This window comes from Patiria miniata, unplaced genomic scaffold, assembly GCF_015706575.1.
Source record: "Patiria miniata isolate m_02_andy unplaced genomic scaffold, ASM1570657v1 HiC_scaffold_4, whole genome shotgun sequence".
NCBI classification, from domain to species: Eukaryota; Metazoa; Echinodermata; class Asteroidea; order Valvatida; family Asterinidae; genus Patiria; species Patiria miniata.
In genome coordinates, this window is record NW_024037071.1 from 5,518,078 (window position 1) to 5,620,593 (window position 102,516).

A 102,516-nucleotide genomic window follows, 5' to 3' on the forward strand; every position below is an offset into this window, starting at 1 on the left:
CGTGTACAAGTCAATCCACTGATCTCAAGGTTGCTTGTAGAAGCAGGATGAAATAAGACAATTGGGGGGGGGGGACTGGCGGGCATAGTTAATTGTAGGAGTAGACAGAAATCTTGACCTTGGATGCTTTGCAATGCCAGTGATGGTGCCATATTTATTGTGATTTGCTTTTCACTGATATTTTTTTTTGTAACTACTCAAAATATGCTTGTGAAAAGAAATTGTCACCTTACTTGTGTGGGACTCGAACCCACGACCTCCTGGTTACTAGTGCAGACATCTCAACTACTGAACCATCCTGTAAGCAATTTATCTTGTTATTTTTGGTTCTCAAGCTTTCATCTTTTAAGGGCAAAACAATAGCGAAATGTACTTTTCCCTGATGCAAAATGTCATTAAAAGCCGAAAATAACAATGTAAGTTGTTGACCCCCCCCCCCCAAAAAAAGTTGCTCCGACCGCACCTGCAGCCTTTGAGTACATGGAGAGACATTGTAGCAATTTGTGATATGTTGTATTACAATAAATATTACCCTCAGTGTTGCATGTATGTGTTTATATTTAATATTGCTCTTTCAATATTTGTTGTGATTGTTATAGTGTGGCGTCGGTGATGGAATTGGTCGATTTGGTTTTCAAAATATCGTTTGATTAAATATGTGTTGTGAGTGAAAGTTAACCTTAGGAAATATTGAAATGTCATCATTCCCAGCATACCCTCACCTAGTCACCGTCATATAAAAAATAAAAAAGTGGCAAGTCACTGCTTAAAAAAACAGGTGGGCAGTAATATTCTTCCGGACGGTTTGTCTGAAATGACCTCAGTTGTTGGAGTACCCGGTTAATCCGGAGAATTTGCCCCGGTGTGTAAGCAATAATACTGCCCAATGCTTGGTGCATCAACAATGTTGTTAAATTAAGAAAAACAATGACACAGAGCCTGTAGTTTTTGTTGACCCTTTATTTTCTTTGTAGTGATTTTTTTTACAGAAAATGTGTTCAAATGATTCTAGAGTTTTTAATAATTTCAGTCGTCGTTTATAAATGTTTTATGTCATGTCGTTGATTTTCAGTGGTACACTGTGGTTTATGCAGTTATGTTACGTACGTAGGAAAGGTTTATTGAGTTGGTCAAGATTCAGGAAATACAAACAATTCACTTCACTGCACCACTTTATCGTACAATTAGACATTTATTTCGGCCAACAAAAAGATGGGGAAACTGCGCTCGCGCGCAGCATGCGCTCTTGAGATTGAGGCGGTGGCACAAATTGATGACCCTATTGGTCGGAAGAGCATCAAATGCGTGCATGCCACCTGCGCGCGAGCGTGTCCAACTCCTGTCCACTAAGCCCCGCCCAATGTTGTTTTGACCAATCATAGCCATGATTTATGTTCGATATGCTTAAACTCGCGTATCACGCGCGCGTCTTAAACGGCGGAGAGGCACGTGTTGTTGGCCACGTGCGCAGTGGGCGGGCTTGCTGGATTGGTCTCGAATTTTAACAGCTTTTTCATGCAAAAAATGGTGGTGTTAAAATTAACACCCAGCAGGTCAGATTTATACACTGGAGCGCTAGCACTATTAGGCCTATACCTAGCAAGTGGTAAGAATGAGAATGAAACTGACACCAAGGGTGTTATTTTCACACCTCATTTTTCGTAGTGATTTTTCTGACCAAAAAAAAAAAAAGATTAGAAGTTGTAGAATGAAGTATCTCTTCGGCTGACGCCGCCACGTTTTTTTCACGTCAACGTCAGTTGATTGCAAATGTGTAGGGGAATAACGAATATGCACAAACAAAACATGTTGGTATAGAATACTGAAATAATTTCACAACCATCCGTAGACTTTGTCAACAACCACCCGTATTGGCGTTAGGATACTACATTCTTTTTAAAAAAAATTCATTCTGTGGCAAGTATATAGGAGTTTAGAACTGAACCCAAGGTATGCGTATTTATACTAAAGTATACAGAAATTATTTCCAGTGTATTAAACATGAATTCGCCGGGTAGTAATAGTAAATGCGTGGTTAGCCATCTGTCGCTATCCGGCATATAAAATGAATATAAGGAATATTTTGTTCAGTATATACTATAGCAAATATTACCCTGATCTTTCCCCGTGACGCAAGACAACCACAGTCATAAACGTTTACGATGCTTGACATAAAATATTCGTATTGTTATGTAGTTTGTTCTAGACCATTACTTTAAGAAATATACAGGTAGGGTTTGGTTTTTACATACTGCTTATATCCACCCGAGTATTTGTTCAATTTTACAAAGTTGAAATCGAAATAAAACATTTGCCACAAAGTTTTCTGTTATATTTTCTTTGCGCACCGGTGTCACTTTGTTAATTAATTTTGTATATTTAATCAAATATTCATTTTCGTACTGCTTTTTTTTTTTTTTTTTAGATAAATGTGCACTTTTTATTATTTTTTCCCCACAAAGCATACCGATACGTATACATCTTTGATCAACTGACAGTAAAATAATATTCGGGATTTAATAAACTATTATAATACTAAGAATATATATATGTTAATAGTTTTCATCCAAACTTAACCAAATGAAGCACAAGTCGCAGTAATAGCGTTTTAAACAAATCTTGCAAAAGTGGGAATCAACATGACCTGTTATCATTTTCATCCACATATTTATGTAGCTCTTCAAACCTAATGAAAGTGAGTACGCGCATTCCCGGCCCCCTGCATTTTTAAATTTCAGACCACTTCGTTGGATCCGGTTACATTAATTTTTAAATGAAAACACCGACTTCATTTTCATCAAAGCTGTGAAGAGGATCAGGAAAGGGGCGGGATTGGGCCACCTTTCTCTCTGAAGATAATTATTTACTCTGCGTTAATGGCTCAATCATCATTGAAGTGGCAAATTTCCCGCGTGTAGACATGACGTGTATAATAATGACACGCCATTTCACCGCTTCGGCGCCGTTAATATGTTCAATTATTACTGGTGTTGTTTGCATAATAGAGAGATTAGATAGTGTAGTAATGTAATTTGGTGTTTAGAAAATTATAAAGGTGGGTCGGAGAACGCGCGCGTGTCAAGAGTGGTGAAACTAGCGGTATATTTTAATTGTCTACGAAAATTACCTCCACGATGTTCATCGTTATTATTTATTCGTTATCATTTTTTAATGTCCGATCGAAACACTGGCGTGGGTCAGTGTTCTCATTTGTTGGCATGGAAACCGATGTTACGTGGACAGTGTTAGGTGGTAACGGTCAAACCGCGAGCCCCAATGTCGTCATGGCAACAGCATTGTCGTGCTTTTGGTTTGACGTTTAATTTAGCTGCAACACGTTTTTGCGAATAATTTATGGAAGTTGGCCCAGCATTTTACGGCAAGAGAATCAACTTCCTTTATAGTGTTCTTGTAATGATAGAGATATACTTTTCAAACTGGTTACCGTTTCAAAACAGCTTTCGAATCGCATTTGATTTGGAAAATACAATATATAAACATACACACTTTTAATAATACAATTGCATATACTAGACTCAGAATACCGTAGCTTACATCCCAAAATGTATGAGATATATACAAGGTGCACTATAGCATGACAAGATAAATGTAAACAGGTGGATTTGAATGGGTGTGGCCCTCATGGACGGTGGCCTCTAACGGACGGCTTCCTAACTTTGAGTCTACTGTCCAGCGTTGAAGCCCTTGAAGCCAAATCATCTTGCCCTACGAACGGGTTGGGCCGCTTCCAAGAGAAATGTCCAAATCTCTTGATTCTCGAGCGCTTCTGACCGAACCCAAACACGATGAAAATGGTCACACAGTACGCGATAATCTCGACACCCACCATGACCAGAGGCATTTGCCAGCCCGTGAAAAGCAGCCAGTGGATTTGTCCGTATCGGTCCGGGGAAACCTCTGTTGGAGCCGCCGACGATGTACTGACGATAGTCGTATTCCCTGAAGTGGTTGAGGTTGCAGAATCTTTGAAGTTTGGTGTGGTGCCTCCGTCGCTTTGTGGCAAATCGTCCTGGACCATTGGAAGAAATAAACAACAAGTATTGCAAAACTCGCAACTGAAAAACAACCAAAATTATGATGATTTCAATGCAACATTTTAATATTGACTTTGCTAACAAATGGTTTGAATAAAGACAATTTGAGTTAAAAACATTCATCCATAATTTTCGTGAAAAGTAATATACTGATGTGGCTCGTCATTCCCATTCTAATTGTTTCTCGGTTTTACCAAAATATTCTTTCCATCTTTTTTTCCAGAATCTACCGTTACCTCATGTTTTCTATCCACATACCTTATCGTACACGTATTGGTAACCTATAGCAACGTTTGATTAGCCTCGATACAATCACCGCAGTGCTTTTGGTTTTGACCACAATTCTGGGATGATATATTTCCCCTCTCGAGTATAGCTTTTACGAGATCAGCAGCCATTTTAAGTACCCGCATGTTGACAGCTGTCGTCCACACTTAAAGGTAAAAGACACCATTTTGCAGACACTCAAAATGACACCGACTGCCAAACCACTATGGAATATCCTACTCGAAATTGCCATCATTTTCTTGCGATGTTAAGATCAAACCATCGCGAGAAAAAAACGGCTTCCTCCAAATACTGCCACAGATTGACCTAATTTGCAACTGCGGTTACATAATCCGTGAATGAGAATTGTTTTTTTTCCGAGAGACAAATCAGGGATCATACCACAACGGGATGAAAGTCAAACGTATTAATCAAATTTTTGGAAGGGAGGGCACTGAGTCCACGAAAACCTTGCTTTGCGTCCGGAGAAAAATGAAGATGCATTTTCACCGTTTTCTCAAAAAAAATAAACATTTACCGAACTGAAATGGTGCCCAATCAACATTTAGGTAAATGTATTTTCCCACGAGACTTACGGTTCGTGCATCGGCTTCAATGGTCGTATATAGACTGGGTGTGGTCCCGGCGTCTAAAAATAATGATAAACATACAAAAAAGCTGGAAAAGGGTATGATCATGAATATATCCTGTGCATTCCAATATTTTGCATTTCCTCTCATAGACTAATATTCAACAGCCTCCCTTGCTCTACAGTTGAGATGATCGCTCATTACATGTGACGGTTTAATGGTTTAGTGTTGATGGAGTGGTGCGTTTAGTGCTTGCTGTCAATCGTTTACTTGTGCTTTAGTTAGAGAAGGTCCTGCTTTTAAGATATGTCATGCTAGGATCCGAAACATTAGGCCCTCGTTGTGTTTTTGATCTGTATATTTCGGGTCAATTCCGTAAGTAAGTTTATTAATTTTCGTGATCTTTCTCTTTCGTAAATCTCAAGGGTGGGGGAAGGAAATGACCCCCTCCTCCCTCTTCAACAAGGGAGGAACCTCCCCATCACACAAAAAATTCATAATTGGAATAAAATGTGAACAAAGACAAGAGCAGCATCTAAACCACTTTTAAATCAAAATGTAATTCAAAGTTACAATGCAAACCGTCAGTATAACGGACAAGACGGCAATTGGCGTGTTTTATTTTTCAGCATCAGTCCCTCCGTTGTGGACTTTTATTTTGCCCCTGTTCACTGAACAGAATATTCCCGATAATAACGGCAATAATTCCCGGCATTTTTGCTTTAAAATCACTCTTGCTTGCCATTACGTTTGACATTTACGAAATGAAGACACGAATCTCCACGCGAGATATTGCCTTACATTGCTATTCTGATCGGTCAAGCAATTTTTCGATGGGGTTTATTCGAGATAATTAGGCGTGTATGAAACTGAGCGAGACAATCTCACAGAATGAGAAAATTAAGTGGAGCATGGCCATGCGTACGGCCTTGATATGGGGAGAACCGCAGGAAATTTGTCATTATATGACGGTGTGATTGCCTCGTTACTAGGTTCTAAAATAAAGAGTTATGGCTACCTTCGGTTACCATGGGAATATGTGATAAATAAGAATGTAGATTGTATACCTGAAATAAAATTGTTTTGCTTTTTTTTTGCATTTCTCTTAAATTACTTCAACAGCCACTGTTGAGCTCAAACGTTTTTATTTATTTTTTCGTCCAGCTGCGGTGGCTCGTTTTTTCATCAAGTATCCAAAATTAAATTCTATAATGGAATGATCCGTTTATGGTGGCTATAAAGGTTGAGCGCACGATCTACAGTCGACGATGCATGATGCTGACGGTGATTATGCGAAATGCATACTCGTTCACATTCCTGCATAACAAATGTTTAGCGGGTACAATATATAAGTTTGTTTATGATTTTATCCTTTTTCATTGAGTTGTATTATGTTATTCAATTGACGGTTTTTGTATGGTTTGTGTCTTGTCTTGTCTTCTCTTTTTATTTTGTACCTTAAAATTATTCCGTTTTTCAATTATTTTTGCTTAATCTGTGGTAAACATTTCCGAACAAGGCAGCATACTAAATGTTCTGCACATTTAAGTAGCGATGAAATATATTTTATTGAACTTAATAGAGCCAATGACGTGAAATAGGGTGATCAAGATTTTTAAAAAGAAATCAGAATAGAAAAAAAATCATTATTTTTTGATGGAAATGAAGATGTTGAAGAAACATGAGCAAAAACAGCAATACAGAGGACGTTGTTGTCGGCAGCGTACGATGACCGATGACAAATGTGTGAACTAAATTGAAATTTCATCAATCGACACAAATGAACTAAGAAAGCTTACCTGTAGTGGCTGCACCATCCACACACCAAACACAACCCAGAGATACTGCAATAAAGAGCAACACAATCCCCGACATCTCTCTGATGAAGTAAACCTGATGATGTGCCATCGTGTATACGCTCCGGTCCGGTCCCCAGCCCGCGTCTAGTCTGTGTGGGTCAGTTATGCCGTATCTCGCTTCTTTCCTCCGGGGCAGTTGCTCATGATCATCGTTGCCTAGTTGATGCAGATCTTTCACCTTATCGCTGCCAAAAAGTCTAGCTTATCTCATTTCCTGATCATCATCTCGGTTTTGCCTGAAGCCAGGTCCCACGACACGCACGCGAGCCTACCACCAGCTATACCCGGCCATCTGTCAGGCAATAAATGATTCCACTGTGATATTTTAGGTGCGATGTTATAAAACAGTATAATATTTCAATAGAGGTCGCGTTTCCGCCGCGGAGTGCCTGCTAAATGCATGTGTTCAGACTTCAGATACCAGACTCATAATCATGCTATTCATTCTGATTTGGCTGGTGTTATTTTCTTGGTACGCATTAAAGCGACTCTATGTTTTCTCAGTGCACATAATTATCAAATAGAATATAATATTCTGCTCATCCCTTCTCGGAAATAGCAAGTAATTTTGTTGTATCGTGTACTTTGGTGGTATTAATTTTGTGGATAGATATCAAGAACAATTGGCAATTTTGTGGGGATTGTGGGGAGTATTGTGATTCATTTGGTCAAATAAAGTTGACTCGGCTCGGTGGGTATGTCATAAGTTTGTTCTTCAAATTTCCACTGTTCTTGCTTTTTATATGGACACTCGACATTTGCATTCGAAATTTTGATAGGCATAACGATGACATCAGAATATTTGACGTTTTAGGTTTGATTTCAATTTCCAAAGTAAACACGCGGACACCATATCGGTTATCTTTGTTCAACTAAACAAAGCAGCATTAAGTCATTGCCATCCCAGTCTCATAAAAAAAGAATAATGCAGAACTAAACAAACCCTTTAATTATTAAGTGGAAAACGATTGACATTCGACATTTTCAACGCAGTCACACGTGCACGTCTTTCTGGATACGAATAAAACTGAGTGAACTTTCTACAATCCGGGAACCGCCTGAATAAACGTAATTCCTCACACGAGTATTGAATTTTTCTGTGAACACAGCGCAGAAATCAATCGACAGTGTCAATAAACAATGAGAATGTCAGCATAAGAGAAACACGAGCCGTGCCATGGATGAACGAACTCGTTGGATTTTTTTTATCAAATAAAAAATATTGCAAAGCGTCTGTAATTAACCCCTTCCATCTGACGTCACATGAAGGCGGGCCTTTGTTCCTCTATGATACGCATGGGTACACACATTCTACATTCATTAGCACCAAATGATGACAAAAATGCCTTCTGCGAGGGCGTACCGTGCAAGATGTCTATAATGGAACTTTGATTATATATCATGATTATATAGGATTGGCATAGACTGAGCTCGAGTCTAGTTTGTGGTCAGTATTCTCTGGACATGAATGTATGCCAAAGCATGGACCACCGTCGGATTATCAATCACGATGAGTGGATGCGAATATTTGAGAACATTGCTCAACGAAACACCTGTCCGGATGAGTATGCAATCAAGCGCAGAGCCTGAGGGATGATATGACTTCCTGTACCACACAAAAACCACCTGCATTTTGCGTGATTTGATATTGATTATACGCCAATAGAGGGCGTCTTTAAACAGAAAAATGAAAAAAGTTCATAAAAAAATCACAAAAAAGCCGAAGAGAAGATTACACGTTTGAAGGTAAGAACAAATGTACCTTTCTTCAATTTCATCCATGCTCTGAATTGTATTTCAAATATCTTGAAGAAGCGATCAAAGAACCGAATAACGAAAATCCTGGAGCCAAAAAGATCGTAGCAGACGACACAACGTTTGCAATAGCGCCCTCAATCGACTTCGACAATGTTGCTACGCAACTGAAAAGATGAAAAATATCCTTACGCATTCCAGATATAACCACAATTTGTTTCATTATTCTTTCTAGTCCTTTTAAAAACTGTAGTTTGGGTCAAAATCTGTAATTTTCTTAGCATATATGTAAGTATTTCTGGTTCTTTTAAGCAAAAATATTTGTATCTATATTTTGCTCGCGTATGATTATTATTTACGTTTGGCAGTTAATGGTCAAATTGACTTGTACAACCTACTGGCTTATACTGCACGAAATGTGTGAAATTTGTGGCTGACGATTTCTACTTATATTAAGTTTTCAAAGTCGTACCACCCCTTTAATGTCTTCTGAGGTACGTTTTTAAAAAAGGTGGGTTTGTAAAACAGGGTGCTGTTAAGTTCCTGAAATGTATTGGAATTGGTTATTTTGATGAATTTATTTTGGCATGTGTGGTAAATTTTGTAAGCAGGAGCTTTAGTTTGGCACGCGTAAACATTGAATGACTAGGCCTACATACACTGTATAAATTTTATAATGTGTATGTGATCTAAGGATGGTGGTGTATGCGTGTAGGTTTTTTTTGGGGGGGGGGGCGGGGGGATGACATTTTTGGAATGAACAATCTCAACTTGTTTGAATGGGATAATCATGGAAATTAGTAATTATAGGCCTACAACAATATTGAGTTTCGGTCACTCAGTCAGGGAGGGATTTTGGCACAAATTTGCTGGATGTAACATTTGCCATTTTCTTTGGCAAATGATGCCAAAGGCAAGGTCTTGCTCAAAACTTTTTAACATTCATCTGGATAGCATAGTAGGCCTTGAATTTGTATATACAGAAAAAAAAGTTGGAGTTCACTAGATGAACGTGTGCTTTTCAGTCATTTTCTGGGATGATAATTTGACCAAATTTTGTTTTGATGCAGGCTCCAGAGATATCCAACATAAATGGACAAGCGTCTCAAGGAACACAAGGCTCTATCGCCACGCTATGATGGCGTACCACTCCGATATGAAGACAGCAAACCCGTGCAGACACAGATGCACACACATCAAAATATCCTGGGTGAGTATTGGGGAGGCCTGGGGAGCTGTTAGAATTTTATTTCCAGATTTTAAATTTACAGAAGTTCAGTAACTGGTCGCTGCTCTTATCTTTGCTGTGATTAACCAGGCATGCAATTTTTGGTTAGATCAGTTACTTCACTTCTTATTTTTTCCATCATGCTATTTACGTATCGCCTATACAATGAATGCTGCCCTCTAGAGACGGATAATCTTACTCTTCCATCTTATGAACAGTTTGGTTGCAGTACCCGCTGCTATATCAGAGCCAGCCAGCCGGCCCCGGCAAGCTCGGTGGTCGAGTGGTAAGACGTCTGCATTAGTAAGCAGGTCATGGGTTCGAGTCCCACCCTAGTAGTTTGTGAATTGTTTTCACAAAATCACTCCAGACAACACTGTTCAGTTTTAATATATAATATTAAAAAAACATGTCGGTCAAGGGCAAAACCCACTATTCAACTTATTATATTGGCTCGACCTTTTGACCGTTTTTTTTTCAGACATTGGTCAGAACATTCACACCCAGTGGGAGGTACAAGCTGAGAATGAGAGAGATCAAGCTGTCAGTGCGGCCCAACACAAAGTATGGCAGGAAGCCGAACACATGAAGAATGTAGCATTGGAGAAATGCAGAGAACTAGCCAAAGAAGAGATGGAAAAAGCCATTGCCGATCTGAAACACAGACAGGAGAAGGCACTCAAGGTATGTAAGGCTGTGTCTGTATGACTTAGCTACGGCTTGTAATCACACATGTACCTATGGGAGTGACTGCTAGCCACAGCCAGGTTAGTCCAACATGCCCTCAGAACCCAATGGTAACCTTATTATGGTAGGGCCTGTGAGCTTTTCGAAACCTGGGTTTCAACACCAGCTTTGGCTCCTGGAGATTTTAGACCTGGGTGACACAGGCTCAATATCAGTCTATGTTCTGGTTCAGGAATATCAACATATGTGATGCCAAAGCTAGAGTAGTTCCATTAGAGTTTAACACCCCCCCCCCCCCCAAGTTTATGAATTATCAGAAAATTATCAGATTGGAGTGTCACTATATGTCCATGATCTAGTTTGGCATCCCGTCTCCCTTGTGTATTATATTTATCATCCTCTAGTGGATTTAGAGGATGCCATGCTGGCATTTAGTGAGTACAGTTGGTAATGATGAATTTTTCACAGTTGTAGTCTTTTCTTTCAAAGTTTGGCAGTTTAAGGTTTGGCAGTTTAAAATTTGCCCTGAAGCTTTCTTCCTTAAATTTTTTTATTGACTTTGCGTGTTTAATTCAGATTTTGGGCAGGAAATTAACTAAAATCAATGGTGTTCAGCTCATTTTCAAACAGCTTTGAATTATTAAAATAAGGAGCTATGTTATTATTGGTGTGATAATATTTTTCACATAATAGGAAGAGGCATTAAGAGTTGAAGGCATCATGACGCAGCAGGCCACAGAACAAGTGAAACAGGAGAAACAAGCAGGGCAGACGATCTTGAGAGAGACCGTGGAGAAGGTACAAGCACAAGGACTAAGAGAGAAAGATGAGGCGGTGTCACAAGCCAGGAAAGAGGAGGTGGAGATCGCGAGGGAAGAAGCGGAGAGAGTTGCAAGGTTGGTATCAGAGAGATGTCAGAGTGTCATCTCTCGGAAAAAGTAGTCTGCCGCTACCCAGTATGGCCCATTATGCTAGCATTTTTCTCCAGTTTCAGTGGCATGAACTGACTGAGAATATTTCTGTTCCCCCTGGATAGGATGCCTGTCCATAGCAGGTTACTCCCCAGCTAATGTCTGTGCTCATTTAGAGAGAGGCAAATGGGGGTGAAATGGCCAGCAGCTGGATTCGAACCCTTGACCCTCTGATCATGAGTCACAAACCCTAACCACTTGGCCACACTCCCAAAGACCATTACAAGTCGGTCTCAACTCAAATCACAACCAAATCACAAGTTTGGCCACAAGTAACTGGGGATAAAAAAATAACAAAGGATCGAAGGCTTTTATCAAAGTCACTTTTGACTTGATACTGACTCTTGATTGACTTGCGACAACTTGTGCTTGATCTGTGACAACTTTTGTTTGAATTTTGATTGATTTGTAATGATTAATTCTGAATTAATAAGAATTATGTTTTGTTTAAGGAACTAATAAATTCTTGAGATGGTGTGTAACTTTTTATACTATTCACCCATCCCAAAAATGTAAAAATGTTGAGCAAGTTTCCTATTCATGTTCTGTTTAAAAAAATTCAGAGTGACAGCTGACAGAGAAGCAGAAACAGCCAAATCGAGCGCGGAGGCGAAATCCAAAGCTCTAGCAGCCTTAGAAGAGCGGATGAAACGGGAACGCATCGACGCCGTCCACACCGCACAGATGGAGGAACGTCACGTTGCCGCCATTGAGCTAGGTCGAGTCAAATCAGCCCACCAATCAGAAATAGAGAAACTCCAAGAAACAATCCGGAATTTGGAATCGAGGAACGAAGAGACTTTGAAGGAAGTGGAGCGTGAATGTGAGCAGAAGAAACAGTGGGAAGCCAAGTTCCACAACATGAAGGATTCCTATCAGCTCTTCATTAACAAAACCAAAGGGTTCGATTCAGGACAGGCTGATTTCCTTCTGAAGTGAACTCGGAGTTTTCTGCTTGCCAGAGGGTCACACAAAGTGGGAGAGGTAGCGGTAGGACTGAGAAAATCGGAAGAGAAAGCTTGTGATAAAAGAATTCTGAAATTGTTTTTCTAGATTTCCCCTGCTGGATTTGTTGATAGTTGTAGATACTTGGTACGTGTATTGTGTGTGAGCTTTATTGCCATTTGATCCGTATTGGGAAAATGGCATGTATTGTGTTTGCTGTTTGCTAGCCGCTTCTTTCAACCGCAAGAAATGCTTGTTGTCACTCAGACATTAATTCGAGCTGCTTTTTGTGCCTGTTCCAGTTGTGCCTGTTCCTCCAGTTTTAATACTGCCAATTTTGAATCAGAAATTCAGATGCTAAAAATGAAAAGAAAATACCAGAATGTCAGCTTGGTTGCATTCCTGGAATCTTAGACAACCTCCAACCAATTATAGGCTGTTGGGCATTCAGGTGGTCGTTGCTATCCTGTCACGTTTTCTCAAGAGTTGGAGGCGAGTCACCACAAGTCCATCACAAGTCATTCAGTCTCAGGTCCAGTCACAAGCTATTCACATGAACTACGTCAAAGGTGTTCTTTGTTGTCCGTACCCTGTTACTTGTAACCTTAAGTAAAAATTAACTTAGTATTTGATTTGTGATGAACTTGTGGTTGGACTTTTAGCAGGGGTGTGAAATCTCAGCTTTAAAGCTGATTTCAGCTTTTGTGTGTGTTGGATTTCATCTTTTTTCAGCATTTTCCCTCACTTGCTGTGTACAAAAGTATAGGAGATTTCAAAAGTTCAGCTTTTTAAAACCTTTTTCAGCTGTTTTCAGCTATTTTTATCAGTGGTCACTCACACCCCTGTTTTAGTTAACGCCTTGGTCAATGTAGTGCCAAAACCATCCCGCCTATTACTTTCTGTAGTGCCCGAAACCACCTGAGCATATGGTTCTATTGATTTTTCAGTGAATAAATACAATGCAATACAATGTAATACAATGTATTACAATGTATACAATGTAGTACCAGTACTAATGGGTTAAACACAGGGTTTATCAGGACAACCAAAAACAGCCAGGAAATTATTTTGTTTGCTTGGTTTAATTTTATGTATTCAATGGACCTTGAAGTAGGGCAGAGTTTATGGGCCTTTGTAAGAATTTGAAAGGTCTTGGTGATAAGGATGCACCACTAATAGTATCAATCAAATTTTAATTTGAAGAATTGAAGCTTGCAAGAAAGCAATATTACATGGAGATTTCATTCAGGATACATTCCAACAGATTGGATTCAGGTACTATCACATTCCATAACATTGTTTTTACAGACTTTTGATAATGCCTAATGTAGGCCTATGGCTAAACAAAACTTCCAATAAGTAAAAACATTTAATTGTTGTTTAATGTTATGATAATATCTTACGGACATACATTATGCATCTTACAGACATTATGCAATAATGAAAAGTTTCTAGACTTAAAAATGAATTAATTGTACATAGACTGTATATGAATACATTTTTTTTAACCATTTTTGGTTCGAAATTGACATTTGAACCTTTTATCCGTCCAGTTTTTAAACGTTGTACATTCTTTATATTTACATAATGTTTGTTTCAAGTCAATTTAACCTCAGAGGTCTTACTTGTACACATTAAAAGGTATATCCACTAAATTTACTTAACAAATATTTGTATGTTTGTAAAAAAAATGTTGGATATTGTATTTTGTACTGCCTTTTTACTGTTTTCACTGTGTGATTACCACAAATTATGCAAACTAGTCAATGCATATTTTACAATTTAAAATAGGCTTGCCAGAGGTATAACAATTTGTAATAATATTACATTAATAGTTTGTCAACATTAGAATAAAAAAATGCACTAAAAAAAGTTCCTTTTCTGCCATTTAATTTCTCGGTGTTGTTTTTGGATGAGTATTTATTACTACAGCTTTTCTTTTTCATTGAAGTTTACCCGAAACGAAACCGTATTTTCGAAAACGCAATATCATCGCCGTGCATCTGTGATAGCGCCCTCTATATTGTTTAGTGTTCGCTTTGTAAAAAAAAATTGGATGCACACTTTCGGTCTTTGCACTTTAGCCTTTTAGGTCATGCAGATCATAAAATCTCTGAATCTAATAAACATAGGCCAACTCGAAGAAATACGAATTGACTTGACCTAACAGAAGCTTGTCTAAAGACTGGATCACAACGGATAATCGGCAGGTAATAAGGGAATAGTGTAGGAAGGAAATCGTGGGAATGACATGACGGGAAATGAACCAAATTTTCGGGGGGGGGGGGGGGGGGGGTCTCGGACGGCAAGGGGGGGGGGGCTGGGAGGGCAAGGGGGGGGGGGGCTTGGAGGGCAAGGTGGGGGCGGGGCGGTGCTGTTATTGTGTAGTTTAGGACCACGTGCATGTACTGTGCACGGCCACGTCGACCGACATGTGCCTGCACAGGCCCGTGCAAGGATAATCAGATAATGGTGGGCCATGCCAGTGTCATATAAAAATCCGACTCCTATGAAAATGGGACCCCTCTTCCCTTTTATTGGTTAATCCCTCGCACGTGACAGGTCACTCTTACATTATGATCCTAAAAATAGCATATTATCGTACTCTCGCATGCGCAATACCAAAAATGAGTCCATATTTCATGGAGTCGGATATTCACGCTACACCAGCCTTTGGAAAATCACGCTTCCTATCAACAATTGCGATCTACATGTACGTACCTCTCAATCACTTTATAAGGTATTTGAGACCCCAGTTCTCGCACATTATTCTTGGTAGGGCCTATTACTACTGTACTTTGTACTGGTGGGTACGAGTTGACTCGGGTAAGAGTTGACTTGGGTACGATTTGATGGGTATGATTTGTCTCGGGTACGAGTTGACCTGGGTACACTACAAGTTGTCCTGTTTTGTTACAAATAATTGCAAATAGTACTCATTTAAAAGTATCAACTAGCAAAATGGCAATAAAAAGTTTGAGGTCGGCAATTTGGCCACAAAAAAATCCAGGTCAGTTGCTGTAAACACACCAATTTTTTTGTTCGGCCTAATTAATTCTAATTTGACAAAATATAAAGGGGCCCTATACCACACAATCGCCAAAACATGTACTCAAGTAATTGGGTAAATGTACAGAAAGCAGCAGCATTTTAACAGCAAATTAAAAGAACCTACAAGTACGCGATGGGCTCTCGACCAATAGGAACGAATAAACTGTCTCAGGTATTAACCCTTACTCTCTGAGGGTAGTTTACTGCATGTCAGTTGGTTATGCCAATGCCCTCCAGCTGCAGTTTATTGGAGGATACTTTGATGTAGCAGTGAAGGCTCCAATTGGCAGGAGTTGGAGGCCCTGGAGGGTGCCTGATACTGACCAGCTGGGGGCACTTGATTGTTATCAGAGGACTCTCATTGTTCTCTGTGGCATGTATTGGAGTGCCTGTCCAGTTACCCTTGAAATGACATGGCAGATATTGGAGGGCCATGCAAAAAACATAGGAGATTTTCTTGAGGCACATATTGGCATGCGTTGGAGGGTCTAGTAGGGTAAGGGTTAATGAATGCAGTTTTTAATTTCAGGGCATGGATCCAGGTGCGGCTCTCGATGGTTCATCACATCAGCAAAGACAAGCCATGGACAGCTCAACAGCCGAAACCAATCAGCAGGCAGAACAGACGGCTTCGACCAATCAAAAGCCGGTAATCAACCATAACCCTCCTCAATTCTCCAAACTCAGCCATGCAGATTTTGGTGGACTTTGCGTAATGTTATCAGGACTTTGAACGATTGAGGCAGTGGTCACACATCAACCCTCCACTGAACAAATTCAAGAAGTAACGGATAATATGAGAATTGAGGTTATATCCAATTTTTGAATGCAGGCAGTTGGAGGATTTTGTTTTATTTATGTGTACACAATTTGTATGTACAAGAAGACTAATAAGTTGTTTTTAAATTTTTTTCCAGACGTCTCAGCTTACCAACACTAGGCAGTTAAGAAAATTAGCCGTTCGCCCCCATTCCCAGGCCCATTCCATGGAGAACAAGTCGTCAAAGAAGAAACCTCCACAAGCCATCCTGCCAAAGGCCATGGATCCAACCAGCGTCAGGAATACCGCAGAGACACTGGAGATGATCAGATCTAACGTCAGACAAATCAATGACCTACGGGTATGTCAAGGTCAAGTCAGAAAGTTAGACCAGACATTTGTTGGCGATAATATGCTTTCAGTTTTTAATGCAACCTTGTAACGGGGAACTGCTCTAATAATCATCCATTTCTTTTGATTTCAGACTGAAATCCGGATGAATTCAAGATATTTTGATGACAGTACCATTCAAACCTACACCCGCCTTGAGACATTAGAGTATCGCATCCCTCAAATACGAAGCCCTGTAAGCGAGGAGATTATCTACAACAACAGCACCAGCAAACCAACGATGTGTAACATCTTCGAGCAGAAGTACATGCCAGGGTTCAGCTCTCTGCTTGGTTGGAAGTGCCAACTTGAAGAGCATCGGAAACGAGCCCAGAACGACCTTAGCTATGTCTCCACGGATCACGTTTCATACGGTCTGACAGACGTCGAGAACATGTTGGCGCTGCATAAGGCGGCCGCGACGCAAGGAAACGTAGAACGGGAACTGGAGTGGTTCGCACACACCCATCTTCACCCGCGATCGGTTAACGTCCACCCTGGCAGCAAATCCATCAGGAATTTCCAGACTTTGTTATTCTGCACCCGATGGGATGCAGTTTTAGAAGATTACGGCATGGAAGTCGGACAACTAGCGAGGGTTTGCTGCGATCGTTGGCTGTCAGCCAGCCACGTCACATGGTTCATCAAACAACTCAATGAAATGCAGTCAGAAACTTTGTGTATCTACAATAACGACGTCAGTAACATAGATAATCTAATCTCTGGTCAGTCCTTGGTTCCAGACGGCAGGCCCAAGCCAACGTCATTACTGTTCATCTGTTGCGTCGGCAAGTCCAATTTCAGTCAGGTTTTTATTGGTTCGGAGACTCAGCCAGGCTTCCACTACTCTCTCTGTCACCTGGACACTATCACTAAGAGAATCACGTACGGCGATTCCTTAGGCTGGAAGGTGCCAGACATCCTACCCAAGTATCTAGCCGCTTACCACGCAGCTGTTTACGGTCCGAGCGACATGCGTGATTACGAATGGAACTTCTGTCATGAACCCACCTCAACAGTCGGCAATCACAGCTGCACAGCTCGTTGCGTTGGACAGTATCCACTCCAGACATGTCTAAGCATCTGTGGACCTGTCGTGATCATCATGACAGCTGTAGCGTGCTTGCAACGAGACACATTCTACAATCTGACGTCAGCCAATCAGCAAGTAGATCCACACTTGACGTATTTACAGACGCCAACGAAGTACGCACGCTATCTCCGCAAGGTTCTAGCATCTTGGATGGCGGAGAAATCTATCATGTTGGAATATATTGTACCAAAGGAACCGACCAATCCGTTACAGGTACTTTTCAATCTGATTTTATGAGTCTAGTTCCCTGCACCGCTTGTAATGCATTCGCATACTTTCAGCTAAGCACAGAAGCATTTGTTGATAGAAGAACAGACTAGAGTTCAAGAAATCCAAAACTTTATCAAATGAATGTTTTCTTTCTTGTCATATGACAAACTGTTTTGCAATTTTACTTCCCACTCCACATCACAGCAGACCGGGAATTTGGCCTGGAGCAGCGAAGCCGAGACTTCAGTCTCGGATCCAGAAGACGACACACCAGAGATCCCATCACTGAGCCCAGGCAAGAAGGGATCCTCGGAGCCAGTCAAGCTACAAATCCAGACAGCGGACGGGGAGAAGATATTCCAATGCCCTTGCTGTCAGAAGACATCCAAGAAAGGTTAGACAAAGGGGAACTGTAAGAAAAACTAAAGGTTGAGCCAGAAGTTTTCTGCCCAAAAATTGTCATTTGACATGTTTGTGAAGCGTTCTGGCAACATGAGATGGAACTGGGCGCAGGCCGCAACACTCCTGGGTGACCTAGGCAAGTACGAGTGAAGTGGCTTGCCCAAGGACACAACAATTGGAGAGCAGATTTTTAATCTTTGATATGTTTCTTACACATATTTACAGAAACGGTATAAAAAGTATAAAAATAGTAAAAAGTGTTTTGAAGGAAAGTCAACTGGCATACTATAAAACTCAAAACTTTAAAGGCCTTTTTCTCAGCATTGTCCTTTTTGACTTGTCAATAAATGTGAACTTTAAAAAGCCATAACTTGTCAATGGAATGTCCGATTGAAGTGCAACAAACTACTGTGAGGACATTTTATTCTCTTTCTTTAGTTAGGCAAACCCTCATTTTAAGCTCTGCCCAGTTCTGTCTTATTTTTGCAAGACCACCTCACATTTGTATTTATCGAAAAATACTTTGAAATACAAGATTTTTAAAGTCTTTTGATTTGCCAACATTGTATGCAAAAGACTGTAAGGACATTTCTTCATAAAGTATTAGACTAAATTGGGGACAAACCAATGATTGTAATTTTTTTGTTCAATTTTGTATGTGATAGGTTTTGTCAATTTAAAGACTTTGCTAATTTATTTATTCAATAATTGTTTGTTTAAAACAAACACGTAGGAAGACATCAACAGAGACGGTAACCTAAAACATTTCACCTTGTTTAAGTTTCAGATCTTGAATTATAATTGCCACTCATATCTCGGGGGAATAGCTGACTATTGTTGGCGATCATAGGCAGAGTGTTACCTAGGACAGTGCAGGTGTGAGGAATGTTTGCTCAGCCATCAGGGGTGATAATGGACTAATCTTTCCCCTCTTTTCTCGACAAGGTTTCAACATGAAGCGCCACATCTTGAGAGCTCACCCGGGGCAAGACTTGAAGGACTTGGATGAAGGTAACTGTCTGTGTCTCCACTGCGGCCGTCGATTCCGAAGGATCTGCGATCTACGCCAGCATCTCCAGGACTACCACGCTACCATCTTCATGGTGGAGCAGGTGTCGTTTGACAGTATGACTGGTGAGTTGGACTGCGGTGTGACCTGGGGTCTGTCAGGGTGTCCGTGTGGGGATTTATTGATTGATGCAAATAGCACTTCAGATTCTCGTAATTTCTATTAGCAAAAGTTGGCAAAAGTGAAATTGAAAATTATGAAAAAAATTTCAGTGGGAGGGTTACTGTGACCATCATAATTTTGTTCCCCTTCTTTTCTTATGGACAGAGTTTGAGTTGTGGAAAGAAAGTCTTGAAGAAGCAGAGAGCTGCTCCTTCGCTCAGTACTCCGGCTTCCGCAACAAGGGAGACTACCGATTTAGATACTTGCAATGTAACCGATCAGGAATGTACAAGCAGAGAGGGGTGGGCAAGCGACAGCCTAAGCATTCAGGTTACTGTTTCAGCTAGGCAGGAATTAGTCACAGTGATTAGTTAGTTTAAAGGGTCCATGCGATGAAGATTTTATAGGACCACATTTTGTTTAACTTTCTACTCCTCTTACATACTGTACGAAAACTATATGAATCCTTTTTTTGCAAATTTTATTGAAGAGAGCACTTCTTTAAACATTTTAAAGAATGTCCATGCTTTTCCGGACAACTAAGGGCGCTGTTGTTACAATGTCATTTCAGGAAGACACTTAAGTTTAGGGGTTTTCTTTTCAAATGTGAACCCAAAATTTGCTCATTGAAAATTTTGTGAGAAAGGGTTACTCACTGGCTTACTGCCATGTACTTGCACAACAACGAATCACCCAAGAAACAAAAATTTATGACAGCAAAATATCAAAAATTGTAGCAACTTTTTGTGCTGAAATAGCTGTAACATTGAGATTTCTGCAGAGAATGACGTCACAGTTTTGCTAATGAATATAGAAATTTACCCATTAGCATGTAAACCAAAAAGGCACCCAAAAAACGTTCAAAATGGCAAAACGAATATTGAAATAAGGTTATATTGGACACACAGGTGCACTTTCAAGGATAGTGTTAAAACAAATACATCGCATGGGCCCTTCTAGTTTTGCCCATCGCCAATGTCATTTCGTAAACACTATACATGTACTCAGTGCCGTTTGCTTGCTAGAACAAAATATTCCAGTCAAGTAATATATTTTGATGAAGATGTTTTCCTCTCAAACAAAATCATTCCTGTTAAAATTTGCTGAGTATGCTGATGGTGACTTAACTGTCAAAAGATGTTTTTACTTTTTCCAACAGGAACATGTAAGATAGACAACAATTGCACAGCTTCCATGAAAGTGACTTGTCACACCAACGGCAAAGTTGACGTAGAATGTCACCGGACACACTACGGCCACCAGAAAGATCGCGAACTCATGTGGCTCCCGCGTAAGAAACGCGAGGAGGTTACTGCAAAGCTTGGCCAGGGCATCTCCCGGGATCGCATCATGAACGAGTTGAGAGACAGCGAAGGAGAGCTGATGAGGCAGCAGGAGCTGGCACGAGCCAGGGATGGTTACGATGTCAAGAAGTCGCTGGGTGTTGAGACGGTTCAGAAACACGTGAATGAGAAGGACAGCGTCTTGGCTTGGATATTACAGTGGGAAGCAGCTGAGGAGAACCCTGTCCTGTTCTACAAGCTCCCGGGTCTTAATCCTGACCTCAATCTGGACCTTTTTGCAGAGGACTACATCGTCATCCTGCAGAGTCCCTTCCAGAAGCACATGGCACAGAAGCTTGCGAGCCGAGGGGTCTGGTGTGACTCGACTCAGGGGACAAACGTCTACGACTTCCACTTGATGACGTTAATGGCTCTGAATGAATTCGGGGAAGGCTTTCCCATGGCCTGGTGCATCTCAAATCGTGAAGATGAGAGCACGATTCGGATCTTCTTCACCAAGGTGAAGGAGAACTGTGGTGATCTATTCCCAAGTTGGTTCATGGCCGATGCAGCATTCATGTATTCCAATCTTTGGACCTCGGTGTTTTGGATCGCTCCTAAGAAGTTGATTTGCCCGTGGCATGTCGATCAGGCCTGGAAGGAAGAACTCAAGAATGAAATCAGCGATCTGGCTGTCCAGGCTCAAGTCTACAAGATGCTACGGGTGGTCCTTGAGCAACAAGACGAGACATCCTTTGAGGATTACCTTCAGAGGCTTCTCGGTCGTCTCTCCGTCTCTGACAAGACCATGGCCTTCCGGAAGTACTTCATCAAGGAATGGGTACCCAAGATGCATCAGTGGGCTTACTGCTACCGGACAAGCCACTGTCTCAACCCTGGCGTCTTCACAGAAGCCTTCCACATCATCTTCAAAAGGATGTACCATCAAGGTCATGTCAACAAGCGTGTTGATAGCTGCCTGGTCCATCTCCTGAAGTACATCCGGGACAAGACCTTCAACTGGATGGTCAAGTTTCCTCGAGTCAAAGTGACCATGCGTTTGAAGCTCATCCATGACCGCCACCTCCGCAGCATGTTGCTGAGCTTCAATCAAGTCAAGCAACTGGATGACCGTCAGTGCTGGGAGGTCCAAGCCGAAGATAAGAACGACTCGCACATGGTGGAGCGCCTCTCCATCACTTGTCCTGTCAAGGAATGCCGACTACGATGCGAGGAGTGTAATGTCTGTGTCCATCTCTTCCTCTGCAACTGTCCCGACTGCCTCATCAATTCTACAATCTGTAAACACATCCATCTGATCCAGAGACTGGTGCGACTTCAGATTCTCATCCACAACGAGGAAGCGGAAGTCGTCGGAGGAGAGACGGAAGAACTGAAGCGACGTGTCTGCTCCACTCTCCGTCAGATGACATCAATGGTAGAGGCAGCCAACGATACCAACCTTGAGATGTTGAGAGATCTCTACAAAATGTTGTCATCGTCCTACCAACGTCTTAACCACAGCATACACCAAGGCATCAGCACGGGACAAGATACTGAGACAAATAAAAGACCAGCCTCTGAGGAATCTCAGGATGCACAGATCAAGAAAACCAAACTCTAATCATGACTCACAAAAGTTACAAATAAAACCTTGGTTTAATAGAGCAATTACGGGCATGAACTGTACGGTCATACTAGTTCAACAAACTTCATGAAACTCGCATTTGTTGGACAAAAATTTGGACCCAGACCCCAGGATTGGTAACAATATTGGTTTTCAATAGGCTTGTTTTGAAATCAAGGAACCAGTGAGTTGGACAAGATTGTCTAATATGTTACAAGTGTAGTGAAATGCAACCATCAGATGATGCGAGTGATAATGTGCGATTTTTCAACAACAGTATGACGAAGTTTGTTTTTATGAACTCTAACTGCTCATACATGTAGATGTAAGTAAGGAAAGATGGGCCAAGGGTGCTTTCAAACTCAATTCATTTAGGTATCGCCCAAGGGCGTTTTCGAAGCCCTGTTCTTGACAACACTCGGGTTAACCCGACACGAGAACAGCGGTCTCGAACGTGACGAACAGACCCGAGAGGGCGTTCGCGGATCGATTTTTTCACTCCCCGGTTGATGGAGGGTTCGGCGAGGTGCAGCTTGAACAAAATGGCGGACTGTGCAGATTCTATCGTAAGTTGTTTTGTGGTGTTTTTTTTTTGTTTTGCTAATACCCTAATGATTGGAATAAGAATACCATTATAGTGCAGGTTTGCAATTTCATCCCCGCATGTCCGGTTTTGCAACAATCTTCTGAGTCGTCCTCAATCATTTGGAATAGGCCTAAATTCAGACGATTGTTGGCCATTTTGCATTGCTTTATATCGATGCGACACGCACCCGCACGTTCGTAACAACCAGCTCGAGAACACGTTCTCGTGTTACACGCGTGTTGTCAAGAACAGGGATTCGAAAACACCCCAAGTGTCTTGGATGTACCACCAGTGGTGTCAGAGATTGTTTGAGTTTATAGTGTCAAAGCCTTCCAGGTGCCCATCATTGCTTGAATGCAGAGTACGGGTGGACCTCCATGATGGCGCCCTCAATGAATCATGCACGAAGAGGATACCAAATCCCTGGTGAATTGTACACAGATAGTGCATGTATAAACCCAACAAAACCATGCTCAGGCTTTTTTAAAGATTGTATTGTGATTCCTTTTTATAAATGAAAATGTCATATTTACGTTTCTGAAAGGAAAATGGATTTTGATTTTGCGTGATGACAAGACATGTCATTATATTAAAAAATATTGCCCGAAATGTCTTCCACTATGGTATTTCTGCTAAAAGAGAATTTTACACCTGTTTTCAGCAATGTTCGCAATAACCAATTAACCATTAGCATATTTTTCCACTGCTGTGCATTTACAGTGATTTTCTAATTTTTTTTATAATAATCATCTGTAGCCTCCCCCCCCCCCTTTTAGCCACTGACTACTGTTATGGTACATGTACTAGTAAAATGGGGCCAAAAATAATAAATGGAAATTAGTCCTAAATTTATTCTCAAATTGCTTTAGAATGCAGGAGAAAGCATCAAAGATTTCAACATTTTCCCGACCCCCAAGAAGAGCGTGCCTTTTGCACGCCTTTACTCGACCCATTCCGGCTTCATAAACTTTAAATCGTCGGTGCTGAACTTTCATTAGATACAAATGACATTCATTGAAGTAGTATTTCAACGGTGTGGGTATCTTTTTGCCCCATCTATAGTTTGACATTTAAAATGTGTAGATCACAGGCAGAACTATTGAAACTAAAATTGTCTTATATATTTGCTTAGAGAACTAGGTTTGTATTTGGAACTACTTGGAAAGTTGGAGTCGGTCTTTTTATTAATATTTTTTCTTCACCCAATAAAGTTTCTGAAAATCCATCACAAACCATAAACTTAACCAAAAATATCTTACATTTCTCTCTGTTTTAGCAGACACATTTCTCATAATTTTCTCATCTTCCAGTAATGTTTTAAGCTGGAATCTGTGTTTTTGTTGTCGAAGTGACGCCTATGCATCCTGAAACGGAAGATAATTCTGTGTTAGCATCCTCTAGAGGCCATTAAAAGGATGTACATGTATATACTGTACATTTGTACTATAATTTTGTAAAGTTTCTGTTTTGATAATAAAGTACATGTACATGTATATTGAATGCAAGAAGTAAAAAAAAAATTGTCAGTTTCATTTGTATTGTCATGAGAGAATACAAGCAGTGTTGATTTATTTGGGGGGGGGGGGGCATCGTTTTAAACCAACTTTTGGCTTGGGTTTTCAATTCAAATAGTGAAGGGGAAAAAAGGCATTATATTCCGACCCAAGCTTAATTTATGTCTTTTATTTTGGGGTTCAATAACTTCGAGTTATCGAGAAATTGCAGGCTGTACAAAATTATGAGCCATTAATTTGATGTTTTCTAAATTCAGCTGATGATGGATTTTTATTCAAAGACACAAAAGAAAATTTAGGGTTTTTTTCAAATAAACTACAAATACATCATGGAACTTTATGCATTAATTATATCTTTAATTCAGTTCCTTTTTTTTTTTGGTCGCGAGAGGTCGCTGTTACAAATTTACGGTACCCAAATATCACGTGAGTGATTTCTGTAAAATCAGGTGCGACCTCGGGTCACGAGAAAAAAAAAAATCGCTGACCAAATTCACAACTAAAACTACATAATTACCGTGTCAGTTCCTTAGTTGGTCTGCTGAAGAAACCCATTATAGGAAACTGATCGTGGCAGGACACTCCCAAGCTAAGAGCTTAAGTAAAAGTGAGGGATTTAATCGGTAATTCTTGGATTGAAAATCGGAGGGATTGCCCTTGTTGAAGACGACCGTGTTTGCTTCGAATAGCCTACGGTGGAGTACACGCAATTTACGGTAGGTTTTGGGCGAGGCTGACCCACTATGGAGAACGGAATAGGAGTGCCAAGGACTCGCATGGAAGCGAACAGAGAACACGTTTTGGCTGTGAAGAGGAACTACATTTCAAATCCTAGAATAAGTGAGTATTTTAGTGTACTAGTGTTGAAAAAGCTGAAGAGAATTTTGTGCATAATTTTATTCGCAGTGGCTATTGTTACGGCAGCCGTAACGCATTTCCCATTTTCTATCGTTACGGTAGACTGCAACCTGGCAACTTTTATAAAAAAACATGACAAGAAAATATAAAATTAGAAGGAAAAAAGTGAATTTGAACTTTATGAAATTCGGACTTTATTTCCCTTTTAAAAAAAATCCTCCAAAGCCTCAGGTTAGAAAAGGAAAAAAATTCGAGTGCAAAACTGAGATCCGAACCCGCAACCTCGCGGTGCAAAATCCTACCCTCTATCGGCTGAGCTGGCGCACTGCTCGATAAAACGTGTGGAAACAAATAATTATATACCTGCGTGCGTACCAAAAAAATATCGTAGAGGGCGCTAAACAACGAATGCCGTAACGATAGCCACTTCGAATTTTATTTCTTTTATTTATAAATAGTTTAATTTAAGATAGTGGATATTTTGCCGGAGGTAATGACGGCAATCTAACGTTTACTAAAGGTTTGCCAGCGGCAATCCATATCAACAGAGGGCGCTGTACTCTTTAAGATAGGGCTGAATTATAAGATGTATTAAATTCCCACCAAAAGTTGTGAAGCACATTTGGTGTAGTGGTTAAGCAAAAGCTCTAGTGAGCGGGATGACTCGGGTTCATTCGACCCCCGCCACATTTTAAAGTTTTTTTTCCCATCCCCAAATAAATAAGAATATATTCTTCTTTTATTATTTTAACATGTCTCAAACATTTTATTGCAGAGTATTACATTTTCTTTTTCAGATTTGTGGCTTTGGAGGATTTTTTTTAAAAGGGAAATAAAGTCCGAAATTATAAAATGGTCTGAATCCCATCTTGTGAATACGAGGTTACAACGATAATATTGGCATGGAGCCAGACTAAAATTTGTCACCGTAAAATGTTTGAGTAAAAAAAAGTAACTGCGCATGTTCAGTGCATATCCGGCAAACTAACGTTTACTAAAGGTTTGCCGTCTCCGGCAAAATATCCACTGCCTTAATTTAATGTTATTGTTATATTGGCCTAAATCTTAGGGCTTACGTCAAGTACCAGAGTTTGTCATTGTTTATGCATGATGCCTTTAAATACTATGAGTTAATGTTAAATTTAATCTGTCACTGTTAACAATGGTTAATGTTGATTGTACATTGTGTGTGAAACAAATATAATGAAGTGGAAGGGGCAGTCAATATACATTATTTGTAGACCTACAGTTTTTACATGGATTTACTGTTTATGCACCCATTTGACCAGAAAAAGATTTACTTTGTGGTTCCTCCCAAACAAGCATTTTCATACACATGTAATTAAATTGTCAATTGATTCATTGTCAATTTGTTTTATTTATTACATCAAATGTCTAACTTATTATTATTTTTTTTTCGTTCAAAGCATACAAGACAGTGTCTGGAGTAAACGGACCATTGGTCATTCTTGACAATGTCAAGGTAACAATGAATTAAACTTAAATATTTGATTTCAGTATAATTAAAAATATTATTAAAATTTGAACAATATTTTTTTGATAGAATACTTTTGACAAAAGAGCAACATGTTTTTGTTTAGAAAAAAAAAATTCAGATTCTCTTCATTACTGAAACTTGAGTAGTAATGATCATTGGGAACAGAGGAAAGAGTACCGCTAGTTTAACAAAGTTTCAACGAGTTGTTCTTGCTTTTATAAGATGATCATTTTATCCTGAATCCTACAGTTTCCAAAGTTTGCAGAGATTGTCAATTTGACGCTCGCTGATGGAACCCAGAGAAGTGGACAGGTCCTGGAGGTCAGCGGGTCAAAGGCCGTAGTTCAGGTAAATCAGATCCACATTTTAACTTCCAAAGAACCTACAAAAAGTTTAACTTGATAAACCTCTTTAAAGCTTTGGCCATTTTCATGGTGATGCAGAAAATCTGTGATGACCTCCCGTGTTCTTACTAACAGAATTCTTACTAACAGGATATACACATTGACACAATCTCAAATTCCATGATAGTTGTGAAATGTATTAACTGTTAGCTAAGAATTTTCTCAAACAGTATTAAGCAGAGCTGTGAGATTGGATCCAGTTTCTTTGTAAGTTCCGCTAGGTCTCTCTTTAGTTTACATTCCCAATTCATTCCATTTGTCCAGATATCCTTAAATGGTAAATTTTTATTAACAGGAAATGAACTTTCATGCTTGGTAATTTTTATGTAATTTGCAAATTCTCAAGCCTTTATTAACAACCACATGAAGTCGACCAGTTATTTTTTTAAAATAAACTGTGTAACTAAAATTATCTTAAGCGTCTTGAGGCCAAACATTCATATTCCAATGTGATGTGACTTTTCTAAATTCTCCGCCAGGTATTTGAAGGGACCTCAGGTATCGATGCCAAGCACACAACATGTGAATTCACCGGTGATATTCTGCGAATCCCTGTATCTGAAGATATGTTAGGTATGTGTGTGCCTGACTGAATAGCTCTTTGCCTGTTGTAAGATAAAGGCTGAAGTCACTATGGCGCCATCTTGGGAGGCCAAATCATAAACAAGTGTGTGCTTTTTGGTTTAGAATATCAATTCTAAACAAAAATAAACAGGAAACCAGTCATGAGTATTAAGCATTGCAAGTACTTTTAGCTGGTGACCTTTTTTTGCTGAGAAGATTTTGTGCTTCACAAAATTCGGTCCTTGGCAGTTACAAATTAAGCATGGAGAGAATGTCATTTTTTTGCTTCAAACATTTCTTTCTGTCTCCATTTCTCTTGTTTTGTTTGCTTAACAAAAATCAGGTCGTGTTTTCAACGGTTCTGGCAAAGCTATCGACAAGGGGCCCCCAGTACTAGCAGAAGATTACTTAGATATTCAAGGTAAGTCTTAAGCCTAGCATTCAGGAAATCTGATAGCAGGACTTTTGGTCTTACTAATGGCAAGGGTGGTCTTTCTATCAATAGCGCCCTCTATTGAAAGGTTTCAAACGCCACAAAGAGCCATTATAGAGTTTACAAATTTGTAATATGCAGTCGCCACAGTGTGGTGACGTGAATGGAATTTCTTTAACATTAACAATCCAGTCATTTTTGCTAGTAACCCTCCCCATTTTTCTGAAATCTTTTCTCAGACACTGCCCCCAATTTACCAAATTTAGTTAGCCACGTTTTGTTTGCAATCGGTTGTAAACACTTCCAGCTAGTCTGGTTTCCTGACCTGACAATTCCCTGACGTCTATAAATTGCTCCGTTTTGTCTGAAGTAGGGTCAGGGAACCAGACTATAAGAACATTTGTTTTTATTCTTGATTTTTCCAGAATCTACATGTTTGTAACAATATTTGTCATAAAATGTTAACCCCCAATCCATCCATTTCTGAAAATTACAGAAAAAGTAAATGTTGTACATTACCTTCATTAAAGTTTCACAGTTTTGCTAGTCCACTGCAACATTGGTTTAATCTTACTTGCTCCGATTGAAGTTGTTTTTGTTTGTTCCGCATTGGAAAGAAACTTTCTTGTCTTTGTTTTGTTAAAGGTCAACCAATCAATCCCAACTCTCGTATCTACCCGGAAGAAATGATCCAGACGGGTATCTCAGCTATCGATGTCATGAATTCCATCGCTCGCGGCCAGAAAATCCCCATCTTCTCAGCTGCTGGCTTGCCACACAATGAGGTACTATCGTCTTCAGATTAAAAGTCTGTTAATTAATCTAAGTGACACAAGTCATGAAAGTTGAGCAGGATAATCTACTTCAAAATTTTTCCTCAACAAAGTTCATAATGATCCTCATTATGATTTCGGATTATCCTCATCTAAATGTTGAGGATTATCAAGAAAATCTACAATTATGTTTGAATAAAATCTGCATCAAAATTTAGGATGGTGTTCAACAAATCTTTTGTAGAATCAACCGTGAATGAGCATCAAAATGGACCGCGTGTGAAATAAAACACAAAATTTGCAAAGAATAAAAGGAATCTGCCACAATTAATTTTGAGCTGTCTTATGCAGAGTGTCATGTTCCTTCACCAACTTAAAATTCATTTACAGTGGAAAATTGATTTGAGCACATCCACATTTGCCAAACAAACATTAAATGAATATTAAATAATACAAGAACATCTGCAAAAATCCTGAACGTAATCTTAAAATTTCATTGTTTGTAGATTCAACACCCCAACAGTAAATTGCGCTATGTGACCATTTTCGTGAGGCCAAGTGGGAGAGACATATCGCGTAAAGGTTCATGCGCGTAAGGCGCGAATTACGCACAAGTAACTTTATCGTGAATGTTCACAGTCCCGGAGCGTCTTTGCGTGGGCGTCAGGCATCGTTGGCAATGCATTTGAATGTCCCTCCGAGTGGTCTCCTTCAGCTCTGCCTTCGTAACCGTTGAGGGGGTACTTGTGCACAAAGTCTATAGATTCATAGATTATCTCGAATTTCAAACATTTGACATTTTTTTTTATACCCTTTTTTTCCCCACAGATTGCAGCTCAGATTGTGAGACAGGCTGGGCTGGTCAAACAGCCACAGTCGGACGTCATGGATTCTCATGAAGATAACTTTGCCATCGTCTTCGCTGCTATGGGTGTAAGTTGATCAAGCAGCCTTTTATTCAAAAGTCAAAAAGTCGGCTTTCACTTGTATCCCAATCAACGTTCTTTCCAATTTGTTGAAAATTTGGTTATTTATTGTAAGGGTTGAAATACCACTCGCGTCAGTTTCGTTGTTCAACATTATATTGGTTAAAAGAGCACCTTGCTATTTTCCTTTTTTGATGGTTTTCAATATTGTTTGAAATGAATCATTAAAAATCTTTTAAAGTAAATACCCTCTAAAAGTTACATAGATACATGTGCATTTACCCAGAAATGTGCCTACCGATTTAACAAGAAAATCCTGGCTCAAAGTGAAGACAGGACTGGGACCAAATACCCTGTGAAATTATTCCATCTGAAATGGTATCATCCAGAAGAAAGAAGGTGGTTTAAGAAAGTGTGTCTGCGGGCACATTTTTTGTTTACGTGCGTTAGCAACAGAATCCAGTTACTAAAGCCCAAAAATTGTCCATGCGTTTTTCTCTGTTTCTCAAAATGTATAAATCCACTGAGCCGAAATTTCAACAAGTTAGTTGTTATATTCACCTTTCTTAAGATCTTGAGCGATTTTGTTGCTTCAAATGAAACAAATGCACAAAATGCAAAAAAACAACTACCGGCTGAAAATACATGTGATATGTAATCTGAATGCTTAGCTGGAATTTCATGTCCTGTCAATTTATCTGTAATTTGGTTTTCCCGACAGGTAAACATGGAAACGGCGCGTTTCTTTAAGCAAGACTTTGAAGAGAACGGCTCCATGGACAATGTCTGTCTTTTCCTCAATCTGGCCAACGATCCTACGTAAGCAGATTGCTTAGACAAATTTCTTTTTTGCTTAGCCCAAAGCAAAGTTAGCCCAATGCAAAGAAACAAGTTCTCAATTTTGCTTATTCCAAAGAAAAAAATTATGCTTAGCACGCTTTGTGATTTGTACAAGATAAAGAATACACTTTTTATTGGTAATAAGATTGCATTAAGGGTCCAAGCATATTGGTTTCAAAACTAAGAAATTCTTACTCCTTACCTTCCTATATATCCTTAATTGGTTTTCTTCAAAATGTTGTGTTTTAGAGAATTCCTGAAAGAAATAATACCTTGGGAGTCAATTTTATATCTACCGAAATGAAAGGAACTGTTATTATCCTCTTACGATACAAAATAATTTGAAGGCAATTCAATATTGTAAATTTTGTGTGTGTATTAAGTATTGAGCGTATTATCACACCACGCCTGGCGTTGACGGCTGCTGAGTTCTTGGCCTACCAGTGTGAGAAACACGTCCTGGTTATTCTGACTGACATGAGCTCTTACGCTGAAGCTCTACGTGAGGTAGGCACTGTTTAGTCCGTCTCTACATGTAGCAGACACCGTTTAGTAAGTCTCTCAGTACCCTTGTGATTTTGGAAATTGGAATAAAGCTGAGAATTTCTGGGATTAAACCCTGCTGTTTTGAGTTAAATTTTGCGAGTCAGCATGATGTGCCAAGACACCAATTCAATTTTGAAATGAAAGTGATAGTTCTTATAGCTATTACTTGGACTCTTCCATGCTGCACCGTCCATCATTCATGCGTTTTGTATGGCTCTGAACATATCATGAACCCTAACCGCCCTGAATCCTCCAAAGTCCTTTTTGCAAATTGGAGGAATTTGCAGGATTGAGGTTACATGGCCAAAGTGCGTTGCTGATTTCGGAGTACGCACTGTGTCAAGGTCTTGGGCCGGACCTTGTGTTGTTTATGCTCAGCCATGCATAAATTTAGTCCTTGATTATGCTTGACATCCTCCGCACTGCTCCAGGATGTCACTGCCTCTGCCTCAGCCTATTGACAGACATAGCCGGAGGATTTTGCAGGATTCAGGCAGTGGTCACCCTCCATGGACCATATTCAAGAAACAACGGAGGAATTTGCAGGATTGAGGCTATATGCTATTTTTCCATGAGGCCAATTGGAGGATTTTGCAGGATTGAGGCTACATCCTAGCAAAAAGGCCTAGGGAGTTAAGTTTAAAGGGGAGTACATTGTATGACATACAGCAGCGATCTTTGAAGCTTTCCAGTAATGGAGGAAAGCCAGCTCGGTAATTATAAAAAGTGGGCAACTTTTTGTGATTTCATCCGTGTTGCCTATTATAGAAGCTTCCAAACATTTTACGAAACTTTAAACTGACGTTGTTTTTTGGTGGGTCATCTTAAGGTTTCAGCAGCTCGTGAGGAGGTTCCAGGCCGTCGCGGTTTCCCTGGTTACATGTACACTGATCTCGCGACCATCTACGAACGAGCAGGGCGTGTTGAAGGACGTAACGGTTCCATTACGCAGATCCCAATCCTGACCATGCCTAACGATGGTGAGTGGCATTGCGATGAATTGTGATGAATTTTATTGTGATTGTGCACAATGTCTTCATTTGAGCTTCATGTGTACGACAACAATGTGTTCAAAGGTAGTATACACCACTTGTAAACATTCAAAAGTGAAACTGTCAAAATATCACGAAACATCCTACTTGATTGTAAATAAATATTACGATCCTGCATCCTGTGAAATCATTGCACCTTTTGGGCTGTTATTTTTGAGAAAAGAGGAATTACTTTCATTTTCTCGCGATGGTTTGGACCAAATCATCGCACTTTCAACGGAAAACTTTGCTATGTGTCAAGAAAAATAAAGGAGGATTTTCACACTTTTCTTGAAAAGTATATCTACTGAGCTGAAACTTCAACATTAGTTTTTGAGTAATCTGCTTCAGATTTATTGTTTCGTCCCGTGAATCAGCAAGAATGCAATTTTTTTGTGTGCAAAATGGTGTCCAGTACCTTTAAGAGTCCCTCTTCAGTCTCTCTTTGTAACCAAGCGAGGGGGTACTTGCCTCACGGAAAACCTAGTCTACTACTTCAAAACAAGACCATATTTCTCATTTTTTTTAATGTAATTCTAATGAGATTTTTGTCCATCGTTTTCTTTACAGATATCACCCATCCCATACCTGATCTGACGGGTTACATTACTGAGGGTCAGATTTACGTCGATAGACAGCTCCACAACCGACAGGTAAAACAAATCCTTCCCTCTGAGATTCGCTTAAACAAAACTAATGTAGTTAACACTTCCTCCACAGGCCTTTCTTGTGCTACGCATTCCTGTATCCTCCATAAGGCCAAAAAAAAAAGTTTCCGGTTTCTGGTATGCGCGCGCGCGTTGCCGTAGCCATGCGCGTCGGCAAAATGAAATAGTTTTTTTTTAATAAAAGATGATGTCTCAATACCGCCAAACTCACTGGTTTGACTGGAATCCTGCTGCTGCACAATTTTAACGTGTTTTTAGATGGGGTTATGATCGAGAATAAGCTTTATGTGGCCTCTCTGGACTCCCATATATTTGCACTAGGTTTATTTGCAGTCATCGCCGACATTTGAAGCAAAAGACAGGTAAAAAAAAAAAAAAAGCCGCGTCGCCGCAACACTTTTTGGGCAAGCTCCATACCAGAAACCGGAGACTTTTTTTTTTGGCCTAATCTTGAATCCTCAAAAAAATGTTTCCTAACAAGCAGTTCATGTCAGTAGTTTCAAAACAAGTAGTTCATGTCAGTTTTTCTGTCCTTTGTTCTTAGATCTATCCACCGATCAACGTTCTGCCGTCTCTCTCTCGTCTGATGAAATCTGCCATCGGAGAAGGAATGACCAGGAAAGACCACGCAGATGTGTCCAATCAGCTGGTAAGAAACAAAGTATAGAGTTGAGTCCTTGCAGCTGATTGGTCAGTTGCAGGTAGTCCTTATAGCTGATTGGTCAGCTTTGGATAGTTGAGTCATATCAGCTGGTACTAAACAACCTTCAAATTTGAATCCTTACAGCTGATTGGTCAGTTCAGGATACTCCTTATAGCTGATTGGTCAGCTTTAGATATTTGAGTCACATCAGCTGGTACTAAATCTTCAAGCGGATTGGTCAGTTAAGGGTAGTCCTTTTAGCTGATTGGTCAGTTTAAACAGGCTTAATCAATTCTTAATCAGTTCATACGATCGGAAGAGTTTGTAAAATTTATTTTAATTTTATTGTTGTGTGTGTGTAGTATGCCAACTACGCCATCGGGAAAGACGTACAGGCCATGAAAGCAGTGGTGGGAGAAGAAGCACTGACACCGGACGATTTGCTGTATCTGGAATTCCTGGGCAAATTTGAGAAGAATTTTATCGCCCAAGGTGTGTAGTGTTCCATTCAATCAATCATGCATTTGGTAACGCTTTGACTTTGGAGACATCTTACCACTCGACCACTAAGCTTATCAGAATCAGATGGCTGGTTTGAAGCAGTGGGTACCGCGATCAGTGACTATGTTTGTTTGATGGAATGTTAGAATTTCATTCTTGTTTGTTTGTTTGTTTTTCTCTGGCAGGGAGTTACGAGAATCGTACCGTCTTTGATTCTTTGGATGTCGGTTGGCAGCTTCTGAGAATCTTCCCCAAGGAGATGTTGAAGCGAATTCCCCAGAGCACACTGGCAGAGTTCTACCCTCGCGACGCCCGCCGTTAATCCACTCAAATCCTGACAAATATCAACATTTCAACTATTCCTTTCATCGTTCATTCATTTTAGTCAAGCTTATGCTGGGATGTGAACAATTTGCCATTTGTACAATAGCTGGAGATAACTTTCTCAAAGTGTTGTGTTGGATGCTAAATTTCATTGTTTCAATGGCAGGTCTATATCAAGTTTTGTCTCATAGAACATTCCGTGCTTGTTTTGACTTGAAGTCGGCTTTGGTGCTTAGCTTTGATAAATTTGTGCCACGTTCCTTGAAAACAGTTTTCTTCAAAGCTACAAATTTGATCGCCAAAGTGAATGTATTCTACTTGCATCAGAAATCATGGCTGATATTGCATCCCAAGCAGAACTGTTTGCTTTTTCAATTATTTTAAGTTATTCTTCCTCTGTTTCCTTGTTCTTTTAAGTCTATTTCATGCTAACATCATTTGCTTCATTCTTTCAGATGTCACGATAAGTTTAGCGAAAGGTTTGGTCTTGTAAATCTTACTATGAAAGTCAAAGCATATTTTATTGATATTGTGATTAAGAAAAAGTAAATAAAACAGTGTTTTAGACTCAAAAAGATATATAAAGGGGGTATAAAGATAACTAATCTAACTATTTTCAGAACGATTTAATTTCAGAGGACAAAACTTGACCTTTGACTTTTTCTTCGTATTTTAACAAGTTGGGATATATACTAGCAATACTTATTTGAGTAAATTTAATGCAATTTGGCTGTATAAAAGTATATATCGGTGTATGAAATGTTTGTCGAAAAAAAAATTGTCGTCCTAGATGTGAAAATATGTATTACTATGATATATGAGTACTATGATATGTGCTAGTGGAATAGAACAGAACCCATCCGCTAAAGTACAGTGCCGCAGGTTGCGGGTTCGAATCCCCGAAATTTTACATTTTTATTTTTTCCCCCAACAGTGAATTTTCTGTCCCAAATTGTGTTTATGATCAAGTCCTACTTGATCATGGCTCTGGAGGAATGTTTTTTTCAGGGAGGTCAAGTCAGAGAAACCATTCCAAACTGATCGCATGTACATTATGTCATTGACTAATCTTAGTTGTGGAAAAAATAATTGCCTCGATGACAAGTGCAGATGTTGTTTTCTTTTTGTTGCAAATTTATTTGGATGCTGCAACAAAAACTTCTTTGCAAATTCCTTGATGCATAAATTAAAAGAGGCTTGTCTAAAGTGAAATATTGAAGAAGAAAAAAGGAAGGTAGTTTATTGACCTTTCATTTTCCCAGCAATATTTTTGAATGTATTCTCAACAGTCCAGTTAGTTTACAGTCATGAGATTGGTGACCATGGAACAGATTTCAATTAAGTATCAAATTTCCAGCAGATCTCCAAGCATAAATTAAATTATTGTCAAAACACCCATTGAGTTGTCCTCTGTAATGTGAATAAATATACCAGGGAAAAATTTCTGAATTTCGAGCTTATTTCATTAGATCAGGGAATGTCAGACAAGTCGACCGTTGAGACAACTCTACTCGGGACAAGTCGACCGTTGAGACAAGTCGACTTGTCTGACCCCGTTTTACTACACCACTCGTCACTCGAAGCATTCAATATTTGTATAACAATGTCTGTGAAAATATTAACTCCCTGTGGTAAAAACGATAGGGCGCCCTCGAGCGTTGGATGAAGTCAGCCATGCCAATTGGGCGAGACTATTTTCATTAAGGGGGATATTTATTCCTGTGAACCATTTTCAACCATAAATTACAATTTTTGGATCATTGATTTTGCTAGACAGATACTTCTGTGAAGACATCGTAAAAATGAAGCTTAAAACGACTAAATTAAATGACATCGTACTAAGTTCAAAGACAATTCTGATACCGTTATATCTTACCCATACCTACACGAAGTTTTGTGTTCCTTAAAATTTTATTTCACTTGAGCAGGATGAAACAGACGATAACATTTTACGGTGTGCTCTTTTTCTGTTAAAATTGCTTTTAGTTTTTATTAAACTAGGTATTTGGAAAGTTGAATACTAATTATTTTCTTTAGTAGGCTTGTCTTCGTGTTGGTTTATAAAGTTCTAATGCCCGGTAATGGATTAAGAAAGGCAGTTTTGGATTTTTTTTTTGCCTTCCAAAAACTGCCATAACTCAACTGCGGACTTTCTATTGCCAGTGGGTAAATTGTTATTCGATACTCCTGATGACGGAACAGTCGTGTGTCGATTCGCGCTACCCACCTATTCACGTAAGTACACTGGGCCTATTTTCAAATACGTAGTGGCTATTGTTACGGCAGCCGTAATGCGATTTTAAACTGTTCACTGTCCAAAAATGCTGTAACATCCCAACTTTAGTATAGGTTTTCCCGGCCAATTTCCTGAAATGTTCATTCACTTCTGAAAATTGGTCATTCATTTTCCTCTGAATTTGAATGCACGTCTTTCATGTCTTTAATCCCATTTCAATTCAACGAAAGGTCAGTCGTTTAAATTATATTGTCCGTGCATTCGGTTTTGATCATGGAGGTAGACGGCCAATTACGTTACACGCAAGCATACCTTTTCTAAATTGATTTCAGGTACAGCTAATTTGATTGACGGTTAATGAAAAAGAAACCACTAATTTTATCTGGTGCCGATGGCATAAAACTAAAAGTGAAATAGAATGGTGAATGTTTGAAATCGCCCTCTAAAAGCAAAATAGAAGTCTTGTAAACGAATCTGAATGGCAATAAACGAAAGGTGCTGCTCAATCACTCAATTGATTGAGCTGAAATGGATTCGAATGCTCTGGTAGAGAAAATGGAACGCCTGTTCAGAGCAATTTTTAAATTAAGACGAAAATGAATGACCGATTTTCAGAAGTGAATGAACATTTTAGGAAATTGGCCAGGAAAACCTATATTTGGCCTGAGTAATCAGTATAGAACGATGCCTAATATGGGGATTATGTGCATGTATGAGTGATAATCCCTGTATCATTTGTATGACTGTGCATTTTGATGCCAGGTGCTCTGTGAGGATAACGAGGTCCATGTTATTAATGTGGGTCATATTATTGTTTACATAGTAAAGTTCAGCTGGCAATTAAACTGTGGTTGAAGATTCTTCAAGTACTGTCACATATTACCCAGTGTATTAATACAAAACAGCTTGATAGTGCCTTGGTGATAGTGGTGAGAATTTTAGTTTTTAGAATTTTAAATATTCTTTTTCGTAAGTTTAAATCTGCTAGTACTGGGAATGTGCTGCCGCGACAACCAGCTTTGTTCATGCAGCATTTTCTTGGGTTTTTTTATGCGAATAAAATCACATAGGAGTACCTGGATAATTAGTGAACATTTTACAAAAAGGATGTGAAGTGAGTTTAAATTTCAGGGAAATAAGTTAGCCTTCACTGTATTAGCTATGTGCAAGTGTACCGCTTTGTTCCGTTTGTGTGGTTTAAAAAAATTTTTATTAACAATTAATTGATTTTTCTCCCATAATTTTTAATTGGGTATAAAGTAGAGCTGTGCATTTTCAGATAATTTAATATTCAATTATTCGTACATGGAGTCTATCGAATATTCAAAACATACCAGAAAAGTTTTACATGCACCTGAATATAAACTGTAGTCTATGTAATAGACCCTTGTACTAGACTCACAGTTTTAGTCCTGATTTGGGAATGAAATGACGTCACGAATTAGTAAAGCCGACTCCCATTGTCTGGCGCGCAGCATCGCATAAATTTGCATTCCTAGATACAATGTATATCAGACGTTCGACCAGAGATAGGACTCTGTGGAGAACGGCTTACGTGTGATACTCAGTGTGCACTGGTCGGAAATAGCAAATGTACGCAGGCACACGCCCTGGTTGAAATTTGTATGCATTGATCAGGAAATAAATGATCACAGCATTTGGATTTAGCCGTTGAAATATGAAGAACATCATGCATACATGTACACTGTATACAAAACTGTCCATAAATTTCTTATTTATTTCATTTTTTGATGTGGCTGACTACATGTATTTGATACTTGAAAGATTTGATGGACGTGAACTCATACGATTGAAATGACACCACAGCATTTCGCTTCAGCTTCTTGAGACTGCTCACTTTTTTCAAATATAACAAAAATGGAAAAATGCTATTTGGATATTGGGTGGATGATCGAATATTCAATTCTTCGGTATAATTGGCACAGCCCCTTAGCATAAAGGGGGTGGACACATGCTTTAAAATATAATTAAGGCTGTCGCTAATTTTCTAGTCAGTAGAGAGGAAAACTTACAAATCATCAATTACAATGAATGAAAAAGCAAGGTTTTTAAAAAAATATTCAGTATGGTATTGATAGTTCCCCCCCCCCCCCTCTCTTCAGCATATGTGTTGTAAAATTGATAGTCAAGGAACACTTTAACAGATGAAATTCCTTAAAATGTTTCAATATTTTATTGTGTTTATTATATTTCCTCTTTATCAATTGATTGTAGATGTGGAAGAATATGGTGCGGATAATCTCTTGAGAGACAGTCCCTTCAGAACATCTCATACATCATCGATGAAGTTATCGGCTTGTCTGAAGCGTCTCGTGTAGCCAGGATTTCATCTCCTCCGGTCCAGTTGTTAGATGGCTGCTACAGCGTCGCTGACTCCACATCTGACCTTGTTTCAGGCTACAGTAGACCATGTTCTCTCCCTTTGGTTTCCTGGGTCCTAGGTCTAGTATGGAGTTTGCGAACACACCCCGCAGCCACCCATCAAACAGAGTAGAAGGTACCGGTACGTTTAAAGTAGGGCTCATAAGATTGCATTTTTTTCCATCTATAAATTGATGGTTAAGGTCTTTTTGGATTGAATGGCTGAATTTTTTTCTGCATGCTTCTTTTCTCTCCCAATGAGTTGTTTTGGTTTTTTGTTCGTTTGTTCTTTCCTCAGGAATTTTTTGTACCTTCATTTTCACAAAGTGGATTAATCACAGTGAAATATTGACACAAATGATACATCTACATGTATCTTTTTATTTAGAAGCAGAAGAATCATTACGGTGTTAAAGGCAACTATCGGAACAGATGAAGCGTTCCGATTTTTGCCAAAAGTCCGACTTTTTCAATTATATTTCCGAAAGTCCAGTGTTTTTTTTAAAAAGTTTTACCTGCAAAGTCTGATTTTTGAAATTAAATTTCAGCAAATTTGATGAATGCAGCACCTTGAAATCTGTATTGCGAGTGCATTTTAATCTGTTCTGTTAGTCGTCATTGCACATAGGCTATTTTCATCTGTGTGTGAAAGCTGGTTTATACTCTGTGTGAAAGCGAATGCGAATTGCGAGGTAACGTCAGGGCAAGTTTCGCGCTGCAAATTCGCAAAAGTTGAACCTATTTTAACTCTGCGAATTTTGCAGCAAATGCTCAGTGACATCAAATTTGCATCACATTCGAATGAAGTATGAAGTACAAACTGGCCTTTCGGCCAAGTCGGATTGCTTATGTTTTTAGAGTTCAGAATTTAGTTTCTATTTAACTGAAACAAACACCTGTACGTACATATGAGCTGCATACATGTACATGTTGTTACATGTACGTATTTCCATTGAAGAAAATTGCCACGTACTTACATGGTGTACATGATACAATCTTAAAACCATGTGGGTCCTTGTTTTTACATGAGTGCGTGTGTACAGTATGCCAATTGTCCTCCTGAAGATGCAATGAAAATTAAATTTCAGCCTTGAATCTTTAATCTTCATCTACGCGCATCTGGAATTGCGCAAAGAGAATACAATGTAAACATATACGCAAAACATTTGTAAGCATTTCAGGATTCATAAAGCAAGGTCAGGTAGTGTACATTTTTTTTTTTTATTTGTTCATGTGAAATGTTAGGAGTTACTCCGATTGAAAAACAGAAGAATAAAATAAACATTTCTCTTTTCTTGGTTTTTTGTTTCTTTCTCTGAAGTCCTAAAATAATTTATTCTTGTGATGGAGGCTTCATTCACCAACTTTGAAGCCAATTTCAGGATTTTTTAAAACCAGAATTTTGAAACACCTGTAGAACTTGCAAACAGTGCAGTGGAAAGTTACTCGCAGTTTAGTCAGTAATTTCAGTTGGGTCAATCTGTAAATTTAGGGTTCAAAGTGTGATATTTTTCCTGTCCCTGTTACCATGGTATTTTGTAATTTACCATTCAAATTATTATTAAGAATGACTTCAAATGATATTTGTTAATATTTGATGATATTTGAAGTACGATAGTTTGTTGTTCATAATCACTCTTGTAGGACGACTGCATTAAATTATGGTATGAAACTGAAAGGAGTGCATCAGAATTATAAAATTGTCAGATGTAACAGGGACAGGGACAAAATGGACCCCAAATTTATATAATGACAAATTGGAACTGGCAATTTTTGTGGACATACCACAAAGTGATAAATTTGTGGGAAAATGTAGACAATGTGTACGATAACTACAAGACACCGAAGCCAAATTGATATTGAACATTTAAAAAATATCGCATTTCTCAGCAAGCATGCATGCACATGTTGTGTATACATACCGGAACATGTGTTTTGTAATCATGACTTGCAACTCTGCATGTGTTCTAGAATTGGCCTGAAACATACGTCAAAGGAAATCTTACAATGTTTTCTTGTGGCCAATATTAGACGAGGGAGTGAATTCAAGAAGAACATGTGCATGCATGTACAATGGATTTAATTGGCATACAAGTGTGTATGGTAGTGCGGAGGATCTTAATTTAGATTTGCACACAGGAATATTTCCAACGCTTAACAGTCGTCATGTCAGTCCTGTACAATGTACATGTATGTATGTAGGTCACTTGAAATGCAAGCACAATTATCTAGTATGGATATTGTCGACATTCTGTGTGACAGCTGATACTTATTACACGTGCATATTTAAAATTGTAGGATGCATGTACTGTTGATGTACATTGTTATGTATTTTATTGAGCAATTGGCCAGGATAACCCACAAAAGTATCTCTACTTATTCCCAGTGGAGTCCGTTGATTGAAGATGTTGAAGGAAATTACAGTTTTAGTGGTGGGAGGAAAACCCCAGAATGATATTCAAGGGAAAATCTACGGAATCAGGCAGGGACTGAAAACCCAATCCACATGTTGGCCCAGGCGGGATTCGAACCCGGGTCACAGCGGTGGAAGGCGAGGAAAGTACCGCTACGCCAACCTGATCCCCCATAAGAAGGCTTACCGGTATTAACAAGACAATGCTTAACCATTCACAACAATCATTTGACTGATGTGATGGCATATAGTAGAATTTGCCAGCCAGAGGGGGAGTGTTTTAATAACAGATTGATTTTGTGGCTGATTGTTTCTGAATTTTTGACTTTTTTTTAATCTGTAGACCATGAGAGTGAATGTCTTGAACACGACGATGGATCTCACATGATGGCACATCAAGCTGCAGCCACCGGCAATGTACCACTACTCATGGAAGCCGTCAATCATGACCCTAGTGCCTTGGAGAGCCAAGATGAAAAAGGTAACCCACACCAACCCCTGCCTCCCTTCCCTATCCACCTTCCCTCTTCCCTAACACCCGTGCCCAACCCCTTCCCTCATCACCCCACCATATTCCTACCAACCACCCCCTACCACATTCCCTTCCCATGCCCCAACTACCCCTCCCCCATCATCTCTCCCTAAACCCACGACCCAACTCTGACTCTCGCCCCTCCCCAATTTGACCCCCGACCCCATCATTGCCACATAGGAACCCCTCTGTTTACCACCCTACCCTGCCTTATACCACATCAATTTCTACCCCCACCCCACGTTTGTACCATCTCTTCCAAAAATGTTTCCCCCACCACACCACAGCTCTCTCCTACACCAACAACAGCAACACCCTTCTACCTGTACATTTCTAGATTAAATTTTGCATTATTAAAGGTACATTGTAATATATATATACAACATTTGCTAACGTCAAAAAGCAAAACTACCAAATTGTTATCCAATACCTTACTTGACTGCAAGTGAATAAATATAGTCTCAAGCATCCTGTGAAAGCATGGCACCTAGTGTACTGTCATTTTCAAGAAAAGTGGAATTTTTGTATCAATTTCCAACGATGTTCGGCCGACCATCGTTGGAAAAAACATCCATTTTTCAGATACTTCCCCAATTTACCAAATTTAGTTATATGGTTACACAACCGTGAACAGGCGCAAGCCAGCTAGTCTGGCTCCCTGACCTCAATTCCCCTGACGTTTATAAATTGCTCCGTTTCATCTGAAGTAGGATCAGGGAACCAGACTACAATAACACCATTTTTTTCTTGGTTTTTCCAGCATCCATGAACACAAACCTTTAAATTCATGTAGGTCAGTGTACATGTAACGCCCAAATCCTTCCTTCTCTGAAAATAACAGCAAAAGCAAATGTTTTATATCCTTTAAATCCAGGTGTAGTCCTGTAGTTCCTTTGTTTGTATGATTTCCCAAATATTCATTGGTAGACAGTATAACGTTATGTTCTCAATGTTATGTTCATGCACAGACAATTCCAAGCTTTGCTAATTATTCTGATGCATTTTTCTCATTGGATCACAACGCATCCTTGAAGCGGAAAGGATTGATATAAATGCAATCATGGGAGTGTTTCACGACCGCCTAACTCAGTAATGGCCAACTTTGAAATGAAACGGCCATCGTTCACAGAAGCTGATTAGTTCAAGTTATGAAAACATGATCAGTTACACTGAGTGTGTGTACGTGTGTACATGGACGGCACAAGGATCACTTTTCAGTTGACTATTTTTAGCAACAGTCTCGGCCATAACCAAAGAAAATAAACACCACCACCTTAATTTTCCTTTCACTTGGAGTGTTCAAGAGGAATGAATAAATTATTATGAGTTCCAGCATTTATAAATGAAGATGCGTTGCTAGTCTGAATTTGTCCTCATATCAAGCTAATTCGTTAGCACTTGTTTAATTAATTACATGTACATCATGTAAAACGGGAGTGCATGTTCAGTGTACATGGATGGGCGTGTGGCATTTGACGTCATAGTAGTCTTCTCTTTCATCTTTTCATCGATGATTTCTGCCGAATACATGTAGGGCCGCACAGTAGCATGCCACTTACTCTGCTGCATCTAAACTGAGCTGTAATGAACATCCTATTGGCTGCTAAATTTTATAATTACGTGAACTGAATACTGGCGGCTGAACAATGCTATAAAGACCGACTGCTGCTGTAATTGTACACCAAACAATCTTTTGTGGATTCAGTTTTGTTTGTTAACTGTCCCTCGCTCTGTGACAACATGGAGAGAGATACATGTACAGTTCAGTTCAGTAAATTGTTTTTTGGGGCTGAGTACAATTGACAGGCTGTCGTAGTTTTGTTAACTGAGGGTACCATGCCTTGACTAACATTGATTCAAATATGGTGGGCCAGTGATGCCGAGTGCCTGTCAGTGATAGATTTAGTTTTGTAACAGTAAATGCTCAAAATGTTCACTCATGCATTTTCCAGCAAAACAAAGGTATCGCCCTCTAAGATGGCTGCTCTGCAAGTAGAACATGCAGAGGGCACCCAGTCTATCAAACCCCATCAACAGGTTCTGACAGTTATGTGGTTTAATTTACGGGGGCTCTGGGCGTTTGTGACCAGCCAGTATATATGGGAGAGGAAGTGGATAGATTTTTGATGGTTTGTGACAGTTCTACCGTAATAACCGTATCAGTACATGTAGGAGGGTTTTGAGCAACATTCTACTATAACTATTTGCCGATGTCAAATTTTGATCTCTTAGTAAAATTTATGTGGTAATTATTTCACATTGTTTATCTTGAGCTGTTATAAATATATGCATGATGGTTTATTTGTAAACAGCGTGTATGCATGAATGTGAGCATGTACATGAAGCTTGGCTAATAAAATGACATGCTTGAAGGGATTGGCTCACCCATGCAGTTAACGCTCGTCCCCAAGAGAATGCTCAGTTTCCAATTCGCCCTCCCATCTGGTTTTTTAAGATACTGTCATTCCGCTTAGCCAAAATGCTTGATTGTTGAATTATCTGAATGGGAGGAAACAGCTCAATACGAACAAAATTGTGTTTGTGAAGGCCAGAAGAGTCTAGGGTTATTGGATGAATGACTGAAGGAAATACAGGAAAGGAGAAGAAACAAGAGAGTAACGGTTCCATGATTATGGAGGTACAAGGTCGTTGCTCGTATGCCTAGATTCCTAGATGATGCTTCAATCCAATTCTAATTAGCTTGTTCTCTCAGTGTACAGTCTCAATGCAAATTTTTTTAATTTTTTTAGTGTAATTTTGTCAGAAGAAAAATGTGGCTTTCACTCAAGATACATGGCATTTGGACTTATTTTCAAATTAAATTTCAGTAAGACTTTATTATTTTTTCTTCAAATTTGGATCTTTATAGGGATGACACCCCTATCACGTGCAGTCACCAGTAAGCAACTAGACATGGTCAAGTTACTAGTCAAGATGGGTGCAGATATCAACACCCAAGATGCTCTAGGGAGGACACCCCTCTGTCTGGCTGCATATGAGGTATGTGACCTTTGACCCATTGGCCCTTTATTAGCCATTTTCCAAATCTGGGTTTTGGTTTTGGCTCTGGCTTGATCTATACTTGTGAAGCCTCCTGGCAAAATGAGATGAAATCTCCTGGAGCCAAAGCCAGAATGGAGCCAATGTTTTGTAAACCATCTTTCTGACAGCCATTATGTTTTGTTGGGTTGCCCATTGCCCAAGCAGTAAGCGTTTTCAGTTTTTGCAATTAAAATAAACTGCACAAACAAATGCAAAATATGAGTTTTGCCATACTAAGAACCCCCCCCCAAAAAAGCAAACAAACAACAATATTGTTGGTTTACAGAGCTTTAATGGTCAAATTGCTGACTGGAAATGTTGTATTGCCACATTTGGCCAGATATTTAAAACGTTTAATATAAAGTATATTTTGTAAAAGCCTTTTCTTTGCAAATTGTGTTTTTATGTGTTGTTGGTTAATTAATTAAACAAGTTAGTTAAACAGAATACCAATAACGGTACCCAAAAGTAAACAAAGTACATGAGAAACACCTTTTTTGGTTAGCAAAACGTGTATTTGGTCATTTTTCTGTGGATGTTGATGCAAGTGACTGAAATATATAGAGAAAGAAAATACATCGAGTTGAAAGAATACATGTCTTTACCTTAACTCCCGTACTGTCTTTAACTATTAGAGTACTAAACCAAGTCTGCCAAAATCCATCAATAACACTGCTTCCAATGCATGCTTTGCTTTTAGGCCTCCTGGCCCAAGTCCATCATACTCCATCAATATTAAGTCAAACCAGGCCAGCAGGACCAAGTCCCCAAAATCTATCAAAATGGGGGGATGGATTTTGATGGAGTTGGGAGATTAGGGTTAAAGAAATTCATGATTAAAATGTAAACATACAGATAGTACGCATTGATAGCTTCTGCAAATTTAATGGTTAACAACTGTTGGCAAATACAATTGAGCATTTATCAAATACGGAAAAGGGTTTGCAACAGAGCTCTCATGGCGCACACTACACTTGTTATTGGTTTTCTTTACAATTTCTTCTGCAGAAAAACGGTCAATCAAATGAATACATGTATTTCAGACTTTTTTATATATTTTTTTTGTGAAGGTTCAATTGCTGAACATTTATTTCAACGTTGTTATGTCACTAGAAATATTAAATCGTTATGTTAACATTTAAGCATACAAAATATAATACGAAGTAATTTTACACAACACCGTTATTAACATAATGAAAATATATGCATAATCAATATATAACGGCTTAAAGCCAATAACAGTCACAATACATTTAGGGCAGAAATTTGGCAAACATGGAATAAATCGCCTTTAATGTCTTCAGTTATATTGCACTCACTCACGACATTGAGCATTCATAGTTTCAATGTGCACCATTTTGTACATGTACATGATGCACGTCCGTGACACGTTTTTTTTTTTCATGAGCCTACGCACTGGTTCCAGAGTGACATGACATAACCATAGAAACCAACACGCTCATTTCCCTGAGTGGTCCTGTGGTTGACAAGCCTTGTATTATAAATGTGACGCGTTTAATGGTCGGCAGGCAATCCTCCACTTGCAGAAATGTAAAAACGCTTACTTCTGGAGACAACCACTTTTTTGTTTTTAATTTGATGGAATTCTTTAGTCGCTGAATTATTCAATGTTGCTGAAGGCATTTCCACGCACATTCGTACGATCTGAATTTAATCAGGTTGGAAAAAGATGTTACCCACGGTACTGGGATGATAACACATAATATGAACATGTATGCAATCATTTAAAGAAACTGAAAAATGGTGTTAAATTCTATGGAAAAATTGTTTGATTTTACCCAAGAAAAGAAAATTGTTAAATTTTTGAGACATGTTTTCCCTTGATTTTCAATTTCCCTTAAGTTTCAATTGATTCTGGAACAGAAATCCATCTTTTTAAAATAAAAGTGAATTTTTTTTTTTTTTAATAAAAATTCTTTAAATTTCAGAAAGGTTCTGATCAAAACTGCAATATCTTTGACATGATCAGTTATCACGTACAAATATTCATGTTGTATCTAAACAAATTTATTACACTCCATGGATGATAAACGTGACATCTTTTTGCAATATCTTCAATTCTGTAGCCTGTTCATACAATTGTTTCTTTAATGTTCGACCTCCTCACAAATTGACCTGTACTTTCGCCAGACAGGACTTTGATTTCCACAGCCTCTTGTTCCATGGTACACACAACAGGACCTCAAATAACAAGTATTGTCTTGTTACCATGGTAACACAGCCAGTTTGTAAGAGGATAATTTGCCTTGAGCAATCACGTGACTTGGTTGTCTATAGCTTCTTTACTCTCTCGAATATTCCCTTTCATTTGCAAATTTTTATTTATAATATAATTCATCAGTACTATTGGAAGGAGAGAAATACTATGGGGAAAAAGACTTACCGGGAATTTTTTTTTATACCGGTGTCTTACAAATACATTAACCACTGTTTGGATTTTAATCAGATTTGGCAATAATACAGCTTGAAATGGCAATTTAAGCCTTCATTTTGTAGGATGGGTTTTTGATCAAGGCAATTTTATAAGACTGCATTTTTTTTTGCACAAACTCACAAGCTCCTACCACTACTTAAATACTTACATGTAGTATTTAAGTTTTTGAAAATGTTAAAGAGCCAACCCAATATTAAAATTTGCTTCTCCTGGATGCAAGGTTTCATCAAAGCCCTCAATAATTTGACTGAAATTGTGTTACATGTTCATGCTAGAGACATGTTTTACAATATTTAGACAAAAACATTTGATGGCCTGAACTATCAGTGTTTATGATTATCGTTGGACCTACATATCCCCTGAAATACATGTAGTCTGCTAATTGTTTTAAAAAATCCAACTTTGTTTAAGATTTAAGATGGTTAGGTCTGAATACTTATTTTGTTAACCTCCCGGCACCCCCACCCCCCCCCCCCCCTCCGTAAGCCCTCAATTTTTTCGTAGGCCCCAAAAATTTTCGTAGGCCCAAAAATGTTTCGTAGGCCAAGGCATATGTACATTATGTAATGTACAAGTTTGTTCATGCTAACAATATACAGTTTAATTACATTTTTTGGTTCATTTACACAGCTTAACTTTTACATGATCCATATTTTTGCTATCCGGTGCATTACCAAATTACATTTACATGAATATTTTATTTTTGAGTGCTTTATAATCAAGTGCCTGTTTGTACCTGAGAGAGTCCTTCAGGCCAATTTAGATCATTATTTGCTACCATGTTGGTCACATCGAATGATAAGGCCAAAAAACAAAAATGTTGTGTTTTGTGTAACCCACGGACCAACTTAATTAAATAGGGTCGGCAGTTGAATTCCCTCCCCCCCCCCCCCAATTTCATAGTTGAGTATAATTTTGTTTAACTTTATTAATTTTTTGGGGAACATTATTTTGTTTGTCTTATGAAACGGCCAGGGGATGTGGAGTCTTGCCCACTTGAGTCATGTCTACTTGTGCTGCATCTGAGAAATGTATTGTACTTGAAAAGCTGCAATTCAATTTCTCTGGACCAAAAACAAATTATGTACATGTATATTATTAATCTTATATTTGTTTCTTGAGTTTGTATGTCTGAAGAAACAGGAAACCAAGAACCCAATAATTTGTAAATGTTGGTCAGAAATGTGCATGATATTTATACGGCATCAATTTTATTTTGATATCCTGTTACAATGATAACCAGAGCAACTCTCCTGAGGTCACGTTTCGGCTTTTCCCGGCTATCGTTTCTGGATGCACGTTCCGCGCAATTACATCCCTATTATGGTTGCTAGGCAACGGCCAAGCAATGGCTGATCTGGCACCAAAAAACATTTACAGGTTGGCGTTTGTGCACGAAGCAGTAGTTTGGAATACGGTGGTCGTGTAATGAGTGTGTCAACAAAACGGAGCAGAGGAGCCAAACATAAACTAGACATGTGTGTGGGGGGGGGGGGATGGGGAAGGAATTAGACATGGTATTATGGGGGTGGGGTGGGGCAGGAATTATACCGGTACACAGCTTCAAGTGGGGTTGGGGTGAGGAGAGGAAAAGAGGAGCCAAACATAAACTAAAGATGGTGGGGAGGGGTGGGGGGGTGGTGGGGAAGGAATTAGACATGGTATTATCGGGGTGGGGTTGGGCAGGAATTATACCGGTACACAGCTTCAAGTGGGGTTGGGGTGAGGTGGGTACAGAGGAGCCAAACATAAACTAGAGATGGTGGGGAGGGGTGGGGGGGTGGTGGGGAAGGAATTAGACATGGTATTATCGGGGTGGGGTTGGGCAGGAATTATACCGGTACGCAGCTTCAAGTGGGGTTGGGGTGAGGTGGGTACAGAGGAGCCAAACATAAACTAGATATGTGGGGTGGGGGGGGGGGTGGTGGTGGGGAAGGAATTGTACATGGTATGGAGGTGGGGTGGGCAGGAATTATACACAGTATCTTGGGGTGGGTTTGGGTTGGGGTAAGGGTTGTGGTGGGGAAGGAATGATGCACGCTATCAATTGGGGGTGGGGTTGGGTTGGGTTGGGTTGGAGTGGGGGTTGGGATGGGGCTGGAATCATACACAGTATGATTTGGGGGTGGGGTTAAATTGGGGGTTGGGGAAGAATTATATACAGTATGATGCGCATGGTTGAACATAGCGTTTTGAAAAGTTTCAATTGTTTTTGGCCATTAATGTGTTAATAATGTTTAAAAGGACCATATCTATTACATGAACTTGTAATATTGAGTCATAGACACTACTCAAGTTTAACTGAAGAACTTTATACTGGAATTTTCATATAAATTTTATGTTGTTGGAATAACCCAATATTAGTATTTTGTGCTACCGGTATGTGCAGAATTATATGAATATTCAGTTTTATTGGGGACAGCCCTAAATAATGGCAGCAAAAGTTGGACACATCCAAAAAAGAAAAAATTAAAAATTATAATTTTTTGTAGAAAGAAGAGAGAGAAAGAAGAAACACATTTTTAATGTTCATTTTCTACCCTCTTTACATATCATTGTTTTTCACATATGACAAAACAAAATGCAACTTACATGTACATGCATAACTTGTGCACTGAATCAAGTAATTATGGCAACAAAAGTCAGACACGTCAAAAAAAAAGAAGAAGGAAAAAGGATGCTATTCTGCTGTGGAGTTTGATTGATGCGAGTATAGCGTCCTGCGACTACAAATGCTAGAATCTGACAAGTCCATAGGTCACGTTACTGGCAGATTACTCATTGACGTTTCATGCCTAGGAGTCTGGTTGCATAGCGCAAACAGAACAAGAAGATGCAGGAAAAGCGTCATGACTTTGATGGTTTCTTGACGTTGTGCATTTTTTTGTTTTACAAATTTCTGTTAAAGAATAACTATCCAGTGATTTAGGGTGTACGTGCATCAAGTTATGTATATTTGTTCGAGTTCATATGAGAGGCATAATGTATGTACATGTACACATGTATGTCATGTGCATTACATGTACATGTACTGTACGGTTTACTGAAGTCAACATGTTAAGCCTGAATTTTATGTTATCAAATGAACCATTTTAAAAAAAAATTGTAATTTAGTGAGAAAAAGTGTTTTTTTTTATAACAACATTTTGCTTTTCATGTACTTGAATAATTGGATGTGTATGTAACTGTACACGTACTGTACATGTGTATGTTCCTGTAGTTTTGGAAAAATAATCAACCTTTTTTCATCTTATTAGAAGCACCCTTTTGTGCCCCATCCTTCTTGCCAGCCCCCCCCCCCCCCCCAACAGGTATTCTGTTTTTGTTTGTCTTAGTGTCTTGGGGAAAAGTATGTTGAATTTAGACAGTAAAGCCCACTTTTTTCAATTGAATTAAACACTCCCCACTTGTTTCCAATCCTACTTAGAATATTCAATGATTTGCAGGGTTTTTGCATAATGATGTACAGACTTGTACATGTACAGTGTACATGTACACATATGGCAATGGAAAATTCAATTGTCTTTTTACCCCACTTTTTAAAGGGAAACTACAACATTTGCAAACATCAAAAAATAAAACTACCAAATCATTTTGAAATACCTTGCTGGACTGTTAGTGAATGACAGTGTAAAGCATCCTGTAAAATCATGGCACCTGGTATACTGTCATTTTCAAGAAAAGCGGTATTTTTGTATCAATTTCCAATGCTGACCGGCCGATCAGCGTTGGAAAAAAACTGGCTTTTTTTTCAAATACTGGCCCCCAGTTGACCATCGCACTTGTTTGCAATCGATTACACACCTATGAACGGGTACAAGCCAGCTAGACTGGTTCCCTGACCTTACAATTCCCCAATGTATGTAAACTGCTCTGTTTCTTCTTAAATGGAGTCAGGGAACCAGACTACAGGAAAATGATTGTTTTTCTTGGTTTTTATAGCATTTTTGAACCCAAAACCTCAAAAAAGTCAGTGTAACTATATTTGCTATATATTTCCAACCCCCCAATTCCATCCATTTCTGAAAATTACAGCAAAAGCAAATGATGTATATTCCCTTTAAATTTGTGTGGCTCTTTTAGGGATGGTACCATGGCGTTGTCTACCTATTACGCAGTGGTGGCAAGCAGGCCATAGCAGATCGCAGTGGGCGTCTACCACTCCATGCTGCAACCTACGACAAAGATTCAAGGTAGGAACAATGAATATTCATGATGCCATCACAAATTGGTTGTACATAGATTTTGAATATTCACATGCACATTCAAGGTAGGAATAATGAATATTCATGATATCATCACTCATTGGTTGTACACACCGGACCGGTAGATGTTGAATATTCACATGCACATTCAAGGTAGGAACACTGAATATTCATGATGCCTTCACTCATTTTTTTGTACATAGATCTTGAATATTCACATGCATATTTGATTGGTGAAGCTTTTTAAAAAATATTCATGATGCTTTCAGTTTTTTGGTTTTACGTGTCTTAAATATTGACACAGTTTATTTATAATTCTAGTTACAATATGTTGAATATTCAAGACACTTTAAATTATTGGTTGTATCTTGAGTATACAAATGTTGACTTTTTACTTTGTTGAAATTTACATTTACATGACTATAATACTGATACAGCTGTTGTTTGTTTTAATGAAATAATTTACATATTAACTTTTCTAATATAAAATACATGGGGCCTACATGTACACACAACGTCCAGTTTATTTTGCAAGGTACATATGTACATGTATGTATCTTGTCATGCTTGTCTTCTGTTATTTTATTTCATAAATAAAAAGTGTTAGCATTTTCGATGAATGTAAAATACTCTTTTGAAAATGTCTTTTTGAATAACAATTTACCAAACTTTGTATACTTTGTAGGCCTACTTTGTGTTTCAGTAAAATTATCTTTTGTGTAAGTCAGTGTGTTCTTATTTTATGTTTTAATTTTGGATTCCTGTCAAATTGAAGCATAGTCCTCCAACACATTGTTTTCTATTTCATTTTTTTACAAAAAAAAAGGGTGTTTCAGTAATATCTTTTGCGTAACTTTGTTTTGTGTTTTAATTTTGGATTCCTGTCAAATTTAGCCACTATCCTCCAACAAAATTGCGTTGATTCCCTAAAGAAGGCTTTTTTTACCATTAAGGATGATTAAATGAGATTATCATTTGAGCTGGCTACTGGCTGCAGATGATTCTGCGCTCATGTGGCTAATTACACGCCAGTGTTCTTCCTGCTATTCACATCGTATTATGTCTTGTTTTATATGCATACAGGGAAAAGGCAAGCCTGTCAATTAAATTAGTAAAAATAACTCAAGATGCTTGGTTGTACATATAGGTAGGAACTAATGCCAGCATATCACAGTGCTTCGCTGTAGCATTCAGCTAGATTTTATCTTTGACAAGTGACACGTTTCATGAGAAGAAATTGGAATTAGATGAGACTGTGTAACGATTGGCTACTTTCATGTTTACACTTGGATTAATCTGCATGTAACCAGGACATTGCATATTGCCACAAAGCTTGGAGAAAGTTGGTCAAGGATAAAGTATTTTTAAAAAAAAGATATAATAAAAAGAAGCGGAGATGATTTGCCAGGGAAGAAAAATATACACTAAGGCCAAAAAAAAGTCTTTGGTTTCTGGTGTGGAGCTTTTTTTTAAAAACTTTTTTCCCTTCAAATGTCCGCTGATGACTGCAAATGGTGCCCGACCAAATTTAGTGCAAAATGTATTGGAGCCCAGAGAGGCCACATAAAGCCTTTACTCGATCGTAACCTCATCTAAAAACACATTAAAATTGTGCAGCAGCAGGATTCCAGTCAAACCAGTGAGTTTGGCGGTTTTGAGACATCATCTTACCTTCAAAAAAACTTTTTAATTTTGCCAACGCGCATGGCTACGGCAAAACGCATGCAGACCAGAAACCGGACCCTTTTTTTTTTTTGGCCTAATATGTCAAACACACTATATGTCATTGTATGTGAGATACCGTGACTAGTTACCAAATGTTGTGCATTCTACCGGGAGATATGTTTGCAGCTCGGCAAACAAAATGCCGGAAAAATTGAGGATTACATTTATGTGTGAGATAATTTCGTAGATTGGAACCTTGGTATCTGGTATTTTATACATGTTACTTCTTCTCATACAGATCGCTTTCAGCCCTTCTTCAAACCTTGACCATCGGCGATGTGAATGAACCTGACAATGATGGCATGACAGCGTTACACTGGGCAGCGTTCCATAACCGTCCTGAGCACGTGCAGTTACTCATGCTACGAGGTGGTGACCTATTCAGCGTGGACGTCGACGGCAAGACTCCACTTCATTGGGCCAGCCAGGTGAACCATTCTTGTTTCTAAAAATAGAACTGTGGTTTTCCTATTTAACCCTCACCCTTAACCCCCCCCCCCCAAAAAAAAAAACACAACCACCAAATATTGGCAATTTACTCTGTCAACTCTTTTAAAAGTCCCGTTTTAAAAACATGGCAACTTGTATTGTAATTATTGATATCGTATATTTGTATATGATTTTCACAGATTTTTAGGTTATTTTTTTATGATAAAATTTTTTTGAAATAGTTCGGATAATTTACAAATGAAAATGCAGACATTTTTCAGGAGAACATAACAGAGGGGCAATAACAAAAAAAAAATTGAACCTTGCAGAATTGGGCAATTACAAATTTGAATAATTTGAGATTTGCCTGAACTTGACAAATCCGTGACTTAATTTGCTTCAGCTGTGGCTCTCTCAAGGTCAGAATCCGACCTTTCACACTAATGTGTGTCCTCTGTTTATGCAAAACCTGTCTGAAAGGCTTGGTCTCCGATTCAATTAAGACACGATCGGTCGTCACGTCAGGGTCAGGGCTATTCGAACGTTAAATTAGTGCTCGGGTTTATCTTTGAAGTACGTGTACATGTACATGTTTTTATGCTTTCCCAGAATGTGCACAGTACACCTCCATGGTGTGTACACTGTACATTGGCAATTTCTAGTAAATATTGTGTGTCAAAAGAAGCACAGGATCAGCTTTGATTGAAGTTGCTGGAATTAATCACAATCTAAATTCAGATGCAAATATTATGAAAATATTCATAGGACTATATTTCTAGAGTAGAATATATCAATGAAACATTCGTAGGATTTTTTTTATTGCATTATTTTTACATGCATGACTGATATTTTGTTTGGCATTTATATTATTGTTTGGGGGATAAATAAGACAAAATACTTTTGAAAAAATAAAGTAGTTCAGGCAAGCTATTCATAAATCTTCACAGGAGAAATGACACACATGTACTTAAAACATGGTGTATAGGGGCCTATGGTTTGCCGGGCTGCGGGCCGGGGAAATGCTTGCCCCAGATCCTGTGTTTGTGCCAATACCTTCAATTAGGCTATTACGTTGGTGGCGAATTCAACACTCTTCTCTTGATGTTCACTCTGTTTGACAGAATGGTTGTCTGGCCTGTTGTTCCATCATGGCTAAATGTCGCAGCGGGGGTGCTCCGTTGATCAACATGCTGGAAGGCTCAGGCAAGTCCTGCGTACACCTTGCAGCCGCGGCAGGCTACAGTAACATCCTAGAGGAGTACGTGGATGTACCTGCTGTGGACTTTGAGTCTTTGGATCCTGATGACAGGTGAGAAGCTACAAGATGTTTCTCTAAAACCACTACTAATTAACTTCTATCTTGGCTAATAAGTACTTTGAATACTGCTGAAAGAAGGTAGCAATTTTGTTTCTTCTTTTTTTCTGAACATGTTAACTATCAGCACTTACTGCAAGGAGAGCCTACCACTGTCCAATAATATCAGTGCCGATCTGGAGGACTCTTTGAACAATTTAAAGCAAATTTTTGACAGCATTTGTAGACTAAAGCCAGATCATATGTGAATTAAAAGCAAATTCGAGTATGCTGTTGAGAAAGGGAATGGAAACATATTGTAAAAATTGTTTACTAATAATGGAAACATATTGTAAAAATTGTTTACTAATAAAGCTAATCGGCAAGTAATGTAATTTGAGTTTGTTTGTTTGTTTGTTTGTCAGGACTCCTCTTCATTGGGCAGCTGCTTCAGTTCAACTTGAATGTGTTGAGATGCTACTCCAACTAGGCATTGATCCCTCGCCTCATGATGTCAATGGTGGCACCCCACTGGACTATGCTAAGCAAGCAGCAAATCAAGACATCATCACAATATTACAACGAGCAGGAGCTCAGTTTGGCACCATGGCAACCGCGTCATCGAGGGCATCCCAGGATGCTGATAGGACCGGCGAGGGAGATAGGAGAGAACCTTGGAAGAAACGGTTTGGGTTCATCAGCGAGTGGTTCAACCGACGGAAGAACGGTCTGAGGTACAAATCCTCCTCGGAGGAATCGGACGGACCCAACGGTGCCCAAGACAGGACGGTAGTTGCCAAGGTAACCCCGGATCATCCCAACTATGCAATGGGTTACAACGAGCCGGATTGTCACTGTGATCACATCGCTGGGAGCTCGGAGGAGGACCTATCAGAAGAGGCGCTCCATCCAACCGTCACGGACACGATTAGAAACGAACCTCACGGAAACCAAGATGATCTGGAATCCACACTCGGCAAACGAAGCCTGAGTGAAGATCTGAGTTACACCAGAAGGAATTCATTCCCAGCCAGTGGAGGGGGTGGTCTAACCATAGACTCCCTGGACAAATCCCCACGGAGGGCATCCGATAACATCCTAAGAGCCACATCTCCTATGCTCCTGGATAACATCCACTCTAAAGGCAACTCATTAGATAAACACAATTTGCTGCCTACGGTTACTTCTCTAACCGCCTCAGGTTCCCCTAAGAGTCCAGGGTTTATGACTGATGAGGGGTTGTGTCTAGGCGAGGTGGCCATCCCGCTAAGACCGTTATGTCGGGACTTACCAGACGCCGACACGGTACAGCGGCATGCACAGGAGATACTGGATGCACAAAGAAGTGAGAGTTGTAAGTTGAAAACAAAAGATCAAAATTCTTCTTCATTTTTCAGAGGCTTGCAGATGCCCTAAATAAAAGAAAATATTTTTGGGTGGTTAACATTAAACATACAAGTTGAAAATTTGTTAGGAGAACAAAATTGAATTTTTCGGGAGAACCTGCAGATAACCAGTTAAGAAAACTAACTAGACTAATACAAAATACAAATCATGGGGTATCAACCATTGTCCCTTAATAAGCAGAAGGCAAGGAAAGCACCTGTTCTACCATACTAATTGAACTACCAATTCCTCCTTTTACCAGGGTTGAGCTCGGGTAACAACGGCAATCGTAAACCAATACCTAGTCTGTGTGGCCGGAGTTTGTCTCAGAAGAACCTCTACATCTCAAATGTTCCTAAACTGGCTCCACTCACATCAAGGCCTCCCATGTCACCGGGTACAGGTAGGAACTGGTCCAAACCGGATCAGTCTACACTGATGCAGTTTGATAGCGTATTATTATTAAGCAAAATCCTTGAAGCTCTCTGAACCCTCTAAACTACCTCACTTCTTTTGTGAGTTTATTCATCGGGGACACAAAATCTTCCAGGCCAAAAAATTCCATTCAAAAGAATGATTGTGGTGCCCGCAATTACATCAGTTTTGAATCATGAAGCCAATCCCTGTGTTCTTGGGCAATACACTTTATTACAATTGCCTCTCTCCACCCAGGAGTACAAATGGGTACCTGTGAAGGTAGAGACCAGATTGTGCTGATCTCAAGCTGCTGCAGAAAACATTGTGTCATGGTCTGATGATCGGGGTAATAATTAGCGCTTTGGTGTAAAGTGCTATATAAGCAGCACACTTTTATGTGTACAATTTGATGTTTTTTTGTTCACCAGGAGAATCTACTTTCTCACTGCCACCTCAACGGACAACATCGATATCTCCATCTTTACTCCTCCGATCAGACACAACGTCAACTAGCATGCCGTCTCACTACTTGCCATTGAAACAACGATCCTTCTCCATATCGTCTGATACTAAATAGTGAGTACCTATGACTCTCCTGTTTTGCACGGTGTGAAATGTTGGAGAAACACAACAGTACACCCTTCCTGTCTGTCAGTCAAACAATGCCAATGACCAATATGACCAATAAGATCAGGAGTTCTGGTCAGGTGACCACAGTAGATCAACCAGTCTTGGTAACAAGCACTCAGAGAAATGTACACAAAGCAGAGGTGGGCGGGGCTTCTGTCAAACCCCCCCCCCCAAAAAAAAGTTTGAGGGCGTACTAGTAGAAAAAGCATTGGCTCTTCTTCTTACACCTATATACCACTCGGTGCGACATCTACACTTAGTACAGATATTGTCTGGGTGGACATGTTGACTGTTTCACCAACCACGATTTAGAAACGTCTATTACTCAAAATTTGCTTTGGCGACATGACTCTCATTATTGTGTTGGGTCACAGTGGGCTCCATGCGCAAACAAGAGAGAACACTTTTTGTACCCCTTTAGAGATAATGTTCTTGTACTAAACTAATACAAGTATGCATGACTAATTTATTCTGAATGTTCACAAAGCCGTATCGTCTATGAATCAGTGAATTTTGAGCATCAGGTGTCGTCGGCAATGCACTCAATGGCTCTCTCATTCGCTTCCCCCAACTCTTCCTGTCTTATCGTCGAGGGGGTACTTGTGCACGGAGCCTTTTTAGAAAAAAATATGCTGGCGACATTTTCCTCGGGACCATTAAGTCCTTGAAGGTTTATTGTAATCAGTCAGTTGCAAGAGGTGATGAGACTTGAAAATGCAGAGAATTTGGAATTAGTTTTAAAATTTGGGACGATATTGCAAAAGAAAGCATCTACCAGTATTTAAAGTTTTCTAAGGGCAGTTTTGTCTAAGCAATGCTTAAACTTTTGGACCACTCTGTATCGTTTATATTTTGTTTCGTCATTGGAAAACAACAATGTATTTGCTTTGGTTTGTTTGCAGTGGTTCATGTCCAACGATCAACCAGAAGGGTCTCATTAACAGGTCCAGCAATTTGAAGAGTTCTCGCCTGGAAGCGTTACAGCCCATCCAACCACATGGCTCAGGTGAGCAACACATGAAGACCTCAATGCTCAAGTTTTTGCCGATCCAAGAGGGCCAGCCTTGTTTTCTCTTTTTACTGATACGACTGACTCCCCGACTGACTGACTCCCCGACTGTCACTTGTGACTTGGACTGGTTGTACACTGGGGAAGAGACCCGAGCAGTGCTATTGTATAGGATTACCCCCTAACACCAATGAATGGGATAACTCCCAGTAAAAACTTATCGGATTGGAATGGTTTGTTCTTTGTTGAAAAGTTAATGAACTATACTTGTCAAATGTGTATTGATATTTGCGATGTATTTTTTTAAAAAGCTGTGAAAAATGAGGGCGCTTTGAGGGTTCGGTTTTATTGGACACCCTGTATGTATCTCTATTGGGGGAAAAATGCCTGTGCAGTGCAGGATATCTATACAAAAATGCAGCTAAATTTGAGACAGATATTGGAGGATTGTTTTATCTTATGATGAAATCAATTTGTTGTTTAGCAGAGAAGAGTGAAAAGAAGAAAAAGAAGAAGAAACCCAAGCCGCTGACTGCTGGTAAACTTCAAGGTAAGTTGAAACACTGGCAGTTGAGTCTCAGATATTACCCCGTACCCCCCGCCCTCCTCCCCGTACCCCCCGCCCCCTTTCCCGTACCCTCTTGGGTATTCTAGCTAGAAACCCTGCTGAATACTGAAAGACTGGCCAAAACAGACATATTGGCTCAAAACAGATTTTAGATTTTTTTTTTTACTTTACTTACTAGCATAAGTTGATGGGCTTCCTACACTGTTTTTAAATGAAAGATTTTGTTTGTTGTGGACATTTCCTGACACAGAAAGCTTTGACTCGACAGACTTGACTCGACCCGCCTCAGCCGAACCAACAAAGACTCACCACTTCAGCCATACGTTGTCCACCCCGTTAGAAACGGTCACAGCTTCTGCAGAATCGACAGTCAAATCGTGATCCTATTTGCCATCTTCAGTTTCAACTTTGCATTCTTTAAAGCTTATACCATGTTTTTGTGAATTATGTAGGCATTTAAAAAAAAGTGTTTGGAAAAAAATCCCCTTGAAAGGATTTGTTAGACGTGACAGAATAACACAGGTGAGTCGTCAGCCGCGTTGCAGTAAATGTCTCACAATTCAATCCAGTCTCAAGTCAATAGACTGACCCATTTAACTCCGCCCAAGTGGTTACAGTGTCTGACTCATGTCAGATGGTGCGTGGGTTCGAACCCTGCCAGGAACATGGTGTTTGTGCCCTTGGGTAAGACACTAACTACAATTGCCTCTCTCCACCCAGGAGTATGAATGGGTACCTGTGAGGGTAGAGGGCCAAATGTGTAATGATATCGGCTGCCGCGTGGTCTCGTTACCTGACGAACGGGGTAATAATTGTAAAGTGCTTTTAGATTGTTGTTATGATGGAAAGTGCTATATATTACAATTTATGGCGTTTTGACCATTCACAGCAGTGATTAATGTCGGGCAGTAAAAGTGTGAGAAATAAAATAAAAAATTATGAACAAAAAATGACAAAAGTCACAAGTATTCTCCCAGTCGTCAGAATTGTCCATACTGGTGGTGTATATATAGAAAAAAGAAATAAGTTATTAATTGTGCTCAAATAGTGTAAATATCTGAATTGACAGAAAAAAAAGTGATTTTTATATATCTGTACAGATGATTTCACAGTTCAGTACTCTATGATTGTATATTCAAACACTTTCAACGAACAAATCAAACAAATTTTATTCACCGAATCAGATGTAAAGTGCCATTAATTTTGTAACACGATAACGGATCAACTATATTTTGGTGCACATGTGTGTGTAAGTGTTTAGACATTTTTCCCTTAGTGAAGTGCAATTACATTTTGTACTGTCTGTTTTCCAAACAGCTTATGGTGAACAACTCATTTTTCCTTGCCGATTATTTTAAAATATTGGTGGTTGAATGGTAAGACATCTGCACTAGTAAGCAGGAGGTCGTGGGTTCGAGTCCCACCCAAGTAACGTTAAAAAGGTTTTCTCTTTATTTTTGTCAAGATTTTCTCACAGAGCCTCGGAATGTACATGTACAGAACATACAATGTATCCAACATCACCTCAATGAAGGGCAAACCAAATAAGGTTATTTATTTACTTCGGAATATTTTGGTTTTCTGGTATAAGCATTGATTTTTGTAAGTCAAACCATGGAAAGCATTTCTGAAAACGAATGGACAAAGTATTGATAATTTTTAAAAATGGATGTTTGTTTTACACGTAATTCTCATGAGAACCAGGGGTGAGATTTGTCTGATTTTTCCTGATTTCAGGATTTTGTTGTCAGGTTTTCCCCCTGATTTCAGGATTTTTAACGAATCTCCTTTGAAATAAGGAATTCCTGAGGTTTTACTGTAAAGATGTTTTTACCTATAAAAATTTAAAAAGAAGAAAAGAAATGTGTCTTCAGAAGAACCATTAGGCAAATACAAATATACCATAGACCTATGTTGCTCTAGGACCCTAGGCGACCCTCAAAACCTCCGCCGATTATTTTGTGTTTTTTCCCTTTTTCCTTCAATCTCACCCCTGGAGAAGCTCCAAAATTATAGCAATGAATGCACCTGCCTTCTCTACAACTCAGTATTTTTTTTCCAGTATTTGATGTGTATGATGCTGCCATCTAACTTTGAATTTTGTTTTATGTTAATATTTATCTGAACAAGACATTCCAAAATAACCACATCTGGCCTTAGTTATAGACCAATCCAGGCATGTTATTATTTCTATCACGATGGCCCCCTTCAATGGTGAAAGCATTGTGCTAGCTATTGTTCAGGATAACTGCCATGGAACAGTGTGCTTTGTACAATAGCTAGCACAATGCTTTCGCCAGTACAGGCCTGTGTGAGTATTGATCAGGTGGCCAGATTTATCTATTCTGTTTCTGGAACACATCGTTACATCTCAACCAATGAACAACAGAGGGCGCTGTTGATCAGAACAATGGACAATCTATTTTTACTGCTACATATATTATAATTTGAACAGCACCCATTGAAAAGTCTAATTTCCAGTGTGCAATATGTAATTCTTTGGACGATCAAGTTTCAGAAATTTAATTTATTTAGTAGTGTAAAAAAAAGAGTATTTATTTATTTAATATATTATGAAAATGTTTTAGCAATACTGGTAACAATGTCTGACCCTAATGAAAATAGGCCTACACAAAAACCAAATTTTAATTTATGTGATTTATGTCTTGGAGATATTGCCATTAATGTCATCGGAAAATAAATGATTTTAAGAACTGATCTGAAAACTGGGACTTGGCAATCTTTATTTGAATTGTAATAAAATTTGATGTTGTCTGCCTTATGCAAAGTGATACTACTATCGAATTTGATAGTACGGGTGCCAGTATATGTCCTGCCTATCATGCATTGTTACTTTTAAGGTTGTTTTTCGAAACTTAGGCGACATTCCAGCTGTGGCTCCAGAAGCATTTGTTTAATACAGGATTTGATGTTTCTGAAGTCCCTTAAATCAGGGGCTGGAAGCCGAAGCTGGAGACAACACCGAAGTTTCCAAAATCCATTCACACACGTCCTTTGCTCGCGGCCATTTAATATTGATTTCCATATTCCCCCGTCGCCATGTCACGTGACGATTTTTATTCATCCACGATCCATTTGTGTTCCTGTCCATGAAAAATGGGCCAGCTATTGATCATCACGTAATATTTAATATACAATTCCCGGCCCAGCGTTTGGTAGTGTCTTTCACAAGGAAAGCATTATACAGTGGAATATGTACAGGCTAGGTGAAGTGAAGCAGTACCTACAGTGCAGTAAATATTTATCGCACATTGGATAGTCCACCATTATTTATATGGCACACGACAAAAACGAAACATAATCCTGGCGCTGAAATCTACACTTCACCTCGCCTCCTCATTATCCTCGTTCCGCCCAGAAACTTCCCTTTCAACCAGGGTTTTTTTCTGTTAAGTGGACGGTGAAACTGCCTCAGGCGATTCAAAGCGTCTCGTGTAATTCCATCCCTCAAAAAATGATAATTGCGAGGGCAGCAGTCATCAGTGAAAATTATGCAAAGGATGGACTCACCGGCCGGATGCAGTGTTATAGGCATATCAGTGTGTCATTATTTACAAGGATTTTAGGGTTAAAAAATAGTGCAGTTGACCACAGGCACGGCCACTAAGCATCTAGCATTGATGATAGCTAGGTGTGTACGCCAGATACGCAAGACTGCAATTTGAGAGAAATTTACATTCCCAATTTTTTTAGCGGTTCGTCGCGCAGTGTGAACGCTTTGTAGGCCTCCTTGCAAATTACTTTGAACTGTGCGGACGATTTCGTGTATTTTTTTGGTGAAATTCTAACACTGGAAAGTTGGAATGAATTTGTGTATCTCCATTTTGTTGGTCAACCGTGTCCTGAATCGTCAGTCGTTTTGGTCAGTATAGTTCTTCATGGTTGTGACGAGCCTGGTTTTATTGGATTCTATATTTGCATTGGTTGTACTGCTGAGTTTGTTTTGGAGTGTTCCATTTCATTGACTGCTATAGCTACAGGTGCGATTCGATGCTTCACTGATCATAAAAGCGAGAAAGAAATTGCACTTTGAAAAAAAAATCAACCCCAAGCGGGGGCGACGGATTACAATAAATAGTGCAATTATTGTGTGAGTTGTGTGGATTATCGTGCACTACGTGTGATAACATACATAATCCTGTAAAAATCAGTGTGGTGTGCACCTAACTCCGAGACACATCATGAGCGGGCAGCAGTTTCCAAGTCGACCGTCGGGAGTACCGATCACACCGCCCAAGCCAGGCCGTTACCAGCCCCCGACCTCCCCGCGGAACAACCCGGTTGCTGACGCTAGGCTTGCCTCGCCTGAAGACGCCGTAGTGAACAGCGTTAGTCCAATACAGGCTAAGATTCTGGAAGAGAACTTCAAGCAGAATAAGAACATGGATGAGATTACGCTGGAGATTGTTGCTGCTGAGGCTGGGCTGTCTCCTCAAGATGCAGCGGTGAGTAGATAAGAACCCTGGTCCAACTTAGGCTCGCAGAAATTTTGTGCTTAACAAAATAATTTGTTGGGCGAAGAAAAACTAGATCGTGAACCCTTCTCATGCGCAGTGTGCCTTATTTTTGGTAAATCAGTTTTTGCTAAATACGAAGTATAACGATTGTCTGTGCATAGCACTGTTAACCAGCTTCACGAGATGGTCCCATGATTTTGTGTCAAACCAAAAGACCTTTTGAAAACAATGCACAGTCACTGTAGAATGTTATGAAGAATGCTTTACGAAAGACACATAGGATACAAGTTTTAGATGTGGGAGGAAAACTCCACGGAACTTGATTCTGAGGGAGAAACAATGCAATCAAATAGTGACTGACAAAGTACTCACACAGTGAACCAGGTGAGATTCGAACCTGGGTCACGAGACTTGAAAATACAGTTCTCCCAGTTTCTTGTTCTTTTTATGTATTGGAAATTGTGTATGAGCTTTTGTTGCAGGCCCATTTTCCTAGTATGGTTGTCCACCCATATTGATGTATAGTGTATATTCAGTTGGATTGGGTAAACTAGTGGATGCCCAAAAACATGGCTGAATTGTTGGCACAGTTTCAAATATATTTTGTATCGATGAATAATCGTACGACCACCTCATCCCATTTTTACAACCCATTTGCAGTGTGCCACCCAACCACGTTTTGCCAGGTCAGTCGTGAGTAACTTCCCCCATTAGGAAGTTACTGTCATCAATCTTTTCTCTCGTTATAAGATTCATTCATAAACGAAACCCGAAATATCACAACAAGTTTGTCATCGGATTCATGACTCGATAACCGAGTTCCGGTTCAAATATTATATATTTATGATTGTTGTTAGGATTTCCGCTCGGAAGTCAGGCTAGTGAAGAATTCAACCCTGGCTCTGTGGATGATTCAACACGCGTTGCAAAGCTTTTGTGCCTCAGAATTAGACTTGACTTACCCATCCAACTCTCACCTTATTCAAACATCCCCAAATCTTCTGGGACAAGCGCAAAAACACCGCGATGACTGGAAACCAGTCTACTGTATGACTCAACCGCATCTTTTTAGTCAAAAAAGTTGGCCAAGTTCAACCAACCGCACTATGATGCGACGATGTTTCAGTTTTGAAGTATTCAATTCGTGCAATGCGATCCTTGCAGTCTTCACTAATGACTTTCTGTGTCAACTAATTTGCTGTTTCTCACGGCAATTTTGTTGCAATTTGTAAATCTCAAATCTCAGAAACAGATAGATGACGATTTCGGACACAATATAGCGATGACGTCACAATTAGCCACACCCACGACAGTCAAAATATCAGGCGTGTCTTACTTTATAAGAATTGCAAGAAGAGTGAAAATAATGCTTGTTATTTTGTCAATCCGTCGAAATCTGTTCACACGATGGTGTTTCTGCCCAATATTTCTCAAGCACGAGAAAAGTTGTCAAACATCCCACTGAGTTATTTCCATCGTGCGAAAGGGGCTTCGTCGTGTTTCGATATTTCCAATTCTGTCTTTTGTTGACCATAACTAGCCATCGGCATCGATTATTGTGGTGTTCTTTAAGCAAATTAGTTTTTATTTTGCTAATGATATAAACTCTAAATAAATACATTTTATAAGTCAATTGCTTTCGCCCGTTTTAACCACGATCAAGATCAGTCATACTTGCGAAGAGTGTTTTCGTCCAGATTAGTATTTATAATCTCTTACTTAACTGAGTCAAAATTCATTTTCTGTTCATTGAACATGCTCCATCGCACGCGTCTATGTTTGCCCCATACGCCGACAGATATAAACAGTCGCCATCTTTCTTCGCCCGTCCATTATCGCGTCTAATGTCGCATAAATTAATTCACTTAATGGCAGACTGCTTAGCTGATGCATATTGATATAATTATGGGACGTTGTTCAACCTGCATCGGTACATGCCATGCATAACAGATGGCTAAATGTCGATATTTGCTTCTCTCGTAAATACGTACAATGCTTTATTGTCCATTTATTTATCCTACTACGATTACAGCCATCTTTCATACATTTGTATTATAATTAAGATGTTAATTCCGTTTGTAAATTAAAACAAATGTTTGTTCACGATAAAAATAAAGATGAGAAGACATAAGTTTGCATATTGAGGTTATTGAACGAAAGCCGATGATATGGTCTGGGCATATAGGTGTAAAAAAATATAACACACAAAATTTGCACCACAATAGGGCCCACTCCCTATTGCAGAACCTGTGACAAATTTGATATCGACATAATTTTTATACATCGAAATGGACTGCATCGTGTTTTTATGCGAGTTTGTGGTCTTTCATCATTCTTTCTTGGACAAGGATTATTTTAACAACGCATGTCCGATATAAAATAAACTTCCAATGAAACGTGTTGTGTTATGTAAAACATGTACAACGCATGATCATTGTTTCTATACCGTTTTATTTCCCCTCATCCTTATTAATTAAACCTGAAACGAAGAAAAACAAAAACCACTTTGACCTTTGAAATAATAAATTATTAGTTGTTTGCATTGTGGTTCAATGTGGGCTCTTTTCATGCGTTACCATGGAAACGGCGCTCGACATGCTTGTGGTACAGGAGAAGACAATAATAATTGAGTCTTGGGAGATTATTGATGAATGAAGCTAGTAAGCGGGGGTACTGCAAATATTACCAGATGGGTTAAGCTAGTGAGGTATACGTGAGGCGAATAAATAACGCGAAAATGCCGTAGTGAACGAAGTCGAAAAGCAAATTTGAAATGAAATAATATGTTATATAGGAATATAATTAAATTGGATAATAATGCTTTGAAAAGTTTAATTTTTCAGTTAAAAACAAAATCCTCAAGAAATGTTCTGAAAAATTTGACGTACCATGCATACCACTTATTTTTCTTCTGTATTTTCTGATTTGACAGAGATGGTTTCAGAACAGACGAGCTTTATGGAGACAAAACGAAGGCCTACATCCGAATAGTCGAACCTTGGAAGAAATATAGAATACTAATGGGGAAAAAAGAACAAAAGATGAAGAACAGTCGTTGAGTGATGAGACGTCTTGAAGACGTTTAGAGCACGCAAACGTCGCGGCAGCACCTCGGATTCTTCACAGAATTACACATCATATTTTTTTGTGATCGTCACTTCAAACTCATGTTGTATCTGAGAACGGTCGCCCTACTGTCTGTCATGCAAAGCAGGAGTCTCATTTAAGAAGCTCATTGAAGACCTCTGGGAACATACCCTCAGCAAACTCTCTGAAAAAAATATCAAAACATATCGAAAATCTCTCAGGTTTAATGTATACCAAGACTAGAGGCTGTTCACAGGTATTGTAGTATTACAGACGCTCTTCTGACAAAAGACGTTAATGTGAAGGGAGAAGGAAGGGGATGGGACTCGAGTCTCAAAGAAATTTTTTCCATAAAAAAAATACATTTTTCAGCACATGAACGAGTCATGTTTTCTGTCTTGCGCCCCTGGCCCTGCACAAAGCTTTGACAAATGGGGGGGGGGGGGGGGGGGGGGGGGAGGGACCGCCAACATAATTATGGTTGGATACTTTTGTATTTCGGACGGGGTTCGGGAGGTCGCTGGTCTTCGTTAGACCTTATATTGAACAAATCAAATGATAGGGCCTTCCCTTGATTGGGCCTTGACAAGGTCACGTGACTATCCCATCACAACTCTTGTCATATGCGCTAAGAATGCTCTGTTTTGATTGGACGTTTATGTCATATATTACATCAAGTATGTGAAAAGTATCAACCTAGCTCGGAAGGAAAATAGGTTGACCATGTACCAGAAATCCGCTTTGGTTTGCTCTTGAAATCTGTATGCACGTATATAAGTACGTATGAGCATGTTCGATGCATAGTTAATAAAAACCCGACGATTTTTAGGCAACTCCTTTTTAGAAAACAATGAGAAACTATATAGGATTGGGGCAAAAAACTCAGCTTATTTAAATATTGTACATGTACATGTACAGTGACAAATTGTCCCTTCAGATTGTAAAAGGTATTTTTATGCTCCCATTTAAGTTGAATTTGTGATTTGAGTGTTTAATAAAAATGTCGATTGCATGTTGGTACTGGTGGATTTGCATGGAAAGTAGGAAAGGAAATGTTTAAAGCAACTCATTGTGTTAATGGCATTAAACAAATAATCATGTTTATTTAAAGAAATAATCCTGATTTTACATGAATTCTAATAAATGTTAATTATAAATAATATTGATTTTACCAGTCCAAAAGAAAATTGCCTGACCCCCCTGCAAAGTATGAATGGACGTAGCTGCGCGTCACGTTAGGGCGCGAGCACCCTGATTGGCCGGCGTGTCTGAGTCAACGCGCGCGTCAAAAAAAGAAACCTTAATGAAAACAGACGCGCCATGGTTGTTTATTCCGACTGAGCTTTGCTCGAGAGAAGATCTGTCTCCTGTATCAACACAGCGAAGTGAGCGGTAAGTTCCCTTTAATTTATCGTTATTTTGATTTACATTTTGCAAAAGTTTCTAAATTTGGTGATAATCGATCAAGTTAACGGTCATTAAATTTTTTAATTGAACATTTTACTGGAATTAGTCTATTTTCTTAAGATCAAGGTCCCTTAACCCAACCGCACCCTTCCCTTCTTAACTGTCAAAAGAGGTGTGTTGGGTTTTTTTCCCCAAGATATTTGTAATAAGATTATCATGTATAGCTTCTGTGAACGCTGTGTTTCATTATTATCCACAAAAACTAATGTCCTTAATCCTGTGATTAAGCTGTACATGCTTACATTTAACGTTATAGCATGGTTAATGGTCGATTAGCGAGTGAGGCCTATTATTACTAGCTATAGCTCGACCAAAAATTACCTATTTAGTAATTTACCAATTTGAATTTTTTGTCAGTCAGTGCCCGTCCCTCTCAGTGCCCGTCCCTCCATAGCCACATTTTATTTATTTATTTTCGGGTGAGGGGGTCTTTTGACGTATGTGGTTCCATTTCTTGGCCTGACACGGTCCAGACTCCAGAAAAAAAATTATGGGATGCAGAATGATGTAATGCACCAAGGAACTGCGCACATTGTATAATCCTGAAGTGGAACATGGTCGTTGGAACGCTTCATTAAAAATAATCAAATCATCCCCCTTTTCTGCATCTGATTTGCTCTTCCTGTGATTTTCAATATAGTAACCTAACGGAGGGGATCGTCATCATGACTACTCCATCACCAATCCCAAGCAATCCAGAAGATGATGCCATTCTTAATGATTTGTTTTCATCTGATCGCCAAGAAACAATCTCCCAAAGACGCAGCTCATGCAAGCAGACTTATCTCAAGGGCGCCCCCATGGACGGAGGAGACGCAGCAAGCTCGGCAGATCACCCAGAGAATGACCAAGCTGTGGCGACGTCGAAACGCCCTCTATCGGCTGTAATCAGAGATCACATTATCGTGGAAGGTGAGATGGCTGAACACAAATCACAACCAGATGAGGATGTCCAGCTAAAACAACTGCAAGAAAAAGATACCAAGAGATATGGGTGCGAACGCTTGAAGGAGACTGAGGAAGATTTGGGGTTTCTTGAAGAGGAAAATGAAATTGAAAATCTAGTGAAGTTGGTTCTTCAGAAAGTCAAGATGGAATTAATCTTGGAGAAAATAAGAAACTCTCTTTCTGATGAGGGATCACATTCACCGCACAATTCCAGTGGATGTTGTACAGATTCTTCCGAATGTTCAAGCAGCACTGATGAGGATACTGGTTCTGTTGCGGTTGAGGGAAAAGAACTTCCTAACAGCATTTCCCATCAAAGCGAAGAGGCCGAACAACAACTTGACGAACTGATCAGATTCGTCATTGAGAAACAATGCAGAGATTTAGCATACGAGAAAGAGGTGTCTGATTCTAGCTGGATCCATGAGACAGTGGTTGAGGGAGACATACCGACGGAGGATGACAAAAAGGAACCAGGGTTGGATTTTCAATTCCATAGTGTCATGCGAAGGCTTACGGTCGACAGAATTGAGGACTGTTGCTGGGAAGATCAGATTGACATCATTGATGTGATTGAGGAGATTGAGGAGGTTGCAGATGAGGAGCAGGCATTGGAGGGGCTGCATGAGGTGTCTGAGGCACAAGATGGAGTGACAGAACAGCCAAAAGAGAACAGTGAGGAGGTTAGTCATCCATTGCATCACAATGGCAGCGAATCAACGATGGAAGTAGCAAGAATACCTCTAACGACACGCAAGGTTCCAGAATCATATGAGGTTCAAGAGTTACATGATGAGGTTCAGGGGTCACATGGTGAGGTTGAAGAGTCACATGATGTGCTTCGAGAGGTACGTGATGAGGTTGGAGATTCCCATGGTGAGGCTGAAGAGGCACGTGATGAGGTGATAAGCAGGGAGGTTCGAAGCAACCATTCAAAGGAGGCCGAGTTCTTGTTACAAGAGGTACATGGAAATGAGGTCCAAGTACAAGAGAGCAAAGAAGAGGTTAATCACTTTCTACCACAGCATGACACTGAGGCAATGGGTGCATCGGAGGTACCCAATGAGGCACGAGGACTGGCGTCTAAAGAAGCGGTAGATGAGAATAGAGAAGTTGTTTTTGACGATATGAAGATGCAGGAAGAGGAACAAGAAGATGGGAGTTCTAGTGAGGACGATGACGACGATGACGATGACTTGCTGACTAGCGGTGATGATGAGGAATTGGACACCCTGGTCGGATTTGTGATTAACTCAGCCAGCTCGTCGCTGATGAGCAACTTTGATGTTTTCACGTTCAACAAATCATCTCACTTCAAGGAAGAAGCGGAAGTTTTAGAAGGTGATACTGTCAAAGACGGAGAGGCGGAACCGTTGATTTGTTCTGAAGATAACAACTCGGGAGGAAAAACTGTCTCAGAGGTTTCTGCAACTGGTGACATCAGTAAAGCTGAGGACAGGTCCCGACAAGACGTCGACAATGTTGGTGACGAAGTTGGTCTAGTCAAGTGTGAGGGCACCGGGCACGAAATAAACGAAATGCAATTCGGTCGCGAGTCTTTGGCAGCAAATCTTACAGCGTCATCAGTGGAGGCGATGCACGTGACCACCGATACCCAGTCACAGGACGCGACTGAGAAATTGCTTCGCGCGCCCGAGGGTGATTTGCCTAGCCAGGAGGAAACGTCACGCAGTCTTGACATAACGAGCACTGTGATTGGTCCGAAAGTCGCGCTGACTGCCAGTGACATCGCTTCAGATTCAGATGACGAAGATGATGATTTCTACGAGTCTGAGACAAAGCCTTCGGTTTGCATCAGCACGGCAGAGAATGACTGGGAGTGCTTGGCCATACAGCAGGTCAGTAAATCGCAGCCTCATGCTTGGTACCCGACTTTCAACACCACCCATCGTGGCGCAGGAGAAACATTGAAGAAACAACAGGAGATGGCTGGTAACCATCTTGACGATGAGTCAACACTGACCAAACCTTCAACGATTCCCTCAGACGAGGAGATAACTTCATCGCAATCGCCAAGCATATCAGACAGCACTGGAACCGCCAGCAACGCACTTTCATCCCACAGTCAAACAGCCAAAACTTCCGCGCCCCCAGTAGTCTCTTCTCAAGCCCATGAAGCCCACTCCGGTTCAACAGAGAAAGACAGCGGTGTGGCAGTGATTAACGACGGCCTCCGTAAGAAGATCCTCCACCTGGAACAGCGTCTAAAGGAACTGGCTCTGGAGTTGACATTCCTGGGCGACAGGAATTGGAGACTAGAGGCGTACATCGACTGTCTCATCAAAACTCTGGAGGTGTTGGAAGTCACAGATGTGGTGGATCTCGACGAGAAAACGGTGAGTTGAACCACAACCTCAGTCTACCCCCACCCCCGCAAGAAAGGAAAGAAAATAGCCACCACATAATAAAGAAAACTGAAAACTGACTGTCTGTCCCGTTTGTAGGTGATGACTTTTAGAGGTATTATATGAAGTAATATTTGATTAAAGAAGCTTCGAGTTTATAATCACTTTTTGAATTATTGATCATTCCTTTATTCATTTATTTTTCAGTTTGATTTTTTTTTAGCCTCCGATAATTAATATATTTGATATCTATATTCCTTTTTTTACCCATTTGATTTCTCCAGTTGCCGCTGTATCTCTTTAAAGTCAAAGTCAAGGCTGGCTACAAGTTGGGTTCCTATAACGGCATCCCATCTCGCGCTCTATGGAGCTACAACAAGGAAGGTCGCCCACCGCCTTACGTCGATCTCAGCGGTTGGGGAGACACTGACAAGCCTGCCAAACGACCGGGTGAGTTATGGCCTCCGTGCACATGCAACAATCACGCTCTCGTCGAAGACGATACCGAAAAGTCTTTCCAGAAATGAGAACGTCTCAAAATATTGTACATTTCGGTACATTGCCAAAAATAAATGTTTAAATAAAAATGTAGATCAAACGGGAACGTATTATAGGTACTTTGATGTAACTGACGACGGGCAGAGCATACTGTCCGAAACATTGAGTTTTCCCCCGGCTCTTTCAGAACGTCACAAATTCACACAATTAATGAGAGTTGCGACAAAGTTAATCTGATTGCTTTGTTTACCATGCAAACCTTCAAATCTTACTTTGATGGAGCAAGAAATAATCATTCCGCCCATCCCACGTAAAGTAAATAAATATAATTATAATATACGAAATTCTTTAATATCTTGGCAAGTAATCGATTTGTTTTGTACTTATTACTTCTTGAATTTGAATTGTGCCTCTTTATAAAAAAACACACATCAAATTAAGGTTTACAATTTTTAGACACTTTGTTAATCCATCACAGTAATTTGATTTTCATAATGAAATGAACAAACTACAGAATCGTCTTCTTTTCATTATTATACATATCGGTGAAGATGTGTCCCCGTCGTCCAAATTTTTTTTGTTTTTTAAAGGACAACGAAGCCCAAACACTGAAGTTTTAATTGAATTCTGAGACATTTATGGCACAGTGTTTTAACTTTGACATTGGCCAATAACTCGTACTTTGTATTTCAGATCCCATTGATTTTACTCCTACCCCGTCCTGTGACGACGATGTTGGACTGAGTGTCTCCCAGATGTACCGTTACGAGCGTCAGTTGGAGGAACTGTCTACTCAGAACCTGATTCTAGAGGCACAGCTCCGGGAGGCCCAGGAGCTAGCCCAAGCCTTTATCGATGATGCTTCCTTTCCGGGTGCTGAGCAAGCCAGACCGCAGAGTTTTCAGCAACAACCGCAGCAGAAGGACCAAGGCGTACAGACTGCTCCTCCTCATGAAACTCTGCCTCAAGATCTTGAAGTGCTTCAGCAACAGATGCAGGAGATGCAAGAGTATCATCCGGGCGGTGAGGAGTTTTGGCAGCAGCCCCAGCAACAGCAGCAGATCTTCACCACTGCAACGCCACAGAGTCAACAACCTGAGTGCTATGTCGTGCATGAGGGCAAGCAGTATCCACTGCCTCTACCGCAACACATTCCGCCGATGCAACACCAACCACTGACGCAACAGCAGCAGCAACAACACCACCATTATCAGCAGTTTCAGCACTACCAGTCCGAGCTGCAACCCAAGCAGGAGCAACTGCAGCAACCACAGCCGAATTGGAACAACCGAGCAGTCCAGGAAGAGACCGTGCTACCGAGCGATTGGAATTCTAACGAAGAACTCGCTCTCTACGACCCACTTGAATGGCCGACATTGACCGAGTCGCAAGCCCAAAATGCCGGCCATCCCCATTCCAAACTCGGCACCACAGAACCTAGACAAAACCAGCAGCCGCGGCTGCAACCTAGGCCATTTGCAAACACTGGACCGGTTTTCCAAGTCTCACAATCTGCTGCAACTGTCTCGTCCGACCCTACCAAGGACAAGTCGACCCTCCACTCGTCACTGGCGCAACCAGCCAGTACCGGTTCGATTCCAAATCACGAGCATCGGCAAAAAGCATCGTATCATCTCGAAAACAAGACTAAAAATACTTCCAGCTGCAGCAGGGGGCGTCGATTTGAGAGTAACAACCGAGGCCCGGCACGGTACAACCACCGGCCACTTGACCAGAGCCGAAGTGGTATCGATACTGTGCCGAGAGGTCAGCGACAGGAAGAATCGATGAGATTCGATTATTGGGATCCCCCTCTCGATCATCTGACCTTATCGATTCCAGGCGAGTTTCCCGTGAGTCTTCAAGGCGAGGCGTGGCACCACGAAAGCCCGCCTTTCCATAATGTCCGACTGAGCAGCGCACCTTCTCACAATCCACCACCGCCGCATCACTCTCGAAACATGGACCGCAACCGCCGCTTCTTCCAAGGAGATTCCGTCTTGGACTCGTACCGTCCTGATTTCTCTGAGTTCCAAGATTCCCGGTCCTTCAATGGAGACCTCAGTGAGTCTGTATCAGCCCCTAACCCGACATTCAAACTCGAACCAGGTTACAAATTCGACAAGTTTTCTTCCCCTCCTAGTACGCGTGGATTTTCCTCCACGAGCAGCTCGACCAGCGTTGGCGGTTTACCATACTCCAGCAGACGGCCTGACAAGCGGTCAGCGACTCCAACCAGACGGGGCAAGCCGTGGTCCAGGGCGGGATCGCCCCGTCACTCAAGCTGTCATTCTCCGCTTAAACCACGCGCTAACCCGGAAAAGACACACAGCGACTCTAAATGACCAAACAGAATAAAAAAACAAAACTCGCAAGACGTAAAGTCATTTGGGAATTTATAGCTTTTGGTATGGGTAGACGTTGTGTGTCTTAATCTTATTGAATCTTAAGGATGGGAGATTATTTAAAGATGGACGAGGCAGTTATGAAATCGATGCACAACGACGAACAAGATCGATGTATTAAAAGTTGGCGCAAGGCTTCCGGCTGCTGAACCTCCGTGGTTTGACTGAGTGAGCAAGAAGGGAAAAGTAAGGCCAAAAAAAAAAGTCTCCGGTTTCTGGTATGCGCGCGCGTCGCCGTAGCCATGCGCGTCGACAAAATGAAAAAAGTTGTTTTTTTTCAATGAAAGATGATGTCTCAAAACCGCCAAACTCACTGGTTTGACTGGAATCCTGCTGCTGCACAATTTTAACGTGTTTTTAGATGGGGTTAGGATCGAGAATAAGCTTTATGTGGCCTCTCTGGACTCCCATATATTTGCACTAAGTTTAGTCGGGCACCATTTGCAGTCATCAGCCGACATTTGAAGCAAAAAAGTCAGGTAAAAAAAAAAAAAAAGCCGCGTCGCCGCACCACTTTTTGGGCAAGCTCCATACCAGAAACCGGAGGCTTTTTTTTTTTGCCTAAAGCTAGCTAGGGAGGGATGGGGGGGGGGGGGGTGCCAACTGTATCAGTTGAAACTTCAACTGAATGGGAAGCAAGTGAGAGAGTTGAATGAGATTGTCTTTGGTATCTCACTAAAAAATAATTGATACTAAACTCATTAGTTCTCAACTCATTAGTTCTCATTTCAATGAAACGAAAATAATTGAGAAATCTTAGTTTTTGCGCACACTTCGAGGATTTTTTCGAAACCTTGGCTTTCACCCAGTTTCGGCTTTGATTTAGTCCCCTAACTTGGGAACTCCATAAAAGTTCAGTTTTTTTATTCAGGGAAATTAAATTCAATAAAATGAGATCAAAGTGTAGAGTAATTAATTTCACTTTGGTTTGGACGTTGCGTTAGAAGTTTTGAAATGGTTCTGGAGCTAAAGTGAAGCAAAGATTTCGGAAAGGCACTTGTGGACAATCCATCACGCGTCTTTTGTTTCCTCAATTGTGTCCGTGTCTAACTCATTTTTTCCTAGTTTATTTCTTCATCTGAAAACTGTGATTTGATTACGGTCATTCAGATCTCAAGTCACAAAGTAATTGGAAAATTAAAAAAAATTGTCCTGAATAAAAAACCCCAGATTTTCATTTTGTGCAAAACCTATCTAATTCATTCGAACGGTCGGATTTAGAACTGTAGTCTCCATCTCATATTTCCATCCAACTTAAAATTTACAGCGCCCTACAGAACTAAACCATTACAGCGCCCTCTATTGCCGATTTCAAGAAAGAAATTAAGAAGGAAGAACGCCATAAAAAAAATTTAATGTAAATTCAATTATATAGTTTTATACAATTACCTTACATTTGAAAGGAAACGATGGATCAGAATAATTTTAAAAAAAAAACAGTGCCAAAAAGGGACGGAAAAAATAGCCAAATTAACCTCGAGCTGACGTAAAATATATAAACAAAAGTTGTCTCAGTGAGTTAAAATTACCAAACCGTGTACATAATCCACATAAGTTCATCAAACTGAGTTGTCTAAACCATCTGGTAAAAGTTTTTTTTTTTTCAAATACCCCTTTTAGTATCAAAGGTTAAGTATCATGGCGCTAGTTTCAAAAGGGTGAAGCAGATTAGATTAAAACAAAAGAAAAATTCCTGGAAAATTATTTCATTCATACTCATTTATAAATGTTAAAATGAGGTGATATACTTTAATGGCATAGCCCGGTGTGAAAATTATGCGTTTCCGTGCTATTTTCGAGTTTCACCTCGAATATAGATAAATGCATTTGTTTTTCAATTACTACATTCTAAGCAATATAAAGTTATTCACTTTTGAATGAGATATCTACCGGAAAAAAATCCACCGACTTTATTTATTGAATTATTTTTTCACAAAATTCTAATTATTGGTTGCCCTCCAATAAAATCTCTCGCAGGGTGGGTTCATTTCGTGTACAAAATGAAAGCAGACGTCCAAAATCGGAATAAAGTACTTTTATTCGTTGATAACATAACATCAAATTGCAAATTCGTGGGGGGAGGGGGGAACAATTAATGTTTTGAAGAGCTCGGGGTTTGCAACTTTAATTATGAATCTCTAGAAACAGTTCCAGGCTGTGCGGCTATGTTCTTTGTCTTCGTTTCAGGGGAGAAATTCATATCGCCATAATTATCCTTGGTCCCTGGGAGTTCATTAAATATGACCTTTTCTAAAATAGGTAGGCGTAATCATAATACATGTATGAGGCACAAAGATATTATGAGCAGCTGATGCATGGTGCATGCTGCAGCCTCACTGATGCGCAGAACAAAATGATGAAATGAGTACTGCTGCAAAAAAAGGTAAACATTCTTGTGTAGTTCCTTTTCCTCGCCGCGATTTTATTGCATGAATTGCAAAAGGCACCAGGCTAAACCACAACGATTATTATTTTTTGGCTTCCCTATCCAGCATTATTATTCTAATTTGCATATTTGTTACCTGGACGTCACCTCCAACAGCCAATGAGTTAGCGTTTATAAGCCCACGTGATTCCGACAATAATTTCGCGAGGCTGTCGAGGTCGCATCACGCAAAATCATAACAACACAATTTCTGAAATCAGTCCACTGAAAACACCATCAAATTCGGGGTAAAATACTCCCCCTTTCCCCTTAATTTCCTGCTTTGTAGTCACCCAAGGTCACAGTGGAGACCCTATAGGGCAAGTCAGGTAGGAAAGAAGGGGATTCTGCCGACCGAAACCGGAGAAATGGAGGTGGACGCACCACAGGTCGTGGATTTCGTCGAGCAAAATGGAGACGTGTCGAGCGACGAAGCAGACGGCAACAACAACCCGTCTGCAGAAGGTGACGGTGTTAATGGCGGTCCTATCTCCGCTCTCGAGGGCAGAATCACCCGAAAAGCTAAGCGTAGACTCCGCAAGAGCCCTTCTAAGGAAAACCCACCGGTCCTCATTAACGGACTTGTTACCGTTCCACAGAAGGAGAAGAATTTGCGAAAGTCTCGCAGCGGTCGGGGCCGTGGACTCCCCAAAAAGGGTGAGCACCATTTTGTATTTTTTGTCACGTTTGTTGTGTAATTTTGGGGGAGTTTTCCCTCATTAAAAGCTTAAACGATATGCTTGAATTATAAATCTCCCCTTCAATTTCAAACGATGCAAAACATGAGTGGGGCAGATGTATATGAACAGAAGAATTTTCAATGTTAAATTTGTTATTGTTTGGCATTACAAGGACATACATGCTGAATGGTGTTTTTGCTGGGGGTGTGCTTGTATTGATTGGTCCTGATTGGCTAAGGCTTGGCTATGCATCTGCACCTGTGGTTGATTATATAATGTTACATAATGTCTGTTTATGGCTGACCCTGTTTCATGAGTGTGTTTTTTTTTAAAGCCCTTGGAGTATTATATAACAGTGCAAGTAGGGAATTTAAAACCTTGAATATAACTGTTAAGTTAGGGATAGTCTCGTTCTTGTTTTCTCTTTCCCCCAGTAAGGATAGGCCCAATGGCTGAGTAATGCAAGTTTTGACTCTGAAATGAAAGTTACTACTTACTGATTCTAGTCTAAGTAGGACGGCCAACGTAAACTCAACGTTTTTTTTCCAGACCTTTAATTGGGGTTGAGGACAGAGTATGTTTTTAATTCTTAAACTTAATTTCATCACTGTTATTTGATTGGAAGTTGTATTGGGTTTGTAACTTTTTGAATGTTTGCACCTCTCTCAATAAAACAATTGCATTGTCATTCACGATAACCTAGCTGCTCAATTACCAAATTTCTACTCTGTAATTCTGTTCTTTTCTGAGAAGGTCCCTTTTGTTTTGATCCCTGAAATGTTGGACAGATCAAGGGCCCAGTAATGTTATCACAGGGAGGAATAAACCAAGTTGTGTTGAGAGGGACCGACCAAAGCTTTCAATCAGTAGTAAATAAGTCCTTGAGTTGTTATTTGGAAGTTGGTGTATTCAAAATGGTTGACTCACTGCCTGTAAATGTAGTATTGAATTCAGAAATGCATGTAATCCTTGATTTTATCATGCCTGTATTGAAAAAAAAATGCCTCTGGAAATTTAATTGTTAAAACTGCCAAAATGCTGATTGTATCAAGGACAGTATGTAATCATTGAAAGTTGATAAAAATAATGGTCTGAAATGAGTTCATACTGATCCCTGTTTCGCAGAATTGTGTCCCTTTTGTCCAACAAGAACAGTATTGCAAGATTTCTATGCACTCTGTTGATAATTGGATGTCAGTAAATCAACATCTGACTCTATTCGTTAGATTTTCAATCAATTTTTGGAAAGTCCTGTCCGATAGTAAATTGAGTATCCATGCTATTGGTGAAAAGCAGTCCTCTAATGAAAATCAAAGAAATGATTTATTTGGCATCCATTTTGTAATTTATTTCAGAGATTTTTTGTCTCACGTTTTTGAATGGGTTTGCAAAGCATAAAGGTCTAGTTTCAGATATTGTCCAATCATGTTGAGTGTACCAACAGGTGTACATGGGCAGTCCTTCTGATTTGAAAATCACAGGCGTGTGGAAAAAGGCACACCTGGATTTTTCTAGGTGTGTGGTTTTTCTAGGTGTGTGGTTTTCTAGGTTTGTGATCAGTGGTCCAGGGAAATTCAGGCATGCAATTATTCACACTTCTCGGGAAGCTTTTAGGTGTGTGATGGTGTGGGGGTGTGATCGCACGCCTCAAATCAGAAGGACTACATGGGCAGGAATGACAGATCAGTACCTCCCAAGTATGACTCGTACTATTTTGTAAATATTCGTAGAAGTGGGAAAATACATGTAAACAATGAAATCAATATCTCTCAGCGCCCTGATCAATAATGAATTGTCCATAAAACAAGTACCACCCTGGGATTTTGAAACAATTGATATTTGTGACTCAGGCCTTCGCTGAATTGTTAAGATTTGTTTCCTTTCAAGGTTTTCATTGCAGAAGCCTGAGAATGGTTGCACTAAAATAATTGTTTACAGTTTTTCAAAGAGAAAAAATAGGCAATTCATGTATCTGAATACTACTTTTGTTGAAAGCATATATTTTATTTCTCGCAAATTTGCCATGGAGGGCATTTGGCACTTTGGGTTATAAATGGAGCAGATTTGTTCTGACCCAGTGCATCTATGGTGTTGATTCAAACTCAATAACTTGAAGTAGGCTCGGAAGTTTCCACAAGTTTGAGAATTGGTGAATGGAGAGATCCATGCATGTAGTTTTAATTGCCAAATCGGTTGAGTAGCAGCTCCAAAAAATGTGTAGGATTCAACTAGAAGCCTGAAAAGAGCGTACAAACAGATTAGCAGCTCCAATTCAGAGAGTAATTAAAAATCGAATAAAAGATTTAACGATTGTGCAGAGGGAAAATTGTAGGGGGGGGGGAACCACTGGGTGGAAATTTGAGTCTTTGCACCTTGAGAACAAAATATGAACAAAACTTCATGTAAAAATTATGCACATGAACCAGTACATGTGTTGTGTGTAGAAAGCACTGCCCATGCACAGAGTTAATAGTCATTATTTTGTTCACAAACATGCTGTAAATTAATCAGGCCTGGGTGCACTAAGACTGAGTCATTTGCAGTTTCCTCTTTGCCCATGAGCTTTTGGGTCAGGTAGCCTAGTTCGTAACTTTCCTGAAACAAACATGTGTCCATTGTTAGTAGTGGATTATCACCGGATTCCATCCCGTAAATTTTCGTTCCTCTTTATTCAAAACAATTTAAAATAGGATACAACTTTGGCATCAACTGACAAAATGTTACAAAACTGCAGTGAGAGAAACCACAGACAGTAATTACTAACCTTGTGGTAACTAAGGGAAATTTGATAAATTGGGTGTCAGTGTACAAAGTAACTCAAATAGTGGTGTGGGGCCAAGTTTGAGCTGTGTGCAGACACGCAGATTTGCACGTACTGCCTCCAACAGTGATGTCATGATCGATGTTGAAATGCACTGTGCAAAGTTCTGTGATGCACTCATTCACAGTAGGCACACATACCCCCCCCCCCCCCCCTCTCCAAAATCAGTAATTGTCAATTTTGCCCAAGCACTTTTTGTGTCAATTGTCAGTTGTCACTCAATGAGTTATCTGTAAACGTTGTGGAAAAAGTAGAGCTCCCCAAGCTTGAGTGAGAAATCTCTCCACGATGAGACAAACTTTCCATCATGCCATACAAGGCCTCAATGCCCAGCACATTTATTGTTGTACACCTATAACAGGACAAACTTCTAGATTTCAAAAAAAAAAAAATTGATGGCTTCCATTTCTCATAAATGTGACTATGATTTATTGATTGTACAGGTGGAGCAGGAGGCAAGGGCACCTGGGGAACACCTGGCCTGTATGAAGAGAATGATGCTAACTGCCAAGATGTTAATGATCCTAACTATGACTCCGATATACAGGTAAGTCAGAGGTGCCACCAACACATTAGTTTTACAGATGACTAATTAAAGGCAGGAGGCATCTGGGAAACTTTGGGACATCCTAGGCCTGTAGTTGACATTTGCCTAGATCCCCTCCCCCCCCCCCCCAAGAAAAAAGGGTCTTTAGGACCAGTTTAGCAACACACGGCATTTTTGGTCACCTTATTTTAAAATGCTGACCAAAGATCTTGGGGAGGGGAGGGGATGATGTTTTACTTCAACATTAAATTTGATGATCATTGTTTTCTTGTGACAGACAAAAAATCCAAATATTGAATTTACATCACCCTGACACATTATCCATCTTATGAATAGTTTGGTTGCGTTGCCTGCTTCTGTAGCAGATTCGAACCAGCCAGCTGACCCTGGCAAGCTCGGTGGTCGAATGGTAAGACGTCTGTGCTAAGTAAGCAGGAGGTTGTGGGTTCGAGTCCCACCTGAGTAGTTTGTGAATTTCTCACAATCACTTGAGACAACACTGAGTATACAGTGTTTGTAAAGTGCCTTGATGAAGAGCAAAAAAACCCAAAAAGAATATTGAATCTTGTGTTGCATGTCTATTAAACTTGTCTGTTGGACTTTTGTCCCAAGTTCACTCATAAAGAAGCATCCCTTGTTACTCTGTCCCTCTTACGCATTTCTCATTTATGTAGTGGAAAACAGATGGGATAAAGTGGATTTCCCCACTGAAACGAACCCAGTTTTTGTACTAAACCACATGGCCTGTTTACAAAAGGAATACAAAACTTTGAAAAATTCGTGTGAATTTAACATAAAATGTATCGGTTCTGAATTTTTTTTTCAAATAAACCACAAAGGAAACTGACAAGGTGAATTACAACAGTTTACTGAGAAGTTGAACAAAGCTCCGTTAGTACAGCGCCAGAACGGAAATCCGGAGGTCGCAGGTTCAAGCCCCGCTCCGATCAATTTCATTGTTCAACTTTTCAATAATTTTCGAAGATAACCACCTTCTGTAGCAATACAGCTTTTGATGGTTGTGTGCTTTCATTTTTTTTTCACAAAATTGTTCGAAGAAAAGTTTCCTTCTTCATGTGACATCATAATTTATGACACACAGAACAGATTTCTTAATACCATTGTTTTAATGGATGCAACAGAAATAAAATATTTGGGAAAACAGGAATCTTTCAAATTGCAATTTCTTGGTTGGTACTGTAATGGAATTTGGAACAGGTTATGAGCCATACAAACGATTATCAGTTTTGTTATTGACTCGGTAGCACCTGGTCCAGTCTGATGACTTTTTTCAGGGCCCAGGCTGCAACGTTCTTGGTGTTTACAGTCATCAAAGCCTGTTACTCATTCACCTACATCTATCAAGGTGCAAAGGTTTATTAGATACTCGCTGTGGAAATTTACCAGATGAACACAACGTAGAGTTTTCACAGTATTCGTTTTGGAAATAAAGAGAGATCTGTTTTTGTATTTAAACAGATTAAAGACAATTCAAAAAGATTAGCAAGCCATCATGGTTGAACAACATAATTTGTTTTACATTGATTTGAGTTTTAAACATTTTCAGTTGATTCATTTATTAGCCAGTAGGTTTGTACTGTATCAAGGTAATATATTGACAATAAAAGGTTTTTTATCTTATGCTTATTAGTTTCTTAGTCAAACTATTGATAGGGCTGTCTATTTTCAAATAATTCAGTATTCAATTACTCGAAACTGCGTTTGACCGAATATTTGGATATTCACAGAATCACAGAAGAGGTGTGTGTTCTTTCAGAAAATGAAAACAATTCACACACATCCCTATGTGATTTGTTTTCGTTTTGCTGAAAGAACACTGAACTTTTTTGTGATCCGTGAACAGAACCTTAAAACGGTGGTTGTGTTTAAAAATCCGTAACTTGAAAAGTACATGAGTGATTTGAATGATTCTTGTACTAAAAGAAAGCTTATGAATTGGGCTTTCATATCCTAGATTTTGAAAATGCTTCTTGCGAAACTTCCTTAAAACAATGGTCCCAACATTTGGGTTTCGGTTTTTTTTGGACTCACTCTGTATTCAGGACAGCCCTAAGTAGGCCTATAGAACTTCTAAGCCAAATGTCGTGCAAATATTGGATACTAAACTCTGGCTGGAAAACAAATTGATGAATTACGTACTTGAATGAATTTAAGCATCCTTCCCTGAGGATTATGATTTCAATGAGTTAGGATCTGTGTGGGCGGGCCAGGCACTAAGAGCAAGCTGATGTTTGGATCTTCAGTTACGTACATTGAACAAAAGGCTGGGAAGTTGTGCAAAAAACAAGAAGCACTTGGATGGTTGGTGCACGTCATGAATCGAGATGCCTTGCAAAACCTATCGCTTACACTCCTGTGCCTGTTGCAAAGTATTAAAAGAGTTGGGCATAAATACCATGAAATGAATTTTTTTGTGTAAAAAAATCTATAAGTGCACACTTTGGATAAATGTTCTTGGTGTTAGATTGATAAATTCAAGGTTTTAATTTTAGCTTTAACTAAGTACATGCAACAATTAGTAATGATATAAGATTTTGTTGACAGATTGCAATTAAGGACCATGCATTGACGAGTCTGGCTGTCGCCATATGATTGCAAAGTAATAAGGCCATGTGTTTATTTCCTTAGGGCTTGACCCGAGTATCAAAACAATCAAGATTGTGTACGTGACCTGAGGCAATAATTAATCACAAGGCCAACCATGAAAGGGAAGACAAAATTACGTTTTAAACTAGTATGTTAAAAAAAAATTCAGGTGAAATGTATTGACAGTGATTTGAAACAAACATGCTAAAAAAACAATTAATTTTTGGGGGGGATTTCTTTTCCTGTCATAATTTAATTTGCATCAGTGCAATACATTTTCTTACACGAATGCCAAACTTCATGTACATTGTACATGTACAAGTTCATCTTGTAGGAAAACAAGATGAAAGTTAAACCTACATGTAATTGTACGAATAGCTACAATAAGACACAAAAACATTTGGAGAAAATGAACTTTCACTTTTGAGTGTCAAATGGAGAGTGTCTAATTTCTCTTCTTTTCTTTTCTTTTTTTTTGGACAAAGAAGGTAAATGTCAGATGATAAAATGTCAGACGTTCCATTGTAATTTTACCCTCGGCTTAGAATACAAACAATTCCCATTTCAATACTTTCAAAGCCAGCTTTTGAGGTGAATGCATTTTCACCCTCAGACATAAGTGAACTCGCACGTTTTTTTTGTTTCATCCATTCAGCCGCCGGACACCCCTCCGTGATCGCCCTCCGTGATCCCAGTGTATTAGGGCCTATTCTTTTTCCAGGAAGTTGTAGGCTGACCATTAGTTTTTGACCTCACGCTTCCAACAACATATGACCTCACGACTGTAGGACAATGAAATTAATATTCAGACCTTGTGACTCACCACTCAGTGTGTATGCTAGGCCAATTACACAAATTTATTGGAACAGTGCTTTAGTCGGTATTATGAAAATTGGCTACAGGGTATCCAAATTAACAGTCTACAGGGTGTCCAAAAACAACCATTTCCAGACAGCTCTTTGTAAGTTGAATCTTGATTAGGTACCTTGATAGGGAATTCATTTCTGACTTTTTACAACACTATTGCGGGTCACTGAAGTTTGGGGCCTTTGTTTTCATTAGCTATAATTTCCGAAGGTCTGCAACTAATTAATTGAGAATATTAATTAATGGAAAAAGAAAGCGATAACTTTTGAAGTTAAACAAAATTAAGTGAGAGAAAGATGTGTAAATGAAGTTATTTCTGAATGTTTTAATTAAATTCTGTTAATAAAGTTTCTAAATCACATAAGCAGAGAGCAATGTGTTGACCTTCATGAATTCTCCTTTGTGAACTGTTCTTGTTAAATTATTTTGTATTATTTTACCTTGGTTTTTGTTTTTAAACTGGGCCCAAGTTATTGAGTTGCGGAGTAGAAATAATTGCTTATGACGTGTTTTGTGAAATGCAGCGGTGCGATGCATCATAAGTTACAGTAAGTTTCATGAAATCAGGTGCAGGTCATTTTCCAGAGGTTTATTTTGAAAAAAAGAGGGTTTTTTAAAATAAATATTTACTTTGGGATATGTATTAGGCTATATTGAATGTTGGGTTTTGCCCTTCACTGATGTATTTCTATAAACACTGTACACTCAGTGTTGCCCCCCGAGTGATTGTGAGAAAAAATTACTTAGGTGGGACTTGAACCCATCATTTACCCATGACCTCCTGCTTACTACCGCAGACGTCTTACCACTCGGCCACCAAGCTTGCTGGGGTCGGCTGGCCGGTTCGAATCAGAAATAGCAGTGGGTACCGCATTTGTTGGAATTTGCGTCGGGTTGATGTAAATTCAATAATGGGTTTTGCCCTTTATCAACGTATTTTCTAATTGCTTTGTCTATATTTGTCTGCAGGCTGAGATTGCCATGAAGACCATTACTCCCAAACTGAAGGGGGAGGAGCTACAGGAAATGGTGGAACCAATCATACAGGAGTATTTTGAGCATGGAGACAGTGACGAAGTGGCGGTAAGCATTGGTAGACGGTGTTGTAGGACCTTAGTCCAGGACTCAGCTTCAAGTCTGTTCCCAGTTGCGAATATGGTGACTCAGACTCGACTTGAGTCACATTGACAAAAGACTCGGACTTGACGCTAATGAATTGTGACCCGCAAGTCGTGTATTTTTCACAAAAATGCTACCTTATAAAGACTTAATTCCGGTGTTTATTTTCCAAAAGTAATGCCGCAAAAGAAAACAGAGCACATACAAATCATACAGCACCACTCTCCGTAAATAATAATGCGCCCCCTATGTTTCCTATGAAAGTGCACGTACAGCTTACATATCACATGCGTGTGTTACTTTGTCCATGCACATGTTTGTATCCAAAGTGTACCATTCATTTGGCCTACGTTTCCACGTCAGCAAATGACTCGTGCCTTGGTTTCAGACTTGAATGGAATAACTCAAGACTCAGACTCGATCCAAGTGACTCGAGACTCTGACTCGGACAGAACTCAAGTGACTCGACTATAAAACGCTGCTTATGTTGAGACCCAGCACATCAAGGCCCTTTTAATCTTGTTGCGTTCAGCAGGGTAATGTGGATCATCTCTTTTTCAGGCTTGTCTGTCTCAGCTGAACATTGACGACACTGATCGTCATGAGGTCGCCACCGTTGCTGTCTCCTTAGCCATGGAGAAGAAGGACCCAGAGAAAGAAATGACCTCTGTGCTGCTGTCTGACCTCTATGGGTTAAAGGTCATGACGGAGATAGAGTTGGAGGCTGCGTTCCAGATGTTGCTGAACGACTTGCCCGATCTTAGTCTGGATACTCCTGAAGCTCCTTCTGTAAGTTAACTTAAATCTGTTGCCTTTCTCGCTCAAGCATTAGGGGACATAAAGTGTAAAACAACTTTTTTTGTAAACAGTTGTTTAGTGCAAGGACCCACAAGGTCATCAAGTACGTCCCATGTGAAGTAATAGTGGCTGGGCTCTATCCTCCTCAACCCTTAAATATCCTCCAAAAACTTCTTTTTTTAATTGGGGGGGGCGGTGGTGAGGTTCAGTTTCAATTTATGTATCATTTTGAAATGTTTACTTTTTCACCTTTAGGCTTTGGGCAAGTTCATAGCTCGTGCCATCGCTGATGATTGCCTTGCTCCCAGATTTGTCCAGAAGTGGAAGGAAGATGTCCATGAGGATCACATGAGGTATGCTGCCATGGTAACATTACTGGAATCTGGGCCCAATTTCATGGCATTTTCATAAACACACCGTCATATTAAACTCATCTCCACGAGTTGCACATTTTTGCCAATGGCTGTGGCTCTTTGTAACAGCAGATCCATGACAGAGAGCCATAACTGTATTTAGATGGCAGATTACAACCAGGAGTGGACAAAGGTTGTGATCATACTGTATAGGTCTCTCTCAAGGACTGCCATCTCAGCTCTGTAGGAGAACTGCTACTGCGTATTTTACGCAATCAAGCACGCATTGCACAGTGTTGAAAATGTTACAAACACTTGTACTTGTTGCTCGAAATTGGTTCGAAATACAACACAGCCGATGCGCGTTATGCAAGTTGACTCTCAAAATGCTGATGCACGTGGCTGGTCGGTAGGAAATGACATCATGTGAGAGAGACCTATGCAATGCAAAAGTTAAGCACATCTCATGGCATTCGGAACGGAGGTTGATCTGCTTCACTTTCAAATTGGCATAAATAGACAGACCTGGAAGTCATTTCTTGTTTTCCATTTCAACATTTTGTACCAATGTCATACTCTGCCTTTAATAAACAGTTGTTTGACTTGTGTTGTAGTTTTGACGTTTTGTTTGACGTGATTTGGTTGCAGTCACCAGGCGTTGGATGGTGCTAACCTGCTGCTGAATATGAAGCATGGCATGCTGAAACTGGACAATGTCTGGGGTGTGGGAGGGGGCCGTAGACCCGTCAAAGTACTCATCAAAAAGGTACATAGTCAATTTACCACCCCTCCCCACCTCATGCCCCTTCCCTAACCCTTCCTTTAACCCTACATGTAACTCCCTAGGGTGTGTGAAAAAAACATTATATTAAAGCATTGAGAAGGTCTTACTAAGGCTGAAATATCAGGCCACTTTTATAATTTTGTTTATTAGGATTCAGTACTGATAGAGTTAAAAAACAATGTACGTGTACCACCTATATCATCAAAAATACAAAGTGTATCAACATAAACATGTGGAGGGGCTTCAAAATCTTCTGTGTGCAAAGATGCGCTGGGTGGACAACATCCGTGAATGGTCTGGGTGTGACACCAGCGAACTGAAAGCAGCAGCACTGGAAAGACGGGCTGTGGTGGGAGCGGAGCCAGTGATCCAACTGTGTATAATTTGAGGAGGAGACCACGAACAAATGCCTATGTCTAACGAATGAATGAATGAGGTGTGCATGATGCGCCTACAGGTTAATGTGAATATGCCGCTTCATACTCAATACTTATATTCTGAATGTGCACAAATCTTTAGTTTCATCGCGAGTGCGTCGGTTGTTGGTCTCCTCCAACTCTTCGTTTGTAGCCGTTGAGGGGGTACTTGCGCACTGTTCCAACAGCACAAGGCATAATGTAGTGTGTGTTACTTCTCGGTCATTATACTGGGATAATGGTGCATGGAGTCGATATGTTGAGGTTAACATATACAGTGGAATGCCACTATAATGAACACTGCTGGATCCACAGAAATTGTTCGTAATAGCGATCATTCGGTATAGCGATTTTAAGCTGCCGGCGCTCTGGTACTCACTTGTCAATAATTGGCGCCCTTCAAATTTTCGCCCTGCATGCCCTGGTAGCTACCGAAAGAGGACTTTGAACACGTGTCGACTATTGAATTATGTAATGACACATTTTGTTTTTAGCTTGCTACTAAAGCAATGCTTGACTTTTCCCTTCTATGCCTTGTTGCTCTCCTGTTGACATTTTTAGACAACAATTTTCGGTAGCCAAGGACAATGTTCGGTATAGCCGAATGTTCGGTATAGCGGTGTTCGGTATAGCGACGTTCCACTGTACATGTAACTGGAGATACAGTTATGCTGATGTCACAGACCGTGTCCTCTTCTTGTCCTCAGATTTTGCTGCTTCTTAAGGAGTATCTGTCATCTGGAGACATTCAGGAAGCCATCCATTGCTTGCAGGATCTGGATGTGCCTCACTTCCACCATGAGCTTGTCTATGAGGTAAGACAAGAGAATACTCCACACTGCCTCCAACAACCTTCGATGGTGTCGGTATTGGATTGTCGGTACCCATCATCCATGCCATATGACTTCAACTCACCCTTTAAGAGATCTCTGATGTGTTCTGTTAGAAACAATCTATTTCTCTTCTTGGCAGCTTGTCCAAAACAAATTTTTAAATACTGCCAAAATATAATTCCCCTTTACAAAGAAAGTATATTTATTTTTTAAATAACTACCCTTGGCAAAATCGTGCCCGTTTGAAGTTTATGATGTCACAAAGTTGAAATTATTCAGTTATAGGTTATGAACTTCTTGAAAGAGGCAAAATGACGGTCTTAATATTTTTCAGTGCATTTAGGTTTATTGTAGATGATCACAAGTCTTCTGTTCCCCCCATGGCTCACGTATCTTATTCCGCGCAAAACGGTTTGCGCGTGCGCGTATTTTTTTAAAAATGGCGGGCGTACGCGCGCGTACGTGCTCCTAATTATCGGTTCATGAATATTCATTTATTTATCAGCGCGAAAACTCACCAATTAAACCACCCCATATCAGCGATGACATCGCCTCTGACGGTTTCTAAGCACCCCGGTTGGTAAGGAGGCTTCATCAAAATGATAAATACTTTTTAAATTATGAAAATATCATTTTGTAAACTAATTTTATCCAAGTTTGAATTTTGGGATGATTTTGCATGAAAATTTAACTTTTTTCTTGATATCTCATCAAAAAAGGGCATATTTCTAAAAGTGGTTTTTTTACGGAATTTTAACTTCTGAAAAGTAGTGAACGAGGGTGTAATCTTCATTGTTTTCTATGTGGGAACCGAGCTAATATTTTTTTTTCCGTGAATTTTCGTCCTTGAATATCACATTTTTGGCGACATTTCGGCTTGAAAACGCATGTGACACGCGTTGAGCATCAAGAAATGCACACTGGGAAGCTGCTTAACGAGTTCCAAAATGCTGAATCTTGCAGCAAAAACGAAGATTCTGTACTGCTTATGTCTCGTCGAAGTCAAGAAACCTCCGATCTCCATTCACACCACGTTATAAGGGACATGGCAGGCATTGCATGCCCGCACTCGTCATGCTCGTGGGAAGAAATCTGACACCATTCGGCGGCATCACGCGGTCGTCGCCGGCCACCCGTGCCGGGAGTTTGAGCTCGAAACCCCACCACAAACATCGCTTGTGACAGGCACCGCTTTGGAGTCGAGTTTTGGGTGTAATATGCGGGTAAACAGGGATTTGGTTATGTGCATTAAATATGAAAACTGGTTCAATTTCAAATTAAATTTTGTGATTATGACTTGGCTATTCCTTCTTCCAATATATTTTTGTGTCATATATTTTTTAGACTTTTTAATGTTGCGTTTTGCATTTTTTAATCTTGCTTTATTTCCTTTTCCATTTTTTTGCAGCTGTAAATGGAGATGTTTTGATTGTCGTTCCTTCTGATGACGATGCAGACCTTGGAATCTACATTACGAGACATGATGAAGAACTCTGTGAAGAATAAAACTATGGCCAGACTTGAACTGAATTAAAAAAATCCTTTTATTTAATATACTTTAAAGATTTTTAATTATTTTAATAATGGAGACTAGACATGCATTAAACAGAAATGTAACCATTAACAAATGTACTCAGAAGTAGTCAGAAGAAATCAAAAGTAAGTTTACCGACTTAGTCTTAGAATAGAATTACATGGCTTCTGCTGACAACCAAGTACATGTATCATCAAGCCAATGCGAAACTAGAGACTTTAATTGTTTATTTAGACAAAATATCTCCTGATTAAATTGATATTGCAGTATACATGTAGTGAACAAAAATTGCAGTATGGTTATAAGACAAAAATGCTTGGGTCTAGTAACATCGGCTGTTATATTGGATTCGAAATTAGGATTGCAGCAAGGATTTAATTTTTCATTCTAGTGATTTTCGAATAAAAGTGGTTTTTTTTACAAATTATTTTGTTGAAAGAACAAAAAGCAAAACACTAAAACTGGTCGGTGTTTAAAACTGAAATTGAAACTAGGGCTTTCAAAAAGAAAGGGATGGAAAGAGAAAATTCAATGAAATAATTATAATAATTTAAATGAGGAATAGGTCTACTGAATACCATTGCTACTTTTCATAAAAAAAGGATTATCTTGTAATTTAACAGTCTACCAGGTGCAACAATAAAAAATTTCACGGAACTGCTTAAACACTCGTGAATCTGCCTATGCTTTAGCACGCAGGTAAGTTCCCTATACAATTACACGCAAGCTTCTCATGAAAAGCGTGAAATACGCGAACGAGATCAACTTCTGGTCGAGTGAAAAAAATATTAGCTCAGTTCTCATAAAATGGAAAAATTACAATAATTAATGGACTACTAGGTCAGCCAAGGCAAATTTGCTGGAAAAAAAACATTTTTGGAATGATAAAGCAGGACTTTGAGGTTCGTTTTTACGCGTGGAAAGTTCGTGCGCGTTTTTGCGTAGTGACGTCACAAACGCGTGCGTACAGCGTTCTCCCGCGGGATTTCGGGTGGCCATTATCATAATTTATGTGCGCACGCTCAGACCAAGTTGACACTGGTGTCATATTTCACTGACGTACGTGGGCTATGGAGGCCTCATCAGCTTCAACAATGGCACTATCAACTGGCTTGAGACAACTGAGATACCTGTGTAGCTTCTGTGGGTGGACTCCTACAAACGAACGAATGAATGAGGATCACATATTTGCAAAATTATGAAAATTGTCACTTTTTGTTGTTGTATTATCCAATAATTTCAGGCTATCTACATGGTCCTGGAGCAATATGAGACCGTGGAGCGAGTTGCGTCTATCATGGCCCAGCTACTGAAATCACTCTTTGACAGTAACATCATCACGATTGATCAGATGAAGACTGTAAGTAAATCCTTGTCGTTTATTCAAAAAACTAGAAATCCAATTAAAATTTTAAAAAGTTTATTTATAAAAACTGTTACTAATTGAACGATGGACCCTCCCTGCGTGTCCATCAAACAGTGTGCGTTGACCAATGAGATCGCGACCTTCAGTCAGGTGACCATAGTAGCTCAGTCAAACTCATTCATAAGCACTGCAAGAAATGTACACAAAGCAAAGATGGGCCGAACTTGTGACCAGGGGCCAATTTCACGGCGCTGCTAAGCACAAAAATTTGCTTAGCACAAAAAATGTCTGGCTTATTAAAAGCAGGTTACCAGCCAAAAGTCCATGTGATGTATTGCTCGTGATTAGCATTCAACTGTTGTTTGCTCGTGATTAGCATTCAACTGTTGTTTGCTTAGCATGAAAATCACATGGAGTTTTGGCTGGTAACCTGCTTTTATAAGCAAGACTTTTTTTTGTGCTTAGCAAATTTGTGTGCTTAGCAGCGCCGTGAAATTGGGCCCTGATCTGAACAGTCCTTTCAGCATGTTTTGGTTTTCTTATAAACATGTCAAAAAAAGCTCTCCAGCACAATGCAACTAGCTGCAAATCTCTAGGGTTTTGTTAATGCAAATCTCTAGTTTTTATTTGTTTAACTTTCTTTTAACATTGAAATTAAAAAAATGAAACTTGGTCTCCTTCAGGGATTCCGACGCATATTCACGGCTCTGCCAGACATAGTGATTGACGTCCCGCATGCCTTCGCTATTCTGGAGAGGTTTGCTGATATTTGTCGCCAGCAAGGTGTCATCTCTGCCCAGCTGAAAGCAGAGGTGCCGACTAGGTAAGACAAGCACGGAATTCTGTGGTTAGCAGAGCCCTTACCTTTAGCTTACTGTAGCAGAAAATTCCATGCTTACAGCTAGCGTGTTTTACTGGTTAGGGAGGAATTTTGGCTTAGAACTGTGCATGCGTACACCTTGTAACTAAGGCTTCTGTGCTTACAAGGTTAACGCATAATTTTTCTGCTAGCACCATTAGCACAAAATGGCGATCGCAAGCATGGAATTCTGTGGTCAGCAGAGCCGTGAAATTGGGCCGAGATGGGAACTACCAGTACTAGTCACAAATATACACCATGCATGGTCTCATGACTGCAAACACGTTCTTGCTTAAAGGAAAATCCTCAAAGCAACAATCTGTGGGACATTTGAACGCTCTGTGAGATTGGTCCCTGCTGTATGAAGCCATATCTGAATAATTTTAGCTAAGGCTTGGAGCCACTCACCATAGACATGTGTAGTACAGCCAGCCGCAGCCGTATTATTCAAGTGCAGCTTGGGTCTATTTTTTGATTGTAACTTTGTATGAATCCTTTGCAGAGTTCGCAAGCGTTTTGTCTCGGAGGGCGACGGTGGCCGTCTGAAGGACTAAAACCAGTTTGACGTCTCTCAACACCCCAGCCAATATACATACCATTAGATGAGGTAAACCCTTGTCCATGCTTCATACAAACTCAAAAAGTTGCACAAATTCTCTGACGAAAGATGTCAGAAAAAAAAAAAAAACTACAATCGGTGACTCAATTTTTGTCTTGGCTTTGGATTTTGTATGAAGTGTGGACCTGTTTTCAATGCTGATAATCAATTGTTCATTGCTTGTCACTAGAGGGCGCTGAACCTGTCATTGCAGCCTATCGTATCGAATGCCATTGATATTCGATGATCATTGAAACAAAAAATTGAAGTAAGTAGAATCCAGCAAGTACTGGCATCTAAAGTATAGTGGTTTATATACATTATCCATTTGTTCTGGAAGGAAACACAAGGCATTGTGGGTAGCTTATTGGATATTTCAGTAGCTTGAACAGCGCCCTCTAGGTACAACACGAGCAATTTCGTTCAGTATGTCAAATCATTGTACATTGGTAAAGTGTTAATATAACATGTCCCTAATGTAATCCGGCAGGGGTGTCCATATTTTCCGAAGTAGACTATTAACAAATGGAAAGAAAAACAGGAGAAAACTGCATGCTTAAAAAAAAAAATGTAAAGAATAACCTGGATAAAAATTACCTTTGTACCAGTAAATTATACATGAACTCTTTATTCAGGTCAGAGTTTTGAGAGTTTGAAAACAGGAGTCTTTGGTATTGGTTGAATCCATGTACAGAGTTTGGATGAAATGTTGGGTTTTTTTGAGGTGTTGGAATTTTCAAGCCTTGCTTTTAATGAGGGTTCAGTTGAAATTAATTGCGTACAAAGTCTGAAATTGTGTTAAATGATTTATGATCCTTTGTAAATTGATGTAGTTTGAAAAAACCAACGGTTACTTAAGATCATTATATGACAAAGATACTAAAACAAAATTGGAAGTTATAAATGATTTACTACATGTCTCTAAAATGTTTTGATGGGAAAACAAAATTGATGGATGCATCAACATTGTTGGTACGAAAAAAAAATAACCGACGTGCGGATTGTACATTGTATTATTCATAAGAGTTCTATTCAACTATTTTCTCTTTAGATTTGTCTATTTTGATAAAAATATAAACACTGATGCAAAGGAGAGCAGCTTTTCTGGCATTCAGATGTCTGTTGATTGTTCAGAGATAAATACACAAAAAACGGTTAATACAGTTCCCCAAGATTATCAAGGAATTTTACTGTTTCATCATTCAGCAAAATTGCTAATTTAATAAAGTACATTGCAACTTGTACATCTGAAATGAGAGTTCTTGAGTCAAAACGATACTGTGAAACAGAATTATCTTGATCAGTGGTTAAACAGGTTTGACCCAGAACATTTCCTCTTGAGACCCGACTAAATTCTAATTTTTACAATATCTGAGAAAACCCCTTTTCAGATCTTAAAAATTGTTAGCCTAAGTTAAGTGAAAAAAAAGGCACATTACAACATAATTTGTAAATGATATAGGGTTGTTTTGAGGTACATTGAGTCACAAAATCTTCTTTTTTTCGTTCTTGCAATTTGCTTACAATTTTTGTTAAAAGTTTATACACATTTTCTTTCTCTTAAAACTGAAGTTGTATGTAAAAAGTATCGGGCCTGTATTAATTTTTTGTTGGATTACTTTTAAGCTGTAAAATCTGAATTCCATTGACGTTTATCAACGTTCTGGTCATAATTTCATAACGGACATTGGAACACATCGCAATTATTTTGAATATTTTACATCATGATGGATTTTGCTCCAAGCAGTTTGATATTGTTTTGACTAAGGCCAGTTCAGATTTAATTGATGCTTTTCATGAAATAAACAGACCAGTGACATCAACAGAAATCGGTGAATCTCACCCCATTGTCATTATTATTTGTGGGCCTTGAGTACAAGAAATGCGTAGTTTTGATATTCATGTACATGGCCAAAAAATGACTTTTCTTCAAATAAATCAGAAGGATCTTTTTAGCACAGATGAGCTCCGTTTAATTTAATAAACAATAATTTTGCCACATTTTGATAAAAATGCAAGGCCAACCACTTGCATTTTATAATTTCTAGAAAATTCTAATTTTGCCCAATTTTGATAAAAATGCAAGGCTAACCCCTTGAATTTTTGAATTTCCAGAAAACGATAAATTTTGCCAAATTTTCATAAAAATGCAAGCCTTACCCCTTACATTTTTGAATTTCCAGAAAAAGTCAAATTTTGCCCAATTTTGACTAAAATGCAAGCCTAACCCCTTACATTTTTGAATTTCCAGAAAAAGTCAAATTTTACCCAATTTTGACTAAAATGCAAGCCTAACCCCTTACATTTTTGAATTTCCAGAAATCGATAAATTTTGCCCAATTTTGACTTAAATGCAAGGCTAACCCCTTACATTTTTGAATTTCCAGAAAACGATAAATTTTGCCCAATTTTGACTAAACTGCAAGGCTAACCCCTTACATTTTTGAATTTTCAGAAAACGATAAATTGTGCCCAATTTAGAGAAAAATGCAAGGCTAACCCCTTACATTTTTGAATTACAAGAAAACGATAAATTTTGCCCAATTTTGATAAAAAAGCAAGCCTAACCCCTTACATTTTTCAATTTCCAGAAAACGATAAATTTTGCCCAATTTTGCTAAAAAAGCAAGGCTAACCCCTTACATTTTTGAATTTCCAGAAAACGATGAATTTTGCCCAATTTTGACTAAAATGCAAGGCTAACCCCTTACATTTATGAATTTCCAGAAAATGATAAATTTTGCCCAATTTTGATAAAAAAGCAAGCCTAACCCCTTACATTGATGAATTTCCAGAAAAAGTCAAATTTTACCCAATTTTGACTAAAATGCAAGCCTAACCCCTTACATTTGTGAATTTCCAGAAATCGATAAATTTTGCCCAATTTTGACTAAAATGCAAGCCTAACCCCTTACATTTTTGAATTTCCAGAAAACGATAAATTTTGCCCAATTTTGATAAAAAAGCAAGGCTATCCCTTACATTTTTGAATTTTCAGAACACAAAAAATTTTGCCCAATTTTGACTAAAATGCAAGGCTAACCCCTTACATTTTTGAATTTCCAGAAAACGATAAATTTTGCCCCATTTTGACTAAAATGCAAGGCTTACCCCTTACAATTTTGAATTTCCAGAAAACGATAAATTTTGTCCAATTTTGATAAAAAAGCAAGCCTAACCCCTTACATTTTTGAATTTCCAGAAAACGATAAATTTTGCCCAATTTTGAGAAAAATACAAGCCTAACCCCTTATATTTTTGAATTTTCAGAAAATGATAATTTTTGCCAAATTTTGACTTGAATGCAAGGCTAACCCCTTACATTTATGAATTTCAAGAAAACGATAAATTTTGCCCAATTTTGACTAAAATGCAAGCCTAACCCCTTACATTTTTGAATTTCCAGAAATCGATAAATTTTGCCCAATTTTGACTTAAATGCAAGGCTAACCCCTTACATTTTTGAATTTCCAGAAAACGATAAATTTTGCCCAATTTTGACTAAACTGCAAGGCTAACCCCTTACATTTTTGAATTTTCAGAAAACGATAAATTGTGCCCAATTGAGAGAAAAATGCAAGGCTAACCCCTTACATTTTTGAATTACAAGAAAACGATAAATTTTGCCCAATTTTGATAAAAAAGCAAGCCTAACCCCTTACATTTTTCAATTTCCAGAAAACGATAAATTTTGCCCAATTTTGCTAAAAAAGCAAGGCTAACCCCTTACATTTTTGAATTTCCAGAAAACGATGAATTTTGCCCAATTTTGACTAAAATGCAAGGCTAACCCCTTACATTGATGAATTTCCAGAAAACGATAAATTTTGCCCAATTTTGATAAAAAAGCAAGCCTAACCCCTTACATTTATGAATTTCCAGAAAAAGTCAAATTTTACCCAATTTTGACTAAAATGCAAGCCTAACCCCTTACATTTGTGAATTTCCAGAAATCGATAAATTTTGCCCAATTTTGACTAAAATGCAAGCCTAACCCCTTACATTTTTGAATTTCCAGAAAACGATAAATTTTGCCCAATTTTGATAAAAAAGCAAGGCTATCCCTTACATTTTTGAATTTTCAGAACACAAAAAATTTTGCCCAATTTTGACTAAAATGCAAGGCTAACCCCTTACATTTTTGAATTTCCAGAAAACGATAAATTTTGCCCCATTTTGACTAAAATGCAAGGCTTACCCCTTACAATTTTGAATTTCCAGAAAACGATAAATTTTGTCCAATTTTGATAAAAAAGCAAGCCTAACCCCTTACATTTTTGAATTTCCAGAAAACGATAAATTTTGCCCAATTTTGAGAAAAATACAAGCCTAACCCCTTATATTTTTGAATTTTCAGAAAATGATAATTTTTGCCAAATTTTGACTTAAATGCAAGGCTAACCCCTTACATTGATGAATTTCAAGAAAACGATAAATTTTGCCCAATTTTGAGAAAAATACAAGCCTTATATTTTTGAATTTTCAGAAAATGATAATTTTTGCCCAATTTTGACTTAAATGCAAGGCTAACCCCTTACATTTATGAATTTCCAGAAAAAGTCAAATTTTACCCAATTTTGACTAAAATGCAAGCCTAACCCCTTACATTTTTGAAATTTCCAGTAATCGATAAATTTTGCCCAATTTTGACTTAAATGCAAGGCTAACCCCTTACATTTTTGAATTTCCAGAAAACGATAAATTTTGCCCAATTTTGACTAAACTGCAAGGCTAACCCCTTACATTTTTGAATTTTGCCCAATTTTGAGAAAAATACAAGCCTAACCCCTTATATTTTTGAATTTTCAGAAAATGATAATTTTTGCCCAATTTTGACTTGAATGCAAGGCTAACCCCTTACATTTATGAATTTCAAGAAAACGATAAATTTTGCCCAATTTTGAGAAAAATACAAGCCTTATATTTTTGAATTTTCAGAAAATGATAATTTTTGCCCAATTTTGACTTAAATGCAAGGCTAACCCCTTACATTTATGAATTTCCAGAAAAAGTCAAATTTTACCCAATTTTGACTAAAATGCAAGCCTAACCCCTTACATTTTTGAAATTTCCAGAAATCGATAAATTTTGCCCAATTTTGACTTAAATGCAAGGCTAACCCCTTACATTTTTGAATTTTCAGAAAACGATAAATTGTGCCCAATTTAGAGAAAAATGCAAGGCTAACCCCTTACATTTTTGAATTTCAAGAAAACGATAAATTTTGCCCAATTTTGATAAAAAAGCAAGCCTAACCCCTTACATTTTTCAATTTCCAGAAAACGATAAATTTTGCCCAATTTTGCTAAAAAAGCAAGGCTAACCCCTTACATTTTTGAATTTCCAGAAAACGATGAATTTTGCCCAATTTTGACTAAAATGCAAGGCTAACCCCTTACATTTATGAATTTCCAGAAAACGATAAATTTTGCCCAATTTTGATAAAAAAGCAAGGCTAACCCCTTACATTTATGAATTTCCAGAAAAAGTCAAATTTTACCCAATTTTGACTGAAATGCAAGCCTAACCCCTTACATTTGTGAATTTCAAGAAAACGATAAATTTTGCCCAATTTTGAGAAAAATACAAGCCTAACCCCTTATATTTTTGAATTTTCAGAAAATGATAATTTTTGCCCAATTTTGACTTAAATGCAAGGCTAACCCCTTACATTGATGAATTTCCAGAAAAAGTCAAATTTTACCCAATTTTGACTAAAATGCAAGCCTAACCCCTTACATTTCTGAATTTCCAGAAATCGATAAATTTTGCCCAATTTTGACTTAAATGCAAGGCTAACCCCTTACATTTTTGAATTTCCAGAAAACGATAAATTTTGCCCAATTTTGACTAAACTGCAAGGCTAACCCCTTACATTTTTGAATTTTCAGAAAACGATAAATTGTGCCCAATTAAGAGAAAAATGCAAGGCTAACCCCTTACATTTTTGAATTTCAAGAAAACGATAAATTTTGCCCAATTTTGATAAAAAAGCAAGCCTAACCCCTTACATTTTTCAATTTCCAGAAAACGATAAATTTTGCCCAATTTTGCTAAAAAAGCAAGGCTAACCCCTTACATTTTTGAATTTCCAGAAAACGATGAATTTTGCCCAATTTTGACTAAAATGCAAGGCTAACCCCTTACATTTATGAATTTCCAGAAAACGATAAATTTTGCCCAATTTTGATAAAAAAGCAAGGCTAACCCCTTACATTTTTGAATTTTCAGAAAACGATAAATTTTGCCCAATTTTGACTAAAATGCAAGGCTAACCCCTTACATTGATGAATTTCCAGAAAAAGTCAAATTTTACCCAATTTTGACTAATATGCAAGCTTAACCCCTTACATTTTTCAATTTCCAGAAATCGATAAATTTTGCCCAATTTTGACTTAAATGCAAGGCTAACCCCTTACATTTTTGAATTTCCAGAAAACGATAAATTTTGCCCAATTTTGACTAAACTGCAAGGCTAACCCCTTACATTTTTGAATTTTCAGAAAACGATAAATTGTGCCCAATTTAGAGAAAAATGCAAGGCTAACCCCTTACATTTTTGAATTTCAAGAAAACGATAAATTTTGCCCAATTTTGATAAAAAAGCAAGCCTAACCCCTTACATTTTTCAATTTCCAGAAAACGATAAATTTTGCCCAATTTTGCTAAAAAAGCAAGGCTAACCCCTTACATTTTTGAATTTCCAGAAAACGATGAATTTTGCCCAATTTTGACTAAAATGCAAGGCTAACCCCTTACATTGATGAATTTCCAGAAAACGATAAATTTTGCCCAATTTTGATAAAAAAGCAAGGCTAACCCCTTACATTTTTGAATTTTCAGAAAACGATAAATTTTGCCCAATTTTGACTAAAATGCAAGGCTAACCCCTTACATTGATGAATTTCCAGAAAAAGTCAAATTTTACCCAATTTTGACTAATATGCAAGCTTAACCCCTTACATTTTTCAATTTCCAGAAATCGATAAATTTTGCCAAATTTTGACTTAAATGCAAGGCTAACCCCTTACATTTTTGAATTTCCAGAAAACGATGAATTTTGCCCAATTTTGACTAAAATGCAAGGCTAACCCCTTACATTTGTGAATTTTCAGAAAACGATAAATTTTGCCCAATTTTGACTAAAATGCAAGGCTTACCCCTTACATTTTTGAATTTCCAGAAAACGATGAATTTTGCCCAATTTTGACTAAAATGCAAGCCTAACCCCTTACATTTTTCAATTTCCAGAAATCAATAAATTTTGCCCAATTTTGATAAAAAAGCAAGGCTAACCCCTTACATTTTTGAATTTCCAGAAAACGATGAATTTTGCCCAATTTTGACTAAAATGCAAGGCTATCCCCTTACATTTATGAATTTCCAGAAAACGATAAATTTTGCCCAATTTTGATAAAAAAGCAAGGCTAACCCCTTACATTTTTGAATTTTCAGAAAACGATAAATTTTGCCCAATTTTGACTAAAATGCAAGGCTAACCCCTTACCTTTATGAATTTCCAGAAAAAGTCAAATTTTACCCAATTTTGACTAATATGCAAGCTTAACCCCTTACATTTTTGAATTTCCAGAAATCGATAAATTTTGCCCAATTTTGACTTAAATGCAAGGCTAACCCCTTACATTTTTGAATTTCCAGAAAACGATAAATTTTGCCCAATTTTGACTAAAATGCAAGGCTAACCCCTTACATTTGTGAATTTTCAGAAAACGATAAATTTTTCCCAATTTTGACTAAAATGCAAGGCTAACCCCTTACATTTTTGAAGTTCCAGAAAACGATGAATTTTGCCCAATTTTGACTAAAATGCAAGCCTAACCCCTTACATTTTTCAATTTCCAGAAATCAATAAATGTTGCCCAATTTTGATAAAAAAGCAAGGCTAACCCCTTACATTTTTGAATTTCAAGAAAACGAAAAATGTTGCCCAATTTAGAGAAAAAATGCAAGGCTAACCCCTTACATTTGTGAATTTCAAGAAAACGATAAATTTTGCCCAATTTTGAGAAAAATACAAGCCTAACCCCTTACATTGATGAATTCTTAGAAAAAGTCAAATTTTACCCAATTTTGAGAAAAATACAACCCAAAACCTTACATTTTTTAATCTTTCCAATAATTATCATTGCCTTAACGTATTGTAAAAGTCATGTACTTACGTTTCAGACATTCAATTATACATGGCTGTGAATTATATATGTGTGCATTTTCTGGGTTTGTGTTCAGCGTATTAAAGCATGCATAGCATTGTGCTTCATGAATACATAGGCCCTAGAATTCCAATAATTCATTAGCGACAGATGTTCAATAAACATGTTTATCCACAGCTTTTTTTTTTTTTCCTTGACCCAAAGTATCATGTTAGGAAAAGTTATTTGCCAAACTGGATTATAATCAAACAAGACGGGCAATGACATTTTAGCCCTGAAATGAATTGCTGATTGGAACAAAATCTGATCATATGCGCTATGAAAATGTTTAGGTTAAACTAATATAATATTAATAATAATGTGCTTATATAGCGCTTTATACCAACGGTCTCAAAGCGCTTTACAATTATTACCCCTGTTCATCAGGCTATGAGACCAGTTATTGCAGCAGCTCAAGATCAGCGCATTCTGGTCTGTGCCTTCACAGGAACCCATTTATACTCCTGGTTGGAGGGAGCCAATTGCAGTAAAGTGTCTTGCCCAAGCACACAAGCACATCGAAAAGTAGTGATTTTGGTACAACTTTCACACAAACCATATGAATTATGATTATTAAAGAAGAATACATGTATGAATTGAATTTCTGATATTACACAGGCATAAACAAACTATCATAATAGGTCTGATTCTTAAAACAAGTTCAGATGCACCACTGGTTGAGGTCATTTAGTGATTTATTACAATTAAATGACCTTATGTGATGCGATCAAGCTAAATGAGTCGTTTGTCGACCCTGGTCAAAACAAATTTTATTACAGATTTGAAAAGAGCACAATCTCAGCATTACTGCTGTGAAAACCGCATGCTGATACCATCGTTAGTTCAAAAATGATGGATGTCTGAACACCAAGAGATCTATGTGATGAAGTGATATGATGACGTGGCCCTATTTTGGCCTGTATCTCCAAATAAAAATTCCTGACAAATGACTCATTCAGCTTGATTGCATCACATGATGATTGACAATCATTTACAGAACGGCAGCATCCAGCCAGATGTCATGAGTGTTTCCCAAAACAACGGGAAATTCCTCTTTTCTTTCCAAACATAGTAGTGAACCTAACCATCACCATTAGTATTTTCAATTCCCACAGAAGCCTACAGGGGCGAATGAGACTTTTATTTTTATGATATTTTTCCCCACTTCAAGGACTCTATCTATTAGAAAATATGTGCATCCCAAAACTTAATTTGTTAGAGCTCCTCTTTAACATCATGGTTCTATTTTGCGTTTGTGCTTCTTTCTTTCACAT

The 102,516-nt window shown here is 39.0% G+C and overlaps 8 protein-coding genes and 1 long non-coding RNA gene across 15 annotated transcripts; 8 read left to right on the plus strand and 1 right to left on the minus strand.

Annotated features, from left to right (window-relative positions):
- Positions 1–1,552: 1,552 nt before the first annotated feature.
- Positions 1,553–7,103, minus strand: LOC119739652. Its single transcript, XM_038214663.1, has 3 exons — positions 6,712–7,103; positions 4,919–4,971; positions 1,553–4,030 (listed from the first exon to the last, which is right to left on the minus strand). Exons 1-3 carry the CDS (start codon positions 6,818–6,820, stop codon positions 3,641–3,643), a joined length of 552 nt encoding a protein of 183 aa, XP_038070591.1. The 5' UTR covers positions 6,821–7,103; the 3' UTR covers positions 1,553–3,640.
- A 1,828-nt stretch (positions 7,104–8,931) lies between these two features.
- Positions 8,932–12,673, plus strand: LOC119739917 (uncharacterized protein C6orf163-like). Of its 2 annotated transcripts, XR_005272632.1 has the most exons (6): positions 8,938–9,037; positions 9,597–9,736; positions 10,236–10,438; positions 11,135–11,337; positions 11,976–12,527; positions 12,563–12,673. XR_005272632.1 is itself a non-coding variant. In XM_038215053.1 (5 exons), the coding sequence occupies exons 2-5, from the start codon at positions 9,619–9,621 to the stop codon at positions 12,349–12,351; spliced, it is 900 nt and encodes a 299-aa protein (XP_038070981.1). In that variant the 5' UTR covers positions 8,932–9,020; positions 9,597–9,618; the 3' UTR covers positions 12,352–12,673. The 2 variants fall into 2 exon arrangements, 1 of the variants encoding a protein (XP_038070981.1); XM_038215053.1 differs by having other exon boundaries at positions 8,932–9,020; positions 11,976–12,673.
- Positions 12,674–14,400: 1,727 nt separating this feature from the next.
- On the plus strand, positions 14,401–22,871 carry LOC119739654. Of its 3 annotated transcripts, none has more exons than XM_038214667.1 (7): positions 14,401–14,567; positions 15,938–16,057; positions 16,326–17,864; positions 18,069–18,255; positions 19,209–19,397; positions 19,600–19,764; positions 20,594–22,871. In XM_038214667.1, the coding sequence occupies exons 3-7, from the start codon at positions 16,665–16,667 to the stop codon at positions 22,339–22,341; spliced, it is 3,489 nt and encodes a 1,162-aa protein (XP_038070595.1). In that variant the 5' UTR covers positions 14,401–14,567; positions 15,938–16,057; positions 16,326–16,664; the 3' UTR covers positions 22,342–22,871. The 3 variants fall into 3 exon arrangements, with proteins under 3 accessions (XP_038070595.1, XP_038070593.1, XP_038070594.1); XM_038214665.1 differs by having other exon boundaries at positions 18,066–18,255; positions 20,594–22,869; XM_038214666.1 differs by having other exon boundaries at positions 16,386–17,864; positions 18,066–18,255; positions 20,594–22,869.
- Positions 22,872–24,866: 1,995 nt separating this feature from the next.
- LOC119739657 (V-type proton ATPase subunit B) lies at positions 24,867–35,847 on the plus strand. Its single transcript, XM_038214672.1, has 14 exons — positions 24,867–25,284; positions 26,730–26,785; positions 27,050–27,148; positions 27,684–27,777; positions 28,112–28,189; positions 28,847–28,986; positions 29,803–29,907; positions 30,622–30,719; positions 31,124–31,247; positions 32,116–32,266; positions 32,888–32,970; positions 33,530–33,634; positions 33,991–34,120; positions 34,315–35,847. The coding sequence occupies exons 1-14, from the start codon at positions 25,188–25,190 to the stop codon at positions 34,449–34,451; spliced, it is 1,497 nt and encodes a 498-aa protein (XP_038070600.1). The 5' UTR covers positions 24,867–25,187; the 3' UTR covers positions 34,452–35,847.
- Positions 35,848–36,019: 172 nt separating this feature from the next.
- Positions 36,020–61,902, plus strand: LOC119739656. Of its 4 annotated transcripts, none has more exons than XM_038214668.1 (13): positions 36,020–36,688; positions 38,925–39,213; positions 41,828–41,965; positions 44,886–45,016; positions 51,597–51,706; positions 53,682–53,871; positions 54,994–55,181; positions 55,592–56,520; positions 56,815–56,955; positions 57,398–57,545; positions 58,502–58,605; positions 59,093–59,158; positions 59,427–61,902. In XM_038214668.1, the coding sequence occupies exons 2-13, from the start codon at positions 39,120–39,122 to the stop codon at positions 59,555–59,557; spliced, it is 2,370 nt and encodes a 789-aa protein (XP_038070596.1). In that variant the 5' UTR covers positions 36,020–36,688; positions 38,925–39,119; the 3' UTR covers positions 59,558–61,902. The 4 variants fall into 4 exon arrangements, with proteins under 4 accessions (XP_038070596.1, XP_038070597.1, XP_038070598.1 ...); XM_038214669.1 differs by having other exon boundaries at positions 59,096–59,158; XM_038214670.1 differs by having other exon boundaries at positions 38,925–39,207.
- A 415-nt stretch (positions 61,903–62,317) lies between these two features.
- LOC119739658 (homeodomain-only protein-like) lies at positions 62,318–66,680 on the plus strand. Its single transcript, XM_038214673.1, has 2 exons — positions 62,318–63,642; positions 66,587–66,680. Exons 1-2 carry the CDS (start codon positions 63,379–63,381, stop codon positions 66,665–66,667), a joined length of 345 nt encoding a protein of 114 aa, XP_038070601.1. The 5' UTR covers positions 62,318–63,378; the 3' UTR covers positions 66,668–66,680.
- Positions 66,681–68,029: 1,349 nt separating this feature from the next.
- Positions 68,030–74,684, plus strand: LOC119739659. The gene is made up of 4 exons (XM_038214674.1): positions 68,030–68,133; positions 68,849–71,513; positions 71,807–71,972; positions 72,714–74,684. Exons 1-4 carry the CDS (start codon positions 68,045–68,047, stop codon positions 74,363–74,365), a joined length of 4,572 nt encoding a protein of 1,523 aa, XP_038070602.1. The 5' UTR covers positions 68,030–68,044; the 3' UTR covers positions 74,366–74,684.
- A 2,321-nt stretch (positions 74,685–77,005) lies between these two features.
- LOC119739660 (programmed cell death protein 4-like) lies at positions 77,006–94,861 on the plus strand. The gene is made up of 10 exons (XM_038214675.1): positions 77,006–77,507; positions 80,795–80,898; positions 85,342–85,455; positions 86,053–86,280; positions 86,545–86,642; positions 87,291–87,408; positions 88,550–88,657; positions 91,453–91,569; positions 92,259–92,398; positions 92,937–94,861. The coding sequence occupies exons 1-10, from the start codon at positions 77,219–77,221 to the stop codon at positions 92,986–92,988; spliced, it is 1,368 nt and encodes a 455-aa protein (XP_038070603.1). The 5' UTR covers positions 77,006–77,218; the 3' UTR covers positions 92,989–94,861.
- Positions 89,454–90,875, plus strand: LOC119739661. The gene is made up of 2 exons (XR_005272609.1): positions 89,454–89,898; positions 90,084–90,875. It is a non-coding gene; the product is annotated as an uncharacterized LOC119739661 (long non-coding RNA).
- Positions 94,862–102,516: the final 7,655 nt, after the last annotated feature.

What these genes read in the sequence shown, in the direction of transcription:
- LOC119739652 (XM_038214663.1), bottom strand. Translation starts at nt 6,820, where the DNA reads ATGGCACATCATCAGGTTTACTTCATCAGAGAGATGTCGGGGATTGTG. An exon ending in GGATGGTGCAGCCACTACAG is followed by an intron (nt 4,972 to 6,711) that starts GTAAGCTTTCTT and finishes CATTATTTTTAG; the next exon opens with ACGCCGGGACCACACCCAGT. An exon ending in TTGAAGCCGATGCACGAACC is followed by an intron (nt 4,031 to 4,918) that starts GTAAGTCTCGTG and finishes CCAATGGTCCAG; the next exon opens with GACGATTTGCCACAAAGCGA.
- LOC119739917 (XM_038215053.1), top strand. Translation starts at nt 9,619, where the DNA reads ATGGACAAGCGTCTCAAGGAACACAAGGCTCTATCGCCACGCTATGAT. An exon ending in CACACATCAAAATATCCTGG is followed by an intron (nt 9,737 to 10,235) that starts GTGAGTATTGGG and finishes TTTTTTTTTCAG; the next exon opens with ACATTGGTCAGAACATTCAC. An exon ending in GACAGGAGAAGGCACTCAAG is followed by an intron (nt 10,439 to 11,134) that starts GTATGTAAGGCT and finishes TTCACATAATAG; the next exon opens with GAAGAGGCATTAAGAGTTGA.
- LOC119739656 (XM_038214668.1), top strand. Translation starts at nt 39,120, where the DNA reads ATGTTCTCTCCCTTTGGTTTCCTGGGTCCTAGGTCTAGTATGGAGTTT. An exon ending in AAACAGAGTAGAAGGTACCG is followed by an intron (nt 39,214 to 41,827) that starts GTACGTTTAAAG and finishes TTTAATCTGTAG; the next exon opens with ACCATGAGAGTGAATGTCTT. An exon ending in GACTGCTGGTAAACTTCAAG is followed by an intron (nt 59,159 to 59,426) that starts GTAAGTTGAAAC and finishes TTCCTGACACAG; the next exon opens with AAAGCTTTGACTCGACAGAC.
- LOC119739654 (XM_038214665.1), top strand. Translation starts at nt 16,665, where the DNA reads ATGAATTCAAGATATTTTGATGACAGTACCATTCAAACCTACACCCGC. An exon ending in TCAGAAGACATCCAAGAAAG is followed by an intron (nt 18,256 to 19,208) that starts GTTAGACAAAGG and finishes TTTCTCGACAAG; the next exon opens with GTTTCAACATGAAGCGCCAC. An exon ending in GCGACAGCCTAAGCATTCAG is followed by an intron (nt 19,765 to 20,593) that starts GTTACTGTTTCA and finishes TTTTTCCAACAG; the next exon opens with GAACATGTAAGATAGACAAC.
- LOC119739658 (XM_038214673.1), top strand. Translation starts at nt 63,379, where the DNA reads ATGAGCGGGCAGCAGTTTCCAAGTCGACCGTCGGGAGTACCGATCACA. An exon ending in TGTCTCCTCAAGATGCAGCG is followed by an intron (nt 63,643 to 66,586) that starts GTGAGTAGATAA and finishes CTGATTTGACAG; the next exon opens with AGATGGTTTCAGAACAGACG.
- LOC119739659 (XM_038214674.1), top strand. Translation starts at nt 68,045, where the DNA reads ATGAAAACAGACGCGCCATGGTTGTTTATTCCGACTGAGCTTTGCTCG. An exon ending in TGGATCTCGACGAGAAAACG is followed by an intron (nt 71,514 to 71,806) that starts GTGAGTTGAACC and finishes TGATTTCTCCAG; the next exon opens with TTGCCGCTGTATCTCTTTAA. An exon ending in CAAGCCTGCCAAACGACCGG is followed by an intron (nt 71,973 to 72,713) that starts GTGAGTTATGGC and finishes TTTGTATTTCAG; the next exon opens with ATCCCATTGATTTTACTCCT.
- LOC119739660 (XM_038214675.1), top strand. Translation starts at nt 77,219, where the DNA reads ATGGAGGTGGACGCACCACAGGTCGTGGATTTCGTCGAGCAAAATGGA. An exon ending in ATACTCCTGAAGCTCCTTCT is followed by an intron (nt 86,281 to 86,544) that starts GTAAGTTAACTT and finishes TTTCACCTTTAG; the next exon opens with GCTTTGGGCAAGTTCATAGC. An exon ending in GTCCATGAGGATCACATGAG is followed by an intron (nt 86,643 to 87,290) that starts GTATGCTGCCAT and finishes ATTTGGTTGCAG; the next exon opens with TCACCAGGCGTTGGATGGTG.
- LOC119739657 (XM_038214672.1), top strand. Translation starts at nt 25,188, where the DNA reads ATGGAGAACGGAATAGGAGTGCCAAGGACTCGCATGGAAGCGAACAGA. An exon ending in CTGGCTTGCCACACAATGAG is followed by an intron (nt 28,987 to 29,802) that starts GTACTATCGTCT and finishes TTTTCCCCACAG; the next exon opens with ATTGCAGCTCAGATTGTGAG. An exon ending in AATCTGGCCAACGATCCTAC is followed by an intron (nt 30,720 to 31,123) that starts GTAAGCAGATTG and finishes GTGTGTATTAAG; the next exon opens with TATTGAGCGTATTATCACAC.